Below are 144179 nucleotides of genomic sequence, written 5' to 3' on the forward strand. Positions count from 1 at the left end.
TATTCGATCAGAACTAACCAGGAGGTAAACAATAGCATCGCAGCCTTTCAAAGATCTCTTTCATGTATTTACATTAAAACACTTCACCATTCTGATGAAAGTAAAAGCTTCAGAAGTGTATTGCTCTGTCAATTGCTTTATATTGAAACCGTTGGCTTTGCACGTCACCCCTTAATTAACTGTTTCCACTTGCGTATTTCTGGTAGATAGCCCGAATATATTTTGACTGGACATCGCCCACATCAGTCTAATCAGTAAGTGTGAGATAACAGAGGTCATATGAACTGTTTTTTCTCGCTTGACAAACATTTTTCTTTTTTGATCAAACAAAATGCACTTCATTTTACACCTGCAAAGAATTTTACTTTAGTGTTTAGAGTTCTTTCCCCTTGTTATAATCACCAAATTACAAATGTAGAAATAGGGAAAATTAAGTAGATTGATATATTGATATAATAGAAAGATATGATTTATGTCTTCTTTAAGAGGTTATCCATGATGAAGGCTGGAGGGTATATTAGCCGAAACGTTGTGTTAACAACAAACAAGATGAGGACAAATATCCATCAAATGTAAATAATGTAAATAATGTACATAATTTCTCATCTCTTAAATATAGAACTGTAAATAGTATCAGTTTATAAATGGTATACCAGATCCAGCATGGTACTTTACCAAAATGTTCTCGTGCTTTCAACACTTGTCACAAATCTCAGCAAATTACAATGCAAGTAGCTGCACGCTCACTCAACCTTCGAGAAATAGCAGCCAAATCTCACAAAAACGACACTCTAACCATCTTAAAAATGGAGTCACACAGTTCTGGATACAATGTGGCTATTAAAAGATGTTTTTGAAAAAAAAAGGAGGAAATTACGTTTGAATCAAATTTCGTCATAGGCCTGCTGGATCGTGAGTCAACACAAGCTGACTTCGACCTAAACTAGATCAAAACCCTAATTAATTCAAAACTAGCTCCGATTAGTATGATAAATAGTCACGTTTAAGGAAATTTTATCGTTTGAAGGTTTAAGACTCGACACAACAAAAGTAACAGAATAGAAAATAAACTGACGTGATATTTATTGCTTTTTAAACCAAATCACGTTTGTCCATCCAGGATTCACAGATTTGTCTGTTGTCTTTTACATTTGTTAGTCTATGGTGATGCTTAGTGCAATAGTTTTCTAAATTTGATGAAGGGCTTTGCCTCAATCATAATATCTTTCCTTTTCGTCACAGCAAAGAAATATCTAGAAAGGCTTGTCAGTCCACCTCATGGCCCCATTAAACAAAATGGAAAAGGCGTAGCACCAGAGGATGGCATGGAAGATGTGCTAGAACAGCCCCTCTGATTCATGGGGTTCGCACTTACGGAGAGCCATCTCTGCCCTGACAGCAGTGAGCAAGGATTTGGTCGGAGAACCAAAAACGCCGGAGGCTTCCACTGTTAAACACCTGTCAGAGAGTGGTCAATATTCTGGCCTTTTTCCTTTCTCGGCAAGACGAGCAGCGGAGACTGGGCTGGTACACACCAAGCTGCCACTGGAGAAGATTTCAGAATGTGACATCCCTGATGAAGCGCCTACCATTATGGTACGCGAAAGTTGTCATACCATTAGGCAGTGGTGGCTCGTGTATAGGAACTTACGGAACTGCAGCACCCTCTATTTCCACTTGATATTATCGATAACATTCAATATAATGAGTCCTTGTTTTCTTTAATTCTTTCTTTATACTTGAACATTATATAATCCTTAAGCTTAATACCAGTAACCATCCCCTAGTTTATGTAAAAAAAATACAAAAATCCTTATATAGAACTGTGCACTTCACAGTTCCAGCGACATGTTGTTTGGCTGTTGTGCACATGCTCACATGTCTGAGATAGGAAGCTTCACACTAGGGAGAGAGAGCACTGTGTGAACAACAGTGCTGGGTGAAAGGTAGTGTTTCTTTTTGATTCCACGTGTGTTGGGCTTAAAAACGTGTTTATATTCTTGAATGTGATAAAGAGTAGCATTAGGTTATTATCCTGCTTCCAGCTTCAGTGTTACTGCCAGGATTTGAAAAATAAAGCACATCCCCCCTCACACTCACACACACTCATTTTGTGATTTGTGGGGGGTGGATTTTTGAAAAACAAGGGGGAATTCGCAATGGTGTTCAGTGAACAAATTAAACACACTCCCCAGCAGTGGCTAAAACGCGAACCGATCAAGTTTATGTATAAATTTTCTTTTTATATGTTTGTTTCCTTTTACACAATATTTAAACAACAGCTAAACATTTTCTGAAGCAGCACCACCACTAATTTCATCCACGAGCCGCCCCTGCCGTCAGGCCTTTTACCATCTCCTCGGTTTAGCTGAGTAGGCTCAAGCTGGGAAGGGAAGTTTGAGGCGTCTAGGCAATGGTTTATGATTTTGTTAAGGGCAGCAGGACATGGAAGGTAACCAGCACTATGAAGGCCGAAAGAATCCACAATGGATCTGCAGCAAGAGGCTTGCAGATCCAGAGGTCAAGTCTTAGGGGAAGGCCAATTCGCAGACCGTCGCTATCAAGCTGTGTGCCAGTCGAAATTGATGGCATGGCATTGATCCAGGCAGGTGGCAAAGATGCATTGATTCTTATAACAGAAAATGGTAATGAATGTCTTCACAGTTTCTTTTCTCTTTTCTCCCCAAAACCAGAAAGCTAGAATAACGAATGGATTAATTCTTTTTTTTTTTGCAGCTTTTTTGTCATCCCCCCCACACACACACACACAATAAGCTTTGATGGTCATTCCTCTTGAATTTACATGTAAATAGTCATGAAAGTATGTGGTCAAGTGGTTAGGGTGTTAAGTTCACAGCCATAAGATCCTGAGTTCAGTTCCTCAACAGGAGGTACACTGTATCCTTAAACAAAGCATTTCTATTAGCATGGTTCCAATTTCCTCAGCTCTATTGAATGCCAGCCATGTTCCGGGGCAGCCATTTCTTCCTTCAGCCATCATATCCTCAGCATTTCACTGTATCAAGGGTGAAAGGGCTGAGAGGTTATCTCTGGCCACCCCTGCCCCGTAGGCACCTAAAAGAAATAACAAAAGCATGGTAAATACAACCAAGTCAAACTCTCCTGTGAGTGACCACTGGCTAGTTTGAGTTCAGCTGGACCTGGTTCCCATTGGTTTGCATTGTGTCATGCATAACGGTGTCGTTAACATCGTTTGCTTAATTCAAGTGAAAGCTAATTAACCTTTTGCCTGTCAATGATGATGGGATTATGTGATAAAGCTATAATCTTTATTAGATTACTAACTCAGGTAAGTGACTCCACCTGTAGCACTGAGAAAATTCAGTTGAGTTACTGTGTTTACAGATGCAAGATTGAGGTTGGTTTGCCAGAAGGTTGTCTCACCCATCCATGACTTTCAAGCATTTTAACATCCAACATTATGAGGGAGTCGTCCCCCAAGAGCTATGCCACAGCAAACTGGCAAACAAACAAAACAGATACAGTGTGCATGCATGATTGATAATGTTTACAACAGCATGGTCACAGTTAAATGACTGAAACAAATAAAAGAATAAAAGTATATATACATATATATATATATATATATATATATATATATATATATATATATATATATATGTGTGTGTATATATATATATATATATATATCAAATGGTCTGTCTCTGAAAGAAATTCAAGCCACCCCAAGAATGGGAAGACTTCTCAAAATTTAAGGGTTCTAAGCCTTTTGTTTTGAGAAGGACTCAACAAATACTCATGGGCCCCTTCTTGTCTGTCTGAGCCCCAATCTGCTGTACCAGTTGAACCCTCCCTCTTATAGACTCAGTATACATACATAAATACATACATACATACATACATACATACATACATACAGATATACATACATACAGATATACATACATAGACATTTTTTATGAGCTTATCTCATCAATATTTTTTGACATTACACAGAACAATATAGTTTTATTAGAAGAGAATGGTTATCATGGCAGGTCAGTCATGATACACTGATATGACAATTGCACTCAGACAATGCAACATTATACAGTGGTGTATACCAAAATGTTGGTAACATAATCTGTGCCCAGTTATTTAAAGAATTTCAATACAAGCAGTGACAGAATGAGTCATTACAAATCAATTGGAAATGTTTTTGTAAACTATATATTCTGGAAAGTTTAATATGCTAATCATCTGCTTCACAAGACTGAATTGATAAATAAAATACAGCAGCTTCCACACTTTGGTGGATGGTTTCTCAGGATTAGAAACCTTAAGGTCAATAGGACATGCCTCAAAATGTTAGTAACAAGAAAGGATAAGATTTTCTGATATCTGGGATGTGCCCTTATTTATAAGTCAATGACTAGGTCCTGGTACTTTGTTAATTTCTCTATACTTCTTATATTGACTTTCTCATCATTTGGGACTGTAAAGTCAATTACCTGGCACTTTCTATTCTCTTTATCTACTACTACTACTACTACTACTACTACTACTACTACTACTACTACTACTACTACTACTACTACTACCAAATCAAGCCATCTAGCTTCTATTGCTCAGTCAGTCTGAATGTTAAAGTCTCACAACATCTTATATTTCTTACTTTCTAGTATTCTACTAGATTCATATTCATACCATTTATCAGTATGTTCAAATCCTAGCATTCTACATAACTCCCAGTGGATTACTCTCCCTAGGTTGTTATGTCTTTTTATGTAGTCTTTCTGTGCCAGCATGCTATATTCGCTTACTACATGAGTAACACTTTCTCTTTTGATTTACATAACCTGCATTGGGAATTTGCCTGGTATTTGTCTATCTTAGCTAATTATCCAATTAGTCCTCAATGCTTGACCTTGTGCTGCTAATAACAAACTTTCTCACTTTTCAGCTTCCCTTTCTACAACCATAACCATGTCTAACTATTACTATTTCCTGCAACTATTTTGGGGAATCTACAATGCAAAGCCATCTCTTGCCAGTCAGATAATCATTCTTTTTTTTTCTGGTTTTTAACTTCATTTTTTGTTCCCCCTGTGTACTACTATGACTCTAGCAGCTTTTCATAAACTGTCGTCACCTTTACCCACATAGGAGTCTATATTTACTCAAGCTAACTCCACGCAGTCTTCTACTGATATTAACTCTTTACCACCTTCCTTTCTTGCTACTCCTACTCTTGGATGAGGTTCTCCATTCACATTGAATTCCTTCTTAGTTCTTCTGTCTTGATTTGTTAATTCAATTTTTGTCCAATCTACAAAAGCTGTTGAATATCTAAGTAGTGATACTACCCAACTATTTACAGCCTTCACTAGATTCGGACCATTGAGCTTTGACTTCATTAGCTTCCTCACCCTTCTGGTGTACTCCTTCTCAATTTCCGCTTTCATTTCTATTGTTAGTATTCTGTCAGATTCTAATACTCCTAGATACTTAGAACTTTCTATTTCTTTCAATGGTTTTAATGTCTGGCTATCTGCTAACTAAATGTCTTCACTGCTAACTAAATGTCCCTATTTTAAGACTAATACTGTGCACTTGTTTATGCCAAATTCCATACCTCGTATGTCTTTGCTGAAGAGTTTACAGTTTGCATTAAAGAATTTATCTCTTTTTTATTCTTAGTAAAAAACTTCAGATTATCCTTGTAGAGCAAATGGTTAATTTTTCCATTAAACTGATCCTTGCTTTTGCCTTTCTTAATACTAAACTTGTGGGGTGGATTAAACATAACACAAATATTAAAAGGGATAACAAGTCTCCCTGGAAACTTCCTTTCTTGAAATAAACTTTCCCTAAAGCTGTATCCCCTGGGTAGAGATAGACTTTCCATTTCTTCATTCTAATTAACTCTCTTATGTTGTCTGCTCTACTGAATATTCTCAGACATTCACTTATTCATGAGCTTGGAATCATGTCATAGGCTTTCTTATAATCTATCCATGCCATTGCTAAATTTTCCTTCTGCAGTTTCACTTCTTTTAGAATTGTATTGTCTATGTATGATAGATGATATGTTCCTCCAGCCTTCTTCCTACAACCTTTTTGTTCTTCTGGCCATCAAGAGGCTCATAGATGCTTTCTGAGAGCATTCCTATCAACAGCCTCCACACCAATGGTAAGCAAATGATTGCTTTTGTCATTCATAAGAACTACCGTTCTCCTTCTAGGCATCCAATCTAGTATTACGTATATATTACTCCAGTACCGCCTGACTGGCCCTCATGCCGGTGGCACGTAAAATGCACCCACTACACTCTCTGAGTGGTTGGCGTTAGGAAAGGCATCCAGCTGTAAAAACTCTGCCAAATCAGATTGGAGCCTGGTGAAGCCATCTGGTTTGCCACTCCTCAGTCAAACCGTCCAACCCATGCCAGCATGGAAAGCAGACGTTAAACGACGACGATGATGTTGATGATGATATATACGTGTGTGTGTGTGTGTGTGTGTGTGTGTGCATGTGCGTGTGTGTGTGTGTGCATGTGCGTGTGTGTGTGTGTAAGGATGTATAGAAGATACAAGATGCGGTAAGCATATAGGGAGTAACTAGCAATAGGAAATCCTGTGCATTGAAGTCCTTCAGCAACCTGGATGATTATCCAAGATTGGTTCAATATTCTCCGTAACCCAGGTAACTTATGTTATATAAGCTAATTTGCTTGAGTAAAAATATATTTCTTTTGTTAATAATAATTGATTTTTGTCCCTGTATGAACGACAGACAATAGGAAATCTGTGCAGGAAGAGTAAGGCTACAGAATAATGAGAGATGGGGGGTTTTGCATGCAGGAGATTTGCAAAGACTAAAACGAATTGAGCTGAGTAAAACCTTTTAGATGGGAAATATTAACTTGTAAGAAAATGGGGTCAGGAGGGAGCTGAGAGAGGAGCTGGGCATTAACCCTTTCACTTCGAAATTAAATTACTTGACTATTTCAGTAACAATGTTAAATATCTACCTAAAAAAATAGAATTGGTATTTTCTGCAAGTCATGTTATTTCAGTAAACTTGACATTTCTCAACAGTAAATAGTTCCAAACACAATATTCCACAACAGAAGATAGCCTGGGTAATTGAATTTTGAGTGGATAGATCTGATTTCTGATGTAAAAGGGTTAAATGGTGGTGGTGGTGGTGGTGGTGGTGGCGGCGGCGGTGGTGGTGGTGGTCTTCTATTCCAAGGTTGTAAGTGGTACACCTGGGTGAACATCATGTGTTGGCATTGAGTAACTCACATGCTGGCTGGCTGGCAGGCTGGCTGGCTGGTTGGTTGACTTACTAGTTGGTTGGCTGGCTTGCTGGTTGGCTGGCTTGTTGGTGGGCTGGTTGGCTGGCTGGCTGGCTGGCTGGTTGAAGCATTTTCTGACCTGTAAAATGATACTATTTTCGGTGATGTCAAAGAATATATATAGTGTTATCACAAAGGATCACCAGAGACAGTAAACGCCTGCTAATTACCAGGTGTCATATGAACCTACCTATGTTTTATTCATGACTAGTGATAAGAATCTCATTGGTTGTTATCAATTAATTATCTTAATGCTTTTATTATTATCGGTTCAGTATTTCCAGTGCTGATGAATGAGACTTAATTGTCATATTCTCATCCCAGAAATAGACTCTTACTTTTTGTTTTTCTTTCCAAGGTTTCCCTCTGCATCTGTTGAAGAAGAGTTGAGATACAAAGGACTGAGGCCTGACTGGCGAAGACTGAGGGTAACAAGAGTGTTATGCGGTACTGTCGTCAGATGTGGACCATTAAGTGCAGACTTTAAAAAATCATTGGGTTTGTTTCTAAGTCTTTGAAAGACCACAACTTAACTCATCCAGTTGTATGATGACAAATTGGGAAAGATAAATATCTGCCACTGGATAGGAACATTCTTAAAGAACTTAGGAAGTATTCCTTTCATAATGCCTGTAGCAGATTTGAACTCACAACTTATAATTAAGTTGTAAGTCCTTTGTTGGAGTTCTTTGTTGCAATAAAATAAAAGGAATAGACTTTTTTTTATTATAAGTTCAGATAGTGGCTGTGTGGTAAGAAGCTTGCTTCCCAACCAGATGTCTCTGAGTTCAGTCTCACTGTTTGGCACCTTGGGTAAGTGTCTTCTACTATAGCCTCGGACCAACCAAAGACTTGTAGGTGGATTTGGTAGATGGAAACTGAAAGAAGCCCATCATGTGTGTGTGTGTGTGTGTGTTGCCCCACCACTGTTTGATAACTGGTGTTGGTTTGTTTGTATCCTGTAAGCTAGCAGTCTGGCAAAAGAGACTGATAGAATGAGTGCCAGGCTGAGAATAAAGAAAAAGTTCTAAGGCTGATTTGTTCAGCTAAAGATTCATGAAAGCAGTGCTCCAGCATGGCCACAATCTAATGACTGAAACAAATAAAAAATATTTTAAAAAATAAGAAGAGATTTTGAAAAATTATTATTTTCCTTTGTTTTTATTGCAGCTTTTGTTTTGCACTATAAACCTCTCCACCATGAGGTAGTCGTGATATTATTCAATAACTGACCGCCTCCTCCTCTTCTTCTTCTTCCTCCTCCTCTTCTTCTTCCTCCTCCTCTTCTTCTTCCTCCTCCTCTTCTTCTTCCTCCTCCTCCTCCTCTCCCTCCTCCTCCTCCTCCTCCTCCTCCTCCTCCTTTCCTTCCACTTCCAAAAGAGGCATTCCAAAAACAAGAGACGAAATGGTGTCGTCCACTCAACCTTGACTGACATACTAACACCGTTACTGCACAGACAAAGCGCAATATCATTACCGTAGCAGTGTGTCTATGGGCACGATATCTCAATTTCAAATGACTCAGTCCACTTGACTGTAAATGTGACCCACAATGCTACAACATATTGCCACTCACAATCCTACAACCATAACAAATATTTCATTTATCTGAAACTAATGAATTCAATCCATTCTCTTCAAGTCAATGGAATATACCAAAATGTCTTGCTCGAGATAAGCCACTCCATGGCGTCCAACATGTTGATACATGACCATGGATCTAAAATAGAAATGTATTCCAAATATCAGTTCATGTCTAAATATGGTGAAGCATTGTGGATTACATTTACAGCTAAGTGGACTGTGTCATTTGAAATTGAGATATCATGCCCATAGACACGTTGCCATGGTAATGATATTGCACTTTGTTGGTGCAGTAATGGTGTCTGTATGTTGGTCATAGTTGGATGGACGACAACATTTCATGCTTTATGTTGTGGAATACCTCTCATGGAAGTGGGAGGGGAAATAGAAGGAGGGGGAGACCAGTTATTAAATAATATCTAAACAACATGTTCTAAATAACACCACATGTCTTACCGACACGTTATAAATATCCTTACATGGTGGTGTAAAACTCCACTGAGCAGCATACAGTAGGGATATACCACTGTGTTATCTGAGACATACAGTTTAAATATCGCTCCATGATATGTGAAATGTCACTAACAAACATGATAGAGATATACCTCCATATGTTTTGTTAGGTCATGGCATGGGGCATATTCTTATAATACACCAAAACATGATGTCAAAGATTTCAGGAATGAATATAGTCTCCACAGGGTGGTGAGCTGGCAGAAACGTTAGAACACTGGGCGAAATGCTTAGCTGTATTTCATGTCTTTACGTTCTGAGTTCAAATTCCGCTGAGGTCGATTTTGCCTTTCATCCTTTCAGGGTTGATAGATTAAGTACCAGTTGTGTACTAGGGAAGACAGACACCAAAAACACATCAACAAAACATACGGCAAACTTCGTGGAGCACGAATGAAACAATACTGACGATGTCCTTTCTCACACGAAATGATATTGAAAAAGACGGAGAAATCTTCAGGAAATTTTCAAAGAGCCACAAAGTTTGAAAATGATCTTTTCTACTATAGGCATGAGACCTGAGATTCTGGGGGAATAGTTTGTCGATTACAACGACTCCAGTACACAACTGGTACTTATTTTTATCGATGTGGGTAGTTTATTCCATGCTACAGCAATTCTGAGCGTGAAAAAATGTTTCTGAAAGTCATGGATGCTGTGTTGTGTTTTGATTTCATAAGCATGTCCGCGAGTATTTGTCATACGGAATTCAAAAAGGTGTCCAAGGTGTTGTTGGAAAGATGGTGGATAATCTTGTGGGTGTCAACCAAGTCAGTTGCCAGACGTTTGAGCTTCAATGTATCCCTGCCCAGGGAAGCAAGACGTTCAGAGTATGGTAAAATGTCTGACGGTGGGTATTCGTTTTGTTGCACGTTTCTGAACAGTTTCCAGGAGATTTATATGCTGAGCAAGACAGGGGTTCCAGACTGGTGATGCAAATTCCAAGTGTGGGCGTACCATTGTCGTATACAGTTTTAAATAGATAGCTGGAGAGCGGCTGACAAAGGTCTTACTGAGTGATGCTAGCACCCGCTCAGCCGTCTTGACAATCTTAGAGATGCAGTTTGTCCAATGCAGATCGTTGTTTACAATAATGCCCTGATCACTTCCGCTAGAAGACTTCTTGAGATTGGTGTTGCTGAGGGAGTATGTAAAGGCTGGATTTTGCCTCCCAAAATGCATGGTGACGCCTTTGACCAGAGCTAGCTTGAGTTGCCAGTCAGAGACCCATTGCCGCATTGTGTCCAGGTCTGATTGCAGGAAAGGTCTATTGCGTATACGATCTGTTCTTTTTATTTCGAGGCACAGCTTGATGTCATCTGCATATTTCATCGCTGTAACATTCTTAAAATCGGCATCTATATCATTAATATATGCAACAAACAGTAGGGGTCCAAGGACAGATCCCTGTGGTACACCAGAAGTCATCTCGTAGGGTGAAGAATGATGTCCTAGAACCGTAACTACCTCTTTCCGACCGAGAATGAAGGACTTCAGCCAGTTATAAAGATCATCCTTCACACCCATTGCGGAGAGTTTTACCATGAGTCATTTGTGTGGCTCAGAGTTGAAGGCTTTAGCAAAACCAAGATAGACAGCATCCACCCATGAGCTGCCATCAGTAACTCGGAGGATTTCCTCAGGAAACTCGATGAGTTGACTACAGCATCTGGAGTTAGGGTTAAAACCAAAATGCGAGGGTCGAATAAGGCTGCGAGAGTTCCAAAAGTTCCAGAGAGTTTCTCTAACACAGAACTCCATCAGTTTGGCGATGCAGATAGTAAGGCTGACTGGACGGTAGTTGACAGGTGATGCGTGATCAGCTTTTTTGAACAGGAAAACGACGCTGGCAATTTTCCAGTGCTCTGGAGTGACAAAGTTGTTAATGCAGAATTGAAGAATGGAAGAAAGCTCGTGCAACAGAAAGAACCCACCACATTTGAGAAGCAAATAAGTAACACCATCAAGACCAGGAGAGGCACTGGTTGCGTTTATTCTTGAGATGGCGTCGCAGCATTGCGGGTGTGAATTTCACAGATGTTATGGAATTTGATGTCAGAATTGGCGAAGAAGGTACAATGGGATTTTCAGCAGTAAAAATGCCAGCAGAGCATTCAGCAATAAGCTCAGTGCATTCTTTGGGGGTCATCAACGATCTGACCTGTGTGGGGATTGTGAAGAGGGCCAACTTGGGAACGAGGTCTCTGTTTCGAACACACATATTTCCAGAACACTTTGCTGTCAGGGCTAGTTGCTATAGGTCAGAGGTGGACTGAGCTGTTGGTCAATTGGGCACTGCCTGAGGGTCCGGGGTTCTGAGGAGCCGGCAATCTACATGTTAACTCTACTAAAACACACATTCAAAAGGGCACGGTAAACAGTTATGCATGAGGGTCCTTAATACTCTCAGTCTGACCCTGCTATACCTTGTTCAAATTTGAACACTGCCTTTTTTGTCGCTTGAGATGGATGGATGATCTGATGCGCCTTCTCTTGTTCTCATCTGTTCTATGCTGTCTGTATTTCTGTTCAGCACCACGACGATCTTCCCTAGCAAGTCGAACTGCTGCAGCCCTTCAAATTGCACTGTTTTTATTTCTAGAGCGTTTGGGCAATACTAATGCTTCATATGTAACCCAGAATTCACTGAGGATATTTTGAAAAACAGTATTGTTGTCCCCTGAATCGTAAAATTCAAACCAGTTTGGGTGTCGTAATTCCTTACGGTAACAGTTCTAATCTGCTTTGTTCCAGTAAAAGCAAGTGGAGACTCATGTACTTCGTACTTCTTTTACCGGCCCTGGAGGTATGAAAATGGAATTTGAACTCTAGAGGTAAAGAGATGAGATTAAACACTGTAATTGATGCTGGCTTTCTAAAACCAGTTTTTCTCACAGCAGACGAAACTTTGGAGAAATCGTTAGACCATCGGACAAAATACTTTACGGATATTAAGTTACGGCTTTTTTCGTTCCGAGTTCAAATCCCAGCTGACGTCAACTTTTCTTTCAGCCTTCTACGGCCAATGAAATAAAGTAACTGTCAAGTATAATGTATGCAGGATATGAATGGAATTGTAATGATTCCAAACTTAGTCAAACAGGTCACACCTTTTTGGAAGCGGGGCGGGAACAATCGATTAAACTGATCCACCGGCTTCTGCTTGGTATTTATCTTATCGACTGATCACAGAGCCTGTAGATATGTGTGTGTGTAATTATATATCAGGAACTGGAGACCGAGATAACAAACAACCAATTTAATTGTTCCGCTGAAAAGGAAGAACGAGAAATAAAAAGCGAAAGCCGTCCAAACAGAGTTATCTCCCCTGCAATGTGCGTGCGCAGTGTCACATAAAAAGGGATTTGAGTTGTGACGATGATGGCAACCGTTTCTTAATTTCTGTTTTTCACATTGTTTGTTTTTTTTTTCGAAAAAAAAACAAACAAACAAACAAACAACAGTTCTTAAACTCGTTCACAGACTTCTTACGTAATTTGTCTTTTCTGGGGGGATTTCTGTTGAAGAATTTCATGCATCGCTCTATATGTTTCCACGACATTTGGGGCAAAGATTTCCAGCTTTCTGACTCTGCTTCTACATCCGTCTGTCTTACATATATATATCGATATATATCTATGTATATTTAAATATATATATATGTATATATATATATTATAGACCTTCTTTCTATGTCTATATGTTTTAAATAATTTCCCTAACGATTGTCATCTCGTTCAGAACATCCAACATTTCCTAAACATTTTTCGTGCTTATCACCTTTATATTCTGTTTGGTGTCGGTCTTAGGCCTTTTCTCTTATTTTCTATTATTGTAATATTTTCCCTGTGTGTCAATGGAGCGACTCTACGACGCTGATAGCCAAGGCTTCAATCCGAATCTCAGAGAAATCATCCACAACCACAATTTGCCATATTATGACGAACTGGAAGCGGAATCTGACAGAGTTCTGGCACAGATCAAAACTAACTTGGCCCGAACGGTTGAGCGGAGGGACATCAAAACCGGAGCAATACACTGGGTCGAACAGTTACTAAGGTAATTGTCCCCTTATTCTTTTTTATATATCTTCACTTTCTCCACGCACTCACGTACAGGCATACACGTATGTATATATATATATAAATATATATATATATATATATATATGTAGTGGCCTGTGTGTTTTCTGTACTCTGGTTATTATTATTTTTTTGTCTACGTTTTGTTTGCAACGTCCTGTACCCAGATATGCATCTATATATACAGGTAGATGTAGGTATGCACATACATGTACGTATATATGCATATACTCATTTATTATTTGTATTATATATATATACATGGAGACATGATTTTATACTTATTCAGAACAGATGCATAACACAAACCCAAACACACACACACACACACATATATATAGTTCTTGGGTAACTCTATGTCCAACATATAAAATGTTACTGTAACACACATACACACACGCACACACACATATATGTGCTAAACTACAATTCGGTTTTCTATCTAACTATACACCCATTTATTGTTTGTATGTGTACATATGCTTGCATTCGTCTTATTTTAAACATATATTGTCGTTTAACAGCCCCCCCCGTCCCATTATTGGTAAAATAACTTAGTAACTATTCAACTCCATCGCATCGAATCTTTTACCAAAGTTTAACACGCACACACACACACACACACACACACACGATGACAGCTGCTAAGCCAAAACTGCGAAGTCACTGTGGTCCTCTTGCATGTGAAAATTTATATCCACTCTACTCTAAAGTATTGAGTGATCTTCCACTTTAATGTTTAATTGCACTTACACAAACACACACACACACACGTATGGCAGAAAGATTTTGAACTTGGGTTCGGTTGCACCCCAAATTTATGGTTTACATTGTCGATCTATGTGGAACTTGGTTGCATATATTTCTATATAAACTTGTTTTTTGTTACATACATTAATATATTATATATAACCGCGTGTGTGTGTGTGTAACCTATTGCACGAAATACTTCCGTTTTGGAAACCATAAAGCACTTTATTGGCTTATGTAATGCATCATACCTAGAATGCTTCTTATGCTGTACCGTTATTGGCACCAAGTAATTCTAGCTGTTTACCAATCAACACCTTTCTTTGTGGTTTCCCTTCATTTTTCTGTCTCTTTCATTCTACAAACCTTTGTTTAGAACAGAATTTCTGAGGGGCAAAGAAAATAAAAATGAATAACGAGATTGGTTGTGAAGTATTTCTTTACTGATACATCTTGGTTGTCAGGGAACCGTTAAAGGGCTGTTCGACCTCCTAGAAATAGTACATCTACCTGTCTTCCCTCATGTTGGTCTTCTATATTGTTGTCTATCATTAGAAAGAATGAAAAACGGATGAAAATAATAGAATGGGTCTACTCGGTCAGAACTGAGCTTGGGTTAAACAACTAAATTTACTTGGTCTTCGATATCTTGTACACGCACCTCTGTTTGTCGATTAAAAATGAATATTTTTTTATTTAAATACGAAAAAGAAAGGGAAAGCAACAGGGATCATTGGTTGAATAAAAGACTCAATACATGTGTAGAGTTTCATAGTTACTATAATTCCAGTGAGTGTAACTTCGAAGTTTCGCCTGGTGCGCGGCTTATCCACGAATTCTATATGCATAAAATACATATGTGTGTTTGTGTGTATTAGTTATGTCTATAGTAAATAAATTGTGAGGCTCTCTCTCTCTGCAGAACAAACAACCAGTTTCACGTGCTATTGACCCGCTCATCAGACTTGTTCGATATATTTCACCCACCGTGGGAAATCTTCGTCGTTGGTAGGAAATATTTTAGAGGGCAATTAAGAATGAATTATTGTTGCTGTTGCTTATGTTCGTGTTTTTGTTCATTCTCGTATGGGAACTGAATATATATATATATATATATATATATATATATATATATATATATATATATATATATATATATATGTGTGTGTGTGTGTTGAACAATTTCTAAATCTACCTGATCAATGTAGACTCTTTGAGGTTGCTGGGCCTGCTAGAAACTGCAGGCAAATCACCCTATAATCGTATCTTCCCTTCAGAAAGAACATAACCACCAGAAGTTATTCTTAATTGCACCAAGATTATGCACCTGCGACAAACAAGCTGCTGGCCACAAACTGAAGCTCGCTAGTTTGACGAAGTGGAACTGTTACGTTATATACGAGGGACCTGTTTATTTGGAACGTGGTCAGATCATTTACAATAAAGAATTCTAGGGCTTGACCCGAGTCTCAATATCTCAATACGTTAAAGAAAAAAACATATTGACACCGAGACCTCTGTGTGTGTGTGTGTGTCCTTTATAAACTCATGAATTGTGTATTAGTTTTCTTTTTTGTGTGTGTGACTGCGTATTACAATATGTTTGAAGTTTCAGAGTAAATTATGTCGAACGATGTACCCCCGAAGTAAGGTCGCAACATGGCAAGAAGTATATGCAAAGCTCTGTTCCTCAATATCAGCAGCATTGCCTTCTTGTCTCTCTTTCTTTTCTTTGTAGATACCTTTGATTGAGAAAACTATGAACATTACATAACTTCACTCTCCCCCTCTTCCATCACTTAGTATGAGTAATGCAAACTTTGAAATTCAGCTGATTGATTGTACATACAACCGTTTGGAAGTCTTTTAAAAGTGTTTTTTGTGGTTTAATGTGTTTGTGTGATTGATGTGTGATGAGGTAATGTCAAATGATAAATTGCAAGTTAACTTTCGAACCGTCATTGTTTGCAGTTGTCTTCTAAAGACCTCGTAGAACTCTGCCTGCTGATGCGTCATTTCACACACACACACACACCTATAAATACACACAAATATTTACGAGTTTTTTTTTTTTTTTTTTTCTTCGCAAGACACACGAACAAAAGTACATCATTTCAGATAGCAGACAGACAGACATTAACGTACATGCAGGTTAAAAAAAAAGATAATGAAATAAAAGCTAAATGTATCACAATTCAGTTATCTTTATTTTGGTCGTTGTAGTGCACTATAAGATTCTGTCTTGTTAACCAGCTCCCATTATCAATTTCCAATTAGAGCCATTTCCTCGTGACACCAGAAATTTTCTTAGTGCATACACAAACTTCATGGCTTCTTAATTCAAATTTCTCAAGCTTTGGGCTTACATAACTACAGTATTTAATGTAAACTGCAAAGTCATCATAGGTGTCTTCAATATACATATAAATATACTGCATGACAATATTTGTTTCAGTGTTTTATAAATAACTTGTTGCTGTACCTGGTGGAAATAGTAACCAATTTTCCCTCCTATTGTTGTACTCTATTGTCACGAAAAAGGAAAACAGTGACAGTGGATAATAATCATCTAAATCATAATTTTTATAGTCGCCCTTTCGCACGGCTTCCATCACTTCTACCCAGGCCTTCTTGAGTCTTCTGTTTGCACAGTTTTCTTCCATTTGGATCTCCTGGTACTTCTTTGCCATTCTCTCATCATCCATACGTAATGTGCAGCAACAGAATGACCAGTTTGAAAGATAGATTATATATATATATATATATATATATATATATATATATATATATATATATATATACTAGCCTAAGCAGTCAACGTTGCTTGGAAGTTTAAAGAATGTTAGAGGAAATATATGTATTTATTCTGATAAAAAAGATATTTTCAGAAAAATTCTATCAGATGACGTTATTAAAACAAATCCTGAAATCAATCACAGATTAATTTTGTAGAACTTCTAAATATACAATGTTTTCCGTGTGTCCTTTAATTGGAATACCAATTAAATGGTACCATGTTGTAAATTCTTCTCTGTTTTCTTGTTAATTTCTACTTTTGACAGTTGAGGGAATCCTGTGCAGTCAACTGAAAACTTTGTTTTCAAATAAGTGACCAAGCTGTACTTTGTTACCTTTCATAAATTTTAAACAATTATCAATATTTGTCATGGGTTAATGTCTACATGTACATTTTTCTCATTCATTTCATTAAACATAACCATTTTATTTTTAATTTGCAGATATGTACGTCTTTATGGCCTCAAATTCTCCAAAGAAGACCATATCCATTTGATTAAGCTGTTATATGAGTTGCTTCTAATCCCACACAATGAATTTGCCATTTCAAACAAATTTGCGCAAGCTATCAACAAACTCCTAAAGTAAGTGCCCAGAAATTTATCATCTTCATCTTCGTCATCACCATTTGATGTCCATGTTTCATGCTGGCATAGATTGAACTGTTGTATATTGTTAATTTTTTTTCTAATTTATACATTTGTATTTTTCAGCTGATGTTTAATTAAAATCAGATGTTTAATTAAAATCAGATTCAGGTGTCCTTCAAATGGGTTTCCAATGGCTCACTACCTCAAAACCAACAGCTAATATTTTATACGTCTTCATTTCTCTCCTCACGCCAACCACATGATTAATGTTGAAGTGACCACCACAACTGTGCAATGGATATAACTTCTTCACAAGTACAGTGTCTAGGTGTCCATGCATTTGCCTTTAACTGCAGTTGGTTCTTCGCTGTCCAGATGTAGCCAGGTTTTCTCATGACGATGCTAGATTGACTTTGTCATGCAGAAACTAGACATTTTGCTTTTCAACTCCAACAGACACAAGATTCTAGAGTAGCCCTGAATACTTGGTTTGTGCCTGTGTTGGCCCGATCGCATCAACCTACTCTTAGCTTACTATTTTGTGGGTCAGTCCATCTGTTACAACAAAAACACAAGTGGACCACAGTATGGTGGTGAAATATATTAGAAAACTAAATGCAGGCTGACTTCAGGGTCTTGAACCTCACAGGAATGGTGACAAAGGACCAAGAAGACTGGCAATATGAAGGTCTCAGCAAGACTCATTCACCTCAACAAAAGCTGAGTTTCAGTTGAGCTGTGTGTACAACTGGGCCCTTTGTCCAGTTTCCTTCTTTCTCATCACTTACCTAACTATGGCCCTTCCTTCATACTGCTTATTTTTTCTTACTACCCATAACTTATCCATCCCTCATCTATTAATACTTTTCTCTCCACACAAACACTTTCATTGATTTCCTCCTCCTCCTCCTCCTCCACCTCGTCAACACTCTATCCCTCCCCATCCTCCGCATGCATTACACCTGCCTCTCTCTTCTACTCCCACTCCTTACCCATCATCATCCCTCACTTTCCCTTCTCTTGTCTACTGCTTCATCATTGCTGTTCCTCCCAATCCTCTTGCCCTCTCTTCTAAAATCTGGATAATGTGTAGACCCTCTGCAGCAAAAGACCTGTCTTGCTCTTGCCCCTTCCCTGATACACTCACTCTTCAACTCCTCGCATAAAGTTGCTCCTCCCACCCCAGTCCATGGTCTAGCAAACTACAAAATAACCCCACTAGTGCTGGTGGCCTGAGAAAAAAATAGAAAAAGAAACAGCCAGTACATGGTGTAAAGTGGTTGGGGTTGGGAAGAGCATTTGGCTATAGAAACCATACTAAACACCTCTTTCTTATAAAGGGTCCATCATTTGAAACATTGCTGGTTACCACTTTTATTAGGTGTTCCACCAAAATCATTCCTCTAATTAATATTAAGCATTAAGAACCAAAACACTGCAATTAGGTAACATTTAATCAAATGGATTACTCTAATGTTACCACTAATTGTAAATATTTCTTTCTCATCCTTCACCATATTACTCAAAACTTAATTTCAATGACCTAATAATAACCCCTGAATTCTTTCTTTATTATTTCTCAATTGCTGTACGTTTTATGATTATTTTTGTATACCCTATATGTACCTAATATCATTTTAGTCTACCTAATATAAATTTTTCTCTCCTTTTCATTTCAGGAAACAAAGTTTGTTGTCTCCTGAAGATCTGACCTTACCATGGAAACCTCTCTACGATTTCTGTCTGACTATATTTGACAGCCCTTATGAAAATATAGGACTACACTTTTTCTCTGAGTAAGTTTGTAGTGAAAGTTTATTCCCAGTAATTTTATTTCATTAAACAGTTGTTGTAAATTCTTTGAACCTATCAGTTAGGTTGTGCAGTTTATGAAAAAACTCTTAAAGAAATCCAGTGTAACACCTGTCAGGTGTCAAAGTGATTGGAGAGCAATGTGAGATGAAGTGTTTTGATTATGAACACAGTTCACCGCCCTGTCCTGGAATTGAAATCACAATCTTGTGATAGTAAGCACGACAACATAACAACTAGGCTGTATGCCTTCACATTTTTACAAGTTGCCCCAGGTTAAACATCATGGAATTATATTGCCATATCCAAAGTGTTGGTCTGAGTCACACTTTATTGTATAATTGATGTTTTGATGGTAGCCGTCCTGTGTTTTTTGCAATATAAAAGGATGAAAACCTGTTCAATTTTAGGAATAGATAGCCTAGGCGTGGTTTTGTAGTTGGAAAGTTTGCTTCCTAACCACATGACTTCAGTTTCTGTCCACTTGTGTAGCACCTTGGGCAAGTGTCTTCTCTTATAGCCCCAGTCAATCAAAGCCTTGTGAGTGGATTTGGTAGACAGAAACTGAAAGAAGCCTGTTGTGTGTGTGTCCCCTTGTCTTGACATCATGTGATGGCTGTAATTGAGTATCATTCATTTCAAATGTTCTGTAAAACAATGTCTGGCCGTGGGGAAATATTATCTAGCTTGGAAATAGATAAAGGTTGCTGACAGGAAAGAAAATCTGCTTCAGTAAGTTCTGCCCAACCCATGCAAGCATGGGAAAATAGACATTAAAATGATGATGGGGTGGGCTTTGTTGAAGTAAATTTAGATGTGGCATGATCAGACGGAATAAGCTTGGAGAAGTTTAGTCACGGACAATTTCTCTACATGCAATTTTTTAATCTTTGTTCTGTGGCCTCGGTCATCTCGGTAGAAAATTTTATCAGAGGTCATCATCATCATCATGTCTACTTTTCCATGCTTGCATGGGTCGGATAGAATTTATTGCAGCCAATTTTCTATGGCTGGATGCTGCCCTGTCACCTACTCTCACCTAATTCTTCCCTGTTGCTGGACATGTTTTCATAGAAAGTGGAACTCAAAGGATTCCACTTGTACGATGGTGACTCTCATTTTACAGCCACCATGCAAGGTCAAAACAAAGAGACATAAACACACACACACCATCATCATCATCATCTATTTATTCCACTCACAAGGTTATTGTAGAAGATACTTGCCCAAAGCGCCATCCAGTGGGATTGAACATGGAATCATGCCATTGGGCAGCAAACTTCTTAACCACCCAGCTATGCCTGCAGCTTTCTGTATTCATGGAAAAAAACAAAAAAAGGAATTAATTCGTTTTGCTTTTTGTGTAAATTTTAATTTTTTTTCTCCTTTTGTTTTATTTCTTTTTGTCTAATGGCTTCCTTGTTATTTTATTGCAGTACCATTGTTTCAACAGTCAAAGATACAATTCACAACTGTCGCACGTGAGTATGATTCTCCTCCTCCTCCTCCTCCTCTATATTTTCTTTCGACTCTTCATGCAGTTCTCGTTTGAGTTAGTATTTAACTCTTCAGTCTGCCAGGATGCAGCCTGTATTTGCTCCTGGTTGCACACAGGCCTGGGCAAGGTTTGTGGAAGAGGACTGGTGTGTTTATCCAAAGACACTGCTTGTATGACATTGACACTCATCTACAACTATCATGTGATGTCAGAACACAGATAAACAAACATTCACCATTGCCCTCCCCACCTCCAGTGTATAGCATCAGCCTCATCATCATTTAACATCCGTTGCTCATGCTGACATGGGTTGGACAGTTGACAGAAGCTGGGGAGCTCCACTAGGCCCCAGTCTGATTTGGCAGGGTTTCTACAGCTGGATGCCCTTCTTAATGCCAAACACACAAAGTGTGCCTGGTGCTTTTACGTGGCACTGGACATGTGCTCTTATGTGACACCAACATGAGTGCTTTTCACATGGTACCAGCACAGGATTCTTGTAGGCCAATCCTCTTCAGCAAGGAAGCAGCCTTAACACTTCTGCTGTGGACTACTTATATATATGTGTGAGTGTATGAGTGACTATTTTCTTTCATTGATCTCTTGGAGAACGAACGATAAATTTGACTTTTGTTGGATTTGTGTCAGAATGTACAACAAGGATTAATAAGCAAAATGGAGAAGATAAAAGCCTGATTTATTTTGTGAGGATATTTCTTTTTCAAATAACTGTTGGTGCTGAAATACGTTATTTCCATTCAACTATATTGAGGTTGACCTCACTGGTGCCATGTAAAATGCATTCACCCAGGACACTCTGTAAAAATTGAAAAAACACATTATTTATGGGATGACCCAATATATTTGAAAGAGCAGACACTTTTGTGGTCATGATAGAAAAAGTTAAAAGAGAAAACTCTGTGTGTGGTAGCTACATGGTTATAGCATGTTGAGTGAATCCTGGCCTTCTTTTGGATGTGGTCTATGGCAGAGTTTCTAATGGGGATAGACACTCGAGTGAGACATGGGCTATGCTTTATAGAATCAAAAGGTATGGCTGAGTGCTAAAGAAGTTAACTTTCCAGTCATGAGGTTTCAGGCTCAGCACTTTGGGCAAGTGTGTTCTGTCTACAAAATCCACCTTGGGAAAGGATTTGGTTGACAGAAACTGAAAGAAGCTTTTGTGTGTGTGTGTAGTCTTCGTCTTGACATCATATGATGCTTGTAAAGTGCATACTGTCATACAAACACTGCCATTCCTGTGAAATATTCTGTGAAAAGTATGTCTGGCCATTGGGGAAATCTTACATTGCTTGGAAACAGATGAGGGTTGGTGACAGAAAGGGCATCGAGTCATAGAAAATTTGCCTCAACAAATTCCATCTGACTCATATAAGCATGGAAAATTGGATGTTAAAATGATGATTAAACTTCTTAAGGTTTTTTTGGTTTAATATAGTAAAGGAAGAAGAATTATCTGAATACAAGCTGTTGTCTTGTTAATGGGTAAATAATTTCAGTCATATTTTTTTCACTTGGCGATGGCCTGGTTTTTGTTGGTTCAAAAACTACTGTTCTCAGATGTCTATCAGCGAAATAAATGAGAGAAATAATCACTTCAAAAGTTATATATGTTGTATTCTGAATATATTCCTTGTGTCAAGTTTTCTCTGCTGAAAATATTTACCCTGAGTAATAAAGTGACCGTTGTACTGCCTTAAAATATTTCTCCTGAGAAATACAAGATGACCGTTGTACTGCATTTTGTATTCTTTTTTTTCAGTTGTTCGTTATGTTTGTGTTTAAATATCTTTTTGTTTTGTTCTCATTTGAACAGTTACTTTCCATTGGAATCTACTGAAGAAATGATGCAGCTATGGCGACCCCTTTTCTGCCCCTTCGACAACATTGTATACAAACCCCTAAACTGTATGCAGCACTTCCTGCCTACTATGATTTCACCAGAAAATCACCATAGAGGATTTAAGTATGTTTTGTCTTTTCTTTGATTTTCCACTTTTTTCTTTAGCTGGGGTAGCCACATATTTCTTGTACAGCAAGACGCTTGTTCCCATCCTTCTTTCTCAGTTCAGCCTCTCTACACCTGGCACAAAGCCATCTCCCTCAATACTGCAACCCTGCCCTGTCTAGAGATCTTGTCTTGTGACCTTACAGTTGCTGGTGCCACAAAAACACACCCAGTACACTCTGTAAAGTGCTCGGTGTTAGAAAGGGCATTAGAATGCCATAGAAACCTTGCCTGGATCCTGTTGAACCATCCAACCGATGCCAGCATCAAATACAGATGTTAATGATGATGGTTTCAATAATTAAGAGATTTCTGGATATTTTATGTCATTAAAAAAATTACACATATTTTTGTAACTTTTTTTTTTTTTAGAATTTTTAACCCCCTCCCACATGGGTTCTGATGTGGCAGTGTGATTAAGAAGTTCCTTTGCTATCAAAGGTTTCCATGGTTTGCAACACTTTGGGAAGTTTTTTATGCCATAGCCTCAGGTCAGCCCAAACCTTAAAAAAAATTGGGTTGACAGAAAGTGCTTGAAAGTCTTTCAGATGAATTGTCTTGCATTCGATGGTTTAATACCACCATCATCTGGCTCTCGGGTTTTCTTAGGGAAGTTCACTATGTTGAAAGCATTTGGATGAGGTTTCTGGCAAGAGGATGACCCAACTGTAACGACCTATGAAGTCCTGAACTATAAAAGGTGATGGGCACTGTTCTTTCTCCTCTGACTTCTGTCTGGACATAAAAAACAATAAATGGTTGAGTCATCCAAACATTACTGTAAGCATAACTGTGTTTGCTTCAATCTGTTTAGTTTCATTGTTGGAGGGGTGTCCAGATATATAAATACAATTCTACCATTATTATATAGCCGTTCATTCATGTTGATATGGTGAAACAGGAAAACGATGGAAACCATTATAGCCTATTTCATGTCTGTCTCTTTTAGTGCCAACATTGGTAGAATTATGTTTGGGAAAATTTTAAATGGCAAAAAAACCAAAAAAAAAAAAAAATTGAATATATTTTTGAGTGTGTTGTATGTTGGCACAATGCTTGAAATTAAATCAACCCAGCAGGAAGAGTTAAACCTCAGCAGGATTTGAACTTAAAAGTATAAACAGCTGTTAGAAATACTGCAAGGTATTGTATTAATCCCTCCAGCAATTCTGCCAATTCACTGCCCTGAATATCTCAGATAAATTACAATTAGTAATTATGGAACTGTAATTCTTCAAGGTTTTTTTGTTTCTCATATTTTGAATGACTTAAATAAAGACTGAATATTCTCTAAATATTTACAAACCAAATTGAAAGTAAAATGGGGACACCCTTTACCTGTGTAGGCCCCAGTGTGGTCAGTATAGAGGGTGTGCATGTGCTGGGGTTGTGATTGAACAGATGAATTTGTTATTTCATTCAGGACCCTCTGTTTTCCATTATGCCAGACAAAAAAAACAAAAAAGAAAGGGCCGGAAAAAATTTTTCCATTTGTATTGTTTTCTTTTTGTTAATTTTTGTGTTTCACCATTTTCCTTTTTGGTTAGTCTGCATTACTCTGTAAGGAGCTTAGGGCCAGTTTCACTGGCATATATATATTTATTCCTCCCTGGGCTGGACACCAATTCATCTCAGGATTACTCATTTTTACCAGTGGAGTGGAGCAACGTGAACTCAAGTGTTTCGCTCAAAAACACAATACATCACCCAATCCAGGAATCGAAACCACAATCTTACTATCATGACTTCAACACCCTTACCACTAAGCCATGCACCTTTTTAGAAATTATTAACTAAGCTATGTTTCTATGTGTATTGTAGAATATGGTTTGATGAAATCATGTCGCTTTGGACAACCTTAAACTCTTCTGGATGTGAATATGTAAGAATCTTAATTTTTTCCCTACACAAACTGTTGCTTTTAATTTTGTTATTCTCAATTTACCATTCCTATATCTCCAATGTCTGTTTTTCCATGCCAGCATGGGTTAGATGAATATGCTTTTGAGGCATTGTTTTATAACCAAAAACCCTTACCTGCTTTTCTAGTAAGATGTCTCTTATTCCACCTGTCTTTGAAAATGCAGAACCTTTGGATGATTTTGTTGACGGGAAAAACCATCATCATCCCTTGTTGTTCAGTGATTTTTTTCTTTTCTTTTGGGAAACGCAAATATCTACAAGAATACAAACATCTACACACACAAACATATACATGTATACATTTTACACATAACTTGTCTGTGTTTTTATGTACATATGTATATATTTTTTATATGTATGTGTGTTTGTATGTGTATATATGTATATATATATATTTCTTTATATGTATGTATATGTGTTTGTGTGTGTATATATATATATATATATATATATATATATATCTATATATATATATATATATACTCTTTTACTTGTTTCACTCATTTGACTGTGGTCATGCTGGAGCACCACCTTTAGTCGAGCAAATCGACCCCAGGACTTATTCTTTGTAAGCCTAGTACTTATTCTATAGGTCTCTTTTGCCAAACCACTAAGTTACGGGGACCTAAACACACCAGCATTAGTTGTCAAGCAGTGTTGTGGGGACAAACACAGACACATAAACGCACACACACACACACAGACATATATATATATATATATATATATATATATATATATATATACATTTATACGACAGGCTTCTTTCAGTTTCCGTCTACCAAATCCACTCACAAGGCTTTGGTCGGCCCGAGGCTATAGTAGAAGACACTTGCCCAAGGTGCCACACAGTGGGACTGAAGCCTTAACCATGTGGTTGGTAAACGAACTGCTTACCACACAGCCACTCCTGAGCCTATATATATATATATATATATATATATATATATATATATGCGTGTATGTATATATATATTCCTTTTTTGCATGTCTCACCCAGGCTAGCATGGGAGGTGGACATTAAACGATGATGATGATGATGATATATACTCACTGAAATACCTGATGTTGCCCGAGTTAATCACTCAGAGAATTAAAAGTAACATCGCAAAGCTCTTTATTTTTAATTATTTTAAATCTCTTCGCCTAAAAACACTCAGTGAAATTTTGGACTAAGAACACTTTGTAGACCTTTTTATTTTTCTTCATTTAAGAATATATTTTTGTTTGATATCCAAATTCCAAATATATGCAAGTTTAATCCTGTAAAAAATCGTACACAAGTTCAAATCTTTTGAATGTCTTTTCAGTTTCTCCTTAACCGTAATCCTTACCCTGACTCAAAATTGTAATCCTAAGTGCCAATACGAAACCTAAACATTAAATGCTAACGCTCTGGAGAGCGAGAAAGTGCAGGGTATGAAAGACGTAGAGACAGAGATAGACAGACAGACAGACAGAGGGCAGAGCAAGAAAGAGCGTGGTATGAAAGATGTGTGTGTGTGTGTGTATAGTGGTATGAGAGAAAGAGCATGATATGAAAGATCTTTATGTGTGTGTGTGTAGAGAGAGAGAGAGAGAGGGAGGAAGGAAGGAATGAGTTTGGTTTAATCGCAAATATAGCTGTTGTAGGATTAAGTTATTTCCATTCATGCGTGTAATGTCATAAGTGTATGTGTATACGTGTTAATAGAGTAAACCTTTGATCAAAATCATTCCTTTTCTTAAATGTGACAGCGTGTGACATACATGCATACACACACAAACACTGTTTTCATTAGTTGTCATCTGTCTGCTACGACTTGGCTTTGTAAACTGATTGAAAGCCTGCATGTGTGTATCCCTAGTTGACAGCTGTATTAACATTACTATTCCACTGCCACTCCATATTTGTCGCTTACACAACTCTGTTCTCCCCTTCCCTGATATCAGTCACTCTCCCTATGCCACCTCATTTCCCTCACACTAACATTCTTGCACCCTTCTCAGTTTATCCAAAAATAGTCCACCCTACTATTACAATTTCATCATCATCATCATCGTTTAACGTCCGCTTTCCATGCTAGCATGGGTTGGACGATTTGACTGAGGACTGGTGAAACCGGATGGCAACACCAGGCTCCAGTCTGATTTGGCAGAGTTTCTACAGCTGGATGCCCTTCCTAACGCCAACCACTCAGAGAGTGTAGTGGGTGCTTTTACGTGTCACCCGCACGAAAACGGCCACGCTCGAAATGGTGTCTTTTATGTGCCACCCGCACAAGCCAGTCCAGGGGCACTGGCAACGATCTCGCTCGAAAATCCTACAGGAGCCAGTCAGGCGGTACTGGCAACGGCCACGCTCAAAATGGTGCATCTCATGTGCCCACCCGCACAAGAACCAGTCCAGGGGCACTGGCAACGATCTTACTTGGCTTGCCGGGTCTTCTCACGCACAGCCCATTTCCAAAGGTCTCGGTCCGTAGTCATCGCCTCGGTGAGGCCCAATGTACGAAGGTCTTGCCTCACCACCTCAGCCCAGGTCTTCCTGGGCCTACCTCTTCCACGGGTTCCCTCAACTGTTAGGGTGTGGCACTTTTTCACGCAGCTATCCTCCTCCATTCTCACCACATGTCCATACCAGCGCAATCGTCTCTCTTGCACGCCACAACTGATGCTTCTAATGTTCAGCTTTTCTCTCAAGATACTTACACTCTGACGGGTATTCACATTGACATTACACATCCAACGGAGCATACTGGCTTCATTCCTTGCGAGCTTACGTATGTCCTCAGCAGTTACAGCCCATGTTTCACTGCCATGTAGCATGGTTGTTCGTACGCATGCGTCATACAGTCTGCCTTTTACTCTGAGTGAGAGTCCCTTTGTCGCCAGCAGGGGTAAGAGCTCTCTAAACTTTGCCCAGGCTATTCTTATTCTAGCAGCTACACTTTCAGCGCACCCACCCCCACTACTAACTTGGTCGCCCAGATAGCGGAAGCTATCGACTACCTCTAGTTTTTCACCCTGGAATGAGATAGAAGTTGTTTCCTGTTTGTTTGCAGTCTTTATTGCACCTGAACATCTGCCACAAACAAAAACTAACTTGCTAGTTAACCTGCCTTTGATGTTGCTGCACCTCTTATGTGTCCATAGCTTGCACCGGGTACATCTTATAGAGTTACTACCTACTCCTTTTCTACATACTGAGCAGGGCCATCTACCTGAAGGGGTTTGTGTTTTATCTACCTTCCTACTTATTAGGATTTTGGTTTTAGCTAGGTTGACTCTAAGGCCCTTCAATTCTAGACCTTGCTTCCACACCTGAAACTTCTCCTCTAGTTCTGATAGTGACTCCGCAATTAGGGCAAGGTCATCAGCATAGAGGAGCTCCCAGGGGCAACCTGTCTTGAACTCCTCTGTGATTGCCTGGAGGACTATGGTAAATAATAGGGGGCTGAGGACGGAACCTTGGTGGACCCCTACCTCTACCCGGAATTCATTGCTGTACTCATTTCCAACCCTCACCTTACTGGCAGCATCTCTGTACATGGCTCGCACAGCTCTCACTAACCATTCTTCTATCCCAAGTTTCCTCATTGACCACCAGATAAGGGATCGGGGGACCCTGTCAAAGGCTTTCTCCATGTCAACGAAAGCCAGGTACAGAGGTTTATCCTTAGCTAGGTATTTCTCCTGCAACTGTCTCACTAGAAATAAGGCATCAGTAGTGCTTTTACCTGGCACGAACCCAAACTGCATCTCATCTAAATTTATATATATATATATATATATATATATATATACATACATTATAAATTTCACTTTACAACCATATGGTTCCAGGTTCAGTCCCACTGTGGCATCTTGGGCAAGTGTCTTCTACTGTAGTGTTGTGCTAACTAAAGCATTGTCTGTGAATTTAATAAATGGAAACTGTAAAGAAATTTCTTTGTGTTCTTGTCTTGATATTGCACTGTAATTGTAAACAAACCTCACTGTCATATAAGCAGTGTTGTTTTGTTTGTAATCTTCCATAAAAACACATTCATACAAGGAGGAGAATATTATCTTGCTTGGATTCAGATAAAGGTTGGTGACTGGAAGAGCATCTAGTTGTAGAATATCTGTCTCAGCAAATTTCATCTGGCCCTTGCAAGTGACGCTGATAACACACACATATATATTTGGTTGTGGGAGTGTGTATCTATATCTATACACATTGTTTTTATTATGTTTTTTTATTATTTCAGAGTTTGGTATCCTTAATTTCTCGCTTGGCTTACGACAACATTGGTTACATTGACTGGTCTCCTCACATTCCTCGTGTAAATATTCCAAATTGATTTTGTTTTCTCTTAATTAACAGATTGTAACTTTGTAGCAGATATTGAATGATGATAATGATGTGTACATATATATATATACTTCTATATATATATAAACAAGACTGGAAAAGTTTGGTATATTTTTGATTCCATGTTACATGTATTTCATTTCAAGACAAAGTTATTTAGGTATACATTTAGTAAAAACATGTAGAATCTCCTATCCATAATTCTTCAGACAGTTGAATCTTTGCCTGAAGAATTAGAGATAAGAGATTCTTTACATGGTTTTTCTACCTTTATAACTTTTATTTTCTGATGAAACACATGGAACATGGAATTAAAGTTACACAAAACTTATTGCTGTCTTCTGTTTTGTTATGTAATTACTGTGCATATTAAATTCACCAAAAATTTCATTTGCTATGTATATCACATTACAAAAAAAACTCCTATGTACATACACAGGGTTAATGAGAACATGCAGATGTCCATTTGTTTTTCCATGTTAGCATGGGGGTCACCAACATTGGACTTTATCAGACTCTACACACGTAACATGCATGTACATTGAGCACTTCATGTTTTTACATGAAAATGCAAACATGCTCTATATATATATATATATATATATATATATATATACACACACAGATAATATAAAAGGGGATATGGTCCCTTTTTTGAAGCAGAAACACACTTCCACAGTCTTTTCCTTAATGGCATTTCAGTTTTAGATTCCTGAGATTATCTCCCATTCTCATTTGGAATTGTTGGTCCACCCTCTTTGAAGATGGATATTATTTCAATAAAACAAGAGTTTTTTTTCCTGTATATTATTTAATATACCCTAATTCATCTTTGTTGTTCAAAAACATCCCACTAGCTACTCTATTATTCCTTTCAGCTCATTTTGCTTAATGGTCTCGTCTGTTGTAGACAACGAACGAAGGTTCTGCAATCCTTTTTGCTCAGCAACCACCTGCAAAGATGATTTATTTATAGCAATCAGATGTTTGTGCTGTGCATTGCTTCATTACCTCCATCAAATTGAAATTGCCTGTACAGGTGCACTGTATCCCATTTGTCACATGTCAAAGTGATTGCAGAGTAAGGTGAGATGAAGTGCTTTGCTGAAGAATGCAATGCACCGCCTGGTTTGGGTATTGAAACCACAATCTTGCAATCACAAGTGTGATACTTGAAACCCCTTGGCCATATTCAAAATTTCATTGCAGCTAATAATCTTCAAACACCATCTATTCACATATTCACGGTGCAGAATTTGTAAATTATCTGTGCATTCACAACATTTAAACAGTTTGAAAATATAAGGACACAGATCGTGTCATACAGCCAGCTGGAGACGATGTCTCCAGGGGCTAAATTGCAGCAACATTCGTCCTAAACCAGGACTGCCATGTTACGTTGGCAAACAATCTTTACTTTAAATAGTTTGCCTGAGGTTTTTCTTTGTGGAGAACTGAAAAATACGTTCAGTTATTCCAATTCACCATCGAATAATTTCAATGTCACAATAGCTAAAATAAAACGTTTTTTGTTTTTTTCCCTCTTCCTCTCCTTCAGGTATTTACCCGTTTTCTGAAAGGCTTCAACCTCCCAGTCGGTAACTCTAAGAATGCAACTCAATCCAACAACACCGTTGATATTAATGCATATGTTCTATGGATAATTTCTATGATTGTAAGTAATGACATTTTCCAGTTCAATACCTCTACCTAGCATTTTGAAACTTCATCATGGGACATCTCTGTTTCTATTACCTTGCTTCTATACAGGCTCAGGTGTGGCTCTGTGATAAGAAGTTTGCTTCTCAATTAGATGGTTGTGGGTTCAGTCCCACTATGTGGCACCTTGGGCAAGTATCTTTTTACTACAGCCCCAGGCCAATCAAAGGTTTGTGAATGGATTTGGTAAACAGAAACTGAAAGAAGCCTATTATATATGTGTGTGTGTGTGTGTGTGGTTCTATATGATGCTGATGATTTCTGTCAGCCATGGTTGACCATGTACGTGCAATGCTTTATTTTCTTTTACGAGGATGCTTGAGAGTCATCCATACATGCAAATTTCCCTTTTTCTTGCCACCAATGTTGTGAAAAGAAAAATCACTGCTGGAAACTTACGCAACTTGGTGTTGGCGTTGCCACAGGCATTGCAGTCAGAACTCAAAACTGCAAGGGACCCTGTCTAAGGCTCTAACACTTCTTTCCTGGAGCGGTTCTTTATTTTATCAACCCTGAGGAGATCAAAGGCTAAGTTGGGCCTTGATGAGATTTGAACTTACAGTGCGGAGAGCCCAAACAAATGCTACAGAACATTCTTTCCAGTGCTACAGATAGAAATCATATTATTTTTACATTTCTTTCTCTTTATCTGATATGTATATGTAGGCATAGCCATTGCTGTGTTGCTGAGAAGCTTGCTGCCCAACCCTGTGGTTTCAGGTTCAATCCCACTGTTCTGTACCTGGACAAGTGGGCTAATCAAAGCCTTGTGAGTTGATTTGGTTGAAGGAAAGTGAGTGAAAGAAGCCTGTCATATATGTATGTATTTGTGTGTTCATTTGTCTTGACATGTTATGCCGGTAGTAAATAAGCATCATTCATTCATTTTCAGTCTGCCATAAGAAGATAACCAGGCGGGGTGGGGGGGGAAGTATCACCTTGCTTGGAAACAGGTGAAGGTTGGTGACAGGAAGGACGTCCAGCTGTAGAAAATTTGCTTCAAGAAATTCCATCCTGTCCATGCAAGCATGGGAAAATAGATGATGAATGATGGTGATGATGATGATGGCTGTCCATGCATGCAAATTTCCCTTCTCTATATTGTTGAAAAGAAAGGTTATTGCTTAAGGTCATTAGAACTTGGCATCAGTATCTTCAGATATTACTATCTGCAAAGTATCTTGTCGGAATGGGGCTCTTTGACAATTCCCATCGCCTCAGACCAGAGAGGACCTTCAAGACGTGACTGTTGGGGTCACTTCATACTTCACTGAACTCCTCAGCACAGGATGCATTTCAATGTCTTTCCCTGGTTTGGTCAACAATAAAGATGTTGACTAAGAGTGGTGTGTTTTTTTTATTGGCAGACTACTCCTTCCAAAATACATTGAAGCGTGTGTGTGTGTCTATGCAAGTGGCTTTATGCAAGGTTTCCATTCATAATTTTTTTTTTTTCTCTCAACCACAGAACCAGTGCTCTCTTATCTACACTACACCACACTCTTAACTATTGATGCAGCATGTGCTTCAACCTGCTGGAAATCATTGCTAACGACTACTCTATAATTAATTTCCTTCATTACAGAGAACACAACACTGGTTATTTGGGGATGTTTAAAAGACTTTGTTACAAACTTGTGTTTGTGACAAGATTCACTGACTGCAAAGGTTAAAACTAATAATTAACTTACTGCACTTTGTTGGTAATAATTAAATGAAATAGTAATTGAGGAAATGCTGTCTACACACTACACTGTCTACTCAATATATTCCAAATCTATTAGCCTACTCTTATAAATCCTCTTGTATGGTATATGCTATCTGTTTAATGCAGATTTTGGTGCTGCAGTGGAAACAGGGTTTTCTTTGGAAGGATACAATGCGTCTAGTTTCTGTCAACATTGTTATGATCAGATTTGAGACTAACACTGTCATCTGAAGAATTACTTATTGGTTATACAACATTCTTAATGTATACATCTGTGTGTGGACCATTGTTCAGAATTGAGTGCTTTTACTTCAGGCGAATGATTGGTAGTGTCATATTGTTGGCGGTGAGCTGGCAGAAATGTTAGCACGCCGGGCGAAATGCTTAGCGATATTTTGTCTGCTGTTACGTTCTGAGTTCGAATTCCGCCGAGGTCGACTTTGCCTTTCATCCTTTCGGGGGGCGATTGAATAAGTACCAGTTACACACTGGGGTCGATGTAATCGACTTAATCCCTTTGTTTGTCCTTGTTTGTCCCCTCTATGTTTAGCCTCCCTGAGGGCAATAAAGAAATAATTATATTGTTGGATACAATGCTTTGCAATATTTTTTCCAACTCTCTGCATTCTGAGTTCAAATCTTATCAAGTTCAACTTGTACCTCTCATCCTTTTGGGGCCACTAAATAAAGAACCAGTCCAGAGGTAGTAAACTGGTAGAATTGGTTGAGTAGCAGATCAGATGCTCTTGTAGTTTCCATTCTGGCTTTGTGCCTTCTGAATTAAAATTTTGTCATTGTCAAGATGGGATGGAGGAGGAGTAGAATAGTGGGATGTCTTTTATCGAGATTTGCAACCAATAGTACCAGCAATGGAAAATCTAACAGAAACAGTTTCCTTGGTTCAAGTGACCAGTTGATTTCAACCACACACCTCCACCACCATCACCACCATTAGAAATATGGTAGAACAACAAAGACGGGATAATGAACAGACAAAATTTTGGATGGTGTGCTGTTATATTATAAATACGTTAGTCACTGATGTTAATCTGAATATTATTTAGTGAGGCTTTACAAGCGAACATAAACGATGATGGTGGTGGTTTTATTTCCCTACAATATTTTTGTCTTTTGCATATTTTCATTGCTATTCCTGTTTGTAATTAATCTTGCTGCATTTTCTTTCTTCCTCAAAGGATAAAAACAACAGCTCAGTGCAAGAACACATTGACAAATTGTTCGAGACCTTGAAAACTTTCTATCACCCATCCAATACTGGTCGCTGGAATGTAAGTAACCAATTTCTTACCAATGTTTCATCAATGAACTTGATGCAAAATGGAAATGGATCTCTTATTTATTTTATGTAATTGTGTTGGTTAAACCCTCACCAAACTGTCCAATGTTCCCAAACATTCCAACCATCACCATCTACTCCTATTACCCATTCTTTTTCTCCTTTTTACAGGGTGTGGTGATTTGAGGGATATTTTGCTGTTATTTCTAGCTGGTGAAATAACCATACAAAAGATCCTCCCTTTCATCCTTTTTTCTCATCTTTTAGTTGAGAAAGAAGGTAGTGCCTGTGACAATTTTACAAGGCCTCCAAAACTAGTAGGAAAAAGGAAGGAAGATGTCCCCAAACTGGGAACATAGCCAGAATGCTTGAAATAAGGGCGGATTCTGCTTTTTGCTTAGGTTGTCTCCTTTGCTACTACATGAAAGCTATTTTAGTGTTCTGAAGAAGCCCTTGCCCATCCCTTGGGGTATCTTCAGAAATAGAGTTATTTTTATGATGGTTGGTGGACTTTGAGTTACTTAGTATTCAACTGTCATTGCCTCACCCACAAGGTTGTGGGCCTCAGGAACTTATGAAAATAGCTTTCACCACTGGTTTGTGTTCATAATATATTTGCTATTTATATATTTAAAAAAAAAATAAATCATATTATTGAATCATTTTGTAAAAGACTAATTCACTCACATCAATGAGATTAATGGCTATAAAATTAATTCATTTCATACACTTAATCGTTTTTCATGATAAACTTAAATTACAATTTTGAAAAAATCAGATTTATCATTCCTTCTGATGTATCTAATTTCTGTTTATTTGTTAATTTTATTTTCAGCTGAAACTATCAAATCTTTTAGTGACATTTCCAAGGTTATTCATCAAACGGTTACACAGGTAATTGTATAAGTTTTCTTGTGTGTTTTTTTTTTAATATTTTTATTTGTTGTTATTTTTTGGGTAGGTAGCCAGGGATTTTAGCTCGTTTTGACTCTAACCTTCTCCTTACAAACTTGTGGTATCGTACCACATCAACGTAAGGAATAAATGCTATTATTGTTTTATTGAAAGATGTACCCGTGAGTTTGCGATCGAAAGCGTTGTCGGCCGGGAGTGTATGCGGCCTAGGCGGACGAGAAGGAAGCGATTGGGAGCGAGCAAAAAGAATGCGGACGCCTCGGCGGCGGACTGCCGCCGGCGAGATGGAAAGGCCGACGCTTCTAAAATTCTTGTGCTTTTCTCAGATAATTTAGAAGTTATTAGTTTGTTTTTTTTATTTCAGAGAAAGAGTAGCACCAAAAAGCTGGAAGACACCAATTCCTAAATCACATAGACTAACAGAAGACGACATCACCAAGTTTGTGTTGAGCATCAAACCAGTTGTTTTCATGGCCATGTTTGGCAAGTATGGCATGCACGACGCATCTGTTGCACTAAAGCACCTTGCATGCTTGCGGCCAGAGATAATTTTACCAGCATTTCTTGAAAGGTAAGTTTCTTGTAATTATCTGCGTAGAAACAGAGTGAATCCTCATCTTTGAACAATTAGATACTCTACAACATGTTTTGAGTACACTTTCTCCCATTTGTGCATACATATGTATGTATATTGATATCTGTGTCTTAACCCCAATGAGAATTTCTTATTTGCTGGTGCCACATAAAAAGCACCCAGGCCACTTTATAAAGTGGTTGGCATTTGGAAGGGTATCCAGCCATAAGAACTATGCCAAAGCAAACAGTGAAGCCTGGTGCAGTCTTCAGGTCTGCCAGCTCCTGTCAAACTGTCCAACTCATGCCAGCATGGAAAGTGGACATTAAATGATGATGATGATGATGATGAGTAGCCATCATTGTATATTTGTCCAATCAATCTGTTGTGATGATTTCCATTGTGTAAAGTAGCAACTAGTGAGCACACACACACACACACACACACATATCTAAATACTATTCTCTCCAGTAGTTCAGGTGTAAAATTTTTCACCTGTCGTTTGGAAGACTTGAATTCATTTCAGTGGTACTGCAGTAAATTGATTCAAACGTTTGTAACAACAGACACCTTCTACTGTGTCATTCTCAAAAATAAAACCTTTGTGCTTTTAGAAAATCACTATTTTTAAGTCTCACAACAAGAGATATTCAGCAACAGTACTTTTTAGTAAAGGTTGTTTGCCAACATAACATGGCAGTCCTGGTATAGGACGAATGTTGCTGTAATTTTATATAGCCAGCTGGAGACGATGTCTCCTGGGGTTAAATAACCGCAACAGTCTTCCTAAACCATGACTGCCATGTTATGGCAAACAATTTTTACTTCTTTGTTGCTTCAGTTTCGTCAAGAGTCAAATCATTTGTTCTTGCTCAAACTCTAATACTTCTTCCTTTAGTTAATAATTCATCATCATCATCATCATCATCATCATATGTCTGCTGTCCATGCTGGCATGGGTTGGACGGTTTGACTAAGGACTGGCAAGCCAGGAGGCTGCACCAGGCTCTAATCCAATTTGGCAAGGTTTCTACAGCTGGATGCCCTTCCTAACGCCAACCACTCTGAGAGTGTAGTGGGTGCTTTTTACCGGCACAGGAGCCAGTCAGGTGGCACTGGCACCGACCACGCTCAAATGGTACTTTTATGTGCCACCAGCATGGGTGCCAGTCAGGCAACACTGGCATCGGTCACACTTAAATGGAACTTTTAGATTTCAGTAAAGCACTTCTATTAATTAGTTAGCACCACTGGAATGTGATATCATCCAATTAAAGATTTGATCCATAATGTCATCTTAATTCTTAAGATTGACATCATTTGGTGTCTCCAGATGTTTCTGTGGAAGACTCCATGTTGATTCATGTTAGAAGTATTCTTAATAATGATATTGAAAGTTGATTCATCATCAGTTTCTCAACACTGTGAAGTCTAAGTATTTTGTGATGCATGAATAACCCCCCCCCCCCCACCTCTAAAAAAAATGAGGAATTTTCCTTTTCTCCTTCCAGAATGTACCCTGCCATGGAGACATTAACGGAGCCACATCGTCTGATTGCTTGCATGACATGTATTGTCGGTGTATGCCGTCCTATGCTGCAGTCCACTAAATGGTACCCAGAGGGTCGCCTGCATGTTTTACCATTACTCAACTTATCTCTTCCTGGCATTGATCCAAACGATGTCAAGAAATCTCTGGTAATTATTTGCAACTAATTTTTACTTTTTCAACCTTTTAAAGTAGTTTTTCTTATTTCTCTTTGAGTGAGTGTTTTGCATATATTTTGGTTCGAAGTAAACTCCTGCCTTTCTTCCTCTCATAGACTGAATGAAACTATTCTACTGTTTATCTGGTGTTTTCGTTCCTTGTAACTGTGGGGTTAAGTAGCTTGCTTTGCAGCCACCTGGTTTTGAGGGTCAGTCCCACTGTGCAGAACCTTGAGCAGGTGTCTTCTACTATTGCTCCAGTTTGGCCAATGCCTTGGGAGTGAATTTGCACAGGCCTGGGCAAGATTTCTCTTTGAGCAACACTAGCAGAGCCATATATGCGAGCTTCCTCTCTCTTTGCCATTGATGTTCCTCCTGGGTTAAAGCCACCATTTTGGGCCAATACAGAATGGTATTAGTGTCATGACAGGCACTGCTACCAGAATAAATACCACAAGGCACTTGTCTGACTTTTGTAACAGTTTTGCGATTGTTTCGTGATTTTTTTTTATCAGCCTTGTAAGGATGAAAGGTAAAGTTGATTTTGACTAGATTTGAACCTAGAATGCCGAGAGTCTGAACAAATACCAGAAAGTGTTCTGCCCAGTGCTATAACGACTCTAACAATTCACTGTCTTCATAATTAGATGGAGTGAGCTAAAATCCCAATTAGCAACTGACCATTAGAAAAGATAAATTTTCAATCCGTTAAGAAAGGACACTCTGTTGCTTCATTGTCTCTTTGTATGTAAACTGCACCCAATGAGAAAGGGACAAGCCTGTTGCCTTTTATAATATTCAGTTCAAGTCTTGCTTTCCACTTTCATCTCATAGTTGGTGTGTGTGTATGGGTAGTTTGGGGGGGGAGTGATGGAACCTGTACCTGTAATATGCTAGGTTTCTGCTAGTTAATTCTGTTACTGTCCTACAAAAACTGAGTGCAGAGCTGTGACTGTGTTATTAGGTGCTAAGCTGGTAGAATTATTACCATATTAGGGCAAAATGCTTAACATCCATCTTTATGTTGTGAGTTCAAATCCTGCCGAGATTGACTTTGCCTTTCATCCTTTTGGAGTCTATAAACTAAGTACCAGTTGAATACTAGGGTAAATGACTTACCGCACCTCACCCCAAATTGCTGGCTTTGTGCCAAAATTCGAAACCATTATTAGGTAAGTGTCACTACTTCTGAATGCCTGTTTTCTTTTCCTGTTTCTCTTTCAGAATACTTTCATTGCCCCCCTCCCCCCACACTCACACATGTATATAAAGTCATTTTTGGGTTGTTTTGCAGGTGACATTTCAGATGGTTTCCACATTTGTAACTCTGGTCCCTCTAGTCGATTGTTCCAGTGCCATCTATCTTAGAGATGATCTCTCAGAGGTAAGCCCTTTTATTTATTTATTTATATATATGCTCAGTTGAATGAACTTTATTCTTAATACATACCTATTGATTTAAAGAAATTCCCCCCCCCCCAAAAAAAAAATTACTAGTCATATAACCAATATTTCCTTGGAAGCAACCATCCCTTTATGAGGTTAACTTATCTTCTGAGCAACATTTTGTATATTATACAGGTTGTTCAAAAAGTCTCTTTGCAGTAAGTATCTTATTGCAAAATAAATATTTATAAGATGGTATATAAGACTACAAAAGAAAATATTAGACTTTACAAGATTTTAAAAAAACTTTGATAGGTGTTGAAAGCGTCATCCTTCATTTTCAATACACAGGTTGACTCTTCTACACATATTTTGAAATACATCTTGGAGAGTCAGGATGAAAAAAATTCACTGCGGAGGGACTTTTTGAACACCCTGTATGTGTGTGTGTGTGTGTATATATATATATATATATATATATATATATATATATATATATATATATATATATATATATATATATATATATATAGAGAGAGAGAGAGAGAGAGAGAGAGAGAGAGAGAAAGAGAAATAAATAAATTGTGGTAAGAGTAGTTCTACAACTAAATATTTTCACATGGTCCATAGACACAGACGTGGCCATGTTGTCAAGAAGTTTGTTTCGTATTCACGTTGTTTCAGCTTCACTATGTGGCACTTTTGGACGTGGATGCAAAAGATGATTGACCAATAAGTAGCTCTATAGCAAGCCCCTTCTTCTATCTCAAGTGGCTGTTTGGTAAGAAGCTTGCTTCCCAACTACATGGTTCTGGGCTCAGTCCCACTGCGTGGAACCTTGGGCAAGCGTCTTCTATTTATAGCCTCAGGCTGACCAAAGCCTTGTGAGTGGATATGGTAGACGGAAACTGAAAGAAGCCCATCATATATATAGGTATATATTTGTGTCACAATCAATGCTGGTATGCTTATGTCCTTGTTACTTAGCATTTTGGCAGGAGAGACTGATAGGCTTTGTAAGCCTAGTACTTATTCTAAGTCGTCCTGGGGTCGATTTCCTCAGCTAACACCCTTTTAGGTGGTGCTAGAAACAGCAGCCAAACCATCCTAATCACTATGGCTCATAAAACTATTTACTTCATCATCTCAATCATTTTAATGTCTCCTTCATTAGTTGTCAGTACAGATGACCAAGCCAGAAGTTTAGCAGGCAATATGCCAAAGTTGGTCATTTCTGTCCCTTTACTGGTATCTCCATGTGCAATGACCAATTTGGGTTGTTTTTTTTGTATCATTTTGATGGGGTTTTTTTTTCTTTTCTTTTAGACAGAGAAAGAACTGTGTTCTGCAAGTTCTCAGTTTGAAGACTTTGTGTTACAGTTCATGTACAAGTAAGTATAATGTCCCAGACCCTATACTTATAACTGTGTACATATGTATATTTTGTGTGTGTGTGTGTGTACTTAAGTGTATTCTGTGTTGGTGCATTATGTATCTTTATATATGTGTTGTGTGTGTGTGCATCAGTTATGTGCATTCATGTGTTTGTGTGTGAGGTTTTGTGTGTATATATGCATAAGTATATATATATAGATATATATATATGCACATACCTGAGTATGTTTGATGAATGATGGCACACGTGATTTTCGCCATCGGTACATATTCTTTCATCTGTTTCAGTCAATTGACTGCAGCCATGCTGGAGCACCACCTTTAGTTGAACACATCAATCCCAGGGCTTATTCTTTGTAAGCTTAGTACTTATTCTATCGGTCTATTTTCCCGAACTGCTAAGTTACGGGGACGTAAACACACCAACGTCAATTGTCAAGTGATGATGGGAGGTGGGGATAGGCACACACACGCACACACACATATGACGGGTTTCTTTCGGTTTCGTCTACCAAATCCACACACAAGACTTTGGTTGGCCTGAAGCTATAGTAGAAGAAACTTATCCAAGGTTCCACACAGTGGGACTGAACCCAGAACCATGTGGTTGATAAACAAGCTACTTACCACACAGCCACTCCTGCGCCTTGATATATTTATAAAATGGCGATAAGGTATTTGTCCCCTCAATTATAAATCAGTTTGTTAGATGCATTAGAAAGAACCTGTATTGTGCAGCAATGCAGCATCTTTCCAGTGCATCTGCCATGCGTTGGATTCAGTACCACTGTGTGGCATGTTGGGAAGGTCTTTTACCATTACCCCAAATCAATCCATGCCTTGAGAATGAGATTGAATAGACAGAAACTGTATGGAAGCCCAACAGATGGATTGTTGCTGTAGCCGAAAGGTTCAGCCTTGTCACACTGTATCATGTTAATTATAGCTGAAAGGTAAGTTGATGGTATGTGTGTCTGTGGAATACTCAACCACCTCCCAGCTGGTTCGCAAGTTGAAAGAATTAATTTAATGGCAAAGAGAGTGTTGGTAATGATGATGGTAATGCTGGTCATGTTAGTAATGAGGTTAGCAGCTGTGGTAATGATGACGACGATGATGATGGTGTTAATGATGATGAAGATGAGATTATTGGTGGTGATGATAAAGACGAGGGCTGCAGCTATGAGGAAGACTGTAGCATCAGCGGTCATGATGATGCAAGTAGCAGTGGTGGTGGTGGTGGCGGTGGTTCCACTGCATCAAAATAGTATGGTGTGGACAGGGCATCTGGCTTGTATTCAAAGTGATGATGGTGCGTATATTTCTTGTAAAGTTCTTCATTAAAATTTTTCTTTCAGGAGTTTTTCCCTCATTGAGAACAGTGCCCAGATAGAATTACACAACCAAAGTAGCACTTCTGACAACAGTTTCAATCCTGAACAATCTTGGTTGGAGATTGGTCTGTCTTCAACTTTTACAGCTATTCTACAGCAATGTTCAACACCAATATTTGAGGTGAGTAAGGACTTGACCAAATTTAATCAAATCCACATTAAATAGCTAATTACTGTCGTTTACTGAAAGAATTCACACAGGGAAAATGTAAATTCTAAATAATCTACCATTAAGCTCTCCATTCTCAGTTTTTTGTTAAACCATGGACACAATATGGCTGAACAGTTAGGGAACTTGCTTTGCTGTTACGAGGCTATGAGTTCAATCTTACTGTGTGATATCTTGCACTGGTACTGTTTACCTTTATATCTTGTCAACCAAAGACTGATGAGTGAAATTGGCTTGATGGATACTGTGTGGAAGCCTTTCAGATTTAGCTTTATCGCACCATGATGTCATCCTGACTCTGCCAGCGGATTATGTTAATGATACACATGTCTGGAAAACTCAACCCCTTCTGGTGCTTAAGCAACTGAATCCTCATCATTTCACATCAAGAGAGATCCACTTATTTTACTTCCGTTCTGCCATTTCCCTTCATCAGTGATTCCCAACCGATGGACCCATTTGATTCCTACTATACTCAACTGGACCCTCTCAGCCATTCAATGTTTAAAAAATCCCATTATTATATTTTTACATTTAAATATTGGGAATTGTATAAAAATGTTAAAATATAGGCACAGGAGTGGCTGTGTGGCAAGTAGCTGATCAGTACAACACAATACAATGGCTTAAGCAATGTAGTTTGAACACTTGACCATTAAAATTGCATTCATCAGCTTTTGCTAATTTTGACCAGCAAAATAATATGAAATTCTGTTTGTTTTTCTTCTTTTTTTTCATAGTCTGCTTTAAGTTGCTTGTTCAACTATGTCAGTCAAACAGTTTATGAGACTCGTGTTGGTGGGAAATTTGTGTCTGATCTCATTAAAGCAGCTGTTAAGGTAAGTTCTTTTATTAAATAGAATCAATTTATCCTCTGATGTGTATGTGTTGTATACTTTGCTCTGTGTGTGTATGTGTGTGTGTGTGTGAATCTTCCTCTTCTCCTCCCTCTTTTCATTTGCTCTGACAATTTTTCACCACGTCTTCATTTACTTCTCCATCCCAACCCCTGGCCCCATCTTTATCCTCTGCATACAACATCTGCTAACGGCATTGCCAAGTTTTTCTATCAACACACTTGACTGCCAAGTTTAATCCGTTGGAATATGTCTGCTTCATTTCTTTTCCAATGTCCTGCTACCATGCATCACACTTTATATGCAAATTCTTTCCTAATACAGTCTTTCATTCTGAGAAAGAAGACCATTGCTGCCAACAGACTCTCTGAACTATTTCCATTCCATCCTTACTTTTTCTGTTCTACTTTTGCAATCCCCCCTCCCCACCTACACTACTGATTAGGTCACTTTGGTAAAAGAGGCTATCATCTATTTCTAGCAACCCTTTTGAGGCAGTTGAATGAATTCGTTTCTTTGGTGACTTTACTGCTAATTATTCCTGCTCATCTCTCACTACTTCTTTGTCAGTCTGACTGATGTCCCACAAACAAATCAACTGACCAAAATCTCTGCTTCAAAACAGTATTTTACATGAATAAAATTTGTGCCAAAATAAGCATAAAGTTTATAAATAGCAAAAACGATAACTATTTTTGTAACCTTGTGTGTGTGTGTGTGTGTGTGTGTGTACACATATATAAAACACACATATATATCATCATCGTCATCATCGTTTAATGTCCTCCTTTCATGCTGGCATGGGTTGGACGGTTTGACAGGAGCCTGTGCCATGCTTCAGAATGTGTTTTGGCATGGTTTATATGGCTGGATACTCTTCCTAACATCAACCACTCCATATATATGTATATATACATACACTCACACACACACACACACACACAAATATGGAAGAGAGACAAATTTGAATATTAATTGAAACTAATTTTTCTCCAATTTTAGGTTAATCCAGACAAATCTCTGAAGTTGTTTATTCCACATTTCTGTAGTAACATTCGACGACTCCTTGCCGCAAGTGAGTAACTTGTCAAAGTCTTTAAACATTCTTTTTAACTCAGTCTCACCACAAGATTCCTTTAACCTTTAAGCATTTAAACCAGCCACATCAGGCCCAAATGTTCTTCCTGTTTTATATTCAGACCACCAGATCCAGCCTCTGACATGTCATTCTAAAACCAAGCAATCACATCATTGAAATCTCAATGCTACAATACAATGCATTTGACAATCTGTTGAGTCTGTCTCTCTTTAGAGCATTCACATACTTCTGTGCAAGTAACACCACTAAACAGCCATTACTGGGTACTGCATTCTAAAGTTCTCTGTCAAGATGTCCAGCTCTTCTCTCTCCAAATGAGATTGCAATGTGAATGAATTTGTCAATTCAATGATTTCTGGAAAAAAAAAAACGTTGGCCATTCAGTTCCAGAAAGCAGAACCGTAACTGTCACAGCATTGATCAGTTGAATGATTTGTTGCTTTCTGCAGAGAAATGCCAATCTATTTTGAGTTTTGTCGACGAGAGCAATCGAATTCAAGATTTCTGTATTGCAAAGTAATGTATGAAGATCATTGCATAACATTTATATACAGCTTGATGTTCTGTGCCATGGAGTCTCAATGCTGAGACACCATTGAGTTGGTCAGCTGTTGACTCTCACGTATTGTATGTGAGCACATTATTTCACAATTTAGTGGTTGGCATTAAAGACATCCGGTTAAAAAAAAATGCTCTGTTTCTGTTCATGGAAAGTTATTTCCATTATTGAAGTTGGAGGGGAAAAAAAAACAGAATATATATTCTGAATGCTATTCAGGGACTTGTGTGCTTCACTGGGCTGGTGTTTGTCTTCAGTTTCTGCTGGCATTATTGAGAAACAAATCTTCTCTTGGATATGAAACCAGTCTATTGTGGGTATTTCTTCCCTGTGAAAGGAACTGAACTCACCCCGTAAAACTAACACATTTACTTATCACCTGCACAGTGCAGTTACTGCATATAGCCATGAGTAATTGCACAGTTGTGAACAACTTGTCAATAAGACAATGCAACTGCTGCACACAGTAGTAAATAATTTGCTGCACAGCATGAGTAACTTGTTAGTTTGACCATGCACTTGCTGCATACAATAATGCATAACTTGTTACTTATTTCATACATTTCACTTTATTTGTGGTAGTTTATATGAAATAAATTGCATTTAATTTTCCTTTAATTACAGATGAAGACATCAAAGACGAAGAAAAGCTTGACGTGGAGCTGTTATGGAATCTTTTGATGCTGTCACAAGTAAGTGATTTTCTTGTCATTTAATTAAACCACAAATTAGAGACCACCCCTCTTGCTTACTCATTACAGTACTATCAATATTTGAAAAATTCATTGTTTTATTACCAATTCAGACAGACACACCAGTTTCCTTGAACTTTTCTATTTATGTAAATTTCTTGTGTATCTTTTCTGTTGCTATGGAAGTAATGGGTGGTTTGAGGGAGAACTGACAGCTATATCTAGCAGGTTTCTTTGTTGTTTTACAGTATTTTTTTGTTTTTATATTCTACACTCAAAGCCCCTAAGTTCTCCTGGAACTTAACTTTGCTTTATCGTTGCCGGTGCCCCTGGACTGGCTCATGTGCGGGCGACACATGAAATCTTTCGAGCGAGATCATTGCCAGTGCCCCTGAACTGGCTCTTGTGCGGGGCCGTCGTAGGATCTTCGAGCGAGATCGTTGCCGGTGCCCATGGACTGGCTCATGTGCAGGCGACACATGAAATCTTTCGAGCGAGATCGTTGCCAGTGCCCCTGGACTGGCTCATGTGCAGGCGACACATGAAATCTTTCGAGCGAGATCGTTGCCAGTGCCCCTGAACTGGCTCTTGTGCGGGGCCGTCGTAGGATTTTTGAGCGAGATCGTTGCCGGTGCCCCTGGACTGGCTCATGTGCGGGCGACACATGAGGTTTTTCGAGCAAGATCGTTGCCAGTGCCCCTGGGCTGGCTCTTGTGCGGGTGACACATGAAATTTTTCGGGCAAGATCATTGCCAGTGCCCCTGAACTGGCTCTTGTGCGGGGCCGTCGTAGGATTTTTGAGCGAGATCATTGCCAGTGCCCCTGGACTGGCTCATGTGCGGGCGACACATGAAATGCACCATTTTGAGCATGGCCGTTGCCAGTACCGCCTGACTGGCCTTCGTGCGGGTGACACTTAAAAGCACCCACTACACTCTCTGAGTGGTTGGCGTTAGGAAGGGCATCCAGCTGTAGAAACTCTGCCAAATCAGATTGGAGCCTGGTGTAGCCATCTGGTTTCACCGGTCCTCAGTCAAATCGCCCAACCCATGCTAGCATGGAAAGTGGACGTTAAACGACGACGACGTGGAGTCTTCAAGTACCCATCATATATTGGAATTGGTTCAGCTGGTTATCTCTGTATCAATTTAGGAAAGCCATATTGTAATAAATGCTTATTTATTTATTTTTCTATCCAAACACGTTTTTAACCCAATGTTTATAGCTTTATTTGCTTCAAGATCCATCAATAAAAAAAAATTATTATCTACTTACTTAGGTTGTACGAGCTCCAGGACATAATCTGCTGTCTTTTGTGGATGAACTCACAGATCTTTTATCACCCTTATTAGAGCTGAAATGTGTTGAAGCCTACGAATACAGTACAAGCACCTTGCGTTACCTTCTTCGTTCCCTGACCAATATCTACCCTTTGGATTTCCGGAGTGTCCCAGTAGACTTTGATGCACCTCTCACTGAGCACTTGATCATCAGGGTCAGTATATCCACACATTGCTTGTCTATAACATACGTGCGATCTGAATGGAATAAATATCAGGCAGAGACCTGAGACCAATTCAGTTGAGGATACCTTTTATTATTTGAAACCTTTTTAAAGGGTTCCTACAATTCACAGAGAATGTATTGTTGCATTTTTCTTTTTCTTTCTAGGATTGGGCTTATACAGGATCTGTTGAAAATGCTGACATACAATGGCACATACCATGCGCTGAAGAAATTCAGTTTGCTTCTCGTATTCTAGAGAAAGTGCTGAAACCTGAGCTGGAATTCATAAAAACAATTGACAAAGATAATGAAACTCCAAGGTAGGTTCAGCAATTTGTTAACATATTGGACGTTCATGTCTGATGGGATTCAAAGACTTGAAGAAAACTCCTTCTGTTTGTAGCTTCTTTTAGATTTCTTTTGTGTCTGTAGTGTTTACAAATCATTTGATACGGGGGAGATTGAGGCTGTTAATGTTACTTATGAATGACTGCAGCCTGACAGCTGCAGGGGAAAGAAACAATTGGGCAGAATGAAAATTCCAGAGGTTTGACAGAGTTGTTGGAAGAAGGAAGACTGGCTATAATGGTGAGTGTTGGGCCTGGTGGGAAGCTGTTAATTCTCTATAATTAGGGATATTTTTACTGATGGAATACAACAGCAGCAAGTGAGACGCCTCAGCACTCTCAACTTGTCACATTTAAATAGTTGTAATCTAGATATATATTCTGCAGGTACACATTGTCATTTTGCATCTGCTTTCCATGCTGACATTGGTTGGATGGTTTCACAGAATCCTATGTCTCCATTGTCTCAGTTTTGGTTTTGATGAATGGTTACCTTTCCTATCACTGACCACTTCACAGTGGATACCGAGTGTATTTCTTTAATGATATCAGCACTAAAGAGATTCTCTTCTTCTCAGTAAATCCAAAGAATCTTCTCAATTTTGTAGACTCTCCAGAGTCTTCTAAAATCATGAACACTATGTACGTACTGCAGCTAATGAGAAATATCTCCAAGAACATCCGCCTTGTAAGGTTAATACTTTACTCAAGGTTCAGTGATGTTGCATGTCTGAGATATATTTGCGACTAGATAAGAAAGTCGGCAACTTTTCTATAAACATCTGGCAATATATTTCAGATATTTATTTAATTAATTAATCTAAAATTAAAGTCTGTATAACCATCTTCAGAATGTAATGTCTATAACCAGTAAAGATTTGATTTATATAGTGTAAAGTTCTGTGAATCTATCCAAAAATCCCAAGGGAATCTTATAAATAAAATAAAAAATGTTCAGCTTTAGTCTCATGGTGGTAAGCTGATGAGGACTTAAAACATGCCCTGTGCAGGACCTGAAGAGCATTGGTAGCTTAATCAATAGAATACTGAACTAACCAGTTGTTCATATCTTGTCATTAGCATTTTATGGCATTTGTAGCCAAAATGGCAAGGTATTCCAAGCTCTTAATGGGTACCTCTTTGTGTGGTGAAATTCATTGCCATTTGTGGCTGTATTGTCACTGAAGAATGGATAACCATTTTATCTGTCTGTGGTACTTAGTTCAGTTGCCACTACCTGTAAACTAGCTTCCTGCTTTTGGTAGAGGCTTATCTCTTGTTTACTTCACATCACAGACAGTGGGTGATAAACACCAGCTTTAGATACCAATGACCTCTTGTCTTCTCGTTGCTGTCACTACAGATAAACCCCAGCCCCCAACTTTAGTGGTTGCTTTCCTTTAGGACCTGGTACTTGTTCTTGACACAGGGAGGATGATGTATTCTCTCTGTCTATCTTCATTGTATTTTTTAATGTCATTTTATTTCTCTTCCAATGTTTGTATGGATTGGATGGGTCTGTCATACAACTTGTCTCTATCTTAGGACCCCCATGATGTTCTGAAATTGACCTCACCACCTTTTCCCCTGTCCAGACTATCAACTACAACAGATTACATCACAGTAATTAGGAACAAAACACTTATCAAGTGTTAGTCTTATCCACAATCCCCTTGATTAATTTGTTTCTTGTTAATTTAGATCATACTTTGTTGTTAGGTTCTGTTTTCTATTGTTGAATCTTTCTTTTTGTCTTTTTCCTTTTTCTCTCCTGAATAATTATTTCTTTTATTCCAAATATTCTTTTAGCCATTACAAATCAAACTTAATCAATTTTTTTTTTCTTTCCGTTTCTGAATATTTTTCTTTTAGATTTTTGTGTTACAGTTGCTGTGTTTTTGATTATGTTTGCCTTTCTTCTTACCCTCCTCTCACTCATTCCTGTCGTTTCTCCACTCTGGCTCTACTCCTCTTCTTTCCAGAGATGATCTACTTCGGCGTCTTACCATAATCTTTGAGGCTTTACTTGGAGCCGGTGCATTGCTGCCTTTTATTGATGGTGAAGCTTACAACATGTAAGTGTTACTCCCTGTTCAGATCATTTATTATTGTTTAATCTGTTTTTATCCATTTTACACTTCAGTTTTGGAGCCGTAGGTTTGCAGTTTGGAGCCATAGGTTCACTCCCTCGCACCGTTTCTAAATGCCACAAGAAACTTCATTCAAGATGACCAGGATTTTCTTTTTTTTTTCTTGTTGATCTTTACATACTTTGCCAGTTTACGTCAGTGAAAGATCATCATTTAACATCGGTGTTCCATGCTGGCATGGGTTGGACAAGTTGAAGGTTCCGATGAGTCCAAGGACTGCATTGTGCTCCAATGTCTGTTTCTTTGGCATGATTTCTATAACTGGATGCTCTTCCTAACTCCAACCATTTTACAATGTGTACTGGGTACTTTTCTTGTACCTATGTATAAAGTTGGTGTGTGTGTATATGTATATATATATATGTGTGTGTGTATATATATATATATATATATATATATATATATATATATTCATTTAATGTCTGTTCTACCATAGTAGCATCAGTTTGGGTAAAGTTATTTTACAGCAGGATGCTCATGCTGTCTCTAACCCTTACCTGCTTTTCATGTAAAGGGTTTCTTTATTGCCATGGGTCTTTGAAAGTACAAAGTGATTGATTATAATATCAACAAGGAATGTCCACATCAGCACCACTCACAGAAGCAGTGACAAATTGCAATATAAACATTTTCACCCAATCACGTGTGCATTACTCTGCATGTTTTCTTCTATCACCTTTTTGCAGCCATGAATCTTATCTTTTCATCCTTTCTCGTCATCCTTTCTCATCATCCCATCTAGAATCCTTGCATCCTCTCTTTTCTAATCCTTTAGTCTTGCAAGTTGTAAGGTGATCTCACTAGTGTTTGTGCTATGGAAATTACATTAGGAAGGGCATCTAAATGTCGAAACCATGCCAAAGTAGACATTGGAGTATAATGCAATTCTCTGACTTTTACTGGGTCTTGGACAAGCATCCAACCCAAGCCAGCTTGGCAGACAGATATTAAATGATGAAAATAATCAACTGAATTGCTGGAGCAAAGCCTTAAATAATACAGTTTTGAGAGTGGATTTGGTAATACACATGGTGGCTGTGTGGTAAGAAGCTTGCTTTCCAACCACATGGTTCTGGGTTCAGTCCCACTGCATGGCACCTTGGGCAAGTGTCTTCTACTGTAGCTTCAAGCCCACTAAAGCCTTGTGAGTGGATTTGGTAAACGGAAACTGAAAGAAGCCCATCATATCTATCTCATCATCATCATCATCATCGTTTAACGTCCGCTTTCCATGCTAGCATGGGTTGGACGATTTGACTGAGGACTGGTGAAACCGGATGGCAACACCAGGCTCCAGTCTGATTTGGCAGAGTTTCTACAGCTGGATGCCCTTCCTAACGCCAACCACTCAGAGAGTGTAGTGGGTGCTTTTACGTGTCACCCGCACGAAAACGGCCACGCTCGAAATGGTGTCTTTTATGTGCCACCCGCACAAGCCAGTCCAGGGGCACTGGCAACGATCTCGCTCGAAAATCCTACAGGAGCCAGTATATATATATCTATCTATATATATATATTTGTGTATGTATGTATTCATGTGACTGTGTTTGTGCCTCCACTGTTGCTTGACAACTGATGTTGGTGTGTCTACGTCCCCGTAATGTAGCAGTTCGGCAAAAGAGACTGATGGAATAAGTACCAGGCTCACAAAGACTAAGTCCTGGGGTCAATTTGTTCGACCAAAAGTGGTGCTCCAACATGGCCACAGTCAAATGGCTGAAACAAGTAAAAGAATAAGAGTATTCCAAGAAACATGTTGACGGCCCTTTTTTTTCACTTATGCACTTTTTAGTCTGTTTCTTTCTTTCTTTTTTTTTCCTTTCTTTCTTTTTTTTCCTTTCCTTCTTTCTTTTTTTTGTACTCATGCCATAAATAATGGCAGCAAATATGTTTATTGTATTTAAATGTCTTTCTACTGCAGCCGTTTTCCATTCATTCATTGCTAGCTGTAGTTCCTTTGTTGCCTTCTAACCATTTTCCAGTCAGCAGCACAATTACCATTTCGTTGATCGCTCAACAGAACTGAAACTTTTGCAACCGGAACAAGTCTCCTCATTGTGTCTTTGTCATGTCAAAAGCTTCCATCATATTTCAGAGATTTTCATTGTTGGTCTTTGTAAATTTACACTGAACACACTGGAGCAATCTGATTGTCCCACTTACTACCTCTTCCACTAAACTTTCTCAGTTTATGTGGATATTTTTGATAACAAACTTTCCTTACCATTTTGTGAACAAGAGAATTTCAAAATTAAAATAAAAAATGAAAAACATTATTTAAAAGAAAACATAATTATGATAAAATGGAAAGCAAAGTAATTTAAGATATCTTTGAAAGAATTCTCTTGGATAAAAGAGATAAAAATATTCTTTCTTTCTTTATATATTTAGACAAAAATATTCTTTCTTGGGAAAGAATATTTTACAAAGCTAGCTACAATCTTCTGACACTAATTTCCAACTTAAGTACACTGATCTGTGTGTGTGTGCTTCTGCTTTCAGTCTATGCTATGTATGCTGTCTGTGAAAAAGGGAACTATTTCTGCCAATAGTCTGCCTCCTTTCTCAGCAATTAAGCTCCTTTCTATTAACAGAGTGGAATCCGAAGTGGAATTATTGACTTTTAGCTGCTCTGCATCAATGACTGAAGGTAATTTTGTCTTTAATCTTAGTTTGCTTTATTTATTTATTTTTTATTTTATTTTATTTTCAATGTCCTTAAAAGTAGTTAATAATCATTTCCTTTAACTCAGCACAAAACCAGGTTTTTAAAAATGTTTTTAGAAAACTGGTTTTGCTGACAAATTTTATAAAACTGGTTCATGGTATGTAAGGCCATGTAGCTCCTTCTGTATAATTGTTTGCTCTAACAGAAACATCAGCCGAATTTACCTCAAATAACTCGCTAAAATTTTGGAAAAGGAGGGGTGCATTATAAAATGTAATCCAAGACATGTAATGCCCAAGAGAATGATTGAATGGTAGTGATTGTAATACCATTGTGATTTTAAATCTCCTTATATTCTATTGGATGTTGGACTTGAGGGCAGTGTTAGACGTGTTTGAGATCTCCTTTGTGATTTATAATTAGCTGCCTCAGTTTACCAAAATGTTTGTTCTTCTTCAGGAATCACCTTTAATGGAAGTTGTATCCGGCTTGCTGTTGTTGATGCAATCCAGCCTTTACTCAGTGAGTTGCCTACTTTCAGCCTCTTCTGTTCGTAATAATCATTTGGAAAGAGATGAACCCAAATTAATATGCTTCTCCGTCAAAATTGTAGATATACATCCAGTGGTGGACTGGGTCTAAAAATATTGGTTGCCAAGAGACTAAGGGGGCCCACCCGCAACTACAATGCTATCATTTAATTTTCATGGGCCCCTTACATACTAGCATGTACTCTAATGTCTAAGGGGGCCCACTCGCCATCGGGCAAGCTGATAACCTGGCCAGTCCACTACTATCCATCCCAAAACTTCTGTAAGCTCACACACACACACACACACACACACACACACATGCCTATATTCACATGTTCTCCAAAATACACACACACTCTCTTTATCTCTCTTTATTCCCCATACACACAAGCACATGGTACTTGTGTGTAAAAGAGAAAGACAAATATTAAAGAGACCCCCCCCCCCATCTCTCTCTTTCACACTCTACAGTCACTCCATTTTGATCTTTTCAATATCAACAGAAACTAAGAAATGCAAGAAAGGTTAGGTTGGTGTGTTACGAGAGGAAGATGAGAGTAATGGTGCAGGAAAGCTCCATCAGCAGAGAAGAAATGAAAGTGTTGTGAATGGGTTCGTGTGATTGTGAGAGAGAACAAGAAAAACAGACACTCAGTACAGTGAAATTTTGAATAATTGAAAGAGCTCTATTCCATGTAATTAGTCCAGCTAGGTGTATATGTCTTTGTATATGTACGTCTGTGCATGCACACACACACACACCTGAATTCATTATAGGTGGTGGATGCATTGAAGTGATGGTGAAGGAGTCAAGAAAAGGGAGACTGGAAGAGAAGGAAGGAAAACCACAGTTAAATAACAAAAGACTAGAGATAACTTTTCATCATCATCATCATCCTTTAACGTCTGCTTTCCATGCTGGCATGGGTTAGACAGTTTGGCTGGAACTGGTAAGCTGGAGAGGTGCACCAGGTTTCAGTCTGATTTGGTATGGTTTCTACAGCTCGATGCTCTTCTTAACGCCAACCACTCTGGGAGTGTAATGGGTGCTTTTACGTGCCACCAGCACAGGTACCATTTCCATGACACCTGCAACGCTCATGACGATTCACAGGTGCAATTTACATGGCACCGGCAACGACCACAACTATGATACACAGGTGTCATTTACATACTACAATTCACCAGTGCCATTTACCTGACACCTGCAACGATCATGACTATGATTCAAGGTGCAATTTACATGGCACCAGCAGTGACCATGACTACAATTTCACAGGTGCCATTTACGTGACCTATAATCAAGTATTTTAGTATTCAAATTTATTTAAATGATCTTTTTTTTAATTTGTTTTCCTCTTTCAAAATTATTTCAGACTATCTCCTGACCCACTGTGAAGATGATACTAAAAATCTTCTCAAGATCATTGCTGTAAGTATTCTCGTCATTGTTTCTTTCTTGTATTGTTTTCCCTTTGTCCTTTCTTTTACAATTCTTTTGCACTCAGTTTGTATTCTGTACGATGTTAACCCTTTCGTTACTAACCCGGCCGTAGCCGGCCGAAAAATTTTTTGGTTCATAAGACTAACCCGGCTGAGCGTACCCATTGTTATTTAAATGTATATTTGAACCCAAATCTCGTTAGTACATTCGTTAAAACACCTGATTTCACTTTGCAAACAGTTGAGTTATTGTCTCCCACATTGTTTGGCATGATATTTTTTCCACATTTTTTGCGGCTTTAATTTTTTCAACTTTGAAGATGGAGAGGAGTTTCATTCTATCAAGCAATGATTCCGAATTTGAAGGTTTTTCAACAGAAGATATGGAGATATCGAAGAAAAGAATGAATGAGCTACAAAAGCACGTGGTGAACGATAATAAATCGGATATTTCTGTATCCGAAACTGAAAGCAGTGATTCTGAAAGCAGCGACGGCGAGGATGATTTTACACAGGAATGGAGTAAAAACTTAAAAAAACGTTTTTATTAACAATTTTTCTGAGGAAACAGGGTCTACCCATAGTCTTTCTCAGGAAGCGAAACCTTTAGACTTCTTTTTCATGCTTGTTTGAAATGATTACTGCGGAAACAAACCGTTACGAAGAATGTAAACAAACTGGAAAAAAAAAAGATAGCTTGCAGTTTCCTTCAACTGTAGATGAAATACGGGCATTTTTTGCCATAAATATTATTATGGGTATTAGACAGTTACCCAGAATAACAAATTACTGGAGCGATGAGGAACCTTTTGGCGATGAATATATTTCCAGTATTATGAACGAGTATGATTCGTAAAGCTGAACCAATATTTACATGTGAGAGACACTAACAGTACCCCCCTCCCAGTACGTGGAGAACTTTGAGACAAAAATTATGCAATAGAATTGATTAAGAACCCTTTCTTTAATTATGTTCCAAATATCACTTTAATATGTTGATAAATAAAAAAGTTACAGGTGTTTAATGAGACTAGTCTAAATTCATGATTATTTTAGAATTTAATTGAAACTCATGAGGGGTGTATTTTGGTCAGAAATATAGTAACGAAGGGGTTAATACTGATGGGCTTTCTTCTAATGTAACAAAATAAAGATTAAAAAAATCTTTTTACTAGCTGTGAATCTTATTTTTATGGGTTTTCTTTTATGAAACACATCTCAAATCCAGCTGTATATATGGCTGAGTGGTTAAGAAGCTTGCTTCCCAATTGCATGGTCTCGGGTTCACTTTCATTGCATGGTACCTTGGGCAAGTATCTTCTACTACAGCTTCACAATGACCAAAGCCTTGTGAACCACACATGCACACACACATTAATATAACAGAAAATATTTCTCTTTGGTAATATTCATTTCTTCGAAACAAGACCAAATATCTGGGGAGTATGGAACAAAATCAGTTGATTAGATTCATCCTAATTCTTGACTCCTACTCTAATTTATTGACTTTAGAAGGATTCATTGAAACAAGTATGGCTGCAGAATGGTGAGAGACTTGCAGTAATTACAGAACAAGGACTTGAATGTGTTCTGCTGGATGTGTGTTGTTAACTTAGAATGAAATTGAAGCATAATTAGCATGAGTTAATGGCAGGACATAGAAGAAGATATTGGCTGATGTTTAGAGGAAGAATACCTACACTGACTTAAATACACAGTCCAGTAATAAACTGCTGTGAGTTTAGGCAGACAGAATGACTATAGTAGAGATAGACTGAAGAAGATTTGGTTAGAAATACAGAGAAGCCTCATCAAGAAAAAATGGTGTGTTGAAAGTCTATAAAAAGCCATCCTAGCATGAACAAAAATATATTTCATTCCTTGGGGCGTCAACAAAAATAGAACCAATTAAATATTACAGTCAGTTGAAATAACACTATTTGTCATCATCCTTGGTGATTAATCAATCCTTATTAATATTCTCATCTTAACCTCTCTTTTCCTTTTTTAACCATTATTTTTTTTAGATTTATGACAGTTTGATCTTTTACCATGGGACAGTAAAGAAAGACTTTGACTTACGCTGGAAGAATTTACATTCAGTGAAAGAGGCTCTGTCAATGAAGGTATGTGTTATAGAATCTTCCATTCACATGGGCTAAGCTTTTCCGATCGGTGGGGGGGGGGGGCTGCATGGTTTATAGGCATCACCTGCCTTTTTTTTTTTGTCTTCTGGTTTAGTCAGAAGAGGAAGGGCTGCATCCTTGATCCCTTTTTAGGGTGTCTAGGTCTAGTGGTGGGGAGGGAGAAAAAGTTATCCTTAGACAAGGGACTCGATCTTGATGCTTGTAACAAACTAGATTCTGCTAAAGGCATCCAAGGAGCAAGTCAGTGGGGTTAAATTGATGATGAATTAAGTTTGATACCTTAGTACTCAAGGACATGAATAGCTCCCGGTTAGGAATAGTTATTTAGTCTTTGTCAACTAATTTGCACTTAGAAGGCTACAGTTGAAGACCTTTGCTCATGGTGCCATCATGCAACAAATCTCCTAATTTTGGCTGAATTATTTTAATATTAAACATTTAAAAAAGGAAAGGATTGACCATTTGTGAAGATTTAGAGAATTTAGAAACAAACACTGCTTTACTAATTAGACATGATATGTATTTGTCACACTCATTTCATAATTAATTACTTGACTTTAATTATAGACATTCATCATTGATGAATTGGCAGGTTTGTTGGAACTTGTAGATCTTCTAATTTAAGGATACATTCCAAGAATTAGTGACAAGCATGGCTGTGTCGTTAAAATGCTCTGCTGTATTTATTCAGCTTCTCTGTACTCTGAGTCTAAATTCTGTTGAGGCCAGCTTTGCTTTTCATCCTTTTGGGGTCAATAATAATAAAAAAGGTACCAGTCGAAGGCAGTAGATTGGCAGAAATATAAGAGCTTTGGATGGATGCCTTGTGGTATCTGTGCCAGCTCTTTGTATTCCAAGTTCAAATTCCTTCATAGCCTGCATGGTTGGCAAACATTCTGTCACCCAGTTTAACACCTTCACTTGGCACCTGCATCTCTTTGATGGATGCCACACAATTGCAAATAATAAGGCCAAGCCTCTGGTTTGAGGATACCTTCCTCTTATAAGGGTCAGAATCCCTGTAATGGGTCAGACCACTGCCTTCCATCCTCCACCTCACATCATCACCATTTAACATCCATCTTCCGTACCTGTATGGGTTTGACAGGATCCATTGATGAGATGGAGGACTGTGTTAAGCTCCAATGTCTGATTCGACATAGTTTCTACAGCTGAACACCTTTCCTAACACCAACCACTTTGCAGAGTGTCATGGATGCTTTTTATTTTACCTGACACCAGGTCTAGTGTGGTTTCCAAGACTCTGACTGAGTGGGGCTGTAGTAGAAAGGGCAGCGGCTTTATGCTGTTGAGAGGCTAAAGTATGACAGATGGACAGGCATAAGGGTCTTGTTATAGAGGAGAGATACATGGCTGCTGGCCCTCTGATTGTCATTTAGCTCAGAACAAAATGATTTGGGTTTTTTGAAGTTTCTTCATATCTTGTGTTCTTGTTTTCACTTTGGCAGCTGGTATAAAGCTTGCCCTTCATGGAATGGCAAGCTTTATCTTTCAGAAAATGAACACACGATAAAAACATTGTGACTGAAAAATATTATCTAAGGTAAAAAAAAAAAAAGAAAAATTTTAAAAAGGCAATTAATTTCCAGCCTCTCTACATTACCTCAATTTGTTGCCAAAAACCTTGCTTTTTACTTCATGGAGGTTTTTTTTTTGTCCTCTACATCCTTGTACAGCCGAGATAACCTCCATTGTTTTTATACCAGTTTCTGTATTAATATGTTGGTCTTCTGTTTCTCATATTTAATTAATCATTCCATTCGTTAACCTCTTAACAAATTAGCATATTTATTGAGAAAAGGGCTTTGAAATAATTTAGTTCATTGATATCTGCTGTTTTTCCTCTCTCACATACCCGCTTTCATTCTCAGCACCCTCTCATATCCACCATCACACCCAACTCCCTAGAGCTACATTTAAGTACCCTTACATCTCCCTCCTCACAACTCCTACACCTTACACATCACCTCCCTACCTTCTTCCTCAACCACTTCTATCTCTCTCTCTCTCTCTCTCTCTCTCTCTCTCTCTCTCTCTCTCTCTCTCCTTACTGATATTTCCCATCAACCGTGCCTCCACCCTTATCTCTTACTTCCACCCTTATCTCTTACTCACCCCCCTCGCTCTCCTCCCCTCCCCTCTTATGCTCACCTTCTTCTCATGACCTCTTCTCATGACCTCACACAATGTCAGGTCAAGAGTACACACATACTCACACACACACACACACACATATAGGCTAGGCTTCTTTGCTCACAAAAGCCATGTAAGTGGCTTTGGTGAGCCTGGAGTTGAAGAAAACACACAACCTTCTTAACTACACAGTCACACCTGATCCTACACTTAATATTTACAACCAAATCACAAACTCACTATGTCAGATCATCATCATCATCTTAACATGTACTTTACCATGCTTGCGTGAATCAGATGAGAGTACGTTTGGGCAGAGAGTTTTCTGTGGCCAGATGACCTTCCTGATGCCAACCACCCTTCTTGCATCTAAGTGCCTGCTCCCCCTCTTTCTTTTTTTTATTAACTTAATTTGTTTTTAATAGTAATAAATATTTTTACAACTAACTTTCCCTTCTTCTATCCTCCTCCTCCTCATCACCATCATCCTCTAATGGCTTCCTTGTTTGTTCATTTTTAGTTTCCTGATTCTTCCAATGCTTTACTGATTTGTCAGCCACCTCAGTTTCATTAGTACACTTTTTTTTTATTTCATTTAATTTGTATACACAAACACACACACATTCCTGTGTGTGTGTTTATATTTGTGCTTCTCTGAGAATCACTGACCTACAAACAGTGACTTTGTTATCGTTTCCCCAGCCAACAAATTATCCATTTTGTTTTTGCTTTCAAAGACATATGGAATAAGAAATCCAGGTAAGGGTTAGTGACAGGAAGGGCATCCGGCTGTAAAACAATGCCTCAATAATATATTCATCTAACATAGCAAAGTCAAGCATAAAATAAACAAGATACACACACACACACACACACTTATTAGTGATAGAAGTAGTATTTGTGCGAAAAGGCGATCTTTAGATTCCAATGTAAGGTGGATGTCGTTGGAGAAAGCATATAGTATTTTGCGAGTGGAGTGAGTTTCCATCACTAGCTGGTGATTAACACAAGTTGAGAACAGGTAACCTCCCAGAAACTTGAGTCTGTGTGTATCACATAAGACTAGAGATGTGAACAATGACCTCCCCTCACAAATACTAATCAGACACAGAATGTGTGTCATTAACCAACTGGAAGAAACGTCTTCCTGGGGCTATAAACGTCAGTAGCACTGTCCTGTATAGGACATCACACTAGGTTGGCAATTATATATATATATATATATATATATATATGTGTATGTATAATTTTTGCTAATTAATCTTAATTAGCGAAGAGTTTTGTGCATTGATGTATGCATTGCATAAAACTCTCAGCCCTTGAGTCAATTATGTAGTTTTCAGTTAAATGTATGAATATGTTTTATGTATTGAGTTCTCTTTCTGGTGTTTGCATCATCAAACTTCTGTGTATGTGCATGTATATATATATGTGTGTGTGTGTGTATATATTTATATGTATATACATCTATATGTCAATATATATATGTCAATATATATATATATATATATATATATATATATATATATATATATATATATATTTAGCTTAATAAAGTTGTGGTGTTATATGATTTGTTATGTTACTTTCTCTTCTAGCTGGGAGGCTATAAATCTCATGTCCGGGCCCTGTTGATTGATCGAGTTCTCTTACAACATGAGGTTGGTACTTTAATATTTATTAATTTCTGAGTCATGTCTGTGAAATTCTATATTGGATGTACATAGTCCCATTTGGTCACCGCACTCCACAATTGATTTGAGCATGCCGCTAACCCTTTGCAAACAACAAAAGTGGGTTATGTGTGCTTCTGGGTCAGGATCCCCAACCTGCACTCGAACCCTCTAACACAATACATACACTAATGTGTGCATGGTGCACACATGCATACACAGTGCACAGTGTGCATACTAACACAATGCACACTGAAAGTGCATTCATTTCTTCAGAACCACACAAGCACAGTTTGCATTCTAACACAGCATACACACACACGGTACACAAATACAGAATTATACACCCACTTAACACTCACTCACAAGTCCACATACAGAAAATGAAGTGGTGTGTATATATTTTGCATTCTCGTAGAATAAATTTGGTCAGCAGAAGACTCTGACATCTCTTTTCTCTCTCTCTCTGTTCTCTCTCTGTCTGTTCGCTCTCTCTCTCTCTCTCTGTTCTCTCTCTGTCTGTTCGCTCTCTCTCTCTCTCTCTCTCTCTCTCTCTGTTCTCTTTCTCTTTCTCTCTGTTCTCTTTCTCTTTCTCTCTGTTCTCTTTCTCTCTCTCTCTGTTCTCTTTCTCTCTCTCTCTGTTCTCTTTCTCTCTCTCTCTCTCTCTGTTCTCTCTCTCCCTCTCTGTTCTCTCTCTCTCTCTCTCTCTCTGTCTGTTCTCTCTCTCTCTCTCTCTCTGTCTGTTCCTCTCTCTTTCTCTGTTCTCTCTCTCGTTCTCTGTTCTCTCTCTCGTTCTCTGTTCTCTCTCTCTCTCTGTGTTCTCTCTCTCTCTCTTTTTCTCCACACACATATTCCAACAGAAAAGAGATATTTATTTGTTTTCCTGAATCAAACTTCATTATGGTTAAAACGAAGACACCTGTGAATCCAACACACATTATTGCTCAGAACATGGGCTCCGGTGGATCCAAAGACTCACGCTGGTAACATCAGGGTAGTCGTAATGTTTGTGCTAGTTGATAACATGACATTGTCTCCTTTCATTGCAGTTGGTAATGTTTGTGGTTGGTAATTATTATAAAAGAAGTAATAATTGCACAAAGCCATCTAAAAATATTGACTGGCAAACCAAATCCAAATTCCTCCTCCGAAGACCATGAATTTTCTATGGGTCCAGTGTAGTTAATAACTTTATTCATAATTATAATATTTGGAAATAGTTGCTACATTCTTGTGGTCTTTATGCTTGAAGAGATTCAAAACAGAATATATTTGCAAATTGTTTTACTCTTCTTAGATATATTCTTCTCTCATAATTCAATTCACATCCAAAATGCTTTATTGGAATATTAAATTGACCCCAGAACTTGACTAACACTTCATTTTGTTGAACTCTAAAAGGATAACAGGCAAAGTTGATCTCAACAGGAATTTGAAGTCAGATCATAATGAACTGTAATAAGATAGCACAGGCATTTGGTCAGATGTTCTGACCAATCCATTACCTGTTATTTCTTTTGTTAGCCAAAATCGTAATCCTCTCGCAGATCTTGAAGAAATGTAAAATCAAAGTTCGAATTTGGCTTCTGCTTGTGTTAACTGTTTAAAAGTTAACATGTTGCCCCTGTACAGGAAAACTCTGTTTTAATTAGTTTGACAGGGAATCTTCACCACTTGTTGAATGAAGACAATGAAGAATAAAGTGTTTTCTTTGAACCAAACAGAAATACCTGTTGTGGTCATGATCTGCAAATCTAGTTCCATATCCATTTAGACATTTCTCCACCTCATTAACAATTTATCTACCTGGTAACTCCTTACTTGTGTAGGAAACATTATTGCCAAGTTATCTACTGAGATAACGTTGCTTTCTTTGTAAGTAAAATTATGCAAAACAACCTGAGACATTTTCTTCAAGTTTCCTTTAAAACACACAATAAAAGAAAAAAAAAAATTGACAGTGAAACAAAAGCGAAAAAGTAGAAAGATATATCTAAGCACTTTACTTGAGAGAGAGATGGAGAGATTGGCAAGCATTCTGTAGCGTAATGGATAATGTACTCTGGTCAACAAAACACAGATATATGGGTTCAAGTCACATTAGCAGACCTGTTTCTCTTCTTTTCTCTTAAATGATAATGTTTAATATCATTTTACAAGTAAGTCTTTGCTGTTTTCCAGCTGCGTATGTTGTTGAGTGTGAAGAAGAAATTCACCATCACACACAAATCTTTATTGGAAGATCTTCTTGCTCTCTCCACAAGCAGATACAGTGAGGTTAGTATTTTACAATTCTCTGCTTTATTACTTTGTCTTTTGGTTGATCTGTCAGGTTTAATAATGAAGCTTATGGGTCAATGCTTAAGCATTGTTTAACCCCAGGCCAGTCCTGATTGAGAAGACCTATTACACTATGTAACATGACTTTTGTCCCTGGGTAGCAATTGTTATTTCTTATTTGTTGACCCCTAGAAAGTATGAAAAAGGGCGAATATTTCCTTCAAACTTTGCTTTTGTTAGATTTATTCAAACCCCAAAGTATCCCTCTCAACACATAGCTATGATACTGCCCCCACTACTCCTGCTCATGATCAAAGATAAACATATTTGATGTACATAGTCCTATTTGGTCACCACACTCCACAATTGATTTGAGCATGCCGCTAACCCTTTGCAAACAACAAAAGTGGGTTATGTCGAACTGTCCAACCCATACCAGCATGGAAAACGGACATTAAATGACGATGATGATGATGATGATCTATCAAATCCACTGACAACGTTTTGGTTGGCCTGAGGCTAGAGTAGAAAATGCTCAGCCAAGGTGCTTCACGGTGGGACTGAACTTGTAATCATGTGGTCAGGAAACAAGCGCCTTAACCGTACAACCATGTCTGCACTGGATACCTTGGATAATGTAGTCTGGAGTGCACCACCCTGGGGAAAAAGTAAAACTGCTGGACGGACGGTCAATGCTGCCTGATTTAAAGATAATAAACCTAACTAGAAATGCCTACTAATAGAGTTCTTCTTTATAAGTGAGCCTTAATCAGGATTGAGGTTAGGCTGAACAGCAATAATAGCAACAAGCGTAGAGAGCCCTCAACAAAAGCTTACATGGGCTTAATTGAACACATATTTTGATTACTGTTTATTTGTGTTAATAATTGTCATCTCCAATTTCTCTGTCAATGCCAAGGTACGAAAAAAGGGCCAGTCCTTGTTATTCCACATGTTCCTGAACTTCCACTACAGTTACGACTTACTGCTGCCAGCAATTGTGAATAATCTCACCGATGCCAATGCCCCTGAACACAAGCTAAAGGTCAGTCTATGCATACTGTCTTGCTCTCAAATACTAATACTATCAAGGGTTTCTGCTCTTCATCACTTCAACCCATATAATCACAGATTTAATCATTCATCCATTTCAACAGTGCCACATTGCAGATTCGGTGCTTTTAGCAATGTCCATTCCTTTGCAAGCATTCAGGACAAGTCTCCAGTTCTCTGCTTAATTTCTTTTCCCATCTATCAGTTACAGTCCTACTTTACCACTTGGCCATTAAAATTTCTTTATAAATTACCATTACTGATATTTATAAAGAAAAAAAAACCCCTTCAGTTATGATTAACCATGGGATTGCACCTAGAAAGTTACCCTCCGAGGCAATGTTGTTTGTGTCTCTTACAAACATCACTCTCTTCTCCCGTATCCCTTTTTTCTCTCTATTTCCCTTTTGCTTCATGCATTCTCTCTCGTCTTTCCTACTTCTTTCTCTGTTCTCCTCCCTTCTTACATTTTGTCTCTCATGCAATACTCCTTTTTGTGCCCCCTCTTCACCTCTCAGCTCCTCCTTCCTCTTCTCTTTCTCTGTCTTTCTCTTCCTCTCTGTCCTCTTTTTTTCTCTCTTTATCCCCCTTCTCTTCTCTCTTCTCTCATCCACTTTATATTTCATCTTATTGTTTCACGCATTTAACTCAGTCAGCCTAAACCTGTGATTGTCTACCATCTTTCTTTATATGTTTATCGTTTTGCCTTTACCCTAACTCTCGTTGTATTTCTTTCGCAACCTCGACAGAGCTCCCTTCACATCATCCAGGGTAATGTCTCGAAAGCATTGGTGGTGAAACGGGAGTGGAATGTTCTCAATGCACTTTGGCCAGCTGTAGCAAAAGCACAACACTCTTCTGAGTTGTCAGTCCTTCGACTAATTGACGATGTCAATTCACGAGTTTCAAAGAGTTTTGAGACACCTGCAATTAAAATAGAGGTGAGTACATATACTATGCAATGAATCCTTCTGCCAATTTCAACCTGAAGCAGTCTCACTGCATTTTGTCTCTTTTTGTTTTGGTTCTGATGTCTTTTGAAAATTTAATCCAGCTTACAGACAAGTCCACAGACAGGACATAAGAAAGGATTGCTAGACAAAAGGGCTGGCCTGTTAAAGACTTTCTTTGCTCTCAATTCTTTAAGATGATCTAAATGGCTTAATTGAAAGTTCTTTAAGGCTTTGTAACAAATTAACTTCCATTCATTGCAATTCAGAGCTATGTGTTTCAAATGTTTCTTGGGAAATCCTTGTCACTGCCAGGTTAACTTTGAGCTTATCCTTTCACCTTAGCCATAATCTTCCTCTGTTTCTCCTTCCATCATGGAATTGGTTATACATAAGGACATGCCCAGTTCGTCTTAATTCGTATTAAAAAGATTCAATACCACCATTTGTACATTCAGAGAATGGGTCAATATTCAGAATTCTGTCATCCAGTATGTAATATACATCCTTTCTTTTCAAGCTGGTGTGATTTCAGAGAGAATCGTTTGCTTTTTCTAGCTAGTCAAGTGACCATGTAGAGGCTCCCTTTTTCCTTTCACAGCAAGTTGTCTTTACTCTCCTCAAATCTGGTATTTTTTGTATTTATCACAGATTTCTTATATTTTTACTTTGCACGTCATTCATTTGTATATTTTCCTTCTTCTCTTCTCTTCAGACTTCTGATAATTGCATCAAGGCAGCTCAAGAGTTACTCCGAGTTTCAGAGAATTCAAAAGCATTGGTTGATCCAGCGACACCCGAGGAATTGGAAACAGCTGTGTTAAAAGAAGCTGCTAGAAATAAACAATACACAGAGTAAGGGAATATTATCCTGATGTCTGCATTTGTTCTGATGGCATGGGTTCATGTTTGGGGCAGAGTTTTTATGGCTGGATGCTCTTCCCCTGTTGCCATATCTTGTTTTACATGTAGAAGATTTATTTTTCTTCAGCTAATTTGAAAGCAGAGCCACTGACTGGACATGGTTCACTGAGAATGGTAAACTTAAGACCATTCATTTGCTCAGATGATTCCTTGGAAGAAATAGAAATGGCAACCTTCACAGACATGCACATGCAAACACATTCACAGACACATATGCACAGACAAACATGTCCCAGTATGTGGCACCTTCGTCAAGTGTTTTCTATTTAGTCTTGGGCCAAAGAAAGGTTTGAGAGTGACCTTCATACCTGGAAGCTAAAAACTAAAAGATGCCTGTCGTGTGGGTGTCTTTGTTGTGGCATCACACAATAATTAAAAACAAACGTGTTACTTTGACTTGCACGAAATATAGAATATGGCTGATCTGAGACAATGACTGATATAAACTGGAAAGAGAATGGACATTTGACATACCATCATCATCATTTAATATCCATATGCCATGGTGGCATGGGTCGAATGGTTTGACAGGATCTGACAAGCCAGACGGCTACCTTGGTTTCCTATGTCTGCTTTGGTAAGGCTTCTATGGCTTGATGCCCTAACCCTAACACCAACCACTTCAGAGTATGTGGGTGCATTTTTTGTTGTGGTACCCCAGCACTGGTAGGATCACCTGGTAACTTACAAGATTAGACCCCTTGACAGAGTTTGGGTACAGAATTGAGGAAGATGGCATTGTGCCAGGAGTTGAGAGGTTAAAGCGGGAAAGAGGGACAAGAACAGATATCTTGTGGTAGAAGAGGTGTGTGACTCTCCCATCAAGAAAGGGAGAAAAGATGGTAAAGAGATGAGGTGTCAGTACACCCTCAAGGTACAGAAAGGTGGATAAGGAGTGACCAGGGACAGAGAATCTCAGATGGCTGGGTAGCCAGGTGGGTCCACAAGAGGAGGAAAGCTTTGATTCTTTGTCCCTATTAAGGATGGTTAAACTAAATGAGTGCTATGTGCTAATAGTTAGGTGTTGGCGAAGACCTGGGAAGAAGGAATTAGATTGGTTAGATCCCTCAGCGTTGAGTGTCAGAGATGAGATGGCAAAGGGTCAAAACAAATAGTCACTTGTTAGAGTCTACACCTGCCAACTCAGGTGAGCATGGGAAAATGTTAAAATAGTGATGATGATGGTGGTGGTGGTTGAGAGGATGATGATTGTGATGATGGTTGTGGGTAGTGTGTGTGTGTGTGTGTGTGTGTGCATGCATGTTTGAACATTCTGTTTATAGATGATACTTTGGTGCTTTTAAAGGTTTACAGATGTCTGTTTTTCTCTATTTCAGAATGTATATATCACTAATTGAGAAGCTTGTCTCTTTAGTTGAGAGTGGTGAGCTGTAAGTTGCAAGAGAATTTTATTTATTTATTACCTGTTATTTTTTTTTTATTGGTAATATATTTTCAGTGATGTTCTTAATATTGACTTAATAATGTAATTTTCCTTCTCTTCCTCTTCCTTAGTTATTAGAATGTGATAAAAAGCAGAGCAAAATATTACTAAAACTTCAATATTATTTTACTTAACCCTCTAGGTAGATTAATATTGGAACTTTGAGGTACTGAGTCAATTTACTTGAAATTCTGTCTTTTACTGGTTTTAAATTGTAAAGCTTCTTTGCGACTGCCACCATAATGACCAAAGTCTATCCTTGTTGTGATAGATTTGGTTGAAAGAGTTTTAGTACAACTATTAATTTGACAAAATAACCTAAAGTTCTATAGATAGCTTACTGTTATCTTATTTTTTAACATTCTTCTCCCTCTAGCTTTAGAATTATTCCAACTTTTCTGTTTTACTTTTCTTATTAATGTAACCTGCTTTCATTTCTCATTCCTTACCATTTTGCTCTCAACTCTCTTTTGATTATCATCCCTTATGCACTTTCCATGAATCTGATCTTTTGATAATTGGAAGCTGAAGCATGTTTTGAGTTTGCTTGTTTTTTCTAAATTATTTCTTAATTGATTCGGAGAGGTGGGCGATGTTTTCTGTCAATATAGTTTCCATACTTTCTAAGGGAAAAAAAAAGCCTCAAAAAAACAAACACACTCCAGGAAGAAATTAATGTGCAAGCTATAACTGTAGTCTTCCATCACATAGCAATTCTAATAACAATTAACATTGCTTCCTAACGTTAGCATGAACCCAGGACTTTGTGGGTGAGCACAGATGGTCAGATTAATGCAAGTGTTTCACTTATTTCATCAGTTCAGTCTCAAAACAATGAAAGGCAAAGTTGACTCTGGTGGGATTCAAATTCCTAATGTAAGAACACCCAACGAAACAGTTTACGGCTTTTCATCTGCCCTGCTCCACCACTTCTCCTAACTCTAGATCTTCGTGATCCTTTAACATTCAGAATACCCTGTCAAATGTAATGCTTGTATCGTCACATTGTTTTTGAATTAATCCTGTATTATCTCATAGCTTTGAGATTTCAATGATGCGATTCTTTATTTCTAGAATGACATTGTAGAGTAGTTGTAAGAGGTCAGATTTGGCCAGTTTGAACACATAACATAGAATATTTGGGCTGATTATGGCTAGTTTAAATGTTAAAGGGTCGATCTTAATAATAATGCTTTTTTTTTTTTTTTATATCTTTACCTGCACAATCTCTCTTTTTATTGCCAGAGCTTGGAAGTTCCACCAGTTTACTATTGATCTGTTAAATCTTCTGTTGCGACTTGATCATCAACCCCCTCTTAGTGCTGTGAATCTCTTTCTTAAAAATGCAGTTGATGATTCAATTACTGTTAGAGAGGTGCGACGATATTTTCTGACTTTTTCTCTATTCTGTATCACTAAAGAATCTTTCTTTTCAGTCATGTTTTCTCTATGATTACAAAATATAAACGATATATATATATATATATATATATATCATCATCATCATCATCATCATCATCACCATCATTTAACGGTTTGGCGGGAGCTGGCCAGGTACTGTGTTAGTCTCGGCAAGATTTTTACGGTTGAATGCCCTTCCTAACACCACCACCCCAGAGTAGACTGAGTGCTTTTTATGTGGCACTTTTTATGTGTGTCTATATTATATAAATATATAAAGAAGGATTTGTCTTCTGCTGTAGAATCCTTGTTTGTTTCTTTTAGTTTCACCATGGTGGCATATACAGGAATGGTCTTGAGTGTGGCTTATTGCCATTCTGTGTATTTCCTTTGCTGTCTTATTTCTAAACGTCAACATCCAAGTGAATAGCAACCCTAATTTTCCCTGTATAAAATATAGATCTGGATTATAATCCTATTGAACAAGGACACAAACTTGTTCTATCTGCTTGCAAGCAAATTTACTCTGTATGGCTCAGTGCACATAAGGGAGAAGCATGATTAGAAAGCTAACAATACAGAACAATTTTTTATATCTGTTTAACATAGGGTCATCTTATTGATTGGCTAAAAATGCTGCAAAATAATTCTCTCCAACCAGAAGGCATATTTTCTCAGTCAAATAAGCTTTCAGTAAATAAAAGACACACAGAAGTCATCCAAAATTGTAATAAGCAAACAATGTTATTTTTTCTTTATCACTGATTTTTATTGGGAAAAAAGTTTAAAAAATTAAATTTTTTTTCTTTCTGGCAAGAATTTAAAAGTAGTTGCTCATGCAAAAAACCATGCATTAGTATTTTCTTTAACTTTAGATGTTGATATTTTGGCTTTTATGTGCCTTAATGTAGTGATGCATTTTGGTGCATACACAGACACATTTTGTATGTCTTTATGCAGTGCTGCATTTTGCTTTGGCTTTGAGTGGGTCCATTGTTTTGTGAGAAATGCATATTGCTGTATTTATTCTTGTATAATATGCACACACCTATTTTCAAGCCAGGAAAGAATAACAACACTTGCCATGTAATACCTTTTTGTAGTATTGTAATGGATAAATGGGAGTTTAGACACATTTATTATTCCTACTGTATAAACTACACTGGGTAAAGATCATGCATGCTAAGAGAACAGATCTGAAAGTAGACAAAGGTGCAAGTGGTGAATGTTTTTAGGGGCTTTGTCACTTGGAACTCTTTTCAAAAATATCAAAATTTGAAAGTTATCTTTTGAATTTTAGCAGTGTAAGTTGTAAAATCTTCATCTTCTATCAAGGGAATATTGTGGACATTCAGCAGTTTATGTTATGGAAAACTATAATTTTCTGACTGACTTGGTCTTAAACAACAGCAAGAACCACAATGAAACCAGTAAGCGAATACAAAATTGAATGAATGTACATCAAAGATTATTGACAAACAGCTTCAATAATTGCGTATGTTTATGTTGTGAAGACATTAAAAGTAGCGCTAAAAGAAGTCCTCTTTAAATAATGTAATTCCAGGCTACTTTTATCATCAACAGGCACCCAAATCTCCCTCATGGTGTATCCAAAACATCTCACAGACTTGATTGTCTAATCCCTTTTATTGCATTTTGCTATTGTTTTACAGTATTTCTTTGCCCACAAGCGCCATTTGCTGGCTGTCAATCTCACACCATTCATTGAAAAGAACTGCAGCAATTGGACCTGCCTTTCATCTACTTTCATATTGTCCATCTGTTAGTGGAAATGTTTTCCAATGACAATAAGATTAACCAAGTTGGGGAAGATGTACGAAGAAAGCATGTAACTCTCTCATTGCACCCAGAAATTGAAAGAAATACAGCATTTGTAAAAGAGTAAAAACTAGAATGCTACTGAGTATGAATGAAACATAGTCAGTCTTTTAACAATTTATTGTATTAAGACACAAAAAGACATCCTCATCATCATCATCGTTGTTTAATGTCCACTTTCCATGCTAGCATGGGTTGGACGGTTCAACTGGGGTCTGGAAAGCCAGGAGGCTGCACTAGGCTCCAATCTGATCTGGCAATGTTTCTACAGCTGGATGCCCTTCTTAATGCCAACCACTCCAAGAGTGTAGTGGGTGCTTTTTACATGCCACCAGCACAGGGGCTGGCATCGACCATAATCAGATGGTGCTTTTTACGAGCCACCGACAGTCAAGGCGGTGCTGGCATCAGCCACGTTCAGATGGTGCTTTTTACATGCCACCAGCACAGAAGCCGGTCGGGGCGAGGGGACTGGCATTGACCACATTCAGATGGTGCTTTTTATGTGCCACCGGCACAGGGACCACAACTACAATTTCCATTTGATTGTGATTTGTTTTTGATGTTGATGTACTTGATTCAATAGGTCTCCTCAAGCACAGCATGTCACCCTATGATCCAAGGGTACTTTTTGAGTGGGCTAGTTATGCAACACTGGTGTAGGTTACAGCTGTGATTTCACTTTCTCAGTTACAGTCTACAAACTTTGTGCAGGCAGCTATATGCTAGGAGATGAGAAAAGAGGCCCCGGAGCATAACAGATTGCTCAGTTAATTGTAGATAAAATGAAAGATCACTGTTTTAAACATATATGATATTTCTGTGAACAAGTTTTTACAAATTTGATTTGAAGACACATTTACAAAATAATTGATCTTTAATTTGAAGAAAAACGGTTAAAAATCCTGAAATTCTAGTGGAACATTCCTTGTGTTGTTTATTGCAGATATGTTTACTTTCAATGGTTGGTGTTTTTAAACTAATGAAAAGAAAGCACAAAAGCACCAAAATCAATGTAAAAGAATTGGCTGGATGTTCTCCATCCAAAGCCAGTGACTTGGAATTCATGCCTTGTTGTCGTGACGATAACCATTGGCTGACATATTGTGGAAAAAAACTGCCAAGAACTAAAGAAGCTTGGAATGAGACTGTTTTTGTTGAAAAGACCCATTTTGGGTTCTACTGTTGGCCTGTGTAAGTGACATTTACGTTTTTTGATTTGAATTTTTTAGGAACTTTTTGGTTTTGCAGGAATTTTTGCAAGGTAGACCTAATCTGATGAAACCTGGTTTAATACCACTTCTAACCCCTTGGGTGGTGCCTTTAAAAAAGTAAAAGGCCCCCTTCAGTCATGAATGACCATGGGATTGCACCTAGAACGCGCCTCTCCAAGGCACGAATCTGGGCAAGGTTGTTTGAGGAAGATCAGCAGTCACTCATGCATATCAGCCATTCCCTCTCCACATCCACCGATGTTATCTAAGGGAAAGACGGCAAAGGGGTCAATACAGCTTGGCAGTAGAGCATCACAATTCATTTCTACAGCCGAGTGAACTGGAGTAACATGATATATAAAGTGTCTTGCTCAAGAACACAAAACACAGCCCAGCCCAGGGATCGAACTCACTACCTCATTATTATGAGCCTGCACGTGTGGATTAAGAGATTATGTGATACTAATACATTTGTATGATATCTGATTAGGGAATCCACTTTGCTGTCAATCAGCCTGCTAGAAATAGCGACTGAATTTCCCATAAATTATATCCTAATGTCTTAAAAATGAAAGGACACATTGTCTAGTGTAGACCTAGAAACATTGTCAGAAAAAAGATGAGATGATCACAGCTGTAACACTTTTGATCCAAGATAAGCTGGATCAAAGCTGAGCTGAGCTAAACAACATCAACCTTGTCAACATTATTCTGTGATATTTCTTCTCATACAAGTCAATGCTATTACAGATTAATTTTTAATCTATCAATTTGAATAGCTTAATTAGTCTAAGTGTACTAAATTTAGCAAGCATTGCGTGGCTGAGTATGGAAAAAGTTTTGTTTTGTAATCACAATGTTCTGAATTGATACTACTCTGGGACATCTTCAGTGTCTTTTACCATTCCTTTAGATCAACATGTGTCTTGTGAGTGAGAGAAACATTGCAGAAACCCATCAAATGAACCATACGTGTAATTCAAAGGGACAACTTTATCACATACTGTCACATTGCTCCTGCCTGAGGTTTAATACATTCAGTTTACATGTCTTAGATGCTAGTACAATGAGTTGGTAGTTGATTGCACAGCCGCAACTCTAATTATCATAAAGGCTTCTCTGTTAGAAAAGGAATCTGATGAGCATCAAAAAACTAATTAGAAAATATTCCAGTGATTACTGTGAAATGGTAAGTCATTGGTTAATATAGGCAGAATTGTTATATCATCAGAAAAATATCTTTCCAGTACTTAGTTACAGCCCTTCATGTAATTAGGGAAAATGGACCTTAGAGGGATTTGAACTTTCTTCCTTCCAGGGTTGATAAAATAAAGTAGCAGTCAAGTACTGGAGGATGATTTAATCATGTGTCCCCTCACCTTAAAATTGTTTGACTTTGTACCAGTGATATGAATCGGTATTATTTGGATTCTTTTAGTAAGTATAAGAGACAACTCTGGAAGTATTTCAGCCTTATTGGACCTCCATAGAAAAACCATAGATCTTCACTGCATTTACAAAAGTAGTGATGAGAGAACCACCAGCAAATTACACCAGAAAGTACAATGGCTGGCATAAAAAAAAAAAAGAAAAATAGACATGTTCAGAAAATAAATTATACTTACATAACATTTACATTAAAAATCCAATGAAGTTAGTGTTAAAATATTAAATGCTGTGAGCATCAAAAAGCTTATCAGAGAAAATAAAATATCAATTAATTTGTTTGTTAATTGAATTTTCTGTCTTCGTTTTAGTGAAATGTTTGCCTATGCCCCTTACAAGGAGCAGCCGAATGTGGAACGGGGACGGGAAGAGTTGGATGAAACGGAGAAGTGCATTTATGACTTTTGGATGTCCAAAGATTACATTCAGAAGTTTATTGGTTTCCTTGCTCTTGAAGAACAGAAAGGGAAAGATAAATTCAAACAGAAACACGTGGCTTTCATTAAGGTGAGATGGATGGATGCTTCATCATCATCATCGTTTTAATGTTCACTTGTTTATGCTTGCATGGGTCAGACGTAGTTTATTGCAGAACATTTTCTACAGCTGGATGCTCTTGCTATCACCTATCCTCACCTGTTTCCAAGCAAGGTAATCTATCCCCGCAGCTAGAAATGACATATTTTTGCAAAATATTGGAAACGATTGGCACTGCCTGTATGCCAGTGACATTTATTTACACACACACACACACATATATATGTGTGTGTGTGTGGATATAAAACTCTGATTCACCAGAAACAATAAATTACAGGACTTAATGCAAATCTAGGGTATTCCTTAATACATTATAACTGAAATGTAATATATTCAGTTATAATGTGTGTGTGTGTGTATACATTTTTCTAATGGCCATCAATGTCATATATGTATATGGTGTTTTCTTTTTTGTTTTTGTATATCTTTTTTTAAATCAATGTAAAGAAAAGTATTGCTATTTGTAAAATGTTGCCATGCTGTTAACGATTTTATTTCCATCTTATTCAGGGTTTATTCAGAAATTTTGGTGATTCTTTCCTTGAGTTATTAAAACCAGAAATTGAGAAATTATTAGCCGAAACAAACCTTGTAACAAGAGAGAGCCACCACAGGTGTGCATTAGAAATTTTGGCTGGCATCATCCAAGGAATGAAACATTGGCCTTATGAAAAGGTAGTTTGCCTTTTGTTTTCTTTTTTAATATTATTATTGAGTGAGAGAGCTGCACACACCATCAGTGATTTTGGGGTACAAATATATGAAGCCCAATATACCCATCTGATAAGGGTACACCAGGCACATGCATCACAAACATATGTGCATGACATGGTGATCTCATATCAAGATAAACAGCACATGACCTCGCAGGTGGGGCCCAGTTAGAATTTTCTTCAACTCGAGTAGCCCATCCTGCTCAAATGGTCCTTGAATAAGGGTTGTTTAAAGATGTTGAACAAAACACCCATATTTCCATTAGTAGTAATAGTAGCAGCAGAAATACTGCCCAGGTCAACTTTGACTTTCATCCTTTCATGCTTGATTACACCAGTGAAGGTTGGTGGAATCGAATTACTCACTTCCTCTGAAATTGCTGGCCTTGTGCCAAAATTTGAAACTATTATTATTATTATTATTATTATTATTATTATTATTATTATTATTATTCAGAGTTAGTGTTGAACAGCTGCTATTACATGTAGGACAGATCTGGCTATAGGCTGTCTCCATCATCAAGACTGTCCCGCTGCTTTCCTTTGATGAGGAAGGGCAGGCAGTTTTCATCTGTCTGGTTCTATGGTGAACCAGAGGCTGTGTAGTGGATGAGACTGGAAAGAGTGGAGACAGACATTTTCCTTTTCATCCATGAACTCAACATTGTTTTAACTTGAATTTGAAAAAGATGGTGAAGGTTGAGACGGGGTGTGCAACCATCTGGTGAATGTGATGAGGGTGGGTCTACTTTAAGCTGGTACCTGTTGGCTGAGAAAGAGAGAAGAGCTCTTGGCGACTAGGGTGACTTGAAACTTGTGGAGTTCCTTGGGTACCCCTGGGTGATGTTTCTCCCCTAATGGGGGGGGGGATTTGTTTACTAGAATTTTTTTGTAAATTATTGTTGTTTTTTTATTGTTGACCTGTTTCTATATATAAATCCCTGCTATCTTTTTTATTGTCCTAAATGTTTTTACAGTCAATAAAGAAAGAATTATTTATTTTCATTGACTTTTTGTGTCTCAGCTGAAAACCAATGAAATATTTCAGTTCTGTCGTTTGTCTCATCTATTTCCAGATAATGAACTTCTGGGACTGGTCCATAAAGCTTCTCCGTAAAAACTTGAACTCAGTAATTGTGGAAACCGTAGAAGACTGGGGCAATTTCTTTAATCTAATCTGTGTAAGTTTCTGAGTTTTTCTCAATATATTCTTTCTCCATTATTTCATCCATCAGACAACACAGATATCTTAATCATCTGTCATTAATCTGGGTGGTAACACTGCCTCTAGGGTGTTGTGTGCTCACCTGGGGGAAGGTGCTGGTTGTTTAAGCGATTTTGATTTCATTTGCCTCAACAGGTCTTCGCAAGCAAAGTTTATTGTCCAATGAATGAGGGGTACTTATAAGTGGGCTGGTTATACACAACTGGCATAGACCACGGGTTATGATCTTACTTAATTTTCCGGGTCTTCTAAGGTTCAATATAACGTTGTTATAGAAGTCCTTATGTTCTTCTGTAATTTCTATAAAAATTTAACACAGAGGCACTAAATCGTGAAGCATGAAGAAGGAGATGTATGCTGGATGGAGGAGTCTAAGAAAATTGAGATTATAAACTGATGCACAAAAGTAGCCATTGTTTGATTACAGTAGATGCCTCTTTTTTTTTTTATTGATTGCAAATTCTGTGAAAAGGGAGTTGGTAAAATATTTAGAGAAAGGGAGCACTGAGCTACCAAAGTGATTGTGAATCCTTGATTTAAATGAGCCATTTTTTATAGATGTGTGAAATTGGTTTTGCAAATTTTGTTGCCAGATTTATGTGAAATATCTTCTTTGTAAAATATATATGTTCAATTTCTTTGAATTTCAGGAAAATCGTGACCCCAGAAAACTTTATCCAATATATGAATTACTAATGGAAAATCCAATTAATGGAGAAGGTGGTTCATTAGGAGATGCAAGGTGAGTTTATTGGTCAATGCCATAGAATACCACATAGGTTATAATCACACTCTATGAATTATATGTCCTCTAAGATCAGTTGGAATTGAAAAAGAAACTGTCTTTTAACTTGAGCTAAGGAAGCACTGGCCATTGACATAACAGTTTTGCATGAATAGATTTAATTATTTCGTAAATCTTTGGATCTATAACATCTTTTCTACTAAAGGCACAATGTCTGAAATTTTGGAGGAAGGGACCATGTTTTGCTTTGTAGCAGCAGCAGCAATTGTGATTTCCTTCTCTGACTGAGTTACACAAAACAGGATTGATGGAATAGTATATATGAAGATGCTGGATTATCACAATTGGACCTTCAATTAATCCTTTGTCTTCAATCATCTCGATCACTGTACTCAGCTTGACTGATCAAACCCCAAAAAAAAACAAAGTGAATCCCAAAATATTTTAAGTGATTTCGTTTTCTTATTTCACTGAATTGATATTATTACTTGTCCTCTCCACCTCTCTCTCTCTCTCTCTCTCTCACACTTGTTTGCGTTTTGTTGTTTAGTCGAATATACAGTTTACAAAATGCCTTGATGTCTCAAGAATGGAGAGTATCAGAATTATTAGGGAAACTTTTGAATTATTTGGAAAATTTCCTTGATTATCCTTACAAGAATGTTCGAGATCGTATTGGCTGGTAAGTACTTATGTAATTCTATTTCTGTTTAAATCTCATTTTACAAGTTCTTTCTGCACCCTTTCCTCACTCTACATTTTCATTATTATCGTTTAATGTCCATGTTCCATGCTGGCATCATGGGTTGGGCAGTTTGACCGGATCCAATGGCCCCAAGGACTGCATCGTACTCCAATGTCTGTTTTAGCATGGTTTCTCCTACTGGATGTCCTTCCAACTGTCAACCACTTTACAGCCTGGGCGGGGTGCTTTTCTCAAGCCACTGACACTATTGAAGGTCGTCATGCAGCTTACAAGCCTACAAAACCCTAAGGGAGAAGTTTTGTGCTAACAGATGAGGGTGAAGGCATGGGAAAAGCGGGCAGAGCAGAACAAGTTCTTGTAGGAGAACCACATGGTTATTCGCATTTAGGTGGGAATATCAAATGTATGTAATGCTGTAAATGAAATATTGAATATCACTCAAGTTGATATCTTTATCAGCAAAGAAACTTATTGAAATCAAAGAAAATAAATATAAATAAACTAAAATAAAGCCATTAAATTGAACCAAAAACTTTACAACAGATTATTGACAAAGATTAGTTCTTATTAGCTTATCAGATTTATGCAATATCAAAGCAAGCTTAAACTGAAATTAAAATATTTAATCCTTCCTACTTTAAATAGGTTAATTAGAAATAATTGTGCAGCGAGGTGCATCAGTTTGTGTAGTCATGGCTGTGTGTGCAACCAAGTCGTTTCAGGTTCAGTCCCACTAGATGGTACCTTGGGCAGGTGTTATTAGCCTACTAGAGTCTCAAGTTAACCAATGTCTTGTAAGTGAAATTTGGTAGAGGAGAAGCGGTGCAGAGGTCCATCATAGTGTATACGTGTGTATGTTTAAGTGCGTGTTTGTCTCCGTGTCTTCACATTGACATTGCTCAGTCTCTCTCTCTCTCTCACACACACATATACACACACACACACATGAGGTCTGGCAGCTTGGTAGTTCATGTGAAGTTGTGAAATATAAAATACCTTAATTGGAAACAGGAATGAGTTGTCATCAGAGGAAGGAGCTCTGACTGTAAAATGCAACCATAACAAAGTTTGTACAAACCCTTGCCAAGCGGGCAAAATGTGGGCAAAAAAAATCAGTGATAAGATGGCGAAATGGCTTACATTATTGAGGCTTTTGATCCTGCTTGTTTGATCTCTTCAGCAAAAGGTGGACTTTGATGATCAATTTATTACTTTTAGAATGCTGTTAACTATTTCTTGTGTATTTCGAAATGAATAAATGAAACTTTGAGAAAATTGGTCATAATGTATAATTTGTTATCTCAAGTAAATATAAATCAGAGTTTAGGATGGTCTGTGCCAACAGTAGTCATTTAGGAAGGTTTACAGTTTATATGCTGGGGGTAGGCATGAATACCAACATTTCAAGCAATATTGCCATTCTTTGAAGATAAACTAAAAACCATTCTGTTTTTTTACAGTGTTTTTTTTTTCTGTTTTTTTTTACAGTGTTTTTTACAGTGTTTTTTTTTCTGTTTTTTTTACAGTGTTTTATGCTATATCTTCCTTTATGATTACAAAATGACACCAACTTGCAAGTCTTTCCTACCTCTACGAAAATCGTTTGTTGAGAAGATATTAGCTCAGTTAGATCCTCTGAAGAATATATATGAAGACAGCAACTTTTTAAAAGGTATTTGAAAATTTTTCAATGAATTTTGTTATGCATAATGGTGTAATTGATATGAAACCAACCATTTCATCATGTGCAAAGTCTAGGGGAGGTGTGCAAATATTTACCCAGATAAAAATTTAGGTGCTGGCTTCCTAAGCTCCAAAGAGCTTTTAAGGTACCAGTCTATCAAAGGTATCTTCTTAAATAGTCAGGAACCTACCCTTTTGGTAGTGGAATGAGACAATACAGAGAAAAATGTTGTAACCAGAAATGAATTTGAACTTACAACTAGAAAATCTCAGTATCTTATTAACCTGGCCTTATCCCATGAGCAAGTACGGTTGTAACGAAAGGAGGCCAAAGATCCATCAGTTTCTTTGAGTATTGCTCTACGGAACAATACAAAACCATAACACTTCACAACCAGAAACAGTGAAGCCTGCATAAATGCTACATGCAAACAGTGAACGCCCACTGAGTTCTGTGTAGAATGTCAGTAATTGTTGGGAGCTGATACATTTCTGACTTAGAAGAAGAAGATGCCTGGACAATGGGATGCTGTCTGAAACTATGTTATAGGTTGCTGGCAGTATTAGTTGTTCAACTGTGCTTGCTTACAGATCAAAAGTCAGTCTGTCCCAGAAATGCCCCAGGGCCATAAGTAAGTATTCTGTTCTGCTCTTATTATTCTTTTGTGTGACTTAGATTGCCACAAGCTCGAATGTTCTGCCTCTGAGACTGGCAGAGGTGGGCTGGGGCAAGTGACCCCCCCCCCTCTCCCCACAACTCAGGGAGTTATCTTCACACTAAGTCCAAATGCTTCCAAATAGCTAGACTCTGCTAATGACTCCCAAAGACCAGTTGGTGATGTTAAACCAGGCAACAGATTAAGTCAAACACATGAGTCAAAATTATTTGATATCATAAATCTCTTTTATGAATCTGATTCGGAGTTGGTCCACAGATCTCTGGCCATTACTTCATTCTCTTTAGTTTTGTTTCTTTTTTCCATTTATCTTTATTTATTATTATTATTATTATTAGTTTGTGGTGGTGGTGGTGGCAGCGAGCAGGCAGAATCATTAGCATGCAAGGGGAAATGCTTAGCGGTATTTTGCCTGTCGCTGCTTTGTGAGTTCAAATTCCACCGAGGTCGACTTTGCCTTTCATCCTTTTGGGGTCAATTAAATAAGTACCAGTTACACTCTGGGGTCAATGTAATTGACTTAATCCCCACCTCCAAGCTGCCCTTGTGGCAAAAATTTGAAATCACTATCATCATTATTATTATTATTATTATTATTGTCACTATTATTATTATTGGTGTTGTTCAACTTTCTCTTCAATGTAATTACCATTTCAGGTGAAGATGGCATGTCATTACCTCCCAATGGCTACACATCAACTACGAAGTGTATTTCTGCAGTAAACCAGTACAACGGTGGAGAAGAGTCAGAGGAGAAGAACACTTTAATTCGAATCTGTAAAACTGGTAAGTGTTTGTGTAGAAGACTGCCAATGTTACCCTCAGTCCGTCTCTCATCACTTTGTTGTGTCTAACTCTTTACCTCAGCTAAATTTGATCTCGTATGAAAAAAGAAGGACCATATATATGTTGTTATAGTAACAAGAACACCTGTTCAAACCAGGTGTAGCCCGCTTTCTTGTGATTACTTTATCCCTATTTATGTTTGGTTGTGGATTAGAAGAAATTGTTACTGCCAAAGGAAATGCCTTGTGGTATTGGTTCCTGCTATTTATCTTTAGAGTTCCAAACCAGCTGAGATCAATGCTACCTTTCATTCCACAGGAGGTGTGATGGTGGTAGTGGTGGGGGGGGGGGGGGGGCTGATAAAATATAGTATTACTCAAGGGGTGGCTGTGTGGTAAGAAGCTTGCTTACCAACCACATGGTTCTGGATTCAGTCCCACTGTATGGCACCTTAGGCAAGTGTCTTCTACTATAGCCTCAGGCCTGGATTTGGTAGATGGAAACTGAAAGAAGCCCATTGTGTATATATACATATATGAATATATATATATATATATATATATATATATATATATATATATGAATATGTTCGTCCCCCCCCCCCACCATTGCTTGACAACCAATGTCCCTGTAACTTAGCAGTTTGGCAAAAGAGACCGCTAGAATAAGTACCAGGCTTACAAAGAATAAGTCCTGGGGTCGATTTCTTCAACTAAAGGCAGTGCTCCAGCATGGCTGCAGTCAAATGGCTGAAACAAATAAAAGATTACTGGAGTCAATTCAGTCAAACTAACCCCCCTCCCACCCAGCTTCTGGCTGTCTGCCTGTATTACAAATATATTTGTACTCAAGAAAACCTGTCCTCCACAGCAGAAGAGTTAAGGCCACTCTTCCTGGTGAAGAGGAAATGTCTGCAAGAGTCCTGCATCGGTGCCACATAAAAAGCCCTTGTGTTGCTGCCATGTAAAAGCACTTGTGCTGGTGTTGCGTTAAAAGCACCCAGCAGACCACTCTCAGAGTGGTTGGCATTAGGACATCGTTTAACGTCCGTTTTCCATGCTGGCATGGGTTGGGCAGTTTGACTGAGGTCTGGAGAGCCAGTGGCTGCACCAAGCTCCAATCTGATATGACAATATTTCTACAGCTGGATGCCCTTCCTAACGCCAACCACTCCGAGAGTGTAGTGGGTGCTTTTTACATGCCATCGGCACGGGAGCCAGTTAGTGGGTACTGGCATCGGCCACTTTGGTATGGTACTTTTTACATGCCTCCGGCATGGGGGCCAGTCAGGCAGTCCCAGCATTGACCACATTTGGATGATGCATTTTCATGCCACCAGAATGGGAGCCAGTCAAGGGGCACTGGCCACAGCTACAATTTTGATTTTACTCAACAGGTCTTCTCAAGCATATCGTATCACCTGACGCATCAGGGGTCCTCTTAAATCGGCCAGACATGCATCACTGGCATCGGCCATGGCTGCAATCTTGCTTTAGTTGCCGGGTCTTCTCAATCACAGCATATTTCCAAAGGTCTCGGACTCTTGTCATTTACCTCTGTGAGGCCCAATGTTTGAAAGTCATGCTTCAAATAAAATCCTACAATCTCTCAAATTAAATCCTGCAATCTTAAAAGAAAAGCCACGTGAGGTTCTTGAAGACAGGATGATCAAGGCTGAAATGTCTTTGATCTTGGGTCGTTTTGATCAGGATTAACCTGGGGTTAAACACCACCACCACCACTACCACCACTACTAAAAACTGTTAGTACAAGGTAGTACAAGGGCAGTAACAGCAAATAGAAGTGAACAGGATGTTGTTGTTGTTTAACCCCAGGTCAGTCCTCATTGAGCAAACATGATGAAAGATATTCCAGCCTTGACTATCCTACTAGTTGCAGGAAAGAGGTGATAGATTAAGTCTATTACCCTTATAAGTGTATGCAAATTTAAATACACACACACTCCCCATCCCCAACAGCATCCATCAAGGATCACATGCATAGAGCCCTTTCTTTTTTAAGACCATAGGATATGATTTGAGGGTGCCTTGGCTTCTATTTTGAGCAGGTTTAGTGATTGCATCTGGTATACACTGACTATGAATTGATAAATGTAAACGATGTTTGTAAATAAATTGTTTGTTTTGATTCCAGTTCTGAAGTGGTTTGTGTTGAGTTTCAACTCTATGTTGAATAATGTCACGGAAGAACTGTTTGGATTTCTGCCAATAGTAAGTATATTTTGTTCCTTCTGCTGTGAGACAGTTCCAAGCAGAGACACATGTTCATAGTTTCATATTCGTGTATTGTGTGTGTGTTATTGGGTATCAAGGCTATTCCATACCATGGTTTCATGGAGGTTACCTAGGCTGTAAGGGGATACTTATCAATGGCTGCATAGTTTTGTATGTAAACTCATAAACATGCATGTACACATGTGTGTGTATGTATATACACACACACACACATGATGACCTCTCTCTTTGTTTTTAATATGTCCAGTTGTTCAATCAAGTGGATATCCTATTCATTCAGTTTGCATGCAAAGTGACTGAGTATTCCACAGACATAAGAATCCTTAATCTAATTCAAATAGAATCAGCATGACACAGGATGACAGTGCTGCTCTGCTTTGAATTAAGGGACAGGTTGTCTTCTACATAAGCTTCTGTACAGTTTCCTTCTATCTAAATTTACTTGCAAGGCTAGGGTTGTCTTCAGGCTATGATAGAGACACTGACCCCAAATGCCATGCACTGGTGTGTGTGTGTCTGTTTATATCAGGCTCTGAGATTGTTGGAAAGGAGGAAGGTGTCCTCAAACCACAGGTTTGGTCTCAATGCTTGCAACAGAGTGGACTCTCTTAAAGGTCCCCTAAGTACCAGGTGGTGGTGGTGGCAGTAAAGAGGGTCTACTACCCTTATTAGGTGTATGCAAATCTATATATATACACACACACACACACACATGCATGATAATAAAGTAGTGAGATCCAGAATGATCTGTGGGTCCAGGCAGAGTTTGTTAGCCTCAAGCATGGACATGGCTTGTATAGATGACACAAAACAAATAATACTTGATCTGTGTATGTCATTCACTTCGTCCTATATCTAATTAGAGATTCCAATAAGATGACCATCACTATTCCAACTCCAAGAGATAGGAACAAAAATTACACACACACACACTCTCTGAATGGAAACTTTCAAATTGCAAGGATGATCTCAGCTAATTGAAGACAACCATTGCCTTTAAGGAGTGTTCAAATCTTTTAGAAAAAAATGGTATGAATAGCTTCTACAGTATCGATATTTTTGTAAAATTATGGGAATGTATTTTAGGAATGGAATTTGTCATGATCACCAAGTGGTGAAAGCATTGCCCCAGAAAGTTCATCTGATGGTGTGTTTATTTGATACGTTTCCATGATTCTAGATTTTGTTCTTTTATGTGACATTTTCATGATTTTTACCTGCAAGAAATCACTTTCCAGTTTTGCAGCCTTGTCAGCCAAGTGCAGGAGGAAGAACTTCAAAAAGAATGTCTGCATGCTTTGGCCAATCTTGCCCAGGCCACAATATCACCGTCTGTCATTTCTGTTGCTATGGAGAAAATCGGTGAAGTTGCAACCCTACCCTCGTGGCATGCCAAAACTGCCGTCCTTAGCTTCCTGCAAGCTTTAATCTTCAACAACTTTTTCACCATGCATCAACCTGAATATGTACAACAAGTCCAGGAGTTTATAATGACGCTTATCTGCAATGAAAGATTAGAGGTAAACAGTTTTCTATTTTGCTCTCTTCATTTTCATTTCTTAGAAATACCAAATTGGAAATCCTTCCATGTATGACGTTCAGCAAACAAATAAAGAAGAATGGAACCCAAAACCTCATGCTTATAAAATGAACCTCATTACATCACAGCAATGTTTGTCTTTTAAAAGTTTTTGTCATATTATTTCTCTATGGAACGGTTATGGCCTAAACTCATTTTTGTCTAAAAGCATTGAGTAGCTCTGAGATCTACAAAATGTTTTCCCCTTTCTTCTTTCAGGTCCGAGAGACAGCATCAGAGACACTGAGTGGTTTGCTTCACTGTGGTTTCCTAAAAATTGATGACGAACTTTTAGTAAGTAATATTTGATGATTAACTGTAAAGTTTCCACAATGACAAAATGGCAGAAATGAAGGGTGAGGAAGGGCATCCAGCTGTAGAAACCTTGCCAGATCAGATTGGAGCCTGGTGCAGCCTCTGGCTCACCAGTCCTCAGTCAAGCCGTCCACCCCATGCTAGCATGGAAAGCGGATGTTAAACAATGATGATGAGTGTTATATAGTGTCACCTTACCAGTTCTATGCTAAATTTTTGTTGGAATCATAAATCTATCTAGAATTATTTAGTGTGCAAGATTCTTGATGTGGATACGTGTGTTGAAAGAAATACAATTAAACCTTGGGAGAAGCATTATGCTGGTAATAAACACACGCACTGGTTCAGTCCTTTATTAATTTATAAACAGTATATAGTTTTTTGTTAAATAATTTCATTGCACTCTTGCAATCTCTTCAGTAACTTGTCTCTCCACTTCCATTTATTTTGAATGTATGATTTGGCGTTGTTTTGAAACTGTTTGGTATGAGCATGTGTGCACGCACTTATGTGTTCGTGCTTATATGTAAGTATGTGCGTCCATATGTGTGTTTGTAACAATTTCGTTTATATTCTCTATCTAGAATTGATTTAATTTAAATCCTTTGCCTTTTTTGTTTTTTTTACTTGATTAATTTTCTTTTTAAATTCTTTCAGTCTCGGTTTGAAAAGCTTAGCTCTACCAAATTGAAAACAGCAGGCACAGACGCGGTCAGCTTAGAGCTCTTGGTTCAGCGTCATGCAGGTGTGTTGGGCCTCTGTGCATGTATCCAAGCCTATCCGTATGAGGTACCGCAGTTTGTTCCTCAACTTCTTGTGGATATCAGCACACATGTCAACGACATTCAGCCCATACAGGTGAGAAAATAATCAATTATTGCTACATGTAGTGGGGCTTTTTTTTTTTTGTTTTTTGTCTTTAGTACATATTGGAATTATTTTAATCTTTACTTTTGTACGGGTTGAATGAAATTCATTGAAGCAAATCTGCCCAGATACTCTATTTGTCTTTTAATACCTTACTTGTTTCCAAGCAAGGTAACATTGACACATGTTTTCATACAAGATTGCAAATGAATGACTTTGCTTTTTTGATGGAGACATTCGATTTACAATTAATGCAAAATATCAAGAAAATGAAATACACACATGTATACACACTTGTACATATATATAGGTATTTATTCTTTTACTTGTTTCAGTCATTTGACTGTGTCCTTGCTGGAGCACCGCCTTTAGTCGAGCAAATCGACCCCAGAGCTTATTCTTTGTAAGCCTGGTACTTATTCTATTGGTCTCTTTTGCTGAACCGCTAAGTTACTGGGACGTAAACACACCACCATCAGTTGTCAAGCTATGTTGGAGAGACAAACACAGGCACTTATCTGGAAATCCAACCGAAAGCTGTAATAATCTGTTTTCAAATCTGTTTTTATTTCTAGCTGACTGTAAAGAAAGCTTTGTCCAACTTCCGGCGTACACATCATGACAACTGGCATGACCATAAACAGAAGTTTACTGATGATCAGTTGCTTGTCCTGACAGACTTATTAGTTTCACCAAATTACTATGCTTGAAACGATGCCATTAAATAATGACAACGGTAAATATTGGTTTTTTTTTCCTTTCCTCTTAAACTTTAACAGGATTTTAATATCTATCAATGCAGATTTTCTCTGTTGTTTAATTAAGCTGTACATTTCATTAACTCATTTAAGCCTTTAGCATTCAGATTGCTCAATCAAATCTAATACTAATTTATTCACCTTGTTTTGAATCAGTCCTACTTTATCTCATACCTTCAAGATTTTGATGATGGAATCATTTATTCTTGAAATGGCATTGTAGGGTGCACTGCCCTCCTCTAATAAAACACAAGAAACAAGGAACTGAGATAATTGCAAAAAAGAAAACAAAAACTGAAAAAATTATAGCCATCTGTAATTTGGAAGTTTGCAGCAATTCAATTAACTTTCAGGTTGTGTGGCATGATCAAGAAATTCAAATAGCCATTCTCTGACAACATAGTAAGTCAGCTTGCTGTGTGAGAGGCCAGACCTGGCCGGTTGAATCTAAAAGCAAGTAGAATATTTGGGCCCAGTTTGGCCAGTTTCGATGTTAAAGTGTTAACGAAGAGACACATTTTAACAGTTATGAATTTTAGACAGTCATAGCTCCAACAAATTTCTCATTTGTTGTGGAGCACTGTCAGTGAATAAATGGCTTGTTCGGGTAAAATATGTGTTGTATGTTTGCTCGTTTGTCTTAGTCATTTATTCATTAATGGTAATGAGAAAAATTACATTTTGATTTTCTTTCTTTTCAGATTGAGAAAATGTGTTTTTTTTTTTCCATCTGGCTCCACTTGTTTAGTGAAATCCCTAAGTCCTTGGAAATTGGAGAAGTTTTTTTCGGGTGTATATGAATATAATATATACTTTAAATTTATTAAATATACAATTTAGATCTTGATTTTAAAATTACTTTTAAAAAAGTTTATAAACATTTAGAAAATACAACAAATTACAAATTTTGGGAGAAACAGGTTTTTTATATATATATATATATATATATATATATATATATATATATATACACACACACACACACACACCCCTTGAACAACAAATGCATGAACATGGCTTCAATTCTTTTTTTTTTTATTTTTACCCCTAATTACTATTCAAGATGTAATTCCTGCCATAAATAAATTTCGATTTATTTTCTCAGTCCAGGACTTTGTATGGCATATTTTCCTCTCTTCTCAAGTGAGATCCCTTCTCTGCTTCACTCTGCTCTCACTTGCGATTTTTTAAAGCAGTTATGACAGACTGCTTACAAGTCTTTCATCTCGATTATATTAGAAATCTCCTCAAGTCCCTACTGTTAAGGGCAAACCCAATCTTATTTTGACTGTTGTTACATCATCTCAGGTTAATCAGTTTTAATTAACCCAACTTAATCCTATTTGTGCTGTCCTGATCCCACCCACCTGTAAATATTTTTAAAAAATCTCCACATGTCACTTGGTCCCTGAATGGTGGAAAAGAAAAATTAAATGTAATTTTATTTATTTTACAATATAAGTTAAAATATTTGATCTTTTCTTTGTTTTTTTTCATATCAATAATTATTTTTAATTTAACAACTATTTTATAAATTATCAGACATCTTCAGATGAAGGAGGGGAAAAAAAGTTATTTAAAATAAAAAGAAAATTTTTTCTTCCTTTCAACATCTGAAATATAAGCAGAGATATTTTAGGTTCTATATTCCTGTTTCTGTTTTAAACCTTTTTTTTTTTAATTATTTCCATATTTTTTCTATTATCCATTGTTACTGTTTCCATCTATGAGGGTGTTTGTATCATGGCTGTTGCACCCTAATATGGAAAGAGAATACAACAAAATTAGGTTCCGGCAAGTTCTTACATCACATCTTTCTTTGCATGTCCAGCAAATGTGATAACCACATCACTACGGTGTTTAGATAGATTTCTAATTTAAGGCAGAATTTTAATTCATTATGTAAAAGTTTAGTCATTTTTAAAAATAAAACCTGATTAAATTACCCCCTATCCCTTCCCCCTTGTTTAAAATATTGTTTCACACTCGTTATTCAAAGCTCTGAATTTACAATTAGTCTTTAAATATGATCAAGAAATCTTACTGAAGAAATCAATGAAAAATTAAGTTTTCACAGTGGCTTTCATTTTTGAAGTCCGTTCCGTATTTTTTTTTTTTGTAACTTCTATGGAACAAGAACAGCATCATTGTTGGATAAATCTTGTTTGTCCAAGAAGACGAGTGATGTAAGCTAAATTATGTTTGTTTAAAAGAAACTAGACAACTACAAAAACCTAGATTTATTGCTACAGGTCAGCTTATGTCGTCTGATTTTTCTCTGTATTTTTGCTTTGTTACTAACAAACTATTTATGATATCTTCCTTTTGGTTCTTCTAAGATGAGTCCCTTCATGGCATTACCACACAAACCACCAGTGTTGAGCCATTGGAAGGGTTTCCCCATTGATCTTAGTTGTTTGTTATTTTAGTGAAAACCATTAACAGGAATGTTGAAACTAAAATATCTTTGGACTCTGAAAAAGAAATTGAATTTGGGTTCTTTACTCAGGAAGAGAATCTCTCTTAAGGAATGTAATAACTTGTGAATAAAAGAATGAAAAAGAAATTTTTTTTAAAAAAGGAACAAATCAATTTGACTTTTTTTTTTACATATTTTTGATTGGTTTTTGTCTGGAGGCAGCAGCAGTGTCCGTAGCCTTCACAGGTACTCTGAGACCATTGAGAATGCTCCTTGAATACTTTGCAAGCTGACAAATTCAGCAAAGAGGAGAGGGGCATAATTCCAAAAGACTAGGTGTAGTTGCAATCTAGATGATGAATGGTCAAGGCAAATGATTCAGGAGTGCCTGAACTAAAGCGACACAAGGGGAGCAGCTAGATTGAAGGAGCAGAGTGGCAGAAAATGCAGAGGGAGGAGATGAGACACGGCTTACCTGTCAATTAGAAGTGTTTTGATGAGAGACTAAATGCCAATCACTTGGATGGCCTTTGTTTTTGGATGCAGTTATACACATTATATAGTATAGATATAATATATATACATATTATATAATATATAAAGTTGATTAGGATGATGACTTCTTATGGTCAGTTCAGTAGCTTGCAGCAAGTGATTAGCTAGTACAATACTTAGAGGGAACATTAATAAAGTAATTAATCAATAATATTGCATTACCCCATTAAAAAATTTGGAATAATTTTGTAAAGATAGTTGACAATTCCAATCCTCGTAACTTTAGTAATATATTGCATGGGATGAAGAAATACAATTTTAAGAATGGACACAAACATATCAATCCAATCTACATATCAAGGCATTTTGATTTTTTTCATATACACACAGGCACAGGAGTGGCTGTGTGGTAAGTAGCTTGCTTACCAACCACATGGTCCCGGGTTCAGTCCCACTGCGGGGCACGTGTCTTCTACTATAGCCTTCAACCGACCAAAGCCTTGTGAGTGGATTTGGTAGACGGGAAATGAAAGAAGCCTGTCATATATATGTGTTTGTGCCCCCAACATCGCTTGACAACTGATGCTGGTGTTTATGTCCCCGTAACTTAGCAGTTCGGCAAAAATGATTGATAGAATAAGTACTAGGCTTCCAAAGAATAAGCTCTGGGGTCAATTTTCTCGAGTAGAGGTGGTGCACCAGCAAGGCCGCAGTCAAATGACTAAAACAAGTAAAAGAGTATATATGTACACAATTTATTTAGTCTTCCAACTCAGTTGAGGGTTACCTTGGGTTTCAAAATCTGTATCAGTAGACAATTATTTAATGGTAACATTTGTTATAGATTTCTCATCAGCCCCCAATGGCCCCCTCAACCAAACCAGTAGACTAAAATTAATAAGAGAGACAGTGCTCGGCTTTCAATTCTGACTTTCTACAGAAACTATCAATATTCTCTCTCATATATATATATATATATATATCAGGAGGTACCTGAAAGTAACAGGAAGCATTCTCTGTGGGACAAGCCTGTAGTAGTTCTGGCTTCTATCACTAGAAGCCACTTGATGCAACACTCAGGCATCAGTCTGCCAACCAGCAGTGGCATATTAAGTCATACTGTCACATGATGTGTTTTTGTTTGACAGTGCTTCTCCCCTGTTCATCGATTTTTGCGATGGCTGAAAGAAAGGGACAGCATGCTTCTGTGAAATTCCGTTTTCTGCTGTGGAAAACAGCAGCTGAAAGAGTTTTAATGCTTTAAACAGCTTATAAGGATGCTGCCATGAGCAAAATACAAGTTTACGAGTGATTTTCATGCTTTAGGAATGATCACCTGTCACCTGAAGACCAACCTCGTTTAGGGTGACTATTGACCTCTCAAACGAACATAAACATCACGAAAATTCATAAATTGATCTTAGAGGACCATCACCGAACAATTGACAAACTTGTTGATGTGACTGGTGTGTCCTGGACTTCCTGTCAATGAATTTTGAGTGAAGAATTGCAAATGAAAAGAGTTGTAGCAAAACTTGTGCCTTGCTTGCTCACAGAAGATCAAAAACAGTCACGAGTGGAAGAGCAGTTGGAAGTTGATCCCAACTTGTTTCCAAAGGTCACCACTGGTGACAAATGCTGGTTGCTATGGCTACGACCCAGAAACGAAGCATCCATGAAAGCATTCAATGTCACCACGACCTCAAAAAGCACACATCAAGTCAATGTCCAGACAATGCTGATTTGTTTCATCGATGCAAAAATAATTGTCCACACAGAATTTGTTCTTCCTGGTCAAACTGCTTGCCTGATATTTTACTTGGCAGTTTTGAAGCATTTGTGAGACAAAAATGCCCCGACCAGTGGCAAAGGAGTGGTTTCATTACACTAATGCACTTTGCACACACCCGCTTCAGTGTGAGACAGTTTTCAACTGAAAAGGAACGACCCCACTTACCTTCCCTATTCACTAAATCTTGCTCCCTGCAACTTTTTTTTTTTTTTTTTTGAAACCTTGAATGAAAGAAAAAAAGTCCTTAAAGGAAAACGTTTTGCAGAAGTGGATGCAGTGAAGAAAAAAAAAAAAAAAACGACAGGCGTTACAAGGCATCACTTGGCAAGAGTTCCAGCATTCGTTCAAATAGTGGAAAACATGCCTGGACTGAGACATTGCTTCAAATGGAGAATACTTTGAAGGCAACAAAAGTGTAAACATGTAAAACTAAATGAATTAAATAATATTATGAAATCCCAGTTTCTTTTGGGTCCCCCCTTGTATATATGTGTATTCTTTGTAGGCTGGATTTAGCAGCATTCTGGTCAGGTTTTTAAAGAATCAAGGAAATTGAACTTAAAACAAAACAGTGAGACTTAAAAATTATATACATTTTTATTACATAGATGTGAGTAAAGATACTTTTTAACATTTTTATTGCCTTTTAAATAGAGACAACTATTTCAAGTCTTTCGTGTGGGGGGTGGGGGGACTGCCAAAGATGTTATGAAATTACCTTAAGAGTCAAGCATTTGTGAGGTATTTTCTCGTGTTCTTTTACATCTTTTTCTTCCATGCTAAACAGGAGTTAGATGAATATATTTAAACATCTTTGGTATAAATTAAAATATAAGACAGCCAACTGGTGACCTTTTAGAAAAAAAAGATGAATATGTCAACAAGATTATGTATATATATATGTGCAGGAGGACACCTAAGAGTCGTGACCTAAGGTGGGCCAAGCTCCCTCACAGAACTAATAGGCCAAAACATTTGTTTGACGAGAGTCCTTCCTCTCTAGGTTTCTCCTGTTATCCACTCACCCCGTAGCGAGTTTCCACATATGTATATATATACATATATATATATATATGTATGAAACGGAATCCAACTCAACTGTGAAGCAGAACTGGCTTTAAGAAATTAATAGATTTTTCTGGATTTTTTTGTTTAATTTATAGAAAGCCAAAAGCAAATTTATTTTTGTTGCAAAAAGTCATTTCATATGTACAAAATATATATATATATATATATAGATATATATATATTATATAAAGGAGAAAAGTTGTATTAAAATATGCAATGAATATATTTTGCAAAAATTTCAAATGACACTTCAAAAAGATTCAGAATAGATTTCTGGAAATTTCATAAAATTGTGTTTAGTTTTAGTGTTTGCATTTCAACAAATAATGTATTCATTTTAAAACTCATGATAGTCTTGCAATATATTTTAAAATGATATTAATTAAAATAAACTAAACTAAAAAAATTAAATGTAAATTATTGAAAATTTTAAGTTGAAAAATAATTAAAAAATAAATTTTTTAAATTGCCATTTTGTTAGACAAAAAAAAAATCAAAATCTTTAATTTCTGAAGTGTTAGAGTGAAAAAGGATAGTTTGGTAGGATTTAGTACTTATTTTGGCAAACTGGAGATTAAAATCAAATAATTTGAAAGATTAAAGAATTTCAGAAATGTCACTAGAATACAAAGGTAAATGAGGGGAGGGGTGGTGGGAATATAAGCAAAATTATTTAAATAGTTAATGTAATTAGTACTTGATAATATCCTGGTTTAAACTGGATACAAAACTTGAATCTTTTAAAAATGAAGATTTTAGAAAACACAAAATGATTAGGAGTTAATGTTTAACCCTTTTGACTCCCAACTTTAACTGCTCCTCCACCACCTCTTTCTATGATGCACATTTCCTATTCTAAAGTGAACAAAATCAAAACTTCTTGCTAATCCATTTTCTAAGCACCAGATTAATAACAGCAAAATTTTACCTAATTAAAATAAAGGCAGTGTATGACAATAGAAATTATGGTAAGAAAAGGGTCAACTTCAATTTGGTGCTAATCAAGAAGGAAACACAAAAAAAAAAGACTGGATGAGATTAGCAAGATTAATATTTGGATATATTATTAGGACCTAGATTATTGGATCTTAACTATTTATTTTATCTATTGGCCCTTTATTTTATCTATGGGCCCTCCAGAGCTGTTCCATGTTTAAAAACTAGCTCTATCGATACTTCTTTCAGAATTCCTGTTTTGTTTTCCACCCATTCCCTTGTGTATGTCTGCGACAGAACTCTCTAAGAGAACCTGTTTCAGTGACTGGAACGATGCTGAGCTGTGCAAAACAGCTGAGAAAAATCTAGTTGCTTCATGTCAGCACGGAAAACAGGAGCTAAATGAAGATATCGAAAGCAAAAGGTTTCCATGGACCCTTCAAGTGCTACTATGGAAACTACAATTTACTATTTCACATGTATGAACCCTTGAAAATCTTATTTGGAACCCCTGTGGTCATGTGGAACAACCATTCTAGATTACTCTCATGAATGGATAGCAGTTCAGAATTTCCTACAAGTTTTCAGCTGTTTAATTAAATGAATTAATTACCCAAGAGTTAAGCATGAGGTACTTTTTATATCGTTCAATCCTTTTTTTTCCATTCTAAACACAGTAAGCGGCTGAGCATTCCATAGACTTGTATACCCTAAACAACTTTCAGGTGAATTCAGTGCCCCTTTGAATTACAAGGGCAATCCATTCAGCAGGCTTCCACACAGTCTCCATCTACAACCAAATTTTACTTGGAAGGTATGATTTCACTCAGAGGTATAGCAAGACCCCCAAAATGCAAAATAGTGGGATTAAGTCAGAGACCTTGCAAGTGAAAAGGGAACATTTTTTAACCCTCTGGCCACACTGAAATTACAAAGAGTCATTGTGTGTGTTACCATTTTGTCTTTTTCTTATCACAGTATACCATATTATTCAAAGTGTCCTATGCTAGTTAAAATATGACTTGGCTACCGTTTTTAACATATCAAGAAACTGCAGAGGTTCTCTTGTTGGTTTAAAATGTTTAAAGTACATACCTAAAGTACAAATGGCTTAGCCAAAACTTCCATCCTTCAGATAACAACCCATCTAAAAACCTCCCTGGTCCTAAGACACAAACTCCCTGTTTTAAAATGATCTAAATTACATCAAAATTTCCTGTGACATTTCAAATACCAGCTGAATAGTAACAAAATTAGTTTACTAATTTTTCTTTATTTTCAAAGGCAGTGTTTCAACAACAATCTCTAGTATGGTATTAAACATTTGTTTGTGATGGTCAACACACACACACACACACACATACATACATACATACATACACACTAAGAAAATTTCATGATTTACATCAAACTTACCCCTGTCCATTAGATTAGTTTCCTTGAATATTGATAATCTAGGCATTATATCATTAACCCTTTTGATACCAATCTGCTCAAGGCTGTTCTTCTTTCTACAACACAGACTTCCTTTCTTAAACTGATCTAAATTTAAACTTTGCATTTAAATTTCATAACAATTTATGTTCCAAAGCTTAATAATAACAACAAAGTTATTTTAGGAACTTTTACAGTTTTTTCTAAATTGAATGAAACAAAATTGATGCATTTCAACAGAAATATGATTGCAAAAGTAGTATAAAAAAAAATATCAGCAATGAAGTTTAATTCCAAGCAATTCCTAACCAGAACTTTAATTTTTAAGATTTGTATTTCAAAATTCAAGTCTAACTTGTGTATCATTTACTGAGAGGAGGTGGGCAGGGAGGGAGTGTAATTCTTTGGTTATTCTAAAGCATGTTGGAGACATCACTGAGACAGCATTCTACTCTAGTTTCAATTTATTTTGGGTCAAAACTCTTGTATATTGTAGCTGTAGTTTGCTTTTGAGATATGTATATATACATATCTGTGTATTGCCCATGCACTTTACTAATTAATACTGCATTTTCTAATGAATCCAACTAATTGAGAGATGATTATATTCATATTCAATATGTTCTCCAACAAAAGAACCCCTTGTTAATTAATTTCTTAACCCCTCCCCCACTCCCACCTTTTGTTTTTGTCTTTTCATTAAGTTTCATTAAGTATCTCTCCCAGGCACTTAATGATGGTAAATATTCTAAGAAAATACTTTGAAAGAAGTGATCACGTGATGTTGCCCCTGATTGACAATTTATTACAACTCTTGAGACAAAATAATCTTTAATCTGTATGGATTAAAGATTATGCAAACGAGAGACAATGTGTAGACAAGTTCCTTTGCTTCAATGATTAGAGTGGAACTGCCATGTTGATGGTTGTGGGCGTTATATGAAAACATCAGAGGAGGGAACAATATTTCCCAAAGATAATTAATGTGAGAGAGACAGAGAGAGACTAACGAGAAAAAAAACAGGCAGTCTGTGGAATAAAAACAAAAAAAAGAAGAGCAAACTGGGCCTGACAGTGTGACAAATATTTGAAACAGAAACAGTTGAAATATCAATGAAGAAAATGTTTACTTTGGAAGACAAAATGTATTTAAAGGAAAATGGCTGAATATCAATTATAAAACAGTTTTCAGCACTGCAAAAATTTCAAATACATTAATTATGTTAAAGCAATTTAATTGATAATTATATGATCATCAGATAGGGGTTGTTTTTTTTTGTTTGATTTTTTTTTTTTTTTTACAACAATTATAATTTGTCATCTTTTTTTAAGGAACATAAATGCATATAAAGATTATTATGGGTCACATCTAATACAAATGAAAAGGAGTTAAAAAAAAACAAAAAAAACGATCATTTAACACAAAAATGTAAAGGATCAAGAAAACTTTTTAAGTAACTTTTAATATAAGAATACATAATTTTATGAGAGACACAAGACAATATATACATCAATTCTTTCTTTACATATTTCCTCAAGTACTAAAACAAACCGACAAATTCAGTGCGCTTTCCAGCTCAATTAGTAAAAAGTATAGATTGAGTAAAAAAATATAATTATTGTATTTTGATATTTAAATGTTTTCTTTTCTTTTTTTTTACTTTTCCTCCACTGTGGTATACACAACCAACATTTTATGCAAGACTAATTTTCAAATAATTGTAGCCAACAGAAAAATCTCACTTTCTAGGGAACGACATACAAAACACACACAATTATAATGCGATAAAGATGGTTTCTCAATGTCTTGTTTAACCCCAAGTCAGCCTTGACTGAGAAGACTTACGATCAAAGGTATCCAGTTCATACATACAAAAACACACACACACATATATCCAGGCACACAAACATGTATGTGTGTATATATATAGATATATATGTATGCATGCACATATCTGTGTGTGTGTGTATATATATATATATATATATATATATGTATGCATGCACATATCTGTGTGTGTGTGTATATATATATATATATATATATATATATATATATATATATATATATATATATATTTATACACACACATATATATATAGATGTCTGCTTGAACAAACAGGATACATAGAACTCAAAACATGAGTAATATATGTTATTTTTCGTTTTTAATCAGCAAAAGTAATACAAACTGACTCTCAGTCCTTGACTCACTTTGCAACTTCTGATAATTCAGTGAAAATTCAGATATATATACATACACACACATATATATATATATATATATATATATATATATGTAGATAGATAGATAGATATAGACAGTTGTGGCGCTTCGTCGGTTATGACGATGAGGGTTCCAGTTTATCCGATCAACGGAACAGCCTGCTCGTGAAATTAACGTGCAAGTGGCTGAGCACTCCACAGACACGTGTACCCTTAACGTATTTCTCAGGGAGATTCACCGCGACACAGAGTGTGACAAGGCTGACCCTTTGAATTACAGGCACAACAGAAACAGGAAGTAAGATTGAGAGAAAGTTGTGGTGAAAGAGTACAGAAGGGTTCGCCACCATCCCCTGCCGGAGCCTCGTGGAGCTTTAGGTATTTTCGCTCAATAAACACTCACAATGCCCGGTCTGGGAATCAAAACCGCAAATCCACTGCCCTAACCACTGGGCCATTGTACCTCCACTATAGACAGTAAATCAAGGGTTAAATATACTCAACTTGAAGGCTTGAAAGAGGTCACCTCCTTAAATATTAAATTTCCAAACAATTAAGATAGCATAATTATTCACTAATTGTGTCAATCAATATTCAAAATCATAAATCTGTTGTTCAATAAGTTTCTTGATTTTGTTTTTTCTCAACAAATGTAAAAGTTATCCTATAAAACTGAGAGACATGAGATGAAAATTGTGAACACATTTTTCAAAAGTATTCATGATTTCTAACAGGTCAACTAAGCCGAGAGAGGATTCCTCCTTGCTCTGGATATCTAGTTCTAGTGAGAGTCAAAGAATATGAAGATGGATTTCTAAAATAAAATTAACCCATTTGATATCAACCTGCCTCTGACCACATTTGTTCTATCGTACAAACTTTTTGTTATAGAAATATTTAAACTAAAACCTTCCATAAAAATGTTATTTCAATTTATGTTCTAAATACTAAGTTAATGACAAACTTATGTTATAAAATTCTTCATTATTTTCAAAGCTAATGGATTTCAGCAGAAACCTAGTAACAAAAGGCTAAACATTTTGTATGCATTCTAAATAAAAAACAGTTGAGCATTGGTATGTTGTCTAGAATGTGAGAAATGGTCCTGTAGAATTTTAGAGAAAACAAATATTTAAAGACAAAAATAGTGGGTTTCATTTGGATAAAAATCAACAAATGTAAATATTTTACCAATAGTAGTAGTTTTTTTTTTTAATCTTCTTTCAATGAAAAGAAACAAAATAGTTTCCATGTTACACCTTGAGAGTTTATCTAGACCAGCAGTTCCTAACCTTTGGGTCACCATATAATTTCTGAACAGGTTACAATGACAAAATCTTTTATTTTTGATATAAATATTTTGTTTTAAAAAAAACGCAAAATATCCATAAATAAATCATAAACATTAGGGCCACAACACAACATTTACTGTAAAAAGCTGAAGAATGTTTCTCTTACAAGAAGCATCAATGTTGAGCCCATTGGAATATCAAAAGAAAAAAAAAATCCCCCAAAAAACAAAACAATAGGGCTATGGTGGTCTAAGGATTTGCAAAAATGGGAGACAATGGCACAAGGTTAGGAAATTTCTGATCTAGAGGTCACTTCCTTAAATATTACATTTTCCAAAACAATTAAGATGATATAATTATACACTAATCGTGTCAATTGATATTCAAAATCAAATGTGTAGTTCAATCAGTCTCAATGTTTTTTTTTCTTCAACAAATGTATATGTAACCCTATAAAACTGGGAGTTTTGAGATGAAAGCTGTGAACACATTTCACAAAAGAAGTCATGATGTGAATGAATGAAAAACAACTTGGTTCACTGATAAAAGTTTACTTCACAATGGTGAGTATAACCTGTCTTTGAAAGATATTACTAAAGACATTTCAAAAAATAGTTGTTTTGTGGGAAGAAACAGACAAATTATAACATTTTCATTGCATATACTGATCTGAATGAAATTCTTCCAGATTTGTTGTTTTTTGTTAGCTTTTATCAATCAGACCCAGGATTTGTAGATTGTTTGTTTTTCAGATTTGTAAATTAACAAATGACATTGTATCTACATGAGAAATTGATGCAAAGCTTCAAATTCAAATAAAAAAAACTTCATGAGATGATAGAACATTCATACTTGCTCAACAGCTTTAACATGAAGAAACAAGTGAGGGTCTGCATTGGAAAATGATAAGTATTACAAATTTACGAGTTGATGAACATCATTTTGCTGTGAGGAGGAGGAGGATGGAATTAATGTCTTGTGTAGAATCCAAGACCCTTCATTACAAAACTGGGTAAAACTGAAGCATTCCATGAAAACAAACTTATGAATATCAGGAAGGGTACTGTTTTAAAAGTCTGCAGCAGAACTGGCTGACAATGCCATCAATGTGTGTGGTGGCCCAACTTGCCAAGAGCAAAGTAGGTATACTAATTATGTTTGGCATCTTACAAATACAGCAGGGGGTGGTAGGGAGTGAAAATAACGAATAAAATCAAATTCATTTCAGCCCTTTTGATACCAATCCAACTGTGACCACCTCTGGGTCGATGGTACAATCATTTTGTTTTAAAGTGATCTAAATTAAAACTTGTATACAAATATTATTCAAACATTTTTCCAGAAACAATTTCCATTACTTCTACGATGTTACAACTTAGCTAAACAACAAGAGTGACGGGCGATATGTACACCTTACAAAACCATATTCAATTACACATACTAATCATTAAATTTACTATTAAGTCCACCTTACTAATAAAATATAATCTCCATTATCCAGATACAGAAATAACATAAAATTTCATTGGTTTAATAATAAAGTTATTTTACTAAATTCTTAATTATTTTCAAAATCAATGTAACCCAACTGAATATGGTAACAAAAGATTGCACAGGGGAAATAGGGGGTGAAATGTGTGTGTGTGTGAGGGAAGGCAGTGACCCAGGAGGAGTATAAAGATATTCACCCTGTTTTTAGCAAGAATGTGTGAATTAAAACAGAAAATGTCAGTTGGGTATTACTTTCTAAGCACCTTGATTCTTGTAAATGAGTTGAAAGCTTACAGTTTGGGATAGCAGCTTCAAAGGTCACAAATTAGTACATTTGGTCGTAAGGTTGCGGAAAAGTAAGGAGCCTTATCTTTGATAGGGATTCGTGAGGTGAAAAGAATTAAACTGATAAAGCACCTCCTTCCTAAGGTCCAATCAGAAGTAACAACCGTCATTTGCCTTTCCAACTGGATTCTCAACTATGACCAAATGAAACAATGGATACTTCAACAAACTCATTCTTGGTCTACTCTGAGGTCTCCAGTCAGTTGGCACAACTTGAATACATCATCATTGGTGTAAAGATAACAAGTTATGACAGCCTCACACACAAACAGGATAATTCCAACTGTTGAGGTGATTCTTATTTCTCCATTTGATTCTTGTTGGTGTACGACCATTTGATCTGTCTCAATACTTGACAGAACTCACAACCAAGAGATGCTTAGTCTCAGCAGAATAACCAACTGAAATTCATACATTTTCAGTTTTTCCTCTTTGTAAAAAATCAAGAAAATTTTATTTGTAAGGGTACCAGCATTCGGCCTGCCTGAGGTGCCAGTAACTCTAGAGAGGACGATGGGAAACTAGGATATTTGTTTGGTTTCTCTCTTGGGATTTTACAGTTTTGTAAATGCATTTCTGTGATGTGGGATATGATTTTCCACCTCAAATATTTTTAGCTTCTGATACTTTTTATCTCATTGATCTGTGAAAGATCAAAGTTTATCATTTAAATAATACATTTTTATGGTAGACAAGAAAATATATATCTCTTAGATTATTTTCAGATATATTTAAATTGTTGCACATATTACTGAAATTAATTATTAATGAAATAATATATTATTTCATTAGCAGTTAAGATATATGAAGACAAACAGGGATATAACAAAAAAAAAAAAGATGATTTAAACAACAATTTTATAATGATGGATCCTTAAACAGGGGAAAAAATACTATCAAATTAGCTGAGAGCATCTGGAAATTATTGGAAAACACTCAGACTAGAGTAATAAATGGAAAAATCCTAGAATGATCTAGATCCTTCCAAAGTGGAAGTAAAAGGTGTGACCTGTGTACAGGAGGAGAATTCTAAAATGCCTTTCAATACAAAACCTCTAGATAAATGCCAGATCAGAGATATTCAGGAAATGGAGACATTTTGAAAAGCACTCATTACACAACTGGGAAATACTGCCTTAGCTGACTACAATTACATATACACACAGACAACTGATATTTCACTTCAGAATTCCTGCTCTTCTCTTTTCTAGATTTCCTCCATTCCTCTAATTTGATTTTCTATTTGCATTTTAATCCTAAGTCTATCTTCCCTTTTTGTCATTTGTATTATCCCCACTTCCCACTGATGGAGATTAATTCTCCACCACCCCCAATTTTAACTTCTTTTGTTTTCTCTCAACTTTAAGATCACAATTATTGTGAAATATCTCACAACTCCTGAGGATAAGTTATCCACCTTGATGGAGGTCAGAGAGAAAATAACTTTTAAAAATATTTCTCTTATTTTTGTAGCATGAGAAGACATACAGAGCTTGAAGGCCAAAACAGCAAAACCAGTGGAAGGCTGAGACAATAAGCTAACTTGCTTTTTTTATGACAAATATATTTATATTTATGTACTACATATTTCATATCTTTTATATCAGTTACCAAGCATGATATAATGTATGTGTGTGTGCGTGTGTGTGTGAGAGAGAGAGAGAGAGAGAGAGAGAGAGAGAGAATTCATGCATATATACATACATATATGTATGCATGTATATATGAGTGACACAGACGGAGAAAGAGAATAATTGTGAATAAATTTTGTGATATGAAACAAACTTACTGCATTCTGTGTGTGTGTGTGTGTGTGTGTGTGTGTGTGTGTGTAAGGATCCACTTCTATTGTAGTAAACGAAATTTACACCTGACATCAAGTGCTGTCACCTCTGTAACCCTAATCAATACATGATAACATAAACACTCATGTCTCATGGTCTGGTGGTCAGCAACCAAATTGCTAACCTCACCCAGTTTACTGGATGAGGGGTGGGGAATCAGCAGGATGAGATAAAAATCTATCAAGGATGATAGACTCTCTTACAAAGAAGCCCACAGTCAACCCATGAAATCTGGAGGGGTGACAAATATCAGCAAGTTGTGTACCTATTGAAACACAGAAAACCTAGGCTGTGTTTCTTGCAGCCTCATCATACTATGGATTTTCATTGACAACAACCCCAGCAGTTTTTGGCTTCAATTTAACCCACAGAAATAACCTTCTTTAAGGGGCCCTTCTACCACCCAAAAACTAGCCTGGTGAGTATTTTTTCAATGTCCAGTAATTGGTCCCTGTTACTCAATAAAGAAGTGATCTCTAACCCCTTATTACTTTACCTGAATACCACCTCCCTCTCAATTAATAATGGCAGTATACATCTTAACCCATTAATCAGAAAATCTTCTCTGCCACCCAATAAGGCTGCATTATCCCCATTACTTTAAGAACAGGTTGATACTTCATCTATAAGGGAACATCCTCAACAATTCAAAAATAATTCCTGGAGTTTCAGTAAAAGAGAATATCTTTCATAGCTTTTGACACAAGTTTATAGATTTGGTGCTTAACACGGATCTCAACTGCTTTAAGCAGATGAGGTGCAGCCCCTCCTCGTTCACACTGCTAGCTTACACAATACTTCATGGTTTTGTCTACAAGCCTAATTATATATACATATATATATATATATATATATATATATATATATAGATAGATATTCTTTTACTTGTTTCAGTCATTTTGATTGCAGCCATGCTGGAGCACTGCCTTTAGTCAAGCAAATCAACCTCAGGACTTATTCTTTGGAAGCCTAGTACTTATTCTATCGATTTCTTTTGCCAAAGCGCTAAGTTACGGGGACGTAAACACACCAGCATCGATTGTCAAGCGATGTTGGGGGGACAAACAGACACACAAACATATACACACACATACATATATTCATTTATGTGTTTCAGCCAAGTGGCTGCAGTCGTGCTGGAGCACCACCATATATATACAACGGGCTTCTTTTAGTTTCCATCTACCAAATCCACTCACAAGGCTTTGGTCAACCCGAGGCTATAGTAGAAGACACTTGCCCAAGGTGCCATGCAGTGGGACTGAACCTGGAACCATGTGGTTGGCAAGGAAGCTACTTACCACACAGCCACTCCTACACCTACATATTATATAGGTAGTCAGGGTAAAATCCCAGCTGTCTGATGATTTTCTAATGGGAAATTCCTTAAACATATATATAACATGTAAACCTTCATAATTCCTATTAGCAAATGAAACATTTGTAATGGAGACTAAATAATACCAAAAAATATCCACTTCCTGGTTTTGTTATATAAGCACACACACACATGTGTATTAAGTTTGGTCACTGAAGTGGAATGCCAGCTTTCGCTATGTGGAAAATATGTATTCCCCAGGAAAGATCCACAATAACGGTGAAACCTGGCAGTTGGAACCCCTTCAAGGGTTCCAGGTGTGTTGTTGATGGTTAGAGAAGTTGAGGTGGGACAATGTTTTCTTAATACAAGCAAAGACTGTATTTTAGGCTGTTTGAAGGAAATTGGTATGACATCTTTGAAAGATGATTTCAAAGATTCTGTTCATGGAGTCAATGTAGAATTAGTATGAAATGTCTGGAATGCATGTCGATGCCTAGGTTGTATCAAGCTTGGAAAGGCAACATGCAATAAATAGAAGGAAAACAGAACGTATCACTGCATACTTGGTAACGATTTCCTAAGTATAATAGAAGCAGACAGAGAAATGACTTTGCCATGAATGTTCTTTTCCATGAACTTTAATCAACGGAAATGAAGTGTACAGATATGAGCCAGGAATAAAACAAAAAATGGATCAAAAACTCAGTACACGCTGGCATAATGTGAAGTGTACACAGAGCTACCAGTTTATATGAGGTAGGTATCCAATTTGGCTACTGCACAGGGAGTGGCCAAAACCCAATCTAATTCCTTGGTCAGCACAACAAGAGGTCATCTATAATGCTTGCTCTCACATAGGCATATTGTTGATATTGTTTTATCACATAAATTGAGGCTATCAGTTTTTCAAGGGGAGATAAATGGGGAAGTCAGATGTCAAAGCTTTTCACAAAGTATTTTAGCAATGTTATTAAAAGACTTCAACAAAAGTAATTCTAAATGGGAAATGATTAGAGGTGGGGCAGGGCAGAGACTCAATAAATCAATGAACTTACTGCCATATTGATAACTCTTTCCTTGATCACACTAACATGAATAACTGAAACTTTTAAGAGTGTGTAGGGAGGTTTATGACGTGTATATATTTTCCAAGGACAAATTTGTATTTATTTCCTTAACTCCAAGCTGTTTGAACTATCGGGTCATAGATTTGAAACTAAATAGAATTCTCCCCAACCACCCCCACCCAGTACAGACAGTAATGGTCATTGTTGTGGGAAAGAACAGAAATGGGAAACATTTCAAATAGAAAATGAGTAACAAACTCTGAGAGAGGAAAGAAAAACATTATTGATATGCAATAGCAAATATGTAGGAGAACATATTATATGCCTGTCTGTCTGTCTGTCTGTATATATATATATATATATATATATATATATATATATATATATATATATATATATATATATATATATATATATACATACATAGATTTACATATATATATATGACCATGTGTATGTGTATCTGAAAACTTTTATATGCATGCATATATATGTGTGTGTGTGTGACTGCATGTGTATGTTTATATATATATATATATATATATATATATATGTGTGTGTGTATGACGTGATTGAGCAGGCTATCAGATGCCGTTATATGTCACTGGTCACAATGAGCCCTGCTTTGCATCATTTTAGCTTTTCAATGACACCACCCACTTGCTGGCTAGGGTGAGAAGGCCAATGTGTGTGTGTATGTGTGTATAATTTATATGTAAGCATATATATATATATATATATATATATACATACACACACACATAATTAACAAAACATTTAAAATTTGAATAGATAATCGTATATGATAATAAATGTAAATGTTTTTAAACACAGTCTTAAGATGAAAGCCATTTTAAAAAACATTTTTTGAATACAAATGTTGAATGGTTGAGAATGAAATGAATTTAGAAAAATGCCTTGTCACTCTTGGATAACTCTTTGTTTGTGTGTGTGTGTGTGTGTGTGTATACACACATATATATATATAATGGATATCTTTGAATATAAGCTGTAATTAAGTATGGGCAACAGTGCACTCCTATGTTCATAGTTCAGGAAGAATAAAATGCAGTATATTAGAATAATATGCACCAACAAATTTTGACTAAATATTTCTTTAAAAAAAATGAAAAAAAAAGAACAAATGCAGCTTACACTCAAATATGTGTAACACTTACATCGCCATGAATATATAATCTATGTATTTATTATGCACATGTATATATATATATATATATACATACACACACACACATATGTACACATACATAGATGAACATGTACAGATATGCACATATACATATACATGCATACATGTGTTTTATACATAAAGTGTATACAAGGCAGTCACACACACACACACACATCCTCCAACATATATAAACATGCATACCCTCACACGCATCCACACAAACTACGTACTCACACACTGGGATTTAGAGTCAATGGATTATCCATCAAGCCAAGATATAGGAACCCACTGTGGCTCTACTTCAAGACGGTTAATCTCCATCAAAAGTTCATCATATGTCCTCGACTGATTACTGTTCACAATTATGTGGTCGAAATAATGGCCATACACCTCTTCCATTTCTCGTGCCCTCTCAATGATTTCTTTCAGTTGATTCTCCTGAAAGACAATAAAAGCAAAGAACTGTCAGTCAAATGGAATAATCCAACAATTATTTCTTAATTCCAGTGAGTAGATTCAAAGATCAGTCTTAAAACTTATCTACAGTGGATGAACGAACAAAAAATAAATAAATGGAAATTAAAGGGGGAAAAAAAAGATAACTCGGCATAGGCATGGCTGTGTGGTTAAGATGGTCTCTTCTCAATCATGCTGTTTTGGATTCAGCCCCAGTGTCTGACAACTTGGGCAAATGTTTTCTATCATTGTCCTGGGCTGACCAAAGCCTTGTGAGGAGATCTGGCAGTTAGAACCTGAGAGAAGCTTATCATATATATCATCATCATCATTTAACGTCTGCTTTCCTTGCCGGCATGGACTGGATGATTTGACTAAGTATGATCCCTAGTCATTTAGGGGACATATTTACTAATGAAGTATGTGTTATTAAGGAGCTGACTTCCTCAATTCCACTTACCATATGGTTTTGACTTGAATCCTGTTAGGTGACACCTTGAACGTTTTCAGCAATATCCTAAAGTTGATCAATGCCTTGTGAGAAACATTTGGTCAACAGAAAGTGTACAGTGGCAATGTGTGTGTGTGTATATATATAGTCTATGTATGTCCTTGTATGTGTGTCTTCACATTGGACACAGTATTCTAGCTGACACTCTAAAGTTTCAAACAAGTTCCAACTTTATATGAAGTCATATACATAAGTATTTAGTCCCAATGTAAAATTAGGGGTCAGAGTCTTTTTGGCAGATTAGAAAGAGGCTAAACCATTTAGTGCTATTGTCATATGAAAGGTCATTAGGACCCACTCACCTCTACCTCCCAAGATATCAAAAGTTTTCTTTTCTTAAATGTTGGGGTTGAAAACGGTTGGGAATGTGGATATAATGTATGAACATCGGAGAAATAAGTCATACATAGGACAGGCAAAGAGTTAAAAATTTAAACAAAATCATGCAAAGCAGACCTAATGTGCATGGCAGTACAAGGTTGAAAATCCAACACTAATTACTAGAATACTAATTACAAGTCGTTAAACATAAATTTTGGAGTATGCAAGATGTCAATGTTATATGTCTTTCTTTAAATCAGAAGGGAGCAATTTGAGGGAGCTTTTGCTCATATTTCCTCGCAAGTGACCCCATACAGGCTGGCTAGCTCAATAGGATATGATGGGCACACAGCACTTAATGTATTGGCAAACAAAGAACTGTCCAGAAGACAGATGGAGTTTTGATGCTTGGTTTTTAGATTGTTTCCGCATCTCACTAAAGAATGATTTAATATTGGAAAAAGAAAAACAATAATAAAAGAAGTGAATAACTTACGGTGAGTTCTTGTTGTTGTTGTTGAAGGTTAAGTCGCAGAGTCTCCAAGTTTGGAGGACGAATAAATACCACATAAGGTTTCAAATTAGATTCTTTTATGATTTTCAGGGCCTGAAAAAAAAAAAAAAAAAAAAAAAAATCACAATAAACCTTTCTGCTGAAGGCACAAGGCCTGAAATTCGGGGCAGAGGACTAGTCGATTACATCGGCCCCATTACTCAACAGGTGCTTATTTTATCAACCCCAAAAGATGAAAAGCAAAGTCAACCAATTTGAACTCAGAACATAGTGGCAGATGAAATACCACTAAACATTTCGCCCAGCATGCTAATGATTCTGCCAGCACACCACCTTAATAATAATAATAATCCTTTCTACTAAAGGCACAAGGCCTGAAATCTCAAGGGAGGGGACTAGTAGAATACATTGGACCTAAGTGTTTCACTGGTACTTAGTTTATCCACCCCAAAAGGATGAAAGGCAGAGTTGACCTCAGCAGAATTTGAACTCAGAATGTGAAGATGGACAAAATGCTGCTCTAAACCCATACCTGCAATTAGAACTTACTGTGACTGCTTCTATTTAGACTCACCTTGGAATATTGGTTTTGCTATTCTTAATTAAAAATATATGCAAAATAAAGGTGCAAAGAAACATTGGGTCTTACACCCACCACCTCTGAAAAAAAAAAGGGGGGGGGGGGGCCTTATCTGTGTGGAAACTGGAATGTCATAGAATAAACTCCGTTTCCTGTGTCATAAAAAGTGACTACAAGAGGTTTAAGTAGGATTTGCACTTTGACCTAGTAAAACCCTCACCAGCAATGACTATCCAAGTTGGGTTGGAGGGGTGCACAGATGTCATCCACCAGGTGTAGACAATCATCAACACGCTGTTATAGAGAGCATGCCCCACCCCACCCCATACTACTGCTACTTACCTCAGGATGTAAGTTCAAAATACATATTTGACCACGATTTATCACTTGTCGTACAGCCTCCAAACTAGTTCCATAATAGTTCTTCTCATATTCACCATATTCAAGGAACTTGTTTTGGCTTATGTCATTATTAAATTCATTCCGTGTGACAAAATGATAATCTTTCCCATCGTGTTCTCCAGATTTTTTTGAACGACTTGTATCTATGAACAAAAAGATAGGTAGAAACGATATTAATTAAGTCTCACATGAACTGAAATATCATAAGCTGAAGAAATAGCAAAGTTAATAGCTTTTTCTGATCTCTTTCTCCCTCCCTTCACACACACACATACACACATTGGTTGTTTCAGGTTTGAGGGCTGTGGTCATGCTGGGGCACCACTGTTTTGGTGTTGAAGTGCATCAGACCTCCAATGTTCAATAGAAATATTGGGCGTGATACCTGTGCTGGTATTATTGGTGGCCATCCTCTATCTTAGACTGTGTATTTTGGCCTAGAGTTGTGGTGGGTGTGGTTCCAAGTCTGTACTTGATGTAACCAGGGTCAGCTAGTGCACAGTTTTTTCGTGCCATGCACAAAAAAGACTTTTATTCAGCTGCTTCTCTTTTCACATCTGGGTGAAGCTGGTTGTCTGGAGTAGAGTGCACAAGGTGCTTATATTGTCTTTTAGAAACAGACAGTGGGCAATTTCTTCTTCTTTGTCGCCTCTCTTTCCTTTGTCCTCCTTGTGGAACTGGCCCATTAAAAGCACCATTCAAACATTAGGGTCCTGTAACAGGCCCGTTAAAAGCACCCTTCAAACATTGCTGTGCTTGTGAAGACCTGTCGAGCTGAGTGAAATCATAGTTGTGGCTGATGCCTGTGCCATCTGACTGGCACGCATGCCAGTGGCATGTAAAAAGCACTGTTCAAGTATTGGGCCTCATGGTGGCTGAAAGGTGATTGAGACCTTTGGCAATATGCCATGCATGCGTAGACCTGTCAAGCCAAGTGAGACTGTAATTGTGGCCAATACCAGTGTCAGGTCAACGGCACCCATGCTGGTGGCATGTAGAAAACACCCACTACACACTCGGAGTGGTTGCCATTAGAAAGGGCATCCAGCCATAAAAACATTGCCAAATCTGATCGGAACCTGGTGCAGCCCCCACCAGCTTACCAGTTTTCAGTCAAACCATCCAACCCATGTCAGCATGGAAAACGGACGTGAAGTGATGATGACATATAGACACATACCTACAATATATATACACACACACACACACACACACACACACACACACACATATATATATAAAGAGAGAGAGACACACACACACACACATACATACACTATGGATTTCTTTCAGTTTCCATGCAGCAAATCCATTCATAAGGCATTGGTCAGCTCAGGACAACAGAAGTAGACACTTGCCTAAGGTGCCACGCAGTAGGATTGAACCTGGGACATGTTCATATGTACATGAACATGCGGTTGAGAAGCAAGCATCTTACCACACAGTCACACATGCACTTAGGTGAACAACAACATTCAACACGTGCACGTACGTTCAAATGCAGAAAGGCCTTCATTGTAGAAATCCTCCTTATTAATATAATAAGATTTTGGACAACTTACGGGGAACTGCAGCCTCAAATCGATTGTAATCAGTTGCCATCAACCGTTCACGCAAAGCAACACGGCCAACACGTGATGGACCGATGAGGACAATGGGTCGTTTTCGTTGTGGTTGTGGCAAATATTGTGCCACCTCTTCATAAGTGAGGAATTCGTCGTTATCTGAAGGAAAATCAAGAGATGTATCTTAATAAGAAATTTTAATATGGAAGACACATAATCGGTTTAATAATAATAATAATAATAATAATAATAATAATATTAGGTTGCATTTTGTAGTTGCAGTGAAATGAATGAATAACTTAATTGATTAATTAATTAATTGGCAACCACTGAACAAATAAGTAACATCCAGTCACTAATGGACATTCTCCTGCCTCTGACCAATGCCTATGTTGCCTCTTCCATCTTTTCTACTGTTATTATGATGATGATGTTTGTTCTCAAAGCTATACCTCCACCCATCAGACACCCCCAGTCTACCCCTATCTCTCTCCCTTTCATTATCCTTCTTGAAAAAACCTTTCCCGGCTACAACTGCTCCACTCACAACTATGCTCAGTCTCTCATCGAGCATCAGCCCTCGAGAAACTCTTCCCAGCTCACGTCTGGGCTGCAGTCTTGACCAGCGACATTTTAAACAGAACGTTAATGGCATCAAACTCTGGTGAGTTTGATGCCATAAGATATCTTGTCTTGGAGGGCTTGCAAGGGTCAGGGGCAATAATCCTTATAACATACACACACATACACACAAATAATTTTCTAATACAATTGTGGCTGCATGGTCTCCAATCATGTGATTTCATGTTCGATTATACTGCATGGCACCTTGGGCAAGTGTCTTCTACTATAGTCGGGACCAGCTAAAGCCTTGTAAAAGGATTTGGTAGATGGAAACTGAAATGAGCCCATATTTGTGTGTGTGTGTGTGTGTGTGTGTGTGCGTGTGCGTGTGTGTGTGCGTGCGTGTGTGTGTGTGTGTGTGTGTGTGTGTGTGTGTGAGAGAGCACAGCCAGGCTTGACATCAAGCATCAGAGTCATGGGGGGATGTTACTTGGAAACAGCTGCCAGCTGATGGGAGGAAGAACATTCAGAAAATCTGCCTCAACAAATTCTGTCTGACCCATGCAAGCAAAGAAAAGTAGACTTAAAAACGATGATGAAGATGATGATGATGATGGGTACACTGCAAACAATTTTGATGGCAGGGTGTCAGGCAATCCCATCAACTCCTGTACTTATGTTATCAAACCAGAAATGATGAAAGGTAAAATTAATTTCAGTACAATTTGAACTCAGAACAAAGGATTGTACATGCCAAAATGTATTTCTTCTGATGCTTTGACAATTCTGCCAATCAACTATCCTCAAATGGGTCACAAATAAAGAACAGGGTTTCATGCAAGAATGTACACCAGTGGTTATGGTGCCTGACTCACAATCACTCTGTTGTGGGTTCAATTTCTACACTTTACTTTATGCTGCTCCAGCCTCAGCCGATAATGAGTGCCAGCCATTGGTGCTGCTCTGCATATCTTCCTTCCTCAGGTTGTCAAATCCAAGACGTGTCACTGGGTCAAAAACTGAGAAGCAGGAGAAGGTGTCTCTGCCTGCTGGCAACTACATAAGCACTTAAAGTAATGAGCAACGGATGATAGCATCCAAACATATTTATTCACAGGTGACTAAAAAGAAGTAGAAATTAGTTGGTGTACTTTCACTAAGCCCACAAAACACACACACACAAAAGCCAATAGTACTAAACAAAAGTGATTCAATGTATGACTGGATGTGTGTGTGTGTGTGTTCTTTTGCTATTTCTTCATTAGTTAATTGTCATTACATTGTTTAATCCATTTTCAAACAAAAAATCTTGGGAACACAATTTCCAAATGACAATCTTTTTAATTCAAAAAGGAATGACTCTTCATAAAAAACTAATATCTTAATGCCACAACTTCATCAATAACCATTAATTCTAATCATCACAGATTAACAATTTTATGCAAAGAAAATACAAGAATCAACAGGAATTTTAGAATGAGATTTTTCACCCTTTTCAATGTAGAGTCAATGTTAATCCTCGTCATTTAGCATCTGCTTTCCATGCTGGCATGGGTTGGACAGTTTGACTGGAACCGGTAAGCCAGAGAGCTGCACCAGGCTCCAGTCATTTGATTTTGGCTTAGTTTCTACGGCTGGATGCCCTTCCTAATGCCAACCATTCCACAGAGTGTAGTGGGTGCCTTTTATGTGTCATCACCACTGGCCACAATTTCACTTGGCTTGACATATCTTCTCAAGCACAGCAAATCTCCAAAGGTCTTGATCGCTTGTCATCCCCTCCATGAGACATCCAAAGATCATGCTTCACCACCTCATCCCATGTCGTCCTGGATCTTAATATGACTTGTAAACAGGAGTTCTTTGGATTATTTTCAACATCATTAACAGTAGATTCACAGAGAATGGCAGAATCAGAAGAGTATCAGGGAAAAATAAGAAAGCCTTGCAATATTTGTTCAGGCTCTTAACATTCTGAGTTCAAATCCCACAAGGGGCAACACTGCCATTCAGCCTTTTGATGGTTGATAAAACAGAGTCAATGGTATTCACTACTCTCCCTCCCTGACCACCACTACCTCAGAATTGTTGGCCTTGTCCCTAAATTAGAAACCATTTGCTGTAGAGCAGTGAATGGCTGCATAGTATTTAACCATTTTGTATAGAATGGAATCGGTACATAGTATATAGTCACAGCGCTTCCTATTTAATTTCTGAACAGTTTTGCTGTCGTTTGTTTATGTAGTCTGATTTCTTTATCCATCAGTTTCTACTAAGATAGAGATGAGAGTAAAATGAATATTAGAGAAATGAAAATAAAATTTTGGAAACAGCCAAAAGGGAGATAATTGAGAAAGACTTGAAAGTGAACATAAGATCGTAATCCTGTAAAGTAAATATAACAAATAATCCAGAATCCTTGTCTGGTAGCAGACCGATCCCAAAATTTAATCAGTTCGTGCTGGTCATGGGACCAAACATCCCTGAAAGTTTCGTCCAAATCCATCCAGCAGTTCCTGAGATATCTTGTCAACAGACAAACAAACATGACTGCAAACAATACCTCTGTCTTTGCTAAGGCAGAGCTATTAATGAGCTTATTGCACCCAGATGTAGTACAGGTTGTGGGAAGAGGATGGAAAGAGGGGGAGAGAAAGCAGACAGCAATGGGAAGTGAAAGTAGATGCAGAGAATAGAAAACAAAAAAAAAGGCAAAGTAGAGAGGGGGAAGGGGTAGAGAAGGGGGGGATAGAGAGGGGTTGTTAAGAAGTGTTTTGTAGAAATTTGGGAAGCATGGAATTTTTGCTGGTTGCAGTGTGTCCTGACAGCTAACAACCATTGCAGGGAGTTTGTTCTTTACCGCAACACTTATGAATGTAAAAATAATAATAATAATAATAATGTAATATATTAATGATGATGGTGGCAGTTGTGGTGGTGATGATGATAACGCAGTGCCCTCTAGTAAATTACATTATAGTATATTCCCGTTTCAATACAACCACTTTTGATTTCTAGGTTTAATTGAAGCATAATTAAATGCTGTGTTTCTGTCACTCAAAGTAAATCAAAGAAATAACAGTTAATAATTGAGAGATTCATTTAATTAACTTTACTCCTTAATAACTAAATTAAAACTTACTACTATTAACGTTGTAATTAGAGTGGTGTAGGTGCAGTATGGATAAGAGGTTTAAGTCATAACTCATTAGTCTTCAGTTTAACCACTCGTTATGGTATCATTTTCTATAACCTCAAGCCGCCCTACACTCTGATTGAAATTGGGCAACTGGAAACTACAGAGAAGCCTACTGAGTGAATGGTACCTGTAATTCACTAGGCACATCTTTGTCACACACATTGTGTTGGGAATTACATTAAGGTTATGCATAATGACAATATTTAATCATCCTTTATACATTCTTTTCTTTTCTACTCTAAGCACAGGGACCAAAATTTTGGGGAAGGGGCCAATCAATTAGATTGACCCCAGTATGCAACTGGTACTTCATCACATTATGATTGTTATAAACTGCCATCAACACTTGGCAGAAACATTGGGAGTGTCGACACAACTGATTAGTCAGTTCTGAGAAGATGGACACCAAACAGAGATGTAAAGGAGTTGAGTACAACAGAACCTTTGTATTCAGAAAGGTAGCAGGAAGTAGAGAGCGAGAGAAAGAGCAGAGGAAGTAACCAAAGTATGCTCATAGATCTGAGAAGCTGACCCAAAATAAAGGGTTTGTTTCCACCAGAGGTTGACATGGATTTAAATGCAGACATTACCTTCTCGAGCGGCCAAGTTGTACAGACCTTTCTTTTTCTTTTTTGCATTCTTTTTTGAACAAATGCAGCTTCGGCCCTTCTTGTTTTCTTTGGCATCATGGAGTAAAGCTTGTTTGAGACTTTCTCTCCTGAAAATGGTATATGTATTATGCACAATATGGTATAATTATTCGATATTAAATGGTAATGTGTGTGTGTGTGTGTTATAAAATGATGTGTAAAATACAGAGTGTATATAAATTACCTTCACAATTTGTTGAAAAATTGAAAAAATAAAAAATGGGAAAAAAAAAAAGAAAAATAAGGATAACTCAGCAGCAAAGTTTTATTAGAAACATCAGAACACTTCCATGTGGTCTCCATTGGTTGCACATAACATGTTGATGGATTTCAACTTCAAAAGATGCAATAAATTATGGAAGTTGTTAAGATAATTTATGAACAGCCTATATATATATATATATATATATATATATGAAATGATACAGTTATTGTGTGTGTGTGTGTGTGTGTGTGTGCGCGCACATATATACATAGGAGAAAGGGCAGAATCCATGATCCTGTTCAGGTCCTTTGAAATTGACAGGAGGGAGTTATCCTCAGACTTGAGTCTGACCCTGAAATCTTATAACAGTGTGAACTCCATAAAAGGCATCAGAGGGCCAGGTGCCAGAGTTAAACTGGTTCAGGTATTAGAAGAAACCCCATGAAAACAACCGACACATTTTCAACATCTTTGATGTTGTGGATCAACTTTAGTTGAACATTGATCAAGCAGGTCTATGACCAAAGGGTATAACCATTCCATTATTTAAAATGGACAGGGCGTAATTTGAGGGAGATTTGGCTGCTAATTAAAAGAAATTGGCTAACTGCATAGAAGTCCTCTAATTAATTTCTCATTTTGGTTAAAAGAAATTATCATGATGGCATAACAATTTGGTTGCTAATATCCTAACAAACAACAGCAGTTGCAGCAGAATATCACAATTTCAATAAACTTACATTTCTTGAAAGAACTTTGAAGGTATCAAACCAGCCATAGCATTCTCGTGTTGATCCTTATCCTTATAAGCTTGCCACCAATGGACATCTTCTTGGTCAATCACATGAAGAATATCTCCTTTCAAGAATGAAATGCCAAGTTCTCTACAAGGAATGTACTCATCTTCTTCAGGTTCATAGTTAAATAAAGCTCGAATACACATCTGAAATTGGCAAAGATGTGAGAATTGGGAAACCATTATTAGACTGAATCTTTTGACTTATTTGCATGTAAGAATTTTTTTTTAATATATATATATAATTACAAAATTTAATTAAAATAATTTCTGAAATATATTCCTATATTAAAACTATCAAATAAAACAGAACAAAGTTACATTTTCAGTAAACCAAATTCAATAACAACATTTCAGTTCTTAGTTGCTGCCATTTCAAATTACAAATGTTGTCAAGCAGGGTCATCAAAGAGGTCAATATTTTAAGCCTTGGGGTTCCATATGGCCACACCCAAGGTGGTCAAGATAAGCTCCTAAATTTGAGCAATAAGAGTACTGAATTAGTAGTGAACTGAATCGGGAATGGTGAAGCAATCCAATGCTGAAACTGACTAATTTCCAGCCAAACACTGATGCAAGCACATCAATACATATTAAATAGTCCAACTACATCACTCCATGACTGTGGGTTTAAAAGGTTCATAGGCTGATTATGAAGGAGTGATGCTAAGGCTGTGAAATCTGGCATGCATTAATTTCAACCCCTATTGTTTCTTTCCAGGTAAACTGCCATTTGACTGTTCAAAGAAGACTTCAAAGATAATTAGTAGCAACTCCTCTTGAAAATGGACAAAATCTGGCATTTTGGTGTTACCCGCAGGAAAATGGTTTAGCTCCACCCATGACATTTATGCTGACATGGTTGATACATTAGGGCATGATGCTCCAGCTTTATCAACAGTGCAAAAATGGGGAGCTGAATTCAGGAGGAAAATGGAGAGTCTTCCATATGACCCAACTTCTGGACATTCTGCAACTGCCGTCACCGAGGAAAACATTGACCGTGTTCACCACAAGGTTATGGATGACATGCAATTGACTATAAATCAAAGAGCCAATGCTATTGGCATATCCTGTGAGAGAGAGTTGAGAATATTCTACACAATGAACTTGGCATGGTGAAGGATTTTGCTTGGTAGATGCCATGTCTTCTGACACCCAATCATACACATGTGTCATACAGTCTATCTTTATTAATTGAAAACAATGAATAAATGAGCATCACATTTGACAAAGTAAGCTGAAGGCTAAACGATTAAAAAATTCTCACCTAGTTAAAACATTGCATCAATTAATATGTTTCTATGAATTCACATGACACAGAATGGTAAAAATTCAAAAGAGGAAGAACAAGAAAGAAGGTAAGGACAAGAAAACTTCTCCTGTTTAACTTACCGCATTGTTATTTGTAGACATGATATGGTATGGGTTATGGCCCGGAACCACCATAAATGTTATTGTACCAGTCAGGTTAGCCTGAAATCATAGAAAAGTATTTTTAAAGTCTATGCAAAAACGTTGAGTTCACTTCATTGTAGCACAACCGGTTTGTGATTCAGAAATTCATATTCCATAACAACTTATAATAATATTATAATTATCATAATACTCTTTTCTTATTTTGGAACAAGGCCAGCAATGTTTGAGAGGAGGGGAAGTGCTTGACTTGTACCTATTTCATTGATCCTGAAAGGATGAAAGGTAAAGGTGACCCCAGGGGAATTTGAACTGACGAAATGCCACTAAGAATTTTGTCTGCTATGCTAACAATTCTGCAAGTTGGACACTTTATCATAATATCACAGTTAATGATATAATAAATATCTTGAGTGCTTTGTTCTTTAGCCCTGGGTCTACTCTGTCAGCACTGACAGAGTAGATAGATGTGTGATCAAAAGGTTATTCTAGGCATGACCATCCCATATTTTTTGTTTTATATTCAGTCGTAGCATATCGTGAACAAAACTGTCCAACATATTTTATATTGCAGACAATAAGATGTGGCATGAGAGAGTTTCAGTTGCTATTTCTAGCAAACTGAGCAAGCATATAGAGGCTAACTCACTCTCATGTTAGGCTAGGACTCTAAACAGGAAAGAAGTTCTTGGAAAGCCAAGTCTATGACGTAGTTTCAATTCCAGATTGAGCCATTTTATTTAATATCATGTAATTACCAGCCAGAGTCAATGAACTTGTTAAAGGAAACAACTCTACCAAATCAATTAAGTTTTGACATACTTAGGGCTGAGTTTTTTTTATGGTGACCCACTAAACCTAGTTACGGCCAAGGGCTATTTTTATTTTCATATTCACAATGACTAAATATAAAGACTTGTTTAAGGGCCATAATGAAACCACCCCCTCCATACACTGTCCTAATCATCCTCTCCATCTAAATTCTACAGACGAATCAACAAAGATGCAGGCATGGCTGTGTGGTAAGCTACCAAACCACATGGTTTCAGGTTCAGTCCCACTGCATGGCACCTTGGAAAAGTGTCTGTTATTACAGCCTTAGGCCAACAAAAGCTTTGTAAATGGATTTGGGAGATGGAAACTGAAAGAAGCCCAACGTGTGTGTGTGTGTGTGTGTGTGTGTGTGTGTTCCTTCTGCCCGACAACTGATATTGGTTTGTTTACGTCTCCGTAACTTACTGGTTTAGCGAAAGTAACCAACAGAACAACTACCAGATTTAAAAAGCAGAAACAAGTCCAGGGGATAATTTATTTAACTACTCAGCCCTTCAATGCATGGCTAATCAGTCATTTCAGGGCATGGCTAATCGGCGCTCCAGTATGGCCACAATCCAACAACTGAAGCTAGTAAAAAGACAACAAGGATATACCCCCTTCTCACCTTTGTTTTTGTTTACCAGACCCCCCCCTCCCCCACTTTTCTTTCTCTATGTCTCTCTCCCTATTCCCATCTCTCTTTTGCCCTTTCTCTCCCTCTTTCCCTCTTTCATACTACAATAGAGACAATACCATCAACAGAATACATAAAGCCAAATTAATAAGAGAGATTCTGCACGGTCACTCAACCTGCTAGACATAGCAGCCAAATACCCCATAAATTACATTCTGCCTTCTTTAAAAAAGAACACCTCACATAATGTGTTCTGAAGGTAAACTCTAAAAAGATAGGATAATCATAGTCGTAACACCTTTAATCAGTTTACTCAATTGAGGTTAGCCAGTGGTTAAACAACATCATCACCCCCACCAATATGGGGGGTGGGGAGTCATCTATGTCTTTAACTCAAATATCTTTTTTCGTTACACTGCTGATTCCATCCTCAAGAAGAAGCAATAAAATAAAAGTAAAGACTACAGAGTCTTCCTGCTGTTCCGTACCACAACAGAGAGAAACAAAATGTGAAATGGATGCACCCCCACCACACACACAACAAAAAAAAAGGGAGAGAGAAACAGAGAATACTAATCTACAGTTTCCACCCTTTTGGTTCCAACTCGAGACCATTCTTGGTTCTACAACACAAAAACTCTCATTCTAAACTGTTCATATTCAAATTAAAATTTTCCAGCATAATTTCTATCGGTTAAGTTCTAAACATCAACTTAATAAGGCAAAAATTTGGTTATTTTATTAAATTCCTTTAAAGTCGGCATTATTATGAAAATTAATCAAAACATACAGTATATTGCATTGCAAATAGGGTTAAGAAAGAGTTAATCAAAACATTTTTGCCAAACAGAATTTTTCAAAGAAGCCACCTAACAAATAGTGCCATTGATAGCAACCCGTTTTAACAGAAACCAATTTCTTTAATAATAATAATAATAATAATATATACAATAACAACATATTGATGAATATTTAAAAAAATATATACATAGATCAAAGAGTACAAAGAGATTTGTCACAGAATTCCAATGGGAAATCAAAGCTATAACTATCTCCAAGACAGCTTCCAAGAGCAAAATAACCAATCAACATAGATTGAATAAATAAATATATATAAGATAACAACAACAACTGCAACAATAAAAACAAATAAACATCTTTTGAGGTTACAAAACAAATCATTCTGATCAGCAAGGGACTATAAACTGAAGATGGATTACCATTCTCATCCAAAGTTAAAAGAATTTCAGAGAAAGTTCTACAATATATGATTAATATGGTCGATAAGAACTCTACAGGAGTTAAACGGGAGAAGAACAGCAACGGCAAAACTAAATACATTATAAAGGAATGAAATAGATTCATACCAGTCTGATACTTTCATGGTGACAATGTTGAACCATCATCATCATCATCACTATTATTGCCAGCATCATCATCACCACTCTGCATAACTAACATCACAAGCCATTGGAAAGAATTTCCACATATTTCACACAGAATTGTCAAAGCAAAGAATGAATTAGCCATGCCATTTGTCAACTGTCAACGTACTACATCCTTCAAAGATTCCATGCTTCCAGGAATTTACCAATTCTACTCCTGATGAACCTGTGTAACCTTTCCTCTTTATAACTCTTTTATGGTTTTTTTTTTGTCTTCGTCTTTTATCCTGCAATTCTAGCATTCATTGCTGTCTTTCTTTACTCAACTTATGCTTGATTTTTTTTTTTTTTCTGTCCCCTCTTTTTATCCTTTTCTGAGGAGTTGTAATGAACCTAGAGCTTGGAAAAAAATGCCTTGCACCAGTTCTTCCCCACCTTTCCATGCCAAGTTCAAAATCCTACCAAAGTCAACTTTGCTTTCGTCCTTTCAGGGGTTGACAAAATGACACACTAGTCTAATACAAGGGCCAGTTGGCATCATGCCGAATTGAGAAACTATTATTACTCATGATTTGCTAGAAAAAACAACTGAATCTCCCTTAAATCACAACCTCCACAATCTTAAACAAGGGAAAAGAATGAACCTGTTGGACAATACAGATTTAAACAAACAGATGGAGTGGTCATGGGTGAAATGCTTTTCAGTTTCAGTCTGTTCAATGCAGGCTGATGACCTGACAGTAAACAACAACAACAATTATATTACCTTTATTACCTGACACTGTCACCTTAAGGTGAAAGTATTACCTTTCACTGCCCGCTCCCTCTTCTAGTCACCCTGTTGGTGAGGGTGCCCCTTTAAATGCACTGGATGTACTCAACAAAGCAATTGACAGGTGAATGGAGACAATGTAGGGTTGAGATTATCCCTTTGTCTGTCAGAAGACATGAAAACCTTCCTGGTGCTGGTTCCATGATAAAATACATCCAGTACACCTGGTAAAGTGGTTGGTGCTAGGAAGAAGGTCTCAGCATGAAACCATGGGATTAAAAGAAACGGAAGGTTTTAACTGAGAAGTGGTCTTTTGACATATCTAGGAGGACAGTAACTTCTGAAAAAGAACTGGCGCAGGTCATAATGACCTGTCCATCCCATACCAGCTTGGAAATGTGGATATAGAGATATTGATGATGATGATGGTGGTGGTGGTGGTAAAAGAACCTAAAATCTATAGAGTGCCAACACTTTAAAAGGAATACCAATTCTTTCTTTCAGCTACTGCACACCTCACCATATTACTATAGTGAGGAATGCAGCAACTCATTTAAAGAGACATGTTGTTGTTATTGTTGCTTTTGTGGCTTGTTTCCAGGTCTGCCTTGATTCATCAGCAGTAATAAAAGACTTTCCAGTCTAGCCCATCCCGCCTCCTTTTTTAACTTATTCTTCATTCCCTCAGGTACAGTATGTTTTGAAGACTACACTATCTAATGGTCATTACTTCTTTAAAAATGGTAAGCAATGATTTGAGGGCAATGTAGCTACCATTTTTAACTGGTCAAACGGACATAGATGCTCCACTTTTGGCTTGAGAGGAAAGTGTGTAACTACTGTTGTTGTTGTTGGTGGTTTGCTGGTATGAAGTAGTGTCTTTAAACTCCCACCCTACCCAAATTTAGGGCTTTGTACCTATGCTAGAAACAATATCAAAGAATGGCAGATTAGAAGAAGCATTAGAGTAGTATTTATGCTCTGAGTTCAAATCCTACTCTGGTTGACTGTCTTTCGTCCTTCAGGGATGAAATAAAGTACCAATCAAGTATAGGGATCAAAGTACTCAACTACCCCACTCCTCCTTGTGCCTATGTTAAGAAACATTACCGTCATATGTAATTAGATATACAGTTAAATGTTTGTCCCCTAAACTTACATAAATAGGGGCTTAGAGACTAATTATTTACCTTTCCCTTACCATATTCCTGTTAAAATATCCTGCTTTTGTTTCAATTGGTTTTGAAAATAATAAGGAATTCAGTAAAATAAAGAGGGTCTTTGGAATTGAAATTACCATGAAATTTTGATGGAAGGTTTTAATTGAGATCAGCTTAAAATCAGGAAGTCAGTGTTGTAGAAGCAGAGGCAGTCTCAGGTGAATTGGTATTCAAAGGGTTAATCTCCATGCAGAGGATTATAGAGATCAGCTTAAAATCAGGAAGTTAGTGTTGTAGAAGCAGAGGCAGTCTTGGGTGAATTGGTATTCAAGGGGTTAATCTCCATGCAGAGGATTATTGAGATCAACTTAAAATCAGGAAGTTAGTGTTGTCTCGGGTGAATTGGTATTCAAGGGGTTAATCTCCATGCAGAGGATTATTGAGATCAACTTAAAATCAGGAAGTTAGTGTTGTCTCGGGTGAATTGGTATTCAAGGGGTTAATCTCCATGCAGAGGATTATTGAGATCAACTTAAAATCAGGAAGTTAGTGTTGTAGAACCAGAGGCAGTCTCGGGTGAATTGGTATTCAAGGGGTTAATCTCCATGCAGAGGATTATTGAGATCAACTTACCATTAATTCTGACACATCGTCCACATTCTGTCCCTTCATTGTGTGTTGGTTTATTTCCAAAATCTCATCCCCTTCATGCAAAAGGCCTGGTTTAAAGAAGAAAATAAAAACAAGTCAGAAAGGAAAAAGCAACTCTCATATTAGACACTCTGTCTCTCTCCCCCTCTCTGTCTCTCTCCTCTTCTCTGTCTCTCTCCCCCCTCTCTGTCTCTCTCCCCCTCCCCTCTCTCTCTACATATTTTTCTTTTTTTGTCTCTCATTGTATGTCTGCTTCTGTTTGCATGTACCTCTAGCTTCATGTATCTCATTGTCAATGTCTCTCTGAGCATATATGTACATAAGTCTGTCTGTCTCTCTCTCTCTCTCTCTCTCTCTCTAATATCATCATTCAGGTTACTAGAACAATACTGAAAATGTCTTCTTTTTTTCTTCTTCTGAGACATGAGATTACAAATTGAAAAAGACACAGAGATAAAACTGACAGACAAATAGACAGGTACATAAATAGACAACAAAAAAAGAAAAAGTGGACAGGCAGACATACAAAGTAGAAATGGACAGACAGGCAAGTGAACATAAGATGGTAGAGAGAGAGTTAAGTGGGAGGAAATAGAAATGCCTAGAGAGAGAGAGAGAGAGACATGCGGATAAGTAGGAATGTAGAGACACAATTACTGTTTAGCCCTAGGTCAGTGCTGAATAAAGAGATTCATAATGAAAAGCATTCCAGCCTGGGATCACCCTGTTTGTCTTTAAGGCATAGTATATCTAAGACTACATTATCTCAGGTATCCTTTTTAAGAGATGAGGGAGATTTGGTTGTTTTTTCTTGACATTTAAGTAACTGTGGAAATGCTTCCTCCATTGGTTAGTCAACCACAACAAACAGACAGAAAAGGGTAGACCACCTAATGTACCTTCTTAAGACACTAGGGTAGTGGTCCCCAACCTTTTCACTACCAAGGGCTCCTTTTATTTAAATGAGTTTTCTCACAGACCCCTATTAATATGCTTGTCCTTGGGGGGGGGGGGGGGGTGAAATTTTGAATTTAGTTCATGGACCCACAGAACTACCTTTGCAGACCATCAGGGGTCCACGGACCACAGGTTGAGAACCACAGCACTGGGTGTGATACGAGGGAGATTTGACTGCTATTTCTTGACAGCCGAGTGATTATGTCAAAGCTTCTCCCAATTGTAGTCAGCCGCATTGAAACAGGGAGGCAGAAATGGTTAGAGATACAGTTTGTCAGATAAAAAAAAGAAATGAATTGATGTATAAATAAGGTGAATGACCAGAGAGAAGTGGACAGAGTGATGGACAGACAAACAGACATGTAAGAAAATAGGTAGGCAAGAAGAAATATCTGGTGATTAATCCTAATGAAAAACAAGCAAGATTTTAATTACACAAAAACATCTTTGGCATCCTCAAGTAAGCCTCAACTTGTTTATCAAGTTTGAAGTTGAAAGAACATGTTTCTTCTTGTTACAGACTCACACACACACACAAATTATATAAGCTTTATATATATATATATATATATATATATATATATATCAACACATGCAAACATATATATATATATATATATATATATATATATATATATATATATATACACACATTACATACACATATGCATATATAGACAGTAAGAGGGAGACAGAGTATGAAGGATAGAAAGGTAATGAAATATAATGGGAGGGGGAAGACAGTAGTAAGGGAAGAAGTATGAGAAAGTGGGAGGGCAAAAGGAGTGAGTAAGGAAACAAAGCAACGGGGGGGGGGGGGCAAGACGGGTGCAATAAGAGATAAACAATGCAAAGGAAGGGGGAAGAAGGAAAGAAATTTGAAATTTGGCAAGGAATTTGTTAGAAATATATCCTCAATGCATTTAGTGAAACTGCTGGAAACTGTCTGCAAATTTTGATGAAAATTGGAATATAATTGAAAAATATAATTTTGAGACAAGGTCAACAATTTTGAAGGAAGTGGATAAGTAGTTAACATTGACCCCAGTACTTCAATGGTACTTTATCAACCCTAAAAGGTTGAAAAGTAACACAGGCGTAAGTGGGATTTGAACTCAGAATGTGAAGAACCAAAAGAAATACTGCTAAACACGTTGTCTGATGCGCTAACAATTCTGCCAGTTCACTACCTTAGATAGACAGACAATAATCGCAGATATGCATCTTAAATCATCTTAAATAACGAGGCATAACAAACCAGCCAGCCAGCCAATCAATGGTCCCAAGACATTCCTCACTGTCATTAATATGGATACATAACCAATCAACGAACCAACTATGGGTCCCCAGTCAATCAGCTATAAATGCCCCCACACAGCAGTAATCAATATACAACAAACTGATTGAATAGAACAACACTTCCTAAATCTCAGAGGAACAACTGAGCTAAATGTAGCTAATCTTGATGCAGTTATGAATTTCCATCCAAACCGAACTGTCAAGGGAAACTAAACACAGAAGAAACCAGAATTTTGAACTCTTCTTGGTATTTATTTATTTATCAGTCATCAAACAGAACAACTATATTCTTATTTTCCTGTCTTTAATTATATCCATCTTTAATTATATCCATCTTTAATTATAACGACTTCACTTCAAAAGGTCACTGCTGGATTGATTACCAGACATGTCAAAATATTCCAACTATTTCTGTATCTTTCTCAAAGAATCAAGGTATGAAGGAAAGACAGAACTTCCTATAGAAACAACAAGACCAAATACCAAATACATTACCTGTTTTATTTGGTTCTTCACAAAAAAGAAACAAAAAAAAATTGTTAAAGGTTTAGATAATAGCTTCTTCATAGCAATATTTTTTATATAATATGGAATTTCTTTCAATAATCTTTAATGAATCAAGATGACTGGTTTTTGTTGTTATTGTTGTTTAATAATGACTTAATTTTATGCCAAATTAACTCAGTTGACTGCTAAAGTACAAATGCTTATAACACAGTCAATTTGTGTGTGTGTGTGTGCTTATATATGTATTTATGTGTATAGACAGACAGACAGACAGAGAAACCATGGTCACTAAAGTTTGTTATTTTTTTGTAAATTGAATAATTCAAAGAAACGATATCGCAGACAGACAATCCTTAAGTTAGTAACACAAGAGGATCTGGAATAAATAAATGAAGAAATTGTTGATAAATGTATTATTTAGAAAAACCATTCAAATCAGGTTTCATATTCTTTAATTTCTATGACTTTCAAAAATTTTACAGCATTGTAATGGAAAAAGCCTCAACATCATTGCTGAGCCGAAATTTGCAAGAAATAGCAGCCAAATCTATTCCTCAGTTACATTTTACTATTGTTTTAAAGAAAAAGATACATAACACAAACATTCCCAGAAATATAAAAAGATGAGATGGTCATTGATGGAATGCAAGTTGATCACAGAACATTTTGATCCAGCTTGACCTAGGGTTAAAACAACAAGCGGTAGTGAGATGTCCTCGACACAACATGAAAAGTTTGACCGTTTGGTTGGACTTTCTTTTGGTGCCAAGCAACAAGGGTACAAAGAGAGCTAAACCTTGTGAAATAGCAGCATAAAACACAAGTCAAATAGTAAAATACAAATCACAGTAGAGCCTGGAGTAGTTTTTACAAAAGTAAATCAAAAGGACAGAGCAAAACATTGAGCTCAAAACTCAAGCAAAATAAAAGAGGGGTTGCAACAGCGTTGAAATATTTTTTTATGTTTTCATAACTTGGAGACTAATTCCTTCTTGGAATAAAGATTATTGGCCAACATAACACGGCAGTCCTGGTTTAGGATGAATGTTGCTGTAATTTAACCCCTGGAGATATCGTCTCCAGCTGGCTATACGACATGATCTGTGTCCTTATATTTTTGAACAGAGGAATCTAGCAGCCCCACCCAACTCAAAACAATATCTGTGCATCGCGATTTCCAGGTTATTTCTCTTCATCAGCACAATAATTACAGCAACATTCATCCTAAACCAGGACTACCATGTTATGTTGGCAAACAATCTTCACTACAAAGTACTGTTGCTAAATATCTCTTGTGAGATTTAAAAATAGTAATTTTCTAATTCCTTCTTGGAGTAAAGATCATAAGACCTTGAGACAAAGAGTATTAGTTTAAAGGGAGCCCTTACAAATGAGCATTTTGTTAATCTGTGAGTGCAGAATTTAAAGGCATTGTTGCACAGCAAAATCATTCAAATGCTAAAACTATTTAGATCATGTGTTGTAGAAAAGATGAAAGTAATTTGGTGAGGAGAGAGGTGGAAATGAAGCAGATGTGGAGTAGAAACAGAAGGAAGCCAAAAGAGAGGGGGCTAAAAGTGATGGCCAAAAAAGAGGGGGATAAAAGTGATGAAGAAGGAAAACAAAGGAAGTAAATATATATTTACCACTCTTATCTGCCGCACCTCCTTTGACTATGCGTGCAATTATCACAGATTCGCCTTCATTTTTGACAGTAGCACCCTGGGATGAAATAATAAAAATGAAGCAATCAAAATAGTGGGAAATAAATTGACAAAAGCAATAAAAGACTTGGGAATAAATGCTAATCAAAACTTTGAACTGTTCATAGGCTAACTATCCCTAGCAGCAGATGGGCCACACTCTTGACCAATGAGAAACAGCTAAATGGCTGACTAAACCCATTCTGTGTAGCATGTACCTCCATGTCCCCTACAACCAAAACTCTCTGCCAGTTATGAGGTCAAGGGTTCCAGCTGATCCAATCAACAGAGCAACCAGCTCATGATATTCACATGCGAGTCACTGAGAACTCCACAGATACACGTAACCTTAACATGGTTCTCAGGGTGATTCAGTACAACACACAATGTGACAAGTATGACCTTTTGAATTACAGGTAAAAACTTATTTCTGCCAGCCGAGTGAGTTGGAGGAAGAGGAAAAGGAGGGGGGAAAAGCAGAGGGAGAAGAACAGAAGGAAACAAGTTTGCAGACCCCTAATCTATCCAACATGACAGGCTGGTTGTTATGTTTGATAAATAATATTTTATAATTCTCTCCATAAATCTACATCCATCAATGTTTCTAAAACCAAGAGCCATCTTTTGGGGGAACAAAGATGAATAAGAGTAAACTGTGGCTTCTCAGAAATCAGATTTCAAAAACACAAAAACAAAAAGCGTAGCTGTAGATGAACTTACCAGCGGTTCTGAAGTCTTTTCTAAGTGAATAATTCGGACAGCACCTTCTCCATACTGTTTAAAAGAATAATCTTTAGTTTCCTTGTCTTCGGAAAATCTTGGGTTTCCTGAGAGTTGATCGTGGACTTTGAGTAAACTCTGAAAATAAATAGCAGAAACAGTTTTTAATAACAAGTATAAGACACATGGCTATGCGGTTAAAAGGTTTTACTTCCCAATCACATGGGTTGGGGTTCAGTTCTATGGTGTGGCACCTTGGGCAAGTGTTTTTTTCTGTAGCTGCACGTCGACCCAAGCTTTGGGAAAGGATATGGTAAACAGAAATTGAAAGAAGCTCACTGTGTGCGTGTGTGTGTGTGAAAGCATGTGCATGCATGCATGTGTGCATGTGTGTGTCTCTTTCACTGCTCCTGTCTTGACATCATGTGATGGCTGTAAACGAGAGTCACCATCACACAAGCAGCACACGTCGTTTCTAATCTTCTACGTAAACGTGTCTGACCCAGGGAAATCAATTACCTGACTGGGAAACAGGTGAGAATTGGCAACAAAAAGGGTATCTGGCTGTAGAAAATTTGTCTCAATGAATTCTACCTGACCCATGCAAGCATGGAAGAATGGACATTAAAACGCTGATGGTGGTGGTATGTAGGTATGTGTAGAAGTGTGTTACGCATATACATATATGTGTAACAGATGTGTTTGTATGCTATGCATCTATTTTTATGAGTATGTGTGTGTTACTTATATATATGTTTGAGTGTTATGTACACGTGTGTATATATATATATATATATATATATATATATATATGTATGAGTGTGGTCACAAAGATTACAATATCATAGCCAAAAGCATCATCAGTGAATAAAAGATGTAGAATGGTTGACAGCTGAACACAAACCACTATTAGTTATGAGTTCATAATAAAATTCACCACATACACACACACGCGTTTAGACTTCAGATTCCATTGCAAGCATGCATCAAGCACTTTATGCCTTTGCATGGAAACCACACACACACACACACACACATTGTGTGCTTGTGCATAGCAAATCTAATGAGTATTTCACATTTAACCCTTTCATAATAAATGACACATTTACAGCAGAATCGTTTGCAAATAGGGAAGTCTATATTGATTTCCATTACATGTCTCTCTCTCTCTCTTTCTCTCTCTCTCTTTCTTTCTCTCTCCATCTCTTTCTCTCTCCATCTCCATCTCAGGACTTGAAAGGTTCAACATGTTGACTGAGATTCACGACTAAGCAAGTGTTACCCCCACCCCACCCACCCACACACAGCTACCAACATCTGTTGACATGAAACGGTCAACATACTGATTGGAACATTTACAAGAGTTTACCAAATGGTTCTTCTATTAGCAGAATGTTGATATCAAAGGGTGAGGAAAAAGTAGAAATAGAGAAAAAGCACCACTTCCCTCCATCCCTTCCCCCTCTCCCCCCACTCAATACAAATGATGTTGTTCCAAAAATAATGTAAAAAAAAAAAGACAACAAAAGTTGTAAAATAAAAATTAAAAGTGGAGATATTATTTATGGTAACATGGTGAAGAATGAATAGAGAAGTCTGGCAATGGAGAGGAAAGGGACTGGATTAATAAACTAAGCTTGCTTCCCAACCATGTGGTCTTGAGTTCAGTCCCACTCTGCAACGCCTTGGGCAAGTGTCTTCTACTGTAACCCCAGGCTGACCAAAGCCTTGTGTGTGGATCTGGTGGATGGAAACTGAAAGAAGCTCATTGTACATATGTGCATGTGTATGTGTGTGTGTGTGTATGTGTGTGTGTGTTTGTCTCCCAGCATTGCTTGAGAACTGGTGTTGGTTTGTTTACGTCCTCCCTGAAAAACATGTCTGGCCAAGGATAAATCCTTGGTTGGAAAATCTGTCCCAGCAAATTTCATCTGACCCATGCAAGCATGGAAAAGTGGACGTTAGAATAAAGATGACTATATGTGATTCACCGAAAGAATTTAGCTATTGCTGTGTTTTAGCTATTACTATGTTCATAAATTAATCAAATTTATTTATTAGACACATGAGACAGTTAAAAAGGTTTATCATGTCAATGAGGTTGTATAACATTCATGTATATCTTTATAGCTCATGCATCAAATTAATTTATTTCTGTATTTAATTCAATTAATCTAATTAAATTATCAATGTAGTGATAACTATAAAATCGTTGGGTATGTCCCATAGTAAACGTTAGTGCGTGTGTAGAGAGAGATTTGAGAGACAGAAACTGAAAGAAACCTGCCATATATATATCATACTTAAAGCAGATACACCACTGAAAGCCTAATAAACTGCAGTACTCATACCAAGACAACATCTCATAAATGTATAGTGTTAAAAAGCTCAGAAATATATCAGTGACAAGCAAAAATCATCCAATGGGAATTCAAAATGTGCATTTCTGCCTCTCTAGGTTTCGTCAGTAGCAACTATCCACTGGCAACCACATGGTAAGAAATTTGCTTCCCAACCACACGGTCCCAGGTTCAGTCCCATGGGGTGGAACCTACGGCAGATGTCATCATCTATAGCCTCAGGCTGACTAAAGCCTAGTGAGTTGATTTTGTCTGTGTATTTAGATAGTTATGGCCAGTTCATAGGGTTACCCATGGTTTCACATCTGTAAAGCACTTTACAAACATCTCATGAGACCCTAAAGCCTAAAGCCAAATGCCTTATGGATGCAAAACCCTCAGTGACCCCATGAACTGGTCATTACTATCTTTATCTAAATACTCTACTGCTCTGTAACTCAGAGTGTGCACTTCTCTTCCGGATTTATGAGTTACTGATGATGTATGTATGTTGTCTTAATGCACACACATATATATCATCATCATCGTTTAACGTCCGCTTTCCATGCTAGCATGGGTTGGACGATTTGACTGAGGACTGGTGAAACCGGATGGCAACACCAGGCTCCAATCTAAATTTGGCAGAGTTTCTACAGCTGGATGCCCTTCCTAACGCCAACCACTCAGAGAGTGTATATATATATATATATATATATATATATATATATATATAGATATACACTTCTTTACTGCCCACAGGAAGACTAAACAGAGGGGACAAACAAGGACAGACAAAAGGATTAAGTCAATTAGATCAACCTCAGTGCGTAACTGGTACTTATTTAATCAACCCCACCAAAAGGATGAAAGGCAAAGTCAACCTCGGCGGAATTTGAACTCGGAACATAATGGCAGATGTAATACTGCTAAGCATTTTGCCCAACATGCTAATGATTCTGCCAGCTCCTCACCACCTTTATATCATTAAATATATATATATATATATATATATATATATATATATCCAGGGATCAGCAACAGTTGCTTCACCACATACCGAAGTTCAGAAGTAGCAGCTAAAGTGCTGAAACTCCAACAGATAGCAGTACTTGTAACTCACAAAGGCAAAACAAGAAGAAAAAATAACGAACCTAACCAGTCGTAGTTAATCATAGACGCATTTCTGGCTTAGAAGAGTAAAAACTTTTCATTTCCTCATCAGTATGATATTCCAGTTGCAAATTTGACGATGCTAGCAATAAATTTCTTTTTTATCAATTTAATGGTTTTCCATATTCCCAGAAGAAATTGCTTACCTGAAAATTTGGTTCATTTATGATGTTGAAGAGTTCTGTAGAGGAAGTATCTGTACAATGATCCCTCATATCCAAGATTCTCAGAAGGTGCTGATATGATGCATCTGAGACAGATTTGCAATTGGAAGTAGTAATGACTTTGTTATGTATCTTCACAGCTGTCTGGAATCGTGGGTTGTGGAATAAAACTGATAGCTGACAGAGATCGTTCTTCATATCCGGCTGATTTTCAAAATAATTTTCTGATTGTTGCAAAAATCCAATCAAATCAGCAACATCTGTGAAGAAACAAACAGAAATTAAACCATCAGAGAATTGAATTAATTCCATTCATTTATCTTTTCTGCCAACTATCCCTGGAAGGATTGTGGGAATACAGTTCTTAGGAAATGGCATCATAGGGTCCTATCAGAAGCAACCATTATCAGACTTTCCCAGATGGAATTTCTAAGTGTGTGACTAAGCATATTCTCCAATTATTTTGTTCTTGATTGGCTCAGCTTAAAGAATCTGTCTGGTGATTCTTTCCTGTAACATTCTAATCACAAGGGTGTGTAGTGCCAGAGCTGAAACTGCTCAAAGCAGAGAAGTAGTGGCCTGACCCCTAGAGAGACACCCTGATCTCAAAGCTATGCACCCTGTTCAGTAATTAAGTAGGGTATTTTACTTATGGGCAGCAAATTAGCAGAGTTGTTAGAGCATTGGATAGAATACCTCATAGCATTTGTTCCAATTCTCTGTAATCTGAGTTCAAATTTTACCAGGGTCAACTTTGTTGTTTATCCTCGGGGAGTGGAGTCAATAAAATAAGTATCAATTCAAAGCCATGGATTAGTGATGCCTTGTGATACTTGCTCTGGTTCTTTGCATTCTGAGTTCAAATCCCCCCCCCCCCCATGGCCTACTTGGATGATCATTTTGAAAATAGTGGAGAATTTAGTAAAATCACTGTCGTTATTAGCTGGGATTTAAGATGAAACTTTGATAGGTTTTTGTTTTAGATCTTTTTAAAACAAAAAGTTTGTACATCAGAACCAGGAGCAGTCTCGAGTGAGTTGCGGGGGGGGGGGGGGGTGAAGGTGGGCAAACTCAAGAGGTTTAAGACAGCTTGGTCATGGCTGGAATGGCTTTGATCGTAAATCTGCAGGATCAGATCTGACCAGGAACTCAACAACAACAACTTGAAATTTATAAACAAAAGCAACATTTGTATATTTGACAAATATTTCATGAGTTTGTGATTCTGAAGGGTTCTTAGCTTTCAAGTATAGTTTGGCAAAGAACAAACCCTGCCATGCATCAGACAAAAATTCACCTTGTGTTTCTGAAATACAGGAAACTAAAAGAAAGCTTTATTGAAAGTTAAAAGAACATGATCTGTTGCATCGATTTCAGTTGCATGCAGGTAAGTGGTTCTGTTAGAACTTTCCATTTTGTGGGAAGAACATACCATGGAGGCATTTGGGAGGAAGCGATGAAAATATTCTAGGCTGGTGGAATTATGTCAAAACAAAGAGTTACAAGGTGTGTTCCCACAGAGATGGGATGCAGAGGGTTCACAGAGGAGTCTCGCAGCAGAGCAGGGCTGTGGAGTCAAAATAAAAAACTTTGACTCCTCTACTATTGGCACTCTGACTCCGACTCCTCTATGTAATTAAGTGATCGCTGTCTATTTTACCAACTCCGACTACCCCTTAATTGTTTCCAACTCCGACTCCATGACTCCGACTCCACACCCCAGCTGCAGAGTCTACAACATTCTGGTCAGTACAGGAGCAGGGGCAGTAGGCTAGAAGGCCATCAAGTTAGCAATGGGGGTAGCAGAGGTTGTTTTAAAGTGGACCTGTATCAAGAACTGTGAACCCTGGATTGGGTACTGCTCCCTGGGGTGGTGCTAACTGCACACAAGGTAGGGCTTGATCAGCCTTGGCCACATCACCTGAGTGAGAGTATCTGGTTGCTGCAAGACCTCAAACACCCAATGGTCTTACTAACGACATGCCTCGGGGCAACTCAAAATGATGAGCAAACTAATGTTCTACAGATTCTGATGGGTTTGGCAATTTGCTGATTGGGAATTGTCAACACAAAGTCACTGCTTTTGCTCAAATGATTTCATGTGAAAACATCACACACACACACACACACACACACACACACACACACACACACACACAAGCACACCCATGCACGTGCATGATTGGCTTCAATATAGTTTTCAGCTAACAATTTCAATCACAAGGAATTGGTCATGAACTCAAAGCCATGCAGAGTCTACCTTTATTTTTCTTATTGTTGGTGGGGGAGGGACGGAAGCCATCCATAACAGGGTTTCTAAGGCTGGTGAGAAAAAGAGAAGTTATCTCCACACTGAAATCCTGACTTGATTGCTTGCAACAAAATGAATGCCAATAAAAGCACCCAAAGAGTAGGTGGTGATGTTAAAATAGGAGATGGATTCAACTTACCATCCACATAGGCCACAGCAGGATTTGAACTCAGAACACAAAAAGCAAAGAACAAATGTTGCCAGGAATCCCAGCTGATGCTCTGACAAATCTTCCAATTCACCATTTAAGATTTGGTAATTTATTTATTAACACCAGAATGATGAATAGCAAAGCTTACCTTGGTGGGATTTGAATTCAGAATGCAAGAAGGTGGAGTAAATACCACAAGGCAGTTTGGCCAACACTTTATCAACTAATTGCCCTTGTATAATGAAAACATGGCCCTTTCACTTTATCTATGACAGCAGTGGATCCCAATAAAAACTGATTTGGATAAAATGATCCATCAAACCCATGCCAGGATGGGAAATAAAAGTAAAAATGATGACTTATTTCTAAACAAGGTACAAGGTTTGTCAGCTTGATGGAGATGATGGTCATTTAAGATCGATCCCCACCACCACACCTTCACCATCCACCCCAACCCACCACCACCACTCTCACTATTAGTTGGTTTGTAATACACTTTATTGCCTACACCTCCCCAGAAATATGAAAGAAAGCCAAATCGATCCTCAGCAGGATTTGAACTCCGAACGTAAATAAAGAGAATATACTAGGTTTAAATTCAAATTGGTGACAACAAGATTGACGACATCCAGAAATGATACAGACAGGAAGGAAGGAGCAAAATATGATGGAAATGAGAATACAGTGACCGCTTCTCCTCCTGCTGCTGCTGCTGCTGCTGCTGCTAATTATTATCATTATTTTTATGAGTCAGGAGTGACAGTCACCTATGGATACGTGTCTCGGTAGCACTACTTGCTTTATGGGCCTGTGGGGGTCATGAGATAACTTAGAAACCCTCTCAATTCTCTCACCTTTTGATTCAGCAAAACTCCAGAATGTGAGAGTGAAAGGAGGAGGAGGAGAGCTTCACCAGTATATAACTGGTACTCATTTGCAGATGATTAAACTGAAACAACATAAAGTGGAGTACCTTGCTCAAGGACACAGTATGCTACCCACTCTGGGAATTGAACCTACGACATTATGACCCTGAACCAAGCACCCTAACCCAAAGGCCACTACCACAAGTGTTACTACTACTACTACTACTACCAGTAATTCTACTACCAGTGTTACTACTACTATTACTACTAGTTTTACTACTATATCTAGTCTTACTGCTACTACTGCTAATAATAATAATAATAATGTGTGTAATAAAAGCATTAAGCAAATGGTAATATCTAGCTGGATTATATGATAAAACGAAGTCATACAGAGTTAAGTATTCGGGGGGGGGGGCATAAAACATAACGAACAATGTGAAGAGACAACAGCACTACTAATTAAATATATAGTAATTAGTCGAAAGAAGGACTTACAGCTGCACAAGCACACCACATACATTCAAAGACACACACACACACACACACACACACACACACACACACACACACACACACACACACACATATATTCAAACATACATATTAGAAAACTTTCACTCGTTACAGTAGTAATGTATCAAATGCATCTTTAATTAATTAAGGGCCCAACCCCCACCACACTTCCTACCTTCCACTAATTATATTTTGTAGTAAGAGTACAAAAATCACGCACGCACGCGCGTACATACAAATTAATGTATTCTTACAAAACAACATTTTCACCTGGCCTAATCTTCTTTGGTGATTAGCTTCCATAGTGAAGATTAAAACGTCACCACCGCCACCATCATCATCATCAGCAGCAGCAACACTGTTGTAACATCATCATTATCAATAACTAACTACCTTGTAATAATATCTTTCATTAATTCACCACCAGGTGTCACAATGACATGATTACATGTCTACTTAGTCTACGATACAACGGGGTGGGGGTGAAGGTAGGTGGATTACTATTCTGAGGAGAAACTGAAGTTATAACTATTATCCATTTACTGTGAAACTGCTGTGCTGTGCATGCGTGCGTGCACGCATGCATGTGCATGCGTGCACGCATGCATGTGCATGCGTGCTCGTATGTAAAATACTGATCTTCAGTCTAATCTCTTCCAACCCCAGATCTTTTTTTTTTTAATCTTTATGTCAGGAGGGAAGGAAATTCCCATGACTTATCACAGGGTCTCCAAGACTGGCAAAAGGAAGGGAAGATGGAAGGTTCCCTCAAACTAGAATCTTGGCTCAAATACTTGTATCAGAGTGGACTCTGCTGAAAGAACCCAAGATGTCAGGAAGTGGTTTTAAACCAGGCAATGGGTTGAGTCTACAATCTAAGCAGGGCACAGCAGGATTTGAACTCAGAACACAAAAGAGCCGGAAGATATGTAACAAGACAGGCAGTCCAACATTCTTACAGAATCACAAATCCACCCACCTTGGATTGGTATTGGTTTTCATTAACCCTGAAAGTATGAAAGGTAAAGGTGACCTTGGCAGGATTTGAACTCTGAGGGTAGACAGTTGGAACAAATACAGCAAAGCAGTCTGTCTGATGCACTAATGAATCATCAGGATTGCCATGTTATGTTGGCAAACAATCTTTACTCCAAAGTAATGTTGCTGAATATCTCTCGTTGTGATATTTAAAAATAGTAATTTTCTAATTTATAGATCAGTGACTAGTTGTCACTTTGGAAACTATATATTTCGAATGAAAATTTGGTAGCGCCACCTCTAGCCAAACAATTATTCTGTGCTGATGAAGAGAAATAACCCAGAAATCATGATACACAGATATTGTTTTGAGCTGAGTGGGGGTGCTAGATTCCCTTCTTCGAAAATATAAAGACACAGATCGTGTTGTATAGCCAGCTGGAGACGATGTCTCCCAGGGCTAAATAACAGCAACATTCATCCTAAACCAGGACTGCCATGTTATGTTGGCTAATAATCTTTACTCCAAAGATTGTTGCTGAATATTTCTCATTGTGAGATTTACAAATAGTAATTTACTAGAATGAGAATGGTTTTTACAGATTCAAAGAATGAAGTAAATGGATTTCCATCCTTTTCAATCCACTGAAAAAAAATCTACTCATTGAATTAAGTTATTAACCTAATTTTTAAGGATGAAATAGATCTTAATATGCTTTGATCTTCATTATATTTGTATTGCAATATAGATGTAATGATTAAAATATGTGTTTCCTTTTTAACCACGAGGCGCAAGAGTGGCTGTGTGGTAAGAAACTTTCTTCCCAACTACAAGGTTTTAGGGTCAGTCCCTCTGCATGGCACCTTGGCGAAGTGTCTTCTACTATAGCTTCGGGCTGACTAAAGCCTTGTGAGTAGATTTGGGAGATGGAAACTGAAAAAAAGCCTGTTGTGTGTGTGCTGGAGCACCGCCTGTAGTCAAGCAAATCGACCCCAAGACTTATTTTTTGTAAGCCTAGTACTTATTCTATTGCTTCCTTTTGCCAAACCGCTAAGTTATGGGGGACGTAAACACACCAGCAATGGTTGTCATACAATGTTGGGAGGACATGTATATATATATATATATATATATATATATATATATATATATATATATATATGTATATATATATGACAGGCTTCTTTCAGTTTCTGTCTACCAAATCTACTCACAAGGTTTTGGTCAGCCTGAGGTGCCACACAGTGGGACTGAACCCGGAACAATGTGGTTGGTGAGCAAGCTACTTACCACACAGCCACTGAAAACTTTTTACAATTGGTGCCCCAGCATGGCCAGAGCCTAATAACTGAAACCATGTGAAAATATTATACTTATAGATCACCTTTAGGTCAGACTTTACTATCAGTTCTCATAATCGGAATTGAGAATAAATAAATAAATAAATAAGAAAACAGCAAACACAACCATGAAGAGAGAGAGAGAGAGAGAGAGAGAGAGAGAGAGAGAGAGAGAGATAGAGAGAGAGTGAGAGATAGAGAGAGAGTGAGAGAGAGAGTGAGAGAGAGCGAAGGACTAATAGCCAAGAACTTGGCTTCTTTTGATTGGTTGTTTAGGAACAAGGTTTGATGTAATCACACCAAGGAATGTATCCAATGTCAGTGGCATATCTGATTGAGAAGCAATAAAGCCACAAACAAGAATTCCTGAACACGATTGAGTTGATAAAAACCGACAAATGCTTGTAATGTTTCCATCCTTCTTCAGATTTTCAGATTATCGTTACATCTCTTAGTCACAGCTTGCGGTGTCTTTATTATTAACCAGTTGATCTCAGTCGTGATACTGGCATCACCTGCCAATTATTGTTGCAAATTACAAAAAAAAAAAAGACAAACAGAAACTGAAAATAGATGGTTACATATCATATATATGTAAATAGATGTTACATGTATTTCCTGATGGAGAAGAATCGTGTTTAGTTCCAAAGAGAGGTGGGAGAATGAGGGCACCTTTCTAATACCAGGGATGATTGGATGCGGAACAACCCTGTGCAGGTGAGGTCATATTTGCACAGAGAATAAAAAAAATAGAGGAATGAATAATAATTTCGTATTTTGGCACAATGCCTGCAATTTTAGGGAGAGGGAGACAGCCAATAATACCAGCTCCAGTACTTGACTGGTACTCTATTTTATTAACCCTGAAAAGAGGAAAGGCAAACCTGCTTTCAGCAGGATTTGAGCTCGGAATGTAAAGGGCCAGAAAAAATGCCCCAAAGCATTTTGTCCCACATGTTAACCGTTCAGCCAGCTCACTGTCCCAATAATAATAACCCTTTCTACTCTAGGCATAAGGCCTGAAATTTTGGTGGAAGAAGGGCAAGTCGATTAAATCGACCCCAGTATTCAACTGGTACTTAAGTTATCAACCCTGAAAGGATGAAAGGCAAAGTCGACCTTGACGGCATTTGAACTCAGAACGTAAAGACAGAGGGAACACTGCTAAGCATTTCGCCCAGTGTGCTAACGATCCAGCCAGCTTGCTGCCTTAATAATAATAATAATAAAGAAGAAGAAGAATCCTTTCTACTGAAGGCAGAAGGCCTGAAATTTGGGGGCAGCAGGGGAGGCTAGCCGATTACATCGAACCCAGTGTTCAACTGGGACTTGTTTCATAAACTCCGAAAGTCCAACATAGCAGAATTTGAACTCAGAACGAAAAGACAAGCGAAGTGCCACTAAGCATTTTGTCCAGCATGCTACCGATTCTGCCAGCTCGCCACATTAATAATAATGATAATAATAATAATAATAATAATAATAATAATCTTTTCTACTATTGGCACAAGGTCAGTAATTTTGAAGGGAAGGATTAAATCAATTACAGTACATGATGGGTAATTGACCCAAGAAAGATACCCCAGTAATTCACCCACCTAATCATCTCAACCCATTACAGAATAAGAAAGAGTTAGCTATAACAAGCAATTCATGAAGTTCAACATGGCTAAATATGGTGAGGTTTGGCTCAAGCAGAGCTCTGTTTGAGCTGAACTACAAAGAAAGGCATTTTAGCAATAAGCACTTCTATCTTTCATGAAACACAGTGTTGGGTCCAGATCTATTGAATCCAAGCAACGATCACTTCAGCCTTTCATTTTAGTAATGAGTGATTCACTCAGCCACAATGGATGCAGGAGTGGCTGTGTGGTAAGTAGCTTGCTTACCAACCACATGGTTCCAGGTTCAGTCCCACTGCGTGGCACCTCAGGCAAACATCTTCTACTATAGCCTCGGGCCAACCAAAGCCTTGTGAGTGGATTTGGTAGATGGAAACTGAAAGAAACCCGTCGTATATATGTATATATATGTATATGTATGTGTATATGTTTGTGTGTCTGTGTTTGTCCCCCAAACATCGTTTGACAACCAATGCTAGTGTGTTTACGTTCTCGTAACTTAATGGTTCGGCAAAAGAAACCAATAGAATAAGTACTAGGCTTACAAAGAATAAGTCCTGGGGTCAATTTGCTCAACTAAAGGTGGTGCTCCAGCATGGCCACAGTCAAATGACTGAGACAAGTAAAAGAGTAAAGTGAACTTGCTCCCTTCCTTATTTTTTTTTTCTTTAGATTTGAGGGAAATTTGGTTGTCATTTCCGGTAAGGTGAGAGATTAGGCAGGTAATTACATTCATAAACCATCTTAAAATATTTGATGTTCATCCAGTTTTTCAAGTCAATAAAACTTGGTATATTTTTATATTGTAGTGCTATTAACTCGTTCACAAATAACAAGTTCCACAATTATAATCAGTAAAAAAAACAAAAACAATCAAGACATGAAGTCATCTGATAATTTATGGCAGGATAAGATGACATTGCCTTGGTCTAGGTTTCATAATATCTCAAGTTCAATTCCTTCCAGGGTTGATCACACAAATATCATGCAAGTGCTGGGATTAATTCAATTATTTCCTCTCCCAAGATTTATGACACAAAGCCAAAGTTAAAAATTCTGACTAAATAATTCATGTTAGATATAATAATTTATTAAATTCAAGTTAAAATCTTGCTTCAGATGATTTAGCTTTTTATCTTTTAAGAATTAAGGTAGTTCCAAGCTCAACCTATTTGACTTGAGCCGACAGCACTAAAATATAACACCAAAGTGACCAAGACCTTTGGTGATATGCCATGCTCGAGAAAAGTCGTCAAGCCAAGTGGAATCATAGTTGTGGCCAATGCCAGTGTCACATAATTGGCACCCATGCTGGTGGCACATAATAAGCACCCTTACGCCCTTGGTGTTAGGAAGGGTATCCAGCCATAGAAACCAAATCAGATTGAAACCTGGTGTATTACTTATAGCTCACCAGTCAAACAGTCTAACCCATGCCAGCATGGAAAGCAGACACTAAATGATGATGTACATCACACACACACACACACACACACACACACACACACACATTGTTATTGATAGAGAGGCACAGTTATGGTTGGGTGGCTAAGAATTTCACTTTTGAACCCAGTGAATAAGAGTTCAGTCTCGTTATGTAAAAACTGTAGGTTGGGATCCTCTATTGGTCAACCCACAGGTCAACCAGTAGACCCTTTGCTTACAATTAATGTTGTTTGTTTCCAGGTCTCTACATAACCATGCCCAGGCTGTACATATGAGAGATTATTACCTTGAATGGAAACAGGTGAGAACTGTGCCAGGAAGAGCATCGGGCCATAGAAAACTCTGCTCCAACATAGTCTCACCTAACCCATGCAGGCATGGAAAGATGGACGTTAAAACAATGATAATGATGATGATGATGATTAATGACTGAGACTGCTGAATGATAGAATCAGTCAGGCACTGAATAAAGTAATTTGTAGTGTTTACTTACAACTCCAGCTCGAATTCCATTGTGGTTAGCTTTGCTTTTCATCCTTCTAAGGTCAATAAAAGAAGTGTCACTCAAGTATAGGAGAGTGGGTGGGGGTGGGGTATGGGGGGTTGATCCCCTCAATGGTTCTGCTCTCCCCAAAATGTGTGCTCATCCACCATTGTAACAAATTATTTATCAACCAGACTTGTTTTCTTCTTTTATGAACATACAAAACACACAATCCAAAGTAAATTTATCCGAGCAAAAACAAATTAATTTGGAGAAGTTAGTAAGCACCTGATCATCATCATTGCCACCACTACAAACACCGCCACCACTACCACCATCACCCTCACCGCTACCACCACCACCATCATCACTGCCACCACCACAACCACCACCATCATCGCTACCACCACCACCACCACCACCACCATCGCTACCACCACCATCGCTACCACCACCACCACCACCACCACCACCACCATCGCTACCACCACCACCATCATTGCTCCCACCGCCATCATCACCACCATCATCACCACTACCACCATCATCATCATTGTTGTTGTTATCATTGTAACATCCACTTTTACATGTTTGCATGAATCAGACAGGATTTGTTGAGTCAGGTCTTTTACAGCCAGATATTCTTCTTGTCCTGCCAAAACCCACTTGTTGCCAAGCAGGTAGTGTTTCCCACGGTTAGACATATTTTCAAAGAAGATTTGAAATGAATGACACTAATTATGATGACATTCATTCACAAGTGTCAAGTGACATCAAGAAAGGGAAGTACAAACACACAAAACACACACACATATCACAGGATTCTTTCAGTTTCTATCTACCAAATCCACTCAGAAGGTTCAGGGCTAGAGTAGAAGAGACTTGCTTAAGGTACCACACAGTGGGAATGAACCTGGAGCCACATGTTTGCCAAGTGAGCCTCTTAACCCTATCATGCTGTGTTCCTGACATAGCAGGAATACCCTAAATGTCAGCTCTACTGGATTCCCATTAAAGCAGTAACGCACAACACACAGAGGGAAACCAAGATAAAATACTCAATTTAGACAACTGACCCCATTGCAGCAGCAGCAGCTTTGTAGTCAGGTGACGTTATGACTCATTGCTTATGGATGGATTCCCTCCCATACTTGTTGCTCACTTTTGGTTTTAATAAGGTAAAAAAGGGATTTTTGCAATGACACAAGTGTGTGATGAACCCAGCACTTCATCTGGTAAAACAAGCCAAGCGTAGACTTTTTACAGTTGCAGAAATTACTGGTGGAAGTGAGGAGGAAAATAGGGATTTGAATGAAGAAATACAGTAGTTGAGGGATTGGCCTATCCTTGTTATTCTCTTGATATTTTGGTGGGAGGGGGGGGGGGTGATTCTGTCAGTTTACCGGCCAAGAACATCTAAGACAGTTAAAAGATATGCCTATTGCTATTATTCTCCTAAATTTTTTTATGATTCTGTTCATTATAGGTGCAGGAGTGGTTGTGTGGTAAGTAGCTTGCTTACCAACCACATGGTTCCAGGTTCATTTCCACTGCGTGGCACCTTGGGCAAGTGCCTTCTACTATAGCCTTGGGCCGACCAAAGTCTTGTGAGTGGATTTGGTAAACGGAAACTGAAAGAAGCCCGTCGTATATATGTATATATATGTGTGTGTGTGTGTGTGTGTCTGTGTTTGACTCCCCAGCATCGCTTGACAACCGATGCTGGTGTGTTTACGTCCCTGTAACTTAGCGGTTAGGCAAAAGAGACCGATAGAATAAGTACTAAGCTTCCAAAGAATAAGTCCTGTGATCGATTTGCTTGACTAAAGGCAGTGCTCCAGCATGGCCACAGTCAAAATGACTGAAACAAGTAAAAGAGTAAAGAGTATTAGTTTGCCTGCAATCGTTACTCTTGACCTGTGTTTGTAACAATTTATGTTTTCTGCCCAGGAGCCTTGGCAAAGGGGAAAAGTTAGATATGTAGGCCGCAGTCTGAGAGGGTTAATCTTGACAATCATGCCTACACCTACAACACAACTGTGCTTGCACCTACAGACAGCCCCTCTACTATGAAGTGGAGGGGCTGTATATACACAAACTTATAGTAAAAAGTGTGGGGGGTATACTTTAGCAGGCTTAGCAGTTTTAAGCTGGGGTTTTATACAAAAATGCAAAGATTAACTGTTCCACAGATTGCCTGAAGGTACATCATAAAAAGCCAGTGAGAAAACTTGCTTTTACAAAATAGGTAACTTTTAACAAAATATTTAATGCATGCATACATTATCTAACACACCTCAAGGCATTTAAATTAGGGAACTTCAACATGGTTGCTTGAACTGATAGAAATAGCAGCCAAATATTGTACTGAATACTTGGTGACATCTTTAAAAAGTGGATAGACATATTTAATAAGGTTTCAAAAAAAAAAAAACAAGAAAAAGAAACCAATAATAAAAGGATGATATGTTTATGGCTCTTTTGTTGAACCACCAAGTTACGAGGAAGTAAACAAACCAACACAAAAGCACACATAAATATACATACAAATAATAGGCTTCTACACAGTTTCCATCTGCTAGATTCACTTCATTGGTCAGCCTGGGGCTATAGTAGAAGACACTTGCCCAAGGTGCTGTGCAGTGGGACTGAACTTGAAACCGTGTGGTTTGCAAAGCCAGCTCCTTAACCACACAGCTGTGCCCTCAAAAATCTACATACATTAAATTCGCCTGTTTTAAAGAAGGATTTTGGAAATATAACCAATGGAGATAATACACGGATCTGACAACTGAAGAGCTGTTACATCAAAATGGTTGGATTCTCTCATTTAACTTTGGTGCTCTTGGAATCGGTAGAAATGGCTGAGTGGTTAAGAAGCTTGCTTCCCAACCATATGGTTTCAGGTTCAGTCATACTCCATGGCACCTCGGCTTCTTTCATAGTCTCAGGCTGACTAAAGTCTTGTGAGTGATTTGATAGACAGAAGCATGTTCGTGTGTATTCGTGTGGCACATGAGACAAGTGTCTTCTACTATAGTCTCAGGCCAGCCAAAGCCTTGTGAGTGGATTTGGTAGACGGAAACTGAAAGAAGCCTCTGTGTGTGTGTGTGTGTGTGTGTGTGTGTGTGTGTGTGTGTGTGTGTGTGTCTTTGTCCCTCATCACTGCTTAACAAATGCTGTTGATGTGTTTACATTTCCCTGACTTAGCAGTCCAGCAAAAGAAACAAATAGAATAAATACAAGGCTTAAAAACAGAAGCCCTGGCAGTGTCTTTCAAATGGAATATGGTAACAACATGGCTAAAGTTGGAGCAGAGAGAGAGGGGGAGGGAGAGAGAGGGAGCTAGAACAATTACGTCCAGGAATTTATTTTGTTCTATGTTGTCAAAGTGCTTCTCAAAAATGAGCAGTTCCATCCCTTGGTGAAAATTGCATATGGCAACTGGGGACAAAGGATGCAGCAAGGAGGGAAACAAAAGCTGCATCTGAACAGATTTGTTATTCCTTGACTTCTGTTTGTGGAAAGCAGTTTTATCCGATGGTTTTAAAAGAAATCTTCTCCTTATTCTGTGAGAAGTGGAGACATCCCAGTGACACATTTTACAAAAGTCAACTTTTCAGATTTTTCTTAATTTTTTTTTGTTCACATATTTCAGGAAATATTGTTTTACAATGCAAAGATCAAATATTTTCAGAAGCAGAAAATATCAATTCTATTTTTTTTTTTTTTTTTTTGGTGGATAATTAACATCATTACAAGAGTGACCATGAAATTTAATTACACAATTAAAGAGTTAAATATTAACTTCAATAAAAATATTAAATTTAATATCAATGATAAACTGCTTGTTATCAACAATCACAACAACAAAACATCAATAATAATAGACTTGAAAATGTGAATAAATAAATAAACAAAACTGAACATATACCAGCTAAGCTTAGCATGGATTAGTGGTTAGGGAGATGGAGTCGTGATCGTAAGATTGGGGTTTCAATTCCTGGACAGGGTGATGCAAAACACTTCATTTCATGTTGCTTCAGTCTACTCAGGAGTAATCCTGTGATGGACTGGTTTCCCATCCAGAGAAACCAGGGCCATACCCCTTACAGAGTAATGGGGACTAACTAACCTAGCCAAGCTTAGAAGTATTTGTTTGCCTTATCAGAGTGGTGCTGGGGTAAGCAGCCATTTACACCAAACTAGAACCTGGAACTAAGTTACGCTGGTCTGATACTATGACTAAGTACATTAAAAATGGGTGGCGGTGCTTTGAATCATAGCAATGAGACATTGAAGAAGTGTTAGTCACAGGAAAAGAATGAGAGTGAAAATAATGGAGGAAGGTTTATTGGGTCATAGCAAGTGGGTGTAGAAAAAGTGTTTATAGAAGAAAAGGAGGAATACTTAAAAAAAGGAAGTTCTGCATTAATGGTTCTGCCAATTTGCCATACAAGACAATAGAAATACATAAAAAATATAAAATCACTTACTGATGTTTTTGGTCATGTACTCTTCTTTACTGCTTTGGTTAGGTGTGACGGATACTTTGCTGTCGGTGGTATCTTCAGTGAAGCCTGTATTAACATATCCGGTGGGGGGCTTTGTCGACACCTGTTTGCTTTCTAATGCTCGCAACCTTTGAGATTCCCGAAGAGATTTCCTCAAGAACTCATTTTCTCGTTCGAGGCGAGCTTCCTCTTCTCTTCTCTTGTTGAGGTATTCTTGGTGCATCTGGGCACGCTGTAGTTCTTCTTGAGTCGGAAGCCGCTGTGGCAAAGTATTGGTATTCTTATAGATAGCTTCATTTGACAAACTCTCCCTTGAGTTACTAGCAGATTGTAGGGGAGAGGATATTTTAGGTTTTGTAGGGGTCGAAGACGGTGGTGGATATCGAGGAGTGGACTTGACAGTGCCAATAAAGCTTTCAGGGCAATCAACTGCCATTTCTCGGTGGGGTCCTCGGTCTTCCATTTCATAGGGATTTTGAAAGGAATCAACATTCACATACTGAGAATTATTTAAAGAATTTAGGCTGCCAGTTTTCTGGGTATAAACAAGGCGTGCCTGTTTGTTGACGTTCTCTATTAAGGGTATTTCACTGCTACCCCTATTACTGGGAATTCCGACTTGCTTTCTCTTTGAGTCTGAATACCCATTCATTTCTTGCTCTTCTGTAAGGGTCATCCCCAATGATTGAGATTTAGCCCCTTCAATATAAGGTTTATCTGAAAGTCTACTGTTTTCTTCGAGAGGCAAAACTCTCTTCCTTTCGTCAGGTAAATTTCCAGGTGTATCAATGTTCTCTTTTTCAGTGTTTTCCTCGTCTGATGAAAGTCTGGTCATATCATTGGA

General features: G+C 37.6%; 2 protein-coding genes across 5 annotated transcripts in view; one reads left to right on the forward strand and one right to left on the reverse strand.

Annotated features, from left to right (window-relative positions):
• The first annotated feature begins 13100 nt into the window (after positions 1 to 13100).
• On the forward strand, positions 13101 to 85568 carry LOC106868583 (proteasome activator complex subunit 4). Its single transcript, XM_014913914.3, has 46 exons — positions 13101 to 13481; positions 17494 to 17634; positions 19320 to 19436; positions 20889 to 20933; positions 22788 to 22937; positions 24801 to 24861; positions 29135 to 29209; positions 30797 to 30913; positions 33862 to 33954; positions 34798 to 34856; positions 35242 to 35448; positions 36963 to 37149; positions 38453 to 38542; positions 39871 to 39935; positions 41298 to 41454; positions 42243 to 42341; positions 43362 to 43434; positions 44642 to 44709; positions 45989 to 46204; positions 46381 to 46535; positions 48545 to 48637; positions 51307 to 51362; positions 51840 to 51902; positions 53290 to 53345; positions 55384 to 55482; positions 59256 to 59318; positions 61512 to 61607; positions 62530 to 62655; positions 63413 to 63604; positions 64329 to 64468; positions 65875 to 65928; positions 67227 to 67356; positions 70168 to 70415; positions 72193 to 72388; positions 72929 to 73093; positions 74208 to 74312; positions 75007 to 75098; positions 75652 to 75783; positions 77334 to 77479; positions 78825 to 78953; positions 81108 to 81184; positions 82447 to 82728; positions 83007 to 83081; positions 83760 to 83960; positions 84545 to 84705; positions 85429 to 85568. The coding sequence occupies exons 1-45, from the start codon at positions 13279 to 13281 to the stop codon at positions 84677 to 84679; spliced, it is 5529 nt and encodes a 1842-aa protein (XP_014769400.1). The 5' UTR covers positions 13101 to 13278; the 3' UTR covers positions 84680 to 84705; positions 85429 to 85568.
• Positions 85569 to 102893: 17325 nt separating this feature from the next.
• LOC106868582 (protein PALS1) overlaps positions 102894 to 144179 on the reverse strand; it is a 251847-nt gene continuing 210561 nt past the window's right edge. For all 4 annotated transcript variants that reach the window (XM_014913909.3, XM_052971945.2, XM_014913912.3 and 1 more), the window contains 12 exons: positions 143318 to 144179; positions 129089 to 129366; positions 125434 to 125571; positions 124657 to 124732; positions 120230 to 120315; positions 114809 to 114889; positions 113358 to 113560; positions 112353 to 112480; positions 107997 to 108158; positions 106375 to 106577; positions 105435 to 105545; positions 102894 to 104088 (listed from right to left, as the gene is read on the reverse strand). The exon at positions 143318 to 144179 is cut by the window's right edge and continues 95 nt beyond it. In XM_014913909.3, coding sequence (XP_014769395.2) covers positions 103909 to 104088; positions 105435 to 105545; positions 106375 to 106577; positions 107997 to 108158; positions 112353 to 112480; positions 113358 to 113560; positions 114809 to 114889; positions 120230 to 120315; positions 124657 to 124732; positions 125434 to 125571; positions 129089 to 129366; positions 143318 to 144179 — 2508 coding nt within the window. In that variant the 3' untranslated portion in view covers positions 102894 to 103908. The remainder of the gene's footprint in view (positions 104089 to 105434; positions 105546 to 106374; positions 106578 to 107996; positions 108159 to 112352; positions 112481 to 113357; positions 113561 to 114808; positions 114890 to 120229; positions 120316 to 124656; positions 124733 to 125433; positions 125572 to 129088; positions 129367 to 143317) is intronic.

This window comes from Octopus bimaculoides, chromosome 11, assembly GCF_046866305.1.
Source record: "Octopus bimaculoides isolate indiv1 chromosome 11, ASM4686630v1, whole genome shotgun sequence".
NCBI lineage: Eukaryota > Metazoa > Mollusca > Cephalopoda > Octopoda > Octopodidae > Octopus > Octopus bimaculoides.

Excerpts from the sequence above, each read along its gene's own strand:
- LOC106868583 (XM_014913914.3), top strand. The coding sequence starts at position 13,279 with ATGGAGCGACTCTACGACGCTGATAGCCAAGGCTTCAATCCGAATCTC. Across the intron at positions 46,205-46,380 it reads CTGAGCACTTGATCATCAGG|GATTGGGCTTATACAGGATC; the intron begins GTCAGTATATCC and ends TTTTCTTTCTAG. Across the intron at positions 75,784-77,333 it reads GTTCGAGATCGTATTGGCTG|TGTTTTATGCTATATCTTCC; the intron begins GTAAGTACTTAT and ends TTTTTTTTACAG.